This window comes from Anopheles marshallii, chromosome 2 (genome assembly GCF_943734725.1).
Source record: "Anopheles marshallii chromosome 2, idAnoMarsDA_429_01, whole genome shotgun sequence".
NCBI lineage: Eukaryota > Metazoa > Arthropoda > Insecta > Diptera > Culicidae > Anopheles > Anopheles marshallii.
Window position 1 is genome coordinate 31625115 of NC_071326.1, and position 138039 is coordinate 31763153.

At 43.3% G+C, this 138039-nt stretch overlaps 25 protein-coding genes across 25 annotated transcripts; 12 read left to right on the forward strand and 13 right to left on the reverse strand.

Moving 5' to 3' along the window:
• Positions 1-927: 927 nt before the first annotated feature.
• Positions 928-3095, reverse strand: LOC128717860 (doublesex- and mab-3-related transcription factor dmd-4). The gene is made up of 4 exons (XM_053811532.1): positions 2856-3095; positions 1441-1684; positions 1157-1374; positions 928-1089 (listed from the first exon to the last, which is right to left on the reverse strand). The coding sequence occupies exons 1-4, from the start codon at positions 3093-3095 to the stop codon at positions 928-930; spliced, it is 864 nt and encodes a 287-aa protein (XP_053667507.1).
• Positions 3096-12441: 9346 nt separating this feature from the next.
• On the forward strand, positions 12442-19344 carry LOC128707913 (hematopoietically-expressed homeobox protein hhex). The gene is made up of 3 exons (XM_053802870.1): positions 12442-12907; positions 18720-18919; positions 18994-19344. Exons 1-3 carry the CDS (start codon positions 12442-12444, stop codon positions 19342-19344), a joined length of 1017 nt encoding a protein of 338 aa, XP_053658845.1.
• A 4727-nt stretch (positions 19345-24071) lies between these two features.
• On the forward strand, positions 24072-28054 carry LOC128717861 (prion-like-(Q/N-rich) domain-bearing protein 25). Its single transcript, XM_053811533.1, has 6 exons — positions 24072-24136; positions 24287-24624; positions 26849-26998; positions 27108-27509; positions 27627-27772; positions 27839-28054. The coding sequence occupies exons 1-6, from the start codon at positions 24072-24074 to the stop codon at positions 28052-28054; spliced, it is 1317 nt and encodes a 438-aa protein (XP_053667508.1).
• A 925-nt stretch (positions 28055-28979) lies between these two features.
• On the reverse strand, positions 28980-30795 carry LOC128707426 (major facilitator superfamily domain-containing protein 10). Its single transcript, XM_053802377.1, has 4 exons — positions 30352-30795; positions 29691-30282; positions 29278-29445; positions 28980-29209 (listed from the first exon to the last, which is right to left on the reverse strand). Exons 1-4 carry the CDS (start codon positions 30793-30795, stop codon positions 28980-28982), a joined length of 1434 nt encoding a protein of 477 aa, XP_053658352.1.
• Positions 30796-32884: 2089 nt separating this feature from the next.
• On the reverse strand, positions 32885-33884 carry LOC128717862 (uncharacterized). The gene is made up of 4 exons (XM_053811535.1): positions 33815-33884; positions 33553-33732; positions 33349-33478; positions 32885-33254 (listed from the first exon to the last, which is right to left on the reverse strand). Exons 1-4 carry the CDS (start codon positions 33882-33884, stop codon positions 32885-32887), a joined length of 750 nt encoding a protein of 249 aa, XP_053667510.1.
• A 1580-nt stretch (positions 33885-35464) lies between these two features.
• LOC128707541 (SAGA-associated factor 11 homolog) lies at positions 35465-36101 on the reverse strand. Its single transcript, XM_053802498.1, has 2 exons — positions 35741-36101; positions 35465-35673 (listed from the first exon to the last, which is right to left on the reverse strand). Exons 1-2 carry the CDS (start codon positions 36099-36101, stop codon positions 35486-35488), a joined length of 549 nt encoding a protein of 182 aa, XP_053658473.1. The 3' UTR covers positions 35465-35485.
• Positions 36102-38436: 2335 nt separating this feature from the next.
• Positions 38437-49867, forward strand: LOC128710373 (synaptosomal-associated protein 25). Its single transcript, XM_053805425.1, has 7 exons — positions 38437-38529; positions 38675-38716; positions 42917-42965; positions 44975-45092; positions 45168-45296; positions 45366-45510; positions 49805-49867. Exons 1-7 carry the CDS (start codon positions 38437-38439, stop codon positions 49865-49867), a joined length of 639 nt encoding a protein of 212 aa, XP_053661400.1.
• Positions 49868-62996: 13129 nt separating this feature from the next.
• Positions 62997-64056, forward strand: LOC128709898 (trypsin-1-like). The gene is made up of 3 exons (XM_053804936.1): positions 62997-63084; positions 63178-63346; positions 63414-64056. Exons 1-3 carry the CDS (start codon positions 62997-62999, stop codon positions 64054-64056), a joined length of 900 nt encoding a protein of 299 aa, XP_053660911.1.
• A 727-nt stretch (positions 64057-64783) lies between these two features.
• LOC128707020 (putative inositol monophosphatase 3) lies at positions 64784-65960 on the reverse strand. The gene is made up of 3 exons (XM_053801964.1): positions 65447-65960; positions 65118-65384; positions 64784-65043 (listed from the first exon to the last, which is right to left on the reverse strand). The coding sequence occupies exons 1-3, from the start codon at positions 65958-65960 to the stop codon at positions 64784-64786; spliced, it is 1041 nt and encodes a 346-aa protein (XP_053657939.1).
• A 524-nt stretch (positions 65961-66484) lies between these two features.
• LOC128717863 (uncharacterized) lies at positions 66485-68051 on the forward strand. The gene is made up of 2 exons (XM_053811536.1): positions 66485-67362; positions 67442-68051. Exons 1-2 carry the CDS (start codon positions 66485-66487, stop codon positions 68049-68051), a joined length of 1488 nt encoding a protein of 495 aa, XP_053667511.1.
• Positions 68052-68794: 743 nt separating this feature from the next.
• On the forward strand, positions 68795-69929 carry LOC128708491 (uncharacterized). Its single transcript, XM_053803470.1, has 5 exons — positions 68795-68960; positions 69050-69105; positions 69179-69306; positions 69381-69522; positions 69762-69929. Exons 1-5 carry the CDS (start codon positions 68795-68797, stop codon positions 69927-69929), a joined length of 660 nt encoding a protein of 219 aa, XP_053659445.1.
• A 1759-nt stretch (positions 69930-71688) lies between these two features.
• On the forward strand, positions 71689-73110 carry LOC128717864 (uncharacterized). Its single transcript, XM_053811537.1, has 5 exons — positions 71689-71833; positions 72379-72434; positions 72497-72624; positions 72699-72840; positions 72943-73110. The coding sequence occupies exons 1-5, from the start codon at positions 71689-71691 to the stop codon at positions 73108-73110; spliced, it is 639 nt and encodes a 212-aa protein (XP_053667512.1).
• A 118-nt stretch (positions 73111-73228) lies between these two features.
• LOC128709199 (transmembrane protein 17-like) lies at positions 73229-73961 on the reverse strand. The gene is made up of 3 exons (XM_053804182.1): positions 73755-73961; positions 73560-73673; positions 73229-73486 (listed from the first exon to the last, which is right to left on the reverse strand). The coding sequence occupies exons 1-3, from the start codon at positions 73959-73961 to the stop codon at positions 73229-73231; spliced, it is 579 nt and encodes a 192-aa protein (XP_053660157.1).
• A 764-nt stretch (positions 73962-74725) lies between these two features.
• On the reverse strand, positions 74726-77989 carry LOC128719569 (coatomer subunit beta). The gene is made up of 6 exons (XM_053813195.1): positions 77896-77989; positions 76309-77818; positions 75424-76244; positions 75072-75345; positions 74885-74990; positions 74726-74800 (listed from the first exon to the last, which is right to left on the reverse strand). Exons 1-6 carry the CDS (start codon positions 77987-77989, stop codon positions 74726-74728), a joined length of 2880 nt encoding a protein of 959 aa, XP_053669170.1.
• An 884-nt stretch (positions 77990-78873) lies between these two features.
• Positions 78874-79675, forward strand: LOC128708730 (protein P54-like). Its single transcript, XM_053803709.1, has 2 exons — positions 78874-79017; positions 79130-79675. Exons 1-2 carry the CDS (start codon positions 78874-78876, stop codon positions 79673-79675), a joined length of 690 nt encoding a protein of 229 aa, XP_053659684.1.
• A 1028-nt stretch (positions 79676-80703) lies between these two features.
• Positions 80704-81615, reverse strand: LOC128706754 (putative OPA3-like protein CG13603). Its single transcript, XM_053801697.1, has 3 exons — positions 81305-81615; positions 81089-81231; positions 80704-81020 (listed from the first exon to the last, which is right to left on the reverse strand). The coding sequence occupies exons 1-3, from the start codon at positions 81613-81615 to the stop codon at positions 80704-80706; spliced, it is 771 nt and encodes a 256-aa protein (XP_053657672.1).
• Positions 81616-83349: 1734 nt separating this feature from the next.
• On the forward strand, positions 83350-85931 carry LOC128707494 (N-acetylneuraminate 9-O-acetyltransferase). The gene is made up of 4 exons (XM_053802448.1): positions 83350-83482; positions 83552-83648; positions 83717-84475; positions 84548-85931. The coding sequence occupies exons 1-4, from the start codon at positions 83350-83352 to the stop codon at positions 85929-85931; spliced, it is 2373 nt and encodes a 790-aa protein (XP_053658423.1).
• A 173-nt stretch (positions 85932-86104) lies between these two features.
• Positions 86105-86703, reverse strand: LOC128717865 (mpv17-like protein 2). Its single transcript, XM_053811538.1, has one exon. It carries the CDS (start codon positions 86699-86701, stop codon positions 86105-86107), a length of 597 nt encoding a protein of 198 aa, XP_053667513.1. The 5' UTR covers positions 86702-86703.
• A 493-nt stretch (positions 86704-87196) lies between these two features.
• On the forward strand, positions 87197-89987 carry LOC128706861 (DNA polymerase eta). Its single transcript, XM_053801804.1, has 3 exons — positions 87197-87253; positions 87315-87418; positions 87482-89987. Exons 1-3 carry the CDS (start codon positions 87197-87199, stop codon positions 89985-89987), a joined length of 2667 nt encoding a protein of 888 aa, XP_053657779.1.
• An 89-nt stretch (positions 89988-90076) lies between these two features.
• LOC128717866 (peptidyl-prolyl cis-trans isomerase FKBP5) lies at positions 90077-90913 on the reverse strand. The gene has a single exon (XM_053811539.1). It carries the CDS (start codon positions 90911-90913, stop codon positions 90077-90079), a length of 837 nt encoding a protein of 278 aa, XP_053667514.1.
• LOC128708489 (uncharacterized) lies at positions 90913-92022 on the reverse strand. Its single transcript, XM_053803468.1, has 2 exons — positions 91961-92022; positions 90913-91867 (listed from the first exon to the last, which is right to left on the reverse strand). Exons 1-2 carry the CDS (start codon positions 92020-92022, stop codon positions 90913-90915), a joined length of 1017 nt encoding a protein of 338 aa, XP_053659443.1.
• Positions 92023-92548: 526 nt separating this feature from the next.
• LOC128708788 (tRNA (guanine-N(7)-)-methyltransferase non-catalytic subunit wuho) lies at positions 92549-93752 on the forward strand. Its single transcript, XM_053803769.1, has 2 exons — positions 92549-93024; positions 93095-93752. Exons 1-2 carry the CDS (start codon positions 92549-92551, stop codon positions 93750-93752), a joined length of 1134 nt encoding a protein of 377 aa, XP_053659744.1.
• A 161-nt stretch (positions 93753-93913) lies between these two features.
• LOC128709449 (26S proteasome regulatory subunit 10B) lies at positions 93914-95289 on the reverse strand. Its single transcript, XM_053804446.1, has 3 exons — positions 95196-95289; positions 94958-95077; positions 93914-94878 (listed from the first exon to the last, which is right to left on the reverse strand). The coding sequence occupies exons 1-3, from the start codon at positions 95287-95289 to the stop codon at positions 93914-93916; spliced, it is 1179 nt and encodes a 392-aa protein (XP_053660421.1).
• A 427-nt stretch (positions 95290-95716) lies between these two features.
• Positions 95717-96163, forward strand: LOC128709874 (60S ribosomal protein L35). The gene has a single exon (XM_053804910.1). The coding sequence runs from the start codon at positions 95792-95794 to the stop codon at positions 96161-96163; it is 372 nt and encodes a 123-aa protein (XP_053660885.1). The 5' UTR covers positions 95717-95791.
• Positions 96164-100752: 4589 nt separating this feature from the next.
• LOC128715559 (general odorant-binding protein 83a-like) lies at positions 100753-101343 on the reverse strand. The gene is made up of 3 exons (XM_053810468.1): positions 101242-101343; positions 101100-101175; positions 100753-101027 (listed from the first exon to the last, which is right to left on the reverse strand). Exons 1-3 carry the CDS (start codon positions 101341-101343, stop codon positions 100753-100755), a joined length of 453 nt encoding a protein of 150 aa, XP_053666443.1.
• Positions 101344-138039: the final 36696 nt, after the last annotated feature.

Genomic DNA, 138039 nt, shown 5'->3' on the forward strand with positions numbered 1-138039 from the left:
GTGTTTTTTCATACAAGAAGGGAATATTTAAGGAGGTCTGTTTGTTATTATTGGTTTTTAGTTTAGGCGCATAGTGTGATTACATATTGGCTTGTTCCTATGGATGATATTCTTTTTCATGCAATTCGAAAAGTGCCATACAGGAATCTCCCGAGATACACGGTATGGGATATGTGCGTGTTCGAAAAAATATGAAAATAACTAGAGGCTTGTGCAGAATGATTTCCAGGTGAGGAAAAATGTTGTGACACGATTTTCTAACCAAAACATTTTACTCCAAAACGATGTTCCATAACGTTTCACATCATCACGCTGCTATTCATTATCGATTAATTCGATTTCTTTCAATCTGTAACTCTAATGATGCCTATGCTTTTTATACGAATTGATTCATTATTTGAAAAGTCATGCTTTTGCCTGGAAATTAGCCGATGCTAAATGCAATTGCAACATGTGTAAAAATTAAACGCATTAATTGAGACACGTCTGTACTTGAGGAATTTATTTTGCTTGAAAAGAATTCATGTCGAAAAACTTGCTTTGTGCGCTCGTTCACAATCACGATTCCCATTCATCGTTTTCGGATAAGGAACAGCCATTTATTACGTAACAAAAAAAAGGAATTTTCGACCACGATTTTACCTCGACAAATGCTCGGTGATGTTGAGAGGTGAACTATCATTTTTTCAAAATATAAAAGTGTGTTTAAATAGTTCATTCTTTAAAAAGATCGAATGTATACGTTACACCAGATAATGCTAAGCCATACCACATTAAGCGCCAAATAGGTCTGTATTCAAACATTTATTTGCCACCTATTTCGACTCAAAACATAATCCAATCACAATCTTTGGCATTTTCATAATCTTAAAGGTCAAATGCAAATCTTACGTATAGTTAAACACCATTAGCATAAAAACGAGAGCTTTACATCGGATGATGGACACACATGACGCAGTTGGGGAGAGTGCATCGCGGTGCCAAGTTCGGTGCAATGTGACTGAACGACACTGGTATGGACATCGGTAGTAACCATTTCGGATACGCAATGAATGGCGAATAGCCGGTCGGACTGATTGGTGGTTGCGTCTGAAACAGATGCAAAAAGCAAATTTGATTAGCCGACCTCGGGTAGGCGATAAGTTCATATACGCACCATTGGTGTGCTGGTACTTGGTGCCGAACCGGGACCTGCTGCCGGAGTTGGTGGTTTAAAGGCGCTAATATTCTGCGTCTGGCTGCACTGTTCGATCGCTTTCAGCAGGTCGGAATCGCACCGTTTAAGGATCAGCTCCAGCACGGACCGTTTGCGATGTGGAAACAGCTTTGCTAGCATGTCGAGCGCATGTTGCGAGACCGTTACATTTCCCGTTGCTGTGTGGTAAAGCACATAAATGAAGTACGCTGCATCATGGTAGGAGTAGCATTAGTAAAACACACCTTTTGGTCTACCCAACCGCACCTCCTCGGTTGCTTCGAATGTTCCGAGACCGTCCGATGAAGTCGATGAGATAACATCAACCGAGGCCGTTGAGGAGGATGGTGATGGCGAGGGACACGGTTCCGTGACGGTCATACCGTAAATTTTACCTGGTGGCAGTGCTTCGAGCTGTGTGCCAGTTTCGGTCGATGCTAAACGCAGAGCTATGGCATCTTCCACTGCTTGCTGGCGTTTTAGGGCAACCTACAGTTGAACGAAATCGAAACGATACACATTAAATGGTTTATAAGTAGGAGTTTTGTTGGAACTTTTGGTACTTTGTTTTGCTAGTTTGTAAGTATGCGTATTTATTTGCTAGTTTATAAGTATGCGACCAGTGTGTACGGCCCTTGATGCTCGTGTACCTCGACCTTAAGTACAATGCACTCATTTATCTGAAAAGATCCGTAGTATTCCAGATCCTTGTAGAGGGAGAAAGTCTTAGCCGAGTATCAGGACGGAGCAGCATGATTCACGGCTAGAGCTTACTTTGCGATTGTCCGGTTGAGTCCGGTTTTTACCTACTCAAAAGACTGATCATTGCGCATTGTCACATGAAGCTATGCGAATGTATTTTCCTTAGCACAATTGATCGTTTACACAAGCTACAACTCTAAAACCGCCTTCGATTCCGTCGGTTTAATGTGACGTTGAAATTTGAATTGTTTTCTTTTGCTGCAGTATGATTCACCGTTGAATTATTCAAAAAGGTACATGCAAGCGCCTGAAGTTATGCAAGATGAAGTTCTTATCGTTATCTGGTTGGATCGTTGGGATCTTCTACGATGTCCGATATCAAATGAAGGCAGAAAAATGTGTGGATACGAATGTAACAGTCGTTCCCAAGAATTATTAACATATTTTAACATATTTTCGGGTAATAATCATTTGTGTTTTGGGTATGAAGAATGCTATGTCGTCGGCGTACTACGTACTTGTTCCTGACATTTCATTTGGTGTGTAATATCTATGGAAAAGGTTATCGTATTGCTTTTGGCTTTAATAAACTGATCTTGGTAGAAAGCAATACTTAAGCCATTAAGCTTGATAACTCGGAAACATCCATCATTATTTAAATGGGTCTCAAGAAAGTTTTATAGCAAAAAATTGTGCAATATTTAATATTGCAATGTCACTAAAGTACACAAATTATATTAGATAGTCCTAATAGCTTTTTGAACATAAATTGACATAAAATTGGCATAAATTGGCATAAAATGACGAACGGGATCGAGAAACACTGGATCGCTAACCATCACCAGATGCTGGTGATGTTAGCTGGTTTGGTTGAAACATTCGTTAACATAATTTAACTCTCATCTGCCTCACATTTTCACCTCACACAGACACTACACTGCATCAGATTCACACCAACCTGTGCAGCCATTATCTTTTGCCGTGACAATATCAGCTCACACTTGGCACATCGGCAATTCCGGTACGAGCATAGCTTCTTGTGGCCGCGTAATCCCGAAATGACACCATGGTTACGGCACCGGGCACATTTGGGCACACGGAAATTCGAACCCACGGCACCGATTCCACTGCTGGACGATGTGCCACCGCATGGTCGGCTATTGCTAACTCTACCACTACCGGACGCACTACCACTCATGCTGGTGTGGTATAATGTTTGCACGACACTGAGAACAACCACACGCGCACACACTGCCCCGAGGATCGAAAGACCGAACGTTTCACGACGCGTGCGGATATCGAACTGAAAGATGAAACATGGGAACAGATCTTCACCAACCGCAGCATCGCAGGCACTATCCGAAGGGCTGTTGTGCGCAGCAACATTTGCTCATTCGCTGCTCAACACCGCCCTCCATCGTTCGGCCACATGAAGGCGAAGGCAAGAATCCAGCCACGTCCAGCACAAAAATAGATACGCGCATATACAGATGGAGTTTACAGCAAAACCGGGGGAATTATTATGTACTTTGCGCGTCCTTTATGCACTGTGCACCGTGGCACAGTGAACGAAACAATCTGGGATGTGTTTATATGCACGGATGTGAAACATGCCTGCATCTTCATTAAGGAGTTATTTCGATCGATACCAACCTCAATAGAGCTGTCCAATGTGAGATACTGAAGGAAATTACAACGCACTTTGGTGAATCGAATCAGGGTGAGCTACAATACAGATGCTCATCTTCAACTCACTGTTTGAAGTGTTGAGCCTTCCAAAACCCAGCAAACTCACTCAATTCTTTTGGTTTGGATGCTTACAAGAGTTTTATAACTTGTAGAAATGATTAAAACACTGTGAGTGTCTTAGGATCTTGACCAACTTATTCCTGTTTTTTAAATCACTTCTGAGTGTCATACCGCCAGCGTTGTGTTTAATGATTCTTTTGAGAAGAGAAGTTCTTATGAATCTTTAGCGAGGAGTCATTCATTCTCATACGAGTCATCCTCAGGGCAGTGGTGATTCACTTCAACTGTAGTTTGACAACCGACAACCGATAACTGACAAGCTCCTCGCAAGTCATTAGTCTGGGATTTAAAAGATTCATGAATCTTTGGAATATAGATTCAGATTCATTCATGCATTTTAAAGATTCATTCTGATTCATGAATCTGAATCAGATTTACCCAACACCTTATACCAAGCTCACGGTGTGTGAGTTTGCTAGTCACCGCAGACAGTTAAAACTCAATGTAGCTCACTCTTTTTCTACCCAATCATACACTGCGTAACTCATTCGTGATTTCAATCTCCATGAGTGAGTAAAATCGTAACGGAGCTATAAAATCTTTGCGAAGATTTGAACGTGGATCTTGCTAAGAGTTTACTAGAGTTTGCTAAGAGTTTAAGAGGTCCCAAAGAAATTCTTGATGTTTTAAAATAGCCACTAATTTGTAACACGACGTGCGCTTCCCTTTGTCAATGGTGAAGCAATCATGCACGTTCAGCGCACAAAGTGTAATGTTGATTGAATTTTAAATAAGAAGGTTCGGGATTAGGAGCGACCCATCGGTGCGTAGGCTGGAAGATAAGCAAAAGGATGGGCCGAAAGGAAAGGCATGATTTATAGGCACGTCATAAAGCGGGATCAACCATTATTATATACACGCCCGATACGCACATTGTACTGGCCGTTCAGACCCACTACCAATCCACTCCGCCAAATCCCACTGTGCCCTCCGCTGATAACCACGGCGAATGTGTATACGCCGTCCTTCGACTCTTCGGCACATGAAACACACCATCAGCCAGTGGCGATCATCGGGACAAGATAAGCGCGGATCGGTGGCACGGCAAATCATTTCCCGCTGTTGGGTGATTCTCGAAAATCACGATACCGGCCGATTGTGCTAATGCGCCCGATTAGCGGTTGCAAACACGCATTCACGAATTGTGTCGGATTGTGTCCGTGAGTGGACTGTTCGGGCGGATTAGGGTGCTTGGCCCCCGCCCTGGCCCTGGTGGGCTGGAAGGGCGGTGTACGCCGTTGCGCGAAGACAGCCGGGAACGATCGATAAGATACACAGTATAAATAGATACGTGTTAGGGATTGACTAAACCTCGACGTCAAACTGGTGGATGGGTTGCGTGGGGCGGCTGGTGGCCACCGGCGCAATGGGGCATTTTTAATCGAGAGTACACGGGCGTATATATTGTCAAATAGGGACCGTACATCCCTGCCCGGGCATTGACGTTTATCGCGCCGATATTTGTACAAACGGTGGTGGTGTATCCATTCTCTAACACCGATGGATCTGTTTTCGCTCATAATCCGGCGGCCGATGGGTATTATCGGGGTGGGTTTCGGGAGTGAACATTTCGTGTCGACAAACGCGCCTACCGGTCGTGGTGTTTTTTTTTTACCGGGAAGCGTTACGGGAGCTGCCAAGTGACGATAAGCTGTACTAAGGTGGAGTTCCGTTTTAGGTAACTTGTTCCGTGAAGCCGTTACACCGGTGAGTTGTGGGTATTAATAACGAAGCTCTCATAAATGGTGAGATTGCTGGCAGAAGCATCGCACGTTTCGTTTCCGAAAGTTAACATCCTTTTTCGACACACGGTGCACGATCAATTCGTCACTACCAGGGGCACCGGTTGCAAGGGCAGGCACACACATGTTTCACTTTCTTTGCTATCTTTTGCAATCCATTTAATCCTACCGGCGGGAACAGACAGTAATCCGTTTCGTTTGGATTTGGCCGCTATCGAAATTTAATTAGACTTATCATGCACCGGCCACGGCATATTCGGCACCTTCGCGCAAGTGTACAACTGAGCGCGTACTGCATTGTATTGTCTCGGCAGGGATAATCTTACGAACAAACGTATATTGTGTTTAGCAGATAGACGAATAAAACGCTTTAAAACAATGACAACGCATAAAACAATTAAGGACAAATGGAGTAGCTTATCACTGTGGCTCCGGGGGAAAATAAAAGTGGAAGAAAATGCGTCATTTTACGTGATTCACACAACCGCGCACTTTTTCCCTCGGTGTTCGAAGTGTACGGGAAAAATATTCCCCCAGTGTTAGCCATTTTGTAAACGCCATTGCCGCCAGAAAAGGGGGCGTGGCTTATGCGTACTGATTTTTTTTTTATCTGGAAAACGCAAAATTTCGATTTTCGATCAAGTTTTTGCGTATTTTTAGAATAAAAACACAACAAGTAGGCATAAATTGTTCACATTTAGCATTTGGAACAACGGGCCGGCCTGATTGCTAGCGGCAAACAGTGGTAGAAGAGAAATTAATGAGTTCCACGTGGTTCAGCACGTTAGAATTTCTTTGCACTGGTGGAAAAAATATGTATGCTGTGATTTTAAACCATTAATTCAACTGTATACATACAACATCTTAACAGCAATAAGCGAAAATAGATTAAACCTTTCAATTTATCTATAAAATGTGAATTTTGAGATCGTGCTCACAGCAGTGTTAATGTTAGATGAAGTCGATTTAAATGCAGTAATTCGAGTAACAAAAGTAAGAAACTATTGTTTATTGGCAAAAATAATTGAAAATGAATTAGTGTAAAACTATGCAATGTGTAACAAATTTATGAGCAAACAACACAATTTATTTAATTGATCTACAGTGTAATAATCGTAAGTGTAAATTAGTAATATTTAGAAAATTCTAATGGCAAGAAGTGATTATTGGTGTGTTTTGTTAAGAAATAAAAAGAAATGTTGTAAGTCATTTCTAGACCTAGATCATTTAAACCGGTAACATTTATCACTTTTCGTTATCCTGGTTAGGGTGTGATGGATATGTTTGGCTTCATGCGCATCATATGACACATTCCACATAAATTCCACTTCCTTGATTTCATACGTTTGTTTTGCGGGGTGACAGGTTCCACACAAACTACCCTGCTCGGTTTGCCGCTACCACCACCAAAACCACCTAATGCTACAGTCGCTTGCTTGCTTGGGGCCAGTACATTGTACTGCAGGATACATCTCTTGCATGCTTGCTTCCCGTTTTCAAAGCAGATGTTGCGCGTAATCCGATACAGATCCGATACATCTAAAGCTAACAAGCGCGATTTGTTTGCTTTACCCGCCATAAATACTGGCTGGCTGGTGTGCAAAGGCTAATGGCACGCAGGGCTCTTCACTGCGGCCACAGGAGATGGCTTGTGCGGTGGTAGAAGCTTTGGCGGGACTTCTGTGTGTGGTCGTTGCCGTGGTGGAATTAATCTTGATCGGTGGTCGGTGGCAAATATTATCACATTTGTTCTTATCATTCCATTATTTGTCTGTTTTGTTATATATTCTTTACTATAATAACTTTAAATCTGTCAAAAGCTATTTAAAAATCCTCATATATTTAACGAATTTTCTACGCATCATGTGTGGCCTTGTTTATTTTATATTTTTTTATTTTCCTAATCTTCCTATTCCGAAGCGTCCTACAGGCGATCATTCTTCGCTATCCATTATTCAATATGTTCCGAGCCGGCTATCCATAATCCGCAACACCGATGAGGGATTTTGCCCTCAATGTGTCAAAACGTTCCTAAGCGGCACAACATTTTCGGGGCACCGATTATTCTATTAACAGTATCGATTACGAGACTATTGACACTGTGGTTTCCAGTAACGGCGGCTAATGGATATTTTTCTATCTGAGATGCTATGCTACCACAGCGAGAAGTTTAGAGTGGTGAAATGGTTCGAGTGCTGTTGGTAATATTTTTCACTTTTCCGAGTTGTGGTGTCATATTTAAGATTGAAGTAACTATTGAAGGGTATGAAATTTAGAAGGTTTTAGTTAAATTATGAACATGATTTACATGTTGCGATAGCGTATAATACACTTAAATGTTGTTATTAGTGACATTGTTCTTACTTAATTACTTAATTACATAAAACATTAATAAGTTGCCCACAGCAACATCATCTAACCGCAATAGGTTCGGAGCAGATCGTTAGAAACCCATGGAGAACAAAATTGTTTCCCAATCCCTGCAACCCGCAACGAAGGCTTACGGAATCTATTTAGGAACGAAACCCGTTCCATTCGGACACACATCACACTAGTCGGGTTTGTGTCAGATATTTATTTTCTTTTTCCACCCATAGCCAAACAGCATCCACATGGTTGCGTTACCGCTTCCGCTACCTCCGACGGCAAGTTTACCGACAGCACCGAGCAAGGAAACCGATCCGTAACCGGAATCCCATATGGAAAGTGTGACAGGTTCGAGCGCAATGCGACTACTTGATTTAGGTAAAAACAAAGCATGAAAAAAATGGGAGAAAAAAAACTCACACACACACGATATGGTCCTGAAGTCACCGTGCTCCGGTAGGGATGACCCGGGAAAACCCATTCGAAATGAAAACATTCACATATCATGGCAGAGCGCGATCGGCGGTAAGACGGTCTCGTATACGATCGCTAGTTTTTCCCGAGCCTGTCCGCTGCTGGTGCTGGTTCACAGTGCGTGCTGCGTCGTGTGATGGCTTCGCCGGGGGCCTCCAACCATTTTGCATGCACATGGACCGGGCGGTATATTTATTTATTTATCCTAGAGCTAATTGATTTTGTGTCACATTCTGTTTGCATAACGAGCGCGCGGAACACCGTGCGTGAGTTGAGTGGTAATGTTCGGTGTATTCCGGAGGAAGAGTCATGTTTGAGATCGTTTAAGATGCTGGCCGTGGTAGATGGGACGATCGTCGATGAATGAACTGCTGCAATGATCATTTAATTGCCGATCAACACGATCGTTAAGCTGGAATCGTGGTGCAAAACAAAGCCTGGAGCAAATTCCATCACCTGTGATTACCAATTTCCCCGCGTAAGATGTCGTAACTACTGTACAACCTTTCGATACACCATCGATAAATCCGCTTTTCCCGTATTTAACAACCCAAAGCCGTCATCTCCTTTACCAAATGTTTACCGATTAGAGTTCCAAAGCCGAAAACGTAACAAATAAGAAAAAAACACACACCCAAGCAAACCACCAAAACGTGTGCGCCCGCCGCAGAAAAATGATTCCTTCGTATATTTGTTTATTCCGCTTCCGATATTCGATCAATCAAACAACGACAACAACGCACGAAAAGCGGCAGCAACAACAACGAAAAAGTGTGTACATTTCGATTTCAACAATTTCACCGAAAAACGATGTTTAAATTAAATGGCGTCTTAAGCCGGGGAAAAACGGTTCTTGATAATGTTGGGAGATTTCTTTTTTTGCTTCCTTTCAATGCTTCAATACATTGGAATGAAACATGTTTCTTTGATATGAATGATTATTGGGGCACATCTGGTTACATTTGCCCTGGGGAGGAAAATCCAGCAGGACCGGATTTTTGGTACGCCAAGGCAATGAATTTCTTAATGCAGTTGGTGTTTGGCGGGTTAGAGTCTTGTTTCGCAAGTTTTCTTTGGTACGGGAGAATTGTGTAATTGTGTTTCGAAGAATCGGAGAGTGAGCTGTGCAGTTTAATTACAAGTAACTGACGATTAACAATTTTACAGTTCATATACACAAATTTATATGGTTTATTTGGTTAACTACAACAATACAATAGAAATACATTGTTCTGACGTTTCAATACCACCACTTCATACTAATTCTACCCTATCGAGACTGTTAAACATTAGTATTAGTAATTTATACAACTTATGACTTATCTTATATACTTAGCCAAAGACTTCTATGACTCCAAGAAGTTTTATCCCTAAGTCAACAACGATCGTTAATTTTCTTGGACTTGGGCAAGGGTTTTATTAGAAATTTTAAATATTCTTCAGAAATAAGTATTGATACTCATTATATTCTTGGAATTCATAGTCATTGGAATCGGTGGACTTATTATCAATGCTAGTCTCTCTTGAATAGTTTCACTCTAATCAGCAATCCCTTCATATAGGGCCTCATTCACGCTGTTGCATAGTTCCTTGAAAAGAAGAATGAAAGATGCAGATAAGACCTCCACCGCACTTCTAGAACTGTGGCTATATACAGTATACCCACAAGGAGTCAGTTTGGAATCGAAACTTTGCATCCACTTAGATTACGCTGCACTTAACAGGTCTTTAAAGGGCTTGTTGATGCGGATGTCCAGGGTAATTCAGCGCTTGAGTATGGTTTATGAGGCCCCTCAACACCATTTGTAGGGATTGTTCATTGTTTACAACCCTTATTTTTAATCCCTGGATTGGGTCAGTTAATTCAGCGTGATCGTCATTATTTTGTCACTCGGCTTAATTTTAATTTTAATTATTCAAGGAATTGGGCTATCAGGATCTTTGACCCAAAATATTGCATTAACGGGATTTTTTATACATTTATACACAATATACGGTGATTGACCATTGATTAATCAACAACTCCATAGGCATAGGAGTTAAATTTGTATTTCTGTTTTAAATACAGTAATGCTAGGTGTTTCATTCTACGAGTATAACGCCCAAAATGGGGCTTCTAATACGTGGTGCAGTGATCCTGCTCAACATTATCTATTGTTAATTCTTCTTTTTTCTCGGCACAACAACATCAAGAGGTCTAAGCCTGCCATCTCTGAATTTGACTTTATTTACCCGTAGCTGGATAGTTAGTCCTGCCCACCGGGGATTGGCCCGGATGGGATTTTGGTCCGGTCCGTTCGTGTGAAGACCGGCGCCGCTATCATCGCCCCAATCTATTGTTTTTGTATATTTTTTTAATTTTCCTATAAAATAAAGAATTATATCCCGCCATCTTTTGTTCGATCTACATTTAACGTCATGTAGAGGTAATTAATTGGTATCGTAAACGTACGTAACGTAAATCTTAACGTGATAGTCAGAGACGGATCTTCCTACAAGCGGACTGAGCGGCCGCGGAGGGCGATCAACATCAACATATTCATGAGAATGATTGAAGATGGTGGGATATACTCAGGTTCGCCACAGCCCGTCCAATTGTCAGTTATTTGGGCTGAAAAATGTGGAGGCCCTTTTCAAATATTTTCAAACGTATTTCTTGTGACATAAAATCGAGGCTGGGAAGTTCTGTAATTATTTTAACCTGCACCAGCCGCACATATACAGTTCTAACAGCTTATACGTTTAGTTTAAGCATGGTATTATACCACCCAATATTTCTTTTCTATTCATGTCTTCCCGAGTCATCTTCAAGTGTGAAACACGACCAAATAATTGCTATACAACCTAACCTATTTGTTAAAAAACTCATACCTCTAGTAGGTTCAGATTTTTCTTTGGCATCTGACCTATTTTGTGGAAAGTTTGTCGATTGCTGGTTGCAACAATAGAAGTATTAAGGGCATGTTAAGGCCGTAATATCGACATCGTAAAGATCATAACGAGCGGAATGAAACGAACAGGTATGTTTGAAGTTGTAAGGATCGTTTAAACAAAGGACTTTATATTTATTTGTTTGAATTAAAATGTCAGAAAAAAGGCTTATAAAATAGCCCTATTATGTACCACGTTTAGTATAAAATATAAGTTTACAATCGCAATTGCATATGTGTTTATTTCGTGTTTTAAAAACTCATCTATAAAACTGGAAGTGGATATTGCGATGATTATGTTCTCAGTTGGATATTTCTATCTATTTTTGTATAAAATTAAGCCATTACAGATTTGTACAAATGGTTTCGATTGGAATGATTTGGCATAGCGTGGAAAAGGTATCCATTTTGCTCGTTAACTTCCATTTTTCGCTTCTACAAACAACCCTCCCTCCTCCCCCCAAATCAATGAATTGCATCATACTTATCGCATTACCTGTTTAGCAAGCTTTAAAAGTAAATTTGGCAATAAAAAAAACACACACACACACACAACCGATCAACCCCACACAGCATTAGCCAGTTTAGAGCCAGGTCCTTTGGCAGTCGGCAAACAAACCGTGTCGGAAGGAGGTGTATGAATGGAGGTGATAAAAGCTGCAGAATCAATCCAATCACCAACTCGCCCAACTACAGCAACCAAAAAAAAAAAAAAAACACCGGGAGAAGGACAAGGAAGGCAAACAAAAACACAAAAAAAAACCGGCAACCGCGATACGCATCCAAAATCGTTGCCTGTTTATCGTCGTTACCGCGAGGGTACGCGTTATCAGCCGAAATCGAAATTCGAATTCGAATTCTAATAAACAGTATTAATGTATATAATGCGTCGGATTGATAAAACTCGTTAGTCACAGATTGGTAGCCCGAACGTCGGAACGTTTCAGACCGTCCACGGTAGTAGTGTTTGAATGCCGGTTGTATTGTGCTCGATGGGGTGTTGTGGAGTGTGGTGATTATTTTTACAGTTTCGCTAAAAAGCTTCCGCATTTATTTCCCCTTTGTTGGGTGATCCTCGTTGGTGATATGTGATTGCATTCTAATTGATGTTGTGATGTGTTGATGAAGAAATACAAACAAACAAACAAAGAAGACGTAGCAAAATTAAGCCTCCCCTGAGCACCATAAGAAACAAATAGTTAACAAAAAAACTGGAAAGAAAATGAAAATGGGCTCGTCGAAACGCAAATCATCCTTCCGGATCGATGACATACTACACCAGCAGCGTGTCGAACAGCAGAATCTGCTCTACCAGCATCATCATGCCGGCCGCCTAGCCGGCGGTACCAGCACCGCCAACAGTTTGTCCAGTGACACCGGTCCAGTGCCGTCGGTGGGACATTCCGCGACCGGTAGCAGTTACAGCGGCCCGCTACAGAACCATACCGTGCCGCCGGACTGCAGTACGCCACCGGGTTCGCCCGTGCTTGCGTCACCGTTGGCCGTCAGCTCCGGCAGCCACGGTGCGTCGACCCGGTCGGAATCGCCCAAAAAACCCACCGCCATGTATCCGGGGCTGTTGGATTTTTCCAAAAATGTCTTACCGATCCCGCTACAGTTCGGCATGCCGGCGTTCAATCCACTCAATGCCGCTTATCTGGAGCATTACGCGTCCGTGCTACACAAAGGTAAGTTTGAGCTTTTAGTGTGAATGTTCAATGAAACGTTTAGTGTCAGATTAGTTGAGTAAAAAGTAGTAGTTTAGTAAATTTTGGGTAAAATTTGAGATCATGAAATGAGACACAATATACCGGCGCTAATTGAGCTGGAACCTGGGCAATTCCTCTTCCTCCGCACGACTTATTATCCAACTATGGGTAAATAAAGCCAAAGAAAGACAGAAATGGCAGGCGTAGATGGTCAACCTCTTGATGGTTTTAGTGTCACTAAAGCAGACTAAACAACATTTTATAACAAAATCGACGCATACGGATATGTAACACCTTTCAGTGCCGGAGCGTTGATGGATTGAAGATGACATTAGCAAATTTTACATCGAAATCACTACTAACCACCACACCCGAAGCTAATTGACTGCGTCATTATGGCGCGGATATCCCTTGCGCCACAAAAACGGTGGACTGGGAAGAGCTACAAAATGACTTTCACCTTCCATTTGGTGCGAATTAATCCCTTCGCCAAACGTGTTTCAATCGCACGATTGATCCGATTCCCCATTATCAGTAGTATCGAAGATGTGTCATTATTATTTTTAGGAGTATTTGCGAAATCAAACCAATAAGCAACAAACCCCTACCATGGAGGTAAGCATGCTAAGCACGGTTATAAACCACCGATCAAAAGCATTGATAATACCCATTGCCCTCGTTATCGATACGGCACAAATCGTGAAATAAAGAGTTCCTGCCACCGCCCTCACCAACTGGCACCTCTCTACCGCATATTTTCGATCCACATCCTGCCGGTTTGGTTCTGCGCTGTTTCAGTAGTGCTGCTGCGATATGTGAGAAAGCTCCCGGGCGTATTACGCCGGTACCGAAACAGTGCGACCGCCGGTTTCTAATCCTCCGGTAGTATGGCCCATTCTGCCGGGTGGCACCCCGCAAGAATGGGGCAATTGGTGCCGAATTCACTTTGTGCTCGGCACGCAACATGAAAGAAGCCGCCCAACGAACCCATCGAACGAGTAATCTTTCACCTGCAAGATTTATTAAGGTCCGTGTCCGTACACCCCTCGGTTTACGCCCGACCACTAATCGAGCTGCCAATTGATTTACGGCTATCGGCCGCAACACTTTGCATCCCGAGCACCCTGTGACCGTAGCGACAAAATGGGTTGTTTGATATTTGCACGGTTTGTGCGCTGGTGTGATAAGCGCAAGGGAACGATGGGCGCTGGTAGATCGCTGCCAGATGCAGGCGGTTCTGGGCCGGTTTTCCAGCAGCGAAAAACCCCGTGAGCCTGAGATTGATGTTTTTATTAGCGCTACCGGGTGGTTTGCTGCCGTGTGTCACACTCGTTTGGTGGTGAAAGTGTGGGAAAATGTAACGGTAGTCATTTGCGAAACGGTTCGGGCTCACACTGTTAGAACCTGAATCTGACCGGTGAGTTCGGAAAGAATCCTTCTTGGTTTAATGACAATTAAGGAAATCCTCATTATATTCCACCTCATTGGTCCAGCAATAATCCAGGCTCTGTTAACAGGTCCAGCCTACTTCAGAGCTTTACAAAGCATTTTTAGATCGAGAACCTCTACTCCTCTTAATAATTTTATAATAAAGTAGTTATTCATAGTAACGTTTATTCAATTATTGGTTTCTTAAGCGTATTTTTGCATTATTTTGATTAATTATATTGTTTTTTCTGTATTTTTAATGTGAATAGGTTGACTGAAGTAAAGAGAATAGAGATAATTGATAAATTTATTAAACAGACACTAATTGATAGCCCAAAATGGCCATTACTCGTCCGCTTAATAAACCACAAAAATGACCTAACCTGTAAGCCACGACTCAACAAAATGTTTATTGTACGGATTCAACTCTCAACTGATCCGTGTCCCACTTTGATGTTTGTTGGACACTGAGTGATTCAAGTCATGACGCCCGCCGGTTACATATTGAATGCTTAGTTTTCAAGACATTTTTTTGTTCCACCTATCGCTATCATTTTCTCAATTCTCGCCTTAGACGTCCTGGTGCATTTTGTTGCTAATATCTTAGTGTTCTTAGTGTGTTTTAATGCTGGTTTTAGTTTGTATTTTTGAAGCAACAGTAAGCAATTCAGATAACTAATTTTAATAATTAAAAAGAATACGCAAGAAGAGGCAAAGAGCATGAATATAAGTAAATATGTATGATTTAAGCCTAACATTTGTAATGCATGTATGTATGAATGTATTTAGACCATGTTCTTAGTTCAGATCTACGACCCAAATGTCTTGATGTTCCAAGTATCTTAGAACAGATCTCAGCTGATCCGACGGCAAAATATGCCAACGTAAAAAATCACCAGCCAAAAGTTCATGCTGATTGCTGGATAAATATTTGGTGAACCATAAAGAGGAGGTTACACCATCGAAGAAATCTATCCTTTACGCTAGCACCGGTTATAGCCGGTCCGATCGATCGATCTACAATGTGGTACCGGATCGTATCTCGTCGCCATCGGTCGCCTCAACTGTCGACCGGGCCGTGTATTACAACCGTGTAAGCAAATGCAATATGCAAACAAACGCCGTCTGATGCGTTCTGACGACTGACGCCACGTCGTCAAACTATTTGATCGCCAGTTGTTTTCGGGTGTTGGTGGGTCGCGACCGTCAGAACCTCATGCCGCGCGGTACCGAATCGATTCGGACGGCGATCGGCAGTGCCTATCAATCTAAAGTTAAATAAAGGCTCCTGGCGCCAATGCCGAAATCCCCAGCGCAAACAACCCCTGAAGCTTTTCCTATATTGAGTATGAGAGGGCATTTGGGACCACCGCATGGGTGGAGTCATTCTAGTCATTCGTACTCGTTATGGTCACCGTTGTGACGCGCGGTTAGGGTTCGAAAACGCGGAGTATTCGTGGAGCACCAGTGAAGCCGCCAATAGACGCGAAGGATTAAGTGCTGTTTTTCATTTTATCATAGATCACATATCACCCATACACCTTCCCCACCTACCACCGCACCAAGCAAGAGAGGGGGCGCTTCCCACTCGCTGACATTTGTGCCATTTGGCTTCGTGGTATCGGTCGGTCGCTGCCTTTGGGCACGCTGACTTGATAGAAACATTATCACCTTGCGTCGATCCAGTTTACCCCCATATCCACTGTCATCTATAAGGTTGATGTGGCCCAAAACACCTTCCAATCGCTGATAAAACCTAACCCGACGGTACGCCAGACAGACGCCTGGCCACTAAATAGCAAACAAGGGTATAAGAAAACACCGACCAATGATTATGTTTAATTATGTGTTTTTTTTCTTCTCTCTTTTATATCCCCAAATCACACCTCGATTTGTTGCGGATAGGGGCACAAGTAATGGACGGAGGGAAACCATTCGATAAACTGCCCCTGGTTGCCGTTTTCTCACCTGCACTTGGGGCCAAACGCTGAACGAGCGAACGTTACCCAATCGAGTGTGGATAAATCATGTTATTTTCCACACAAATGTCTCGCACAAGCGCTCATCATCGAAATCACGGCATCGTCGCTATTTGCGGTCGTCGTTTATCTATAGTGAACACGGGTGACTCCGGTTGCGCTATCAGGGATTAAAGATTCGCCTTTCCGTTGATGCGTTGTTGCTTGCCTCAACATCAGGGCTAACTGCTAATACACAGCGACATAGAGGGATGGTGACGGCATTTCGTTCTAATGTGTCGGGAAGCGAAATCACGGCCTGTGAAGTGGCCGATGTTCCCGGCCCGGGTCCCTAATCGTTCGCATTCGAATGACAAACGATTATCAATTTGACATTTCCTTCACCTTGATCGTAATCGGGTAGCTGTGGAATGAATAGCTGCTTTTGATGGTGCAGAAATGGGTTCTGCATAGGATTTCTTTGAGTAAAGATTGAATTACATTAATCGGTTCGCTTTACATTCCCTTTCGTTACCCATTTTCTCAATATTAAAGAAAATGTTTGAAGAATAATCGGAAACGATTATAGCAGCAAAAATCCTGTTTAAATTGAAATTATAATTACAGGATTTTTGATATGACAGAACAACGCAAGCGCCTATCACAACAAGCACAACACATGACATTTCAACGGCCTTAGAAGACACCGCAACCTCAGCAGGCATAGTTCAATGCAAGCACATGATATCGCAATGGCACCGCACCTTACCACACCACCCGTACGACGGTATTAGCCAAGTGCGATCCGACCAGTAAAAATGCGGTTTGTGAAGGATTTTGTCAACCAAACGATGTTAAAAATATTTCCTGCATTTATCGAATTAAATATGCTTTTCACGAAAAATCATCGTCTGGCTGTGAAATTCTATCCTGGGACACGTTTATACTCCACACGCATACTTCACTTGTACCGTCGTACTGGTATTGTGGTAAGCTGCGCTGCGATTGTGATATCATGTGCTTGCATTGAAGCATGCCTGCTGCGGTTGTGGTGTCTTCTAAGGCCGTTGAAATGCCGTGCTGCAATTGTTATAATAGGCCCTTCGCCACTGTTCTGTCAGCTCAAAAACCCAATCAGCATTAATAAATCAAAAATAATAATAATAAAATAAATCAAATAAACATTGTTGAAGAACTTGAAAACATGCTAGAGAACTTAACGCCCCGATTTATGCAATTATTGCAGTTCTTAAGCCTAGCGTTACATTTTCCCTTAGCACGTGCTTTCGGATTGCATACATTGCAGGCGCAAACAGTACATATTCGTAATTTTGAATACTTAGAAGAATCTATCCGTTATTTATATCTTAAAGAGGTTTTATATAAACGTAAAGAATCTAAAATTATAATGAGCATTAGATATGCGTAAAACTGCAGGTAATTGTCTTTACACATCGTACAAAGAAAATTGTGGTATCCACACCCAAATTGTTGCAGTTTCACGCGAAGTAATAAATATATTGGCGTATCATTGTCTCGTGCTATACGTACCCCGTTACACCGAAATCTCTTCCGGCAACCGATAGATAACAGCTGTCAGCAACCCCCCGCCGGGTGTAATATACTCCCGATCACCCGATATCACCGCAACTTGATTGAGCTGCTTTCTTTGCCCAACTGTACCGCGTTGCTATACCCCACACTACCCGCCTATTTGGCATTATCGTTTCACTCGATTAGCGAAAATTGCACCCTAAATGTACAGTGATTTTGTTGCCACCGGGCAAACACACCACCCTCACGTGTGTCTCCGTCGGTAATCCCGATTTCGTTTCGGAACACCGCAGACGGGCCCGTGTTTGGGAAGGGCAGTGCTGAAACAGATAGAACTTTACATAGAAGTAGACGACGGATGAATTCCTGTTTGAGTGTGCTAAATGCGCTTCGTTTACACTTGTGTGGTTCGAGAGTTCAGAATGCGATACTCTTAATCTTTCCGCAAACGTACGTGGGTTCCATCGGGAACACTGCGGTCGATGAGGTGGATGTGAGATAATTGATACAAATTAAATCAAGCTTCCGCTTCCGGCACTGGTTGCAGAGATTGACGGATAAGACAAATAGCGCAACCGCCCACGGCATGCGGTTATATATTTGCGTGGTGTATACTCTCCACTTCTTAGACTTCGTTACGTATGCGGAACAGGAAATGGTGCCGTATTTGTTCCCAGTCCGCATCCCTATCCTTTGCCGGAATATTGAATTAAAGCAACAACTCCTTCTGCATCACACAGTCCAGTATAATACTGTACAAACAGAAAAGTGCCCCCAATTTTTCCGGTATTTGGTTCACTCGCATCTCCCTTAGCTTATGGTTTGTTTTTATTTTCCTTTCCAATTTACAGCATCGCCACGTGTTTGGCCGTTCTATCCCCACCCGTACAGCTATCTGCTGCCAACGTGCGGCTCCAAACGTAAAGGTGGCCAGGTACGGTTCACGCCCCAGCAGACGCAAAGTTTGGAGAAGCGATTTTCCAACCACAAGTACCTATCGCCAGAAGATCGTCGAAATCTGGCCATTCAGTTGAAGCTCAGTGATCGGCAGGTTAGTAACCTATCGAAGTACCTATCGAAGTTAGTCAAGTAATGTTTTACTCGTTCTTTCTCCTCCAAACACAGGTTAAAACATGGTTCCAAAACCGACGCGCTAAGTGGCGTAGGGCCAACAGTGGCTGCCAATCGACGGACGGTCTTGGCGCATCGGATGGGATGGGAGATGCGGCCAAAATGGCATCCGCCGCTGGGACGAATGGTGTCTCCGGTACAACAACCCGTCCTGTGCATAATAAATACACGAGCGAAAACGATGAAGACGACGGTGCGGATGAAGGAGTGGCACGGTATGGCCGGAGAACGTCATCTTCGATGGAGTTTGATGGAAAGAGCACCGACAGCTACTCGGACCGTGGCACGAGTGAAGAACGGGACGATGAGGAAGATGATCGGACATCACCGATCGATGTAATTTAGCGTCTGTCCGTTGTGTCCATTGGTCCATGCATGTGTACATACGGGTGCTGAGGGAATTCGAATTTAGCATTGTGTCATACCAATATAGTTAAATGCTAGGTAAATGTATTAGTTGGCTCTATTCACAGTTGGTCAAAATAAATGTAAGAATTTTTTGCTAAAGTATCACATGGTAATGTTTATTTGCCATCATTAATTGAATGGCATTTGTATGGTTTTGGGCGCAGCCTAGTCCTACAATTGGACCTAATAACTATTGATGAATTTTGAAGAATCTTTGAAGTTTTCAGGCAGTTTTTAATTGATTGACAGGAGATATGAAAAATGTCGTTAAAAGCCACTTCAATTTCGATATAAAGGATCTAAAGAACCGTAGCTAGAGCAACTCTGGGAAATTCCTAGCAATGGACGCAATCGCTTATAATCTTGAACAGATTACTCCCAGTGAGGAGAACAGCTACAAACATTTGTTGTCCCATGTGACGTTTATCGCAGACTGTGGCGGATCAACCGATTGGCGGAGTAACTTGAGCGGGGCCCCGAAAAAAGCGGTTTAGTAGGAATAAGTGCATGAATTATATCAGAAAACGGGCCCGAAAAGCGACCCTTTAGTCCTCGCTGTATGCAAGAGCGGACCAAAGTGTACCACAAGGGACCGGGGGAGAAATTAATACGCGCTCCACGCCGCGAGAAATTGTACAAAACAATCTATCCACAGCTTCCGATTACCATTCGGAAGGTTGGTGGTCTTGGGTAAAACGTTATAATTAACCATTTTCGAAGAAATGTGTACAAGCCCTCTGTTCCTTCTGGGCGATTTCCTCTTGGCTAGACGCAATTTATCTTGACAAACAGTTTCACAATACAACGTCCATCTAGTCCAGAGCTGTTCTAGTGCTTCACTGTTCACTGATCAATGACTGGACTCCCCGGGGAGATCAGTTTGTCTTCAATTTGCACCTTAATGTTCTGCCGAACTTTACCTCGATGTCTAGTATCGCAGCGTTCCTTGCTGTGGTGGCCAGGACAAGACTACTACTTGGTATTCCTTTCCTTTTTTAAGATAGTTGAAGACATACACGAAATCAGTTCGCCCATGTCGGGCGAATACGAAAAGATTTTGGTTGGTAAAACTTCTTCGATACGGTGTGACGCATACTGCTGTTTGAAGTCCTTAGATGTGCGTAGTACGAATCTCAGTGGTTAATTGCGTCGAGCAATCATTTACTCAGCTTCTGCAGGCCAAATAATCAGCTTTGTGTAACATCAGGACGTTAGTGAACTGTGTGAAAAGTAACGAATCACAATGGCTACACTGTGGTACCTCATAACCATCCATCAAAACCATCGAGACATTCTTAACAAAATTAGCTGCGCATATTCAGCCATCCAAAAACGATTACAGCGTAGTTGGGAAGGTTTGAGTAGACCGAATGTTATGTTCAATCCCGTCAAAAATTGCCTTTATTTCCGATTAAATTACATCCGCCTGCAGGCTCTTGACCGATGTTGCGAATACAACGCGCAGTGAATTCAAGTAGACTGGTTCCAGCTGAGCGCCCCGCAACAAATTACGTATTTGATTAAGGCTCCAAAAGCTGTTACAGTCACGTTAAACGGTTACGAAATTCCGTGCGGCAACACCCTGGACGACCTTTGCTCAATAATTGATCGCATAAAACGTCATCAGGTCCGGTCGACACCGTGCGATAACGCAAAACCATTCGGTGTAATTCTAATAAATCAACCCGCGCTTGTGTCGCGCATGGCTCATATTGCTATCGGAGTGTATCATCGACGCGGTTTGATCAACGCACGGATCAAAGACTGCATTCGATACAATCCTTGCCTTCTGATTTTCACCTGTCTACGAGCGTTTAAAGTTGACGTCAACAATTTGATCGGTTTGTTTTTTTTTGAGAACTGTTCAGCTCGGTCTAGCGCATCAATGGTACGATGAAATCGTCACACCCGTGCAACCAATCTTTCTAATCGGATGCTAACGGTTTGATAACTAATCGATGTCCGCGTGTTTTTGATGTGTTTCCTCACAAAATTCTTCATCCCCTATCGGCATCGATCGCTATCATTGGCATCGATTTTGAAATTGTTTACAGTCGATACACACAATTACCTTTACCGGTGTACCGGTGGCATCGGTAACATCCATCTTGGCACGTTGTAGTACCACCTGTTGAGTGCTGCATTACTGGCTTCTGTGTCGCTGCGACACCAACCTTTGCCCCGGCTGGTGTGCGGCCCCGCGGGAAGGCAAACAGGGTTCGTTTTTCCCTTTAAAACTGTTAATTGATCGTTTCGTACCTTTCACCGCAGCACGCTCGACCGGCAACCAAGTCATCATCGTTCGACGAATCTACGAATCGCCATCGGAAAGGATGATGTTATCGAGCGCAACGCTTATCATAATCACCCGCTGATAAATCGCACACCGATGGGCAATGTTGGCCGGTGCCGCGTACGCCCCAATTCCGGCCCCGGTTTAAAGAGGCTCATTAGTGTTGTTGTTTTCATCGGCCGAGGCCGACCAATTACCCTTCGATCCGTTCGATTGACAGTCGCTTAATCACCCACGTCCGTGATGTGTGGTGTCAGCAAACTGGTCCGCGCCTAATCGGGGTATAAAGGTAATTGAATTTCATAAATAGGTACATTGAAGGATCGTCTTACAGCTACATGGAAGGTGTTGTACCACCGTACATACGAAACATCCTGATGATATTCACAGCAGCTTTTTGGAGCGTAATGATGAAATGAGCGAAATTGCCTTCGTCATGTTCGATCGATCATCATAAAGCTTACCATATTTTTGCTTTACAAGCAATTTTTTATGCCAAAAATTTTACTGGAAATTCAATGTTTGCCACAGTGAAATATGCTCACTGAGTTCAAACAACTGTTCATTTGAATTACACGCTTTCCGTTGCATAATTGGTGCGTAATTTCAAACTTTCCTGCATCAATTAACGCTTTTGCATGAAAATAGCCATTTTCCCACATTGTTGTCATTCAGCGGACGGTTCAAACAAACCGATCTTCTTCGCCTATTTAACCCACAATCTGATCGCTAATTTTGTCTGACAAACCCTAATTAAAACCCTCGTCTTTCAATGTTCTTTTAATGGGGGCGCACAAAATAAAATTTGTCTGCCAATTCATTGGGACTTGGTGATTACACAATGATTTTGTTTTTTTTGTTTTAGTTTTATTATAATTTAAAATCGCGCAGCTTCCGCTTAGTTCCCATACAGCACGGCCTATTCCACGCGTAAGCGCGCGTATTTCATTTTACCACCGTTTGTTTTTGTTTCTCTCCTTCGCTCTCTCTCGCTCTCTCTCCTTCTCTTTTTTTCCATTTTCATCTCGTTTTGTGTTTCTTCATAATGTTGCCTCGTGGGGGGGAAAAACAATGGCATGCTGCGTTTTGCAGTCGGTTCATCATTTTCGAGGTTGAACGGTGGTGAGATTCATGCGCTGGTATCCACAAATTTGTTACCCCGTAGTCCGGTGCTCCAAGAGAGGGTGTGTGAGTGTGCCGCGGGATCCAAGTTCCAAATCTGTGTGTATCAACAACTGTACTGTTTCGAGTTTTTCCTCGGCCAAGCCCCGAAGCGCTGTAATTGTCGATTGATTATACCGTGAAAACTCGTTGCCCCTTTCCGAACCGACCTGTCTCGCGGGAGGCCACTGTCACTATGGGTCCGCTGGTCGAAGTGTTAGGACAGAATGGATTTTTTCTATACAAAATTGTAAGACTAATTAAATTTACACGAAGTTTATTAATTAAATGCTCAAAATTTTAAATGAATTAGAGCAGAGCAGATCATGCTTTTATAATTGTAGAAAAGATAGTTGGAAACTATCAGAGAGAATTCCGAACCAGTATATCAACCACTGGTCAGATGAAACTCAACTCAACAGATGAAAAAGATGAAAAAAAAATCCCTAACAGAGGTGATCTACAGATAAGTGATCATCTCCGTAGGTCGACATATTTTTAAACATCCATGTAAAAATAAGACAAGCACAAGATAGTAAATATTGGCCTATAGAACAAATGCAAAGTAATTTTTTTAATACTTTATCAATGGGTACATAAAATACAAGGCATTAGTTTTTACTAACATCTTCTTAAAAATTACTTCTGTATTTTTGACTTTATTGTCTTCATTGTGTCTTCATTGTCATTGATCCTTATCAGGATCAAGAAGTTTGTTCGGCAAAGCAGGAATCATTACTTGATTCTGCTCAAATAGTACTGAAAAAAGATGAGATAGGTATGGAATTTGATTCGGTGGATTATGGATCTGATTCGGTACAAACATTTACTCATGACTATACTGAAAGCATTGCATTCATACATTCTTCTAGAGTGACAATCGAAATTCCATTCAAGGAATTTGCTTTGTTTTGAACAAAATCCAAAAATTGTGTAGAATTTCATATCTTTCTCGACATAATCCAGTTCAACTTGAAAAGAATCCAGAAATGACTTCGACTTTGCCACACGAATTCGATAAAATTGTATAAGCCTACAGAACTCCAAAGCCAAAGAGAAGAAGTTGTGCATCGTTCCATAAATTGCCAAAATTATAAAATGTTTAAATGATAAGTGTTTTCTAAATATTTGACTTTCAATTCCTTGGCCGTATTTGTAGACCGTTTCCTTCAGCTAAATGAGTTCTATTTTACCATAGTTCAACCACACAATGGAGAAGACCAATGAATCGGAATGGGAAACGCGGCAACGCCATCACGGGAGGGTTGCGAGAATGTGAGAGGAAAATTCACAAAAAAAAGATTGACCGCGCAATTCCATCACGTTCCATTGTTGTTTAGTGCGCAGCATCGAGGGGTTGTTTGATGTCTGTTTTTTTTTTCATTTCGGAGCGTCTCTGTTCTTCTACCCCAATCGTTGTTGCAGCAACAAAAAAGGCAAATTCACCTCCACCTATCCTAACCCACACATTTCCTCCCTTTCCCTCTCTTTTCACGTGGGGTACGATGACCAGGGCCGCAAAAAGAGAAAATGTGGATCAGTGTGCTATTCGATTCCGGGGCGTAATGTTGTCGGTGCCACGCGATCATACCGCGCCGTAGCAATAGACGTGTGGACCATGTGCACGTTCGACGCAACCGGTCGGCCCAAACGAACGTCGACGACGCCCGGAAGTCTGCGGTGGATGACGGTAGGCGTTGCCGCACTCTTGCTGCTGCTGGCCACCATCGGAAGTGTTGTGCAGTGTCAAACGTTTATACGGCGTAAGTGGAGTGCGGGGTTTGTTGTTTGTTGTGCTGTGACCCTCAGTGTGCGTGTGTTTTCTGCTTGCAATAGGCAATTCACATTTGTTTGATCACTCGATCGGATCTCGAGGTCACGTTGCGTTGTGCGAAAATGGTTCAAAAGTTGACACATAATAACCAAAAAGGGGAACCAGATTATGTTCAAAACTGATAAATGCCGTTAATGGTGTGTTGGTAAACATTCGACAGAAACGTTCAATTGCACACTAACAACACAGCACGATCAGTGTGCCACACGCGAAACGAAATTCCAATCGAATGAGGTGCAGTGAACAATTGTCTACAAGCAGTAATTCGAATGCCAGCGTCGGATCTATCAAAACCGCGTGCGATTTGGGCCTGTAGTGGGGTCCCGATTGCGAGCTCACACTACTGGCACGTCTAGCACAGAGGGTGTGTGTTGGGGGTGTGTTATCAAGGATGGGCTATCGCAGCCAAACCGATTTGTGCCACGCTATGCATTAATCATTATTGATTGGCACTTGGGTGGAAATTGATTGGATGGGCTAACAATAAAATTATAAGTGATCGAGAGCCCTACGTGCTGATTAAAAATCGGTCAATCGACCGATCAATATTCGGTTCTATGTGCTGTATGGGAATTTGTCTGCAACAGGGGTGGAATAAATACGTATTATTTCATACATTCATCGTCGCTACCCCTGATGCGGTGGTCGATAATCTTCTTGAAATAATGCGTCAATCATCACAAAAAACACACATAAAATTTGTTTGGTACTAAAGTTTGTACCAACACTTAAATTATGTGTTGAAAATTTAGATAATTTTCGACTTATCCTCCAACGTATTTGCACGAATTTAAAATATTGCAAATAATTGTGCATTGATATTCATACGTTGAAAAATTACAGTTTCAGAATATGTCATTTTAACATATTGTAACATTATTATGTGCGCCGAATTGATTAGAATTGTTTCATGAAGTTTATATGGCTCAAATGCAGTTGTAATAAAAACCGAAGTTCTAGCAAGGCTAATTTCATTCATTATCGAAGTATAACAAACCAAAGATTCAAAGTTTGCATATCCCTGCCCTACAGTGATTCTAGTTTTTTTAACCGGAAAGGTGAACTTAATGACTTTGAATTATTGTTGTGTGTAATGGTAAGGTTCAACAATTTAAATACCTTGATGGTTTTATAACTTGAAATAGTATATCTGACCTACATCGCATTTGGCTCAATCCGTAAATGTAGCATCTTGTAGAAGAGGAGTGCTATTAGCATAAAAACAGACCAGAGTACCAACTAGTTTCGTAGCCTTCACGGTTCACAAATCAAAAAACGCAAAAAGATGCTCCACTCCACAACTGGCTGCTGCTGAAAAAGGGAATATAAAAAAAAAACTCCCATTGGGTGTACCACCTATCGATCGGTATGGAAAAAAAACAGCACTGTAGCGACTGCGCCCTCACGGGTTGCACTTTAAAGGTGTGTACTGCACACGCAAATGGCCTTCGCGTACTTCCGCTGGTCCGATCTACCCTCCCAGGCGCCGATGCTCGCGGTCGGACGGAAGTGGATACCCATATGCGGACTGGATTCCTGGGTGGGAAACGTGCGGAAAGGCAAAGCCATTCGGTGTGGAGTGTGGATTCGAGGTTCATTATTCCCGATTTTACATAACATCGGCATCATGCGGCCGTACTTCAAATGATTAGCTCTGAGTAATGGGAAGCGAGAAGGCATAGCAAAGCCAGAACGAGAACGAGAGAATGAAGATCTTCATACGGCTTAGAAGAGGCGTAGTAAGTGAGGAAGATGCTTAAACCATTAACTCCATATCGAATGAGGCTAAGAGTGCTACGGAGGTGTTTGGGCACGTAAAGATAAGATAGGAAAAAAACTCTATTTTATCCCTTCACAATGGCCACGATGCCGCTAGAGTGCGTGCGTGAGATTGAAGCATCTGTGTTTTTTTTTCTTCTTGAAAGCCATGAATATAATACACGCAATTGTAACCTCGTATGGTAGTAACGCTAGTGGCTAGAGCGAGCGCACTCGATCGAGGTAAAAAACCCTCCGAATATAGTGAAGTAGCCGATGGTTGTTTCGTTAAGCAAAAGTAACAGTTAGTGATCAACATACGATACGAAAAGAATCAGATGAATATATGACGGTATAGTGCGCTCCTATTTCAAATGTACGTACCTACCCCACAGGAACGGCGAACGTTTGCCGCACGGACGATGAATGTCCGGTGCAGGCATACTGCGAACGGTACAACTCGGTCCACGAGTATGGCGTTTGTTCGTGCATGGCCGGTTACTTCGCCGTGACAGACAGTAATAACACGCGTCGATGCTTAAGAGGTAACACAGTTTTGTCTAACATTTACTAACACTAACCACAGCGCGTCCCCACGCAGTATTGGTAGAGAGATGTTCCAAACTACATCCCATATTTGTTTATCGTTACTAGCGGCAACCGACATCGGGGACTATTGTCTACACAACGACCAGTGCCAGTATACGCTGAGTACCGGCAATTCGGAATGCCGGGACAATTCCTGCCAATGCGTGGACGGTGCGCATTACGTTGAGCGGGAGAAGCGTTGCTACAAGACGAGCTATCTCGGCGAATACTGTCGGTTGACGAACAATTGCATCGGTAACGATACGTACTGTCGCGATGGGATCTGCGTGTGCACCCCGGGCAAGCATCCGAACACGGACCGCAACCGGTGCCTGCACGATGCCAAACTCGGCGATCAATGTTTCCGTGACGAGGAATGCGTGACGAATAATTCGCGCTGTTCGCAGGAGATCTGTACGTGCCGCGTCAGTCACGTGTTGAACGAAATGCGGAATCGCTGTTTGCCTAGTACGTACGATTCACGTGATAGTGGTTTGGTTTTGTCGCAAACACCATGCCTTAATGGTGGTGGATGCTGCATACAACATTGATTAATTTATCCATTTTTTATTTTTATTTTTGCAGTTGCGAGCAAAATTTATGATCTTTGCGAGGAAAACATTCAATGTCTGTACAACATTCCCCATTCGCAGTGTCGTATCACAACCGGCACGGATGGTATAACTGCGGGACGATGTACCTGCGCGAGCCGTTTTCACGAGGCAGGATTTGTACGTTGATCTCTTTTCCATTTCCATATCATTTCCCTGTCTAACACCGTTATCACTATCTTACAGAAATGTGTTTCATCGGTACACCTGAATGGAATCTGTGAGGTGAACGACAACTGCATCGATCGGGACACTAGTTGCTTCCATGGGCGCTGTCGCTGTATCGATCACATGATTGACATAGATGGCATATGCGCCGGTACATCCGCACTGCAACGAGGCGGCAGTGCGTTCTGTGCGGTTGTGCTTGCCGTTCTGGGCAACTGGTATCGCATTAGCTGACCATGACGGAGGACTTATTATTTATTATCTTATTTGTCGGCACAACAACCTCAAGAGGTCTTAGGTCTGCCATTTCTGGCTTTCTTTGACTTTATTTACCCGTAGCCGGATAGTCAGTTCTGCGTACGGACGATTGTTCTGGGTTGCATTTTGTACCGGTCCTGTCGTGTGAAGACTGGCGCCGCTACCAATACACCACCGGGCCGCCCACAAGGTCGCTTAAAAACCGCGCATATTACACCAAAACATTAAACAATCTCATACCTACTTGTAGTGTCTAGCTTAAAATACTCAGTAGATAAAGTAAACATGAAGCTCTGAAAACTCTAAATTGCTTTTGGTTGATTTGATTTCAATTGATGCTAATTTTTAAAAAATCACCTCATTCATTCTTACCAAATGAAAACCAATGAACTGTGTTTACACTGTTACGTCGACTAATTTTGAAAACGGTTTATATATTCGTATTGTACTTAGTAGGAAATAAACACATTGTTATAAGTGATGTTCAAATGTATCTTTTTAGTATTGCTTTAACAATGTTGCATGATGATGACGGTGATGATTAGTACATGTACTTTGCTTATCTATTTCACAATATTGCTCTTACTCCTCAACACTTTCTTTAACTAATTGGTTGAATACTGTTTTATTCCTTTTTTATGTTCCCTAACGTTTGATTTTTCTACATTACTTTCTCGCGATGGATACTTTCATAATCGTTTTAGAAAAAAATACTACTCGACTACATCAGAGACTCGAAACCCCAACAGGACCATTGTTTTTATAAAACCTGTTGGTAAGGAATTTTACAGAATACTGTAAGAATATCAATAAGGGATCTCTTAGTTTTATAAATATATGTATAATATAACAATACAAAAGACGGAAAAAAGACAACAAATGTTACGGTGGGATACACAATTCACAGCTTTAAGTACTGCAGCATGAGGGCGGGCCACAGTAGCAGCAAACCACCGGCGATGTAAGTTAACCGAGCACCGACACCCCAGAATGCGACGGACGCTACGATCGGTCCGACCGCTCGTGCAAGCGCACCCAGCGATCTAAACACTCCCAGCACGGTACCTTTCTGGTGGAAGTCGCCATACTTTGATGTGATTGTGGTCATGCACGTTACCACGAAGGCGGTGGCTGGAGAAAGATGAGAAAAAACATGAAAAGTGGTTTTATACACATTTGAGACAAGATAGAATTCTTACAGATGGCAAATAAAATCATGCCCAGGTAAAGCATAGGGGAAGACTCCGCCAAACCGACGATGATGAAGGCTGGAATAATTAAATACAGTCCAAATACTGCGGAAGCTTTTACCAAACGATCAGGAAGCCGGCGCACAACCGAACCCTGCAGCAGCGCCATTAGTACACCTGTAAAGGTATTGATCAGTTTTTAATAGTGTTGTGAGAAAGTTATTACGAATTGAATTTAAGAATCTTTGATGAACTTTGAAATTCGGGGATTTAAGAATCTACGATGATACATGAATGTTTTATGTTGAATATCTTCTCATGATTTGAGTGACTGAAGATTCATATGAATGATTATTCACGATAGATTCAAACGACACAACTGTAGTTTTTAAAAATATTATAAAGAAGTTGCATGTACGCACCTGTAGTAAGGAACACTTTCGCTTGGTCAATTGACGTGTAGCCGAACTTGTGGTACATTAAAAATGTCACCGTAAACTCTAGCCCGGAGTATAGAAAAAGGTACAAAAAGTACGTTACGCCCAAGCTGCGTAGAGAGCGCACATCCTTCTGGGACAGATTTTCCACCGCGGAAAAGCGAAACAATGCTCTAATACTGATATGGTCGATAGCATGCGACAACGAGTTGATGATACGGTTCGACCGTTTCTCTTTTGGTAGCGTTTCCTTCAGACACATCGTTAGAAAAAGAATGTCTGCCACGGCTAGCAGCATCGCAAACATAGCCGGTGCGAAAAACCACAGCGTACCGGTTTTGTCCGAAAACCGTGAAAACATTGCACCGATCATTGGACCCGCAATGAAACCGAGCGAAAATGCAATTCCTACAAGGGCCATCGCTTTGCCACGGTTCTGCTGGTTCGAAACATCCGTGATCACGGCCATACAGAGCGAAACATTGCCCTTGCTAATGCCACCGACAAAACGAGCGATCACAAACAGCAGGAACGATTCCGAGTACGCCCAAATTCCGTACGAAGCAGCAATGCCGGTCTAAAAACGAAAAAAAGCAGGAAACGTTAAACGATTCGATGCGTCCGATCACTTTCACCTTTCACCTACCGCGCACAGCAACATGAGCGGTTTACGGCCGTAATAATCTGACAGCGCTCCGACGATCGGACTGCTCAGGAACTGCAGGAAGCTAAACATGGAACCGAGCGCACCACCGAATAGGACACTGGTAAAACGTTCCGGGGCACCGATCCACACCTGGAACTGTTTAATACTGTTTGCCAGATATCCGTACAGCTGGTTGTCATTCTTCCGGTAGTACTCGAGCAGGGACGGAAGCAACGGCAGTATCATCGTGAACGCAAGGAGATCCAGCAACAGCGAAAAGAAGATAACGTACGCTGTTCGATGGGTACGGGTGATGTCCGTGATGGTTTTCGATGTTTCCGGCACTTTTTCATGTTTGGGCGCGGGTTGCTGCTTGTTGCTTATGTTGTGTGAAGTACTCGCTACGGCGGAACGCTTCTTTAATTCATCCATGTTGTACGTCATGTTAATGCAGGGCTGAAGTGTGAGAGCATACAACAAAATTATCGATTAGCTACAGCTTAGCGGAGTCTGAAATTATCCTTTCAAACAAACATTGCGCAGAACATAAATCGAACAAAAAATGATCACCTTTTATCACAATTCTGCACACTAATGCCAACCGATTTGCACGATCGTAGTGAACGATCAAGTACGCCGAACAACTAAACCGCGGGCACACCAATAGCTGAACAGCTTTAAGCCACTGCTGTTACGTTGTATGTTTCGCTTTATTACTTGCAAACCAATAAGAGCCGAACGCGTGTCCGTCTCAGCACTGTCTCGACAGCCACGATCACAAGATGGTATTAAAACAGCTGCGTGAGATGTCTAGACCAACACATAAAACGTACAACCGGATCGCAACGGCTATGTGGATCGTACTTTCACTTTTACCACCCTGTCGAGTTTGACCGTGTGTTTTGCCATCTACCGCTGCTCTATCCCAAAGAAAGCCACCGATGGCTTCGCAGCCCGCACAACTTTCCGCTACGATCTTCCACCGGTGCAAGCGTACACAAATGGGTTTGTAGTGGTGATGCTGTTTCGTAGAGTTAAGATTCAATGGTACATTGCAACGCACGTCAAATGGACTCGTGGGTGGTAAAAGAAAACTAACACTGGCAATGTTAGCCCGCGCACTTCGTACTACTATTCACTGTAAACAATAAGCTGTATCGGGGCATTATCAGCGGATGTGGCTATCCATTCGTGGCACTAATCAACTCGTTGACGATAAACAAATAATCATTTCTACGTGCCGCCCATTGAGTGTGCTTATGCTGTAGATAGCAATAGCCCTCTATTGTCTGTCCCGCAACACATAACTTGTGCCCTAATACTAGTAAACACTAATTTTCGAGTAATTGTTTTACCTGTTGGATTCATTGCTTGTGTGTGTAGATGATTAATGCACCAACGCAGATGGAAACATTGTTGTTGCGGATTGTTTCACAGCCACAACAAACCTTGACAGCAGTCACCGGCATCACGGGGAGCGCACAGTGATGACCGGCACCGCATGTTGACAGTTTGTAAAATGTATTTTTTTTAAATTTGCTTAATTTGAAAGGAAAGCTTACAGCTAATTGATCCTCCGAATATGTTAAAAAATAATTTAAAATGGATGCATTAAATCTAAGTTGAAGCATTCAACCGATACAGGATTTTAAATGTTGTTAGTCCTTTGGCGGGACTCTTGAAGCGTTCAGCAGCACACAAGGCATGTGGCTGTGTTCAAATCTTATTTCAACTTCCAATAATATTCTTAGCGAATAACAATATACAAATGATGAAATGTTCACCTTGGCCAGCTCGATAACTACATCACTGCGAAATCTTCTAATCCGCGTTTGAGAGGACGATGTTAAGAAAGATTTTAAGAAGGAAGGAAGAAGGAAGAGTTGAATGGGCTCGCATGTGTGGCAACACAAAAGAGGAGCCGCCACACTGACGAACTTTACGAGATGTAGGATGAACTCACTATCGTACCACGAATTAAACTCGTCAGGCTCCGATTATGGTCATGTAATGAGAATGACACCAGACTACCCAGCCCGTAAAGTGCTGGAGCAGGTCTCAAGGTAATATAATCAAAAGCAATACTATTGATTGTTATCCTTACCTTAGATGATTATTTCTTTTGGCTTCTATGCGTTATCAGTTTGTTATATATTTTTTCACACTATGTTGAGTTACAAACAAGCATACATCACTGCTTTTAGCGATGATTGAAAGTTTATTTAATGTTATTTTTTTTAAGGTTACAAAACACTTTTAAAACTAGATCAGTAAAACCTGACCCATTTGCATCAACCAAGCGAAGAGAAAAAATTAAGGCTAATTGTGTGTATTTTTTTAGTATCACTATAATATTCTTACGACACACGGTTTCACTTGAACAAATTTATTCACCAAAACCAATCATCAAAGTTCTGAAATATCACAACTAGCACGTTCCTTTACCGGCAGCCTGGATAGATCTATACGGATGGAGAAGGAAAATGAATAAAATTGAACAAAGAATAACCCATCAATGGCTCTAGCGGTTGGGTTACAAACCTTTGCGCCCTCCGTGCATCGAAATTACCACACGGAACAGTTCAAAGTCGGGCATAAGCAAGATTCGGAGCAGTATTATGCAGAAACCTAAAACAGTAGCACCGAACCATACCCAGGCAAAGACTAGCGTTAAGAAAAAGTTCTTATCCACCTGCACCAGGGTTGCGTTTTCCTGCACTAATGAAAAGTAAACGATTAACCGGGCGCAGCTAAGGCCATGGACTGAGTTCACTTTTTGAAATTCGGCACACAGATGCGTGAGCCCCTGGGTGATGAAGCTTGCCGTCAGAAGGGATACTATTAAGCAGCCCAGGAAAAATATTAAGGATGGAAATACTATACGCCAGGGTTGTGGTAGAATTCTGAAAGGCAAAACAGTACGGATTATATAAATATATGCATGATGCAGAACTGGAAGTGCACTAGGTAGGATTCTTTCACTGCCTTTCTACTCACCCTCCGGGACCGTGAACAAGGAAAATCGCTAGCCATATAGTACAACAAATGCCCTGAAAGAGTGGCATATTCTTCAGTGTGTCGCAATAGGTACCGCTGTTCCAGTTGCTCCAATATTCGTCAATACCATCTGCAGGTGTGCAATGCAAGATAAACAATGATAACAATGTTTGTGTTTTTAAATTGTGTACTTGAAAACATTACACTGAACATCCGTTTGGTCCGTTCCGTTGGGAATGGTTCCATTATCGGCTGGTATCTCGATGAAATGCAAATTGGCTTTAAGCAAACAATGATTTTTGTAGTGTGCAATTAATCCATGCAGGCTGAAACTAACCACTAAACACGAGGAAACTATCAGCAGTAAGGAGAAAACGGTGCATGCTGGAAGGATGGAACGAAAAGAAGAAAATTTTTGCCAAAAATAAGTTAATTAGCTTTAACTTGCACGCATTAGTTTACTTACATTTCCAGCGGGGATTAACTTTGGACGGTTCCCTTTCGACTATCCGATGATGGGAGCACAGCACGGTCATGGTCCGGTCCGTGTGCTGTACGGGGTTTCACTCTATCAAGCGCTTGAACTGATGTGCTTGGACCAAAAAACGAACACAACTGAACGCTTTGATTTGTTCCTGTTTTTGTATTATTCGGCCCAGCCTGCTAAATCAACAATAAACACAGCTGCACACCATGAATAAATTAAAACTGGCCCGTCCTTGATGGTCGTTTGGAGCGAAGCTATGCATTCCTGTGTGACTTAGAAATAACGCATTACCTCATTGCGTATGCTTCGGCGAGTAAGTTATGATCTCATCAAAACACAGCATCGTACAGGCACGTTCGAATGAATCATGTTGGAAACATACACGGATATGGACGGCAAACGATCGTGTAACGAGAGAAACACTAAACTGGTTCTGATGTCCCACAAAACGAAGAAGCCACATATCTCAAAAACGGCCAGTTCTTGTGTGTTTTTTTTTTATTGAAACTATTGTATCACTTCAGTACAGCAAGCCGGATACGGAAGCCATAGTAACGAGCCAACGGACCCGTGTGCGCCGATATCAAACTACACTCAGCTGACACCAACTTTCAAATACAAACGCAATGCACAACGCGCAAATCAACCACCAAGTTGGGGGCGGGCGCGAGCGAGAGAGACCGCAATATAAAACCGCGAGAGAGTGGCCGTTGCGCGGCATCGAACTGTTTGTGCGATCACGGACCGCGCGGTTTTAATGTACGCCGGACGAATGAGAGAAAATACGGCAAAACAAAAAGTAAACAACATGTATGCGGTTTGTGAGACCTGTTGGGGAGGCTGGGTAGGTCCATCTGGTAGAATGATCTTAAAAATAAACACACATCAATTCTGGAGTATAATTTACGGCTGTGGCGGTGGCGACACACAACCATACATGCACTACACTTGATCTATTTACGAATTTGAGAGAATTCGTTGTTTCGCCCGAGTGGATAAAGTGGATCGAACGCAGATCAGTTGATCATATGATTTCCAGACTTGACGCGATGTACTTAGGACGATCCTATCGTTGTGAAAATCTTGCTTTATTTACATAAATCAACTCACTGCAAGCGAAGATCAAACATACGGGAAACCTCTTCGTTCGCTCGACAGGCAGACAGAATCTAGTGCGAGTATGTGGATTTATTTCACATTGTTTATTTATTTTGCCTAGCCTAATGTTGTGTAATAAAGATATACAGATAATTGGAAGCTATGTTCAATTCGTTTGCCCCTGCCGTTTATAGGATATACGGTTTTTTTTTCACATAACAATTTACGATATTTGCATATATGCTTTGCAACACTCGTGTCTCGTGTAATGTGAAATTGATTTGGCAATAATTGCTACCTTGGCAATGTGCATGGTACAACGTTATGGTGAGATTCAACCGAACGATTTAGTTAAAACAAAACGAGCGTTTATAGTTCCGTTGGTTGTGATCAAATAGTCAAACTTCGAATGCTTTCCACATTCGCTCTGATTCGTAAGGGGTTGCCCTGTTGCCGTCCATTCAGTCCACCAACATCGCGCATGTATATGGTAACATGCAGCAGATTGCTCAGAAGCACTACCATTTATCAACCCCATACGCGCACCTACTTTCATGAGGTTTTGCCATTTTTCTTGCTCCCATTAGTACGCACTTGGGAGATCTTCTTTTTTCTCTTCTCACCGGACCAGTCCGCGTCGTCTTCGTCATCCTCATCCCCGCCGAAATAATTGCCGGTACCTACGTCACGTGTATTCGCGATACGTCTACTCGCAATGCGTGACGAATTTCTACCCATACCTGTAATATTGCACAGTGGATTAGATACAATTCATTAGATCAATTCAGGGGGTGTAGGTAGGCTTACCCATGCACTTCTCCAGATGGGGTGCAAATCTGGACGCGGCTACGATACGATTGCAGTTCGGACAGTGGCAGTCTATAGCTTTTTTAGTGTTGGACGAACCGAACACGTCCATATCGGGTTGATCGACGATTGTATACGGTTTACTGTCCTCGGGTTCACCTTCCACTGCCGCACCGGAGCCGGTCTTGAAGGCATGGTGCACCTCGTACGCGATCCCTAGGATTGTTTCGTCCACCAGTGATTCGTAAAGATAATTGGCAGCTTTTTCTCTAGTTTCAGGATCACTCATAAACCGTCGAAACTCTCGAACCAATTCTTGCTCATCTGCGTACTCTATGTGGATCCCGTCGGTTTCACTCATTTTGCTGGTGCCAATTTTTGCAGAAAATGCCGATAGTAATCAACTAAAAAATACACAACAAAACATCCACGAGCAGCTGTCGGCGAAGCAAAGGTGGTTGGTTTCACGGTCACCGTTTCTGACAAATGTAATAAATAATTCTAGAAAATTTGTGTCGATTTTGGATAAAATAGGAGCTTTAATAATTTAGAGCTTCTCATAACATCAGAATTATTTCTGGGTTGAATGATTTTTTAGAAAACAAAACTCCAATTAAATTAATTATGTGAGTTTCACGTGATTCATCCATTGTTTCTACACTGGATGGCAAAACAATAGCAATCCGAACGATACGTGCGAGCAAAAACAATAGTAATTCATGTATAAAATCTAGTGCAAATGTATAGAAAATATGTGTTTTGCCAGTGGAGTAAGTTCAAACATTAAATCAACTCGGGAGCGTTGTTTATACCATTACCATACCATTTGGCCAGCTCTATGGCAGTTGTTTGTCACATACTGTCTATGTATAATCAGGAATGGGAATGGATAAGAAAAGAAATTATGTTTCTGCTTTCATTGTGGATGCCTGATGAATTGGAATATGTGAAAAACATTTACGTTTTATTTAGATTTGCTTTGTTCTCGCTGGTTTGTTCCCGCGATGTAGTTTCGTTGAATTACCCGTTGTTCGTTGATTTTCCTGGACGAAAACGTCAAATCCATCGCAGTTTCTTAACGAAACGTCAAAGCCTTCGCTATTTTGAACGAAAGTAATGTTAGAACCGAATTGGTGCTCGGAATCGAAGAGTGAAAATTGTGTGTCTGCGTCAAGCTTTTCCAAAAACCTCTGTCGATCGCTTTCTGAAGCAGCTCGTTATCTCTTCAACACTTTAACTCTCCTCGAAACCACCCCAAACTAAACCAGGTAAATAGTGAAACGATGAATTAAGTGCACTTTTCTTTAATTCGGGCTGGCATTCGCTGAAAAATCGATGCAGGGAATATTTGGTGCCGTTGATGGGTGCTGAGTCGTCTACCCCCAAGCAAACCGATGGTGGCATGTGATGATTTGAGCGGTGATCTGTGAGGCTCAATCGTGACTCAGAAATAAGAAATCGTTTCGGGTTAATTGAACCGTTCAAGATGAAGTCATCAGTTGCTGAAGCTGTACGGAATTCCCTCCGATATTGTGAAGGTGTGCCCGCTGCAAGAAGAGTACCCCTCGGTGTATGATGTTGTGCTACGCCCTTTCTTGGCGCACGCATGAAGCGCAGCACTGTGCTAGAATTGGCACTGTTTTGGCACACACATGTCCTTATGCGGGTGGCCGCGCGCTACGCATACACACATATGCAGCGACATCATTTCAGGGTCAAGCCTAAAGAGGCGAAAGCGCGAGCTTCAGGCCGTACCAATCTGGAACGGTCAATCCTAGTAAATTCTCGGTTGGTAAATTTGTTACAAAAAAGGACACAGACAAGCGGCGGGTAGTGGTAGTGTTGGGCTGCCCTTCGAGACAATTCCCAGCACTAATTTATGTCCTTTTTTGCTGCCGTGCTCCATCACATCCTCGAGACAGGACGAGAAGACCGCAGTCATTGCGTTTAAAGGATGAGACACACCGTTTATTGTGCGGGCGTAAGAGCGGGACCAATGCAACGCCACACCACAGATAAAGCTGATGCTTGGCGCATACTCAAATCGGCCCTTCCCGGTTGTTGTTTTTTACCGTATCAACCTTATGATATTGATTTTTTGGGGAGTACGCACCTAGAAAGACACCCCCTGGAGGTTCCGAAGATGTGCTGATGATGCTCGATTTTTGTCATTTTAGCGCTAAAGAAGCGCGAGTTTCCCCGTCGTTTCAATTTTGTTTGCTTGCCCTTTCACGTAGAGGTTGCCTAAGGTCCCTTCAGTACAGCAGGTTGTATTAACCGAAGGAAAAAAATCATCTCTGGCAATGTCTTTCGTCTGTATGATGCGTGAATATCGTTTGATGAAGCGAAGATGCGAAGAAAGTCTTTGTTTGCATGTCGTGCCTGGTATAGTTTAAGCATTTTGAAGGACAATGATGGTTTAGTTGATCTAAATCAATCTGTTAATGTTTAAACATTTCATACGCATTATGTATATTCAGATGAACGATACCACAGCGCGCACATCTAGTGGATGAATTAGTAATTAAAAGCGTAATTTGACGCATTATGATGATTGATTTTGTTTTTCTTGCTGATGAATTAATACTTTCTCCTCCCGATACAGTACCTTCGTGGTAGCCTTCGTCGCAAAAACTCTTTTTTAGTTGTGTACCTATGTTGCAAACATGATATTTATAAATTTTTTGATTTACAGAATGCCGGCAGCAGCACCCCCGGAAAATGGTGCGGGCGTACCAAAAACCGAGCTGCAGGAGCTCCAAATTAAACAGCAGCAGGTGGTCGATGAGGTATGGAACATGCTCTGAATACATCATCTAAAGGCTTCGATTCCGTCCATAAATCCAGACAGCAACACGTACATATGTATTCAAACCATTTCTTCTGTGCTTTCTGTACACTTTCATGATACCGCATGGCCGCTGTCATCGTTAGTCCTTGGACAGTACCCGCCGTATGCTGGCACTATGTGAGGAGGTAAGAACAATCCATTTTGTACTGTTTTGTCGCATTACCATGTATGCGCTTGTCCTGCGAATACTGGCAGCTCCCTTAGAACCGTTGGCGATGGATGCGATAAATAATTTTTGGTAGAGGAACTGCACTTCTACTCCATGCAATTGGAGGAGGTGTCATCGCTACGAAAATTAGTACCAAATACCTTAGTCGGGCGCCAGCTATTAAAAATATTATCTTCCATAGCATTTGAAACGTTCCGTTAAAAATGCTCGAAACGCCTCCTAAAATGGTCCGGTAAAGTTGTGTCATTAAAACCGTTTTGTTTTACTACATCCAAACTAGTAAAATAGAAACTCTTAGTTCGTTATTATGCTATGTTTTGCTCATGGTTATTCGATCGATCGAAAACAAACTGTCGATACCGTCATCGATGTTCAATCCCGACGAAGTCATGTCAATTTAATCGTCCTGTACCCAATAGCCTGCCATATTGTCCAATAGCTGTTCTTTAGTTTACTTTACAAATGTGCTTTTTGGTTTTCTTAATTTGGAGTACGTGGCGCAAAAATAGAAAGTTAACGTTGTTTTTCTTCATTCCCTGTAATACTAAATGTTGTGTTTCCGTTTAATACTTTATCGATGTTCCAATTTCTCATGAATGTTTGTTTTGCGTCGCGTTTTCATACAGTTCTAAATGAGTTGAAGCAAAATTTCGATGTTTTAATTATAAAATCTGTTAACTACCCTTTCTTAAGCTTTATATAGGTCGATTGCGGCCAGTTATTTGCTATCCTATAAATATTGTGAAATTGCAACCTATTTGCATTTCTCTTCACAAAAAAGACAAACCATAAAAACAGCAATGCTCTGTTCCTCCAGTTTCCTTATTCATTTGCCGTAACAAAAAACAAATTGAACAAGAATTTTAATCCTCGTTTGTTTTTGTCTGGTATTTTACTTCGTTTGGTTTTTTTTCTTAATACTTTTGTTGAGGCTGCGTGTGTTTGTATGTCCCGATCTATGTTGCATGCCTATGACTTATACTTACGTCAAACATTCGATCGTACTAACTACTTACGTCACATCACAAATTCTCAAATTTCTTCTCCTCCAGAATGAAACTGCGGTTGGATGAAGTTTGCAAACAGAGATCAATGACTTTCTATTCCTTTTTTTATTGTCTTGTTTTTTTTCTGTTATCGGAACGTCTCTGTACCTTGATCACTTGTAATAGAGCTGTTTTCAACAACTATCACTACTATTCTGCTATCTTTTTACAAAACTATCCTACTTAAATGAAAACAGATGCATGATTACCTATTGGTTATTATTTCCACTGTGCTCTGAGATAAAGTTTCTTGAGCAATAACCCGGTGGAAATGTGTTGATATGTTGTATACATAGCTTTACAAATCTCTGTTTTAATCTTACTCACGAATCTTAGATCAGCAAAAACGTTTCACGACACTTTAAACATAAATTCAACAATTCATTGCTGAAAAATGATATTCTTGCAATTAATCGGTGACGTGTGGCTAATAATCTATACATAGTCACCAAGCATTAAACTCAAATTGAAACTGTAGCTTTTCTACAATTTGTTGTTTTCTGTGTATTCTGTGCACAAATTTGGGGCTATTGGCCCGTCCGTAGTAATTACGTTTTAAAAAACTCAAACAAAGCTTTCCATTATGTACCGGGTACTAAATACTTTTCCGTTAGCATTTGCAATTTTTTTATTTTGAAATGAATGTAAATGTATGTATTGTATTTTGGTTCCGTTGAAAATTGTACGCAATGTGCTAATAGTATAAAAATATATATTTATATATGACCTATATAAATCATGAACACTATAACAAGCACTCAAGTGGAGCAATCTTGTAAAGTGATTAAGCTTGTGCTTAGATTTTCAAACATACTGACAGGTTATTTGTCGTATAGAAAGGTTAAATGATGATGTAATTTAATTCATACTTTACTACGAAATTCTTCATTCTTCCTTTGTTGATAATTGCCGCGAACAAAAGATGAAATGTTGTTTTATAAATATGACACATATTTTTTTTGTCGTTTTATTTGTGTGTTTATATGTAAAAGCACAATATGAATTTACCATCGTATAAGTTGAATTTCTGTTCAGTGTTTTCGTGATTTATATTTAATTTTAACAACTTGGCTATATTTCTAAACAATGTACAGTGCCTTTTGCGAGTAAAACGCATTCGTGAAACGTGGGACACGCAATGATGTATTATATCGATTTAAGATTATCCTCGTAATAGCCTTATCCAGCCTTAGGACAAACAATACTAAAGAAAATATGCGCTAGATTATACTAACAACAAACTGCCACATCAATCAGGACCACCACCATTAGTATTAGCATTTTGGTTCTTACAAAAAATATATACCAAACATATACGTAGCAGATCAATCGATACAGGATAGCAATATTTGGTCTTTACAAGAGTTTGCAAAAAAAAAAAAACACCTCTACCAATTATCCTCTGCCGAGCTACGATCTGTTTTACGTTTGGAAAACCAAACCAACAGCCCAGAAGAAACCTATTCCAAACTAAACGTTACGCCCATCACTACAGTATACGCAGAACAATTAACAAATGACACTTATTACTGATTATTCCAAATGCCGCCATACAAAAATAGAGCAAGGAAGCCGGGATTCGAACCCTGGTGGCCCTTGACGATCAGGGAGGTGAGTCATCATATCATTGGACACATTCTATACATATTCTATTATATTGTAATACCTTTGGAATGCGAAAAAAACAATCATAATTAATTCTACATAACGACCAATGTTGAATGTATTGACTACACTACTCATTTCAAACCGCAACACATCTAAACTCATATTCTATTTTTTTTGGTTTATTCATCATCTAAAAGACACCGGAAAGTCTTGAACATGTTACATTCTATCCAATTTATACCATCAGCTTCAATGTAACATTTTTCTCCCGCAATGTACTGTCATGATGATTCAATTTATTTCGAATTCCGTCCGTTCCATATGTCTGTCGACAAAGAAGAGATATTGCTAACTCAACCCCCCGTCACACTTTCCCTTTATTGAAGCACCAACACTTTGTTTACATTAAGATGTTACACTTTAGCTCATTTCAGTATCGCTTTTAATCTTCATTTTATGTCGTTCCGTTTATACGATCTATCCTTTTAGTCCTATTTCTCCACTATGGCTCGCACTAGCGCTCCTCTACACAACACAGATGCAGACGCACTAATTGCTGCTTATATAGTTGCTTTACGTATCTGGTATCTCGAGCGTATACTATGTATATTCTTTTTTATTACTCTACCCCGCACTAGTTTGCATTGCGCTTACAATCATGTCATGATTGATTTATCTATTTTTCAAATTTTTTTTTCTTGTTTTTATATGATCTTTCTACTCATTACTTCGAACCCGTTTATTTCTTCCATCCTCTATCTTAGTTAGTTATGTTACATCAAAACTGCTTTCCATTTACTGTAAGCTTCTTTTCGTTCGTTAATTAGTTAACGTTTGTCTTTCATTTCGTTTGTCGCTTTCCTTACGTGCGTAGGTTTGCTTCGTATTATGTGTATTGTGATTTTACTTCTATCTTTAATTCTGTTCCATATGCCCTTCCATGACGAAATGATTAAAGCCTTCAATTGATTATGATTTGTTTTTTGACATTGTGAGTGTTTTCGTGCTGTGTTGTGACAAAAAATAACTTAAATAAAATACGCTAATAATAGATGGTGTAGAAAAAGCGAAAAAAATGTGGTGTCGTGCTCACTGCTCAAAGAAAAAAAAATGGGAACTGGAAGATTGCATACTATTATAACCGTTTGATAAAGTATTAATATAGCTGAAAGTTCGAACAAACCGGGTAAACCAAGGAAGCAATATTTGCAATGCAATTTGTTACGCAATTTTATTAACAAAGGCACTCTGATTGACATGACTGGGTTCCATTAGTTAAAGATCGATTTGATACGCGAACATGGAGGCACTTGTGCTTGTGCCTGCTGAAAGGTCGTGGTAAAACAGAAGATAAACTGATTGTCAAACCGTACTAAATAAGCCATAAGATTAAGAGAAACATATGATCTTGTACACGTAAGAATTGTACTAGCGACGGATTGTCGCACAGTTTAGAACGTGAGACGATGCTAAGTTGATATTTGTGATATTTTCTGATCTAGAGCACTGAGGTGGGAATGCGAACCATCGTAATGCTGGATGAACAAGGAGGTAAGCTTATCCACTGTTGAGTTAGCAAGACCAAACCAATAACAAATAATCCACAAAAAAAGAAATAACTTCTACACACTACTGAAAACAATTTAACAGCTAGTTACAATAACAAAGATATCATAATTTCGTTGGTAGAAAATCTAAACTAACCTCTGCTTGCAAATCTTTGTTTTTTATTTTTCAAAAGTATCTGGACTTGTAACTCCACCAATCACGAATTGTACAACAATTTAAGTGAATTTAACATATAGCTCTATATTTCTTACGCTTCGAACGAGAACAATAACAGTTTCATTGTGCAACGGTTTTGTGTGGCAAAACGGAATGAAAATCACAAAACTCATAACTAATGTAGAAAGTCATAAGATGTTGTATAACAAAACGAAACAAAACAACAAAAGAAGGCAGCCAAGAAAATATCACAAATCACCCAAAAGAAAACCCAAACTACGATCTAACTTACCCCAAGCAAAACTAACGATGATTCACCCACTAAAACATACTTACAAGTACTTACCAATCGGAAACAAACAAACGTACCAATGAGCACAGCACTTTTCACTCTAAACTCTGCATCTGCATCAATAAAACAACACAACAAACAGGTATATTATAAAGCAAAAACATCAACCCGAAAGCGACAATAGTACATATGTTTATCAACTTTTCTTGTTTCAAAATCTCTTGTTTTCTTTTATATAACACTCCAGGGCGCCAAAACTTGAGCTCGGAATTCCGAATTTACGTTAGATTTTCCTTGCGTTCGTTTGCTCGTCTTTATTACTTTGTTCTATTCTCCAGCTCAAAGAGATATATTGATTGCTACAATATACCATTAATACATAAAATGTTCTATACAATTTAGTTTTATTTGTTTTGTGTTATAAACGATGCTCGTTTGATTTAGTCTCTCACTTATAGTTTTGAATTTAATTTATAAAACACCTCAGGAAGTTTCCTTACCGCAAAATTTTCGTTTGTTTGTTGATAGCGTTTAATGATGTCTTTATGAAAGGCGTTAGTGGCGGTTAAAGTTTTGTTTTTACATTTTAATTCCTGTAGATTTAACTCGTTTTGGTTGAACATTCACAATCCTCATGAATAAGATTTTGATTTTGAATGATATCTATTTCCTCGGACTGCCTTTTGAGATATTATCCTGCCACCAATTTAAGCCCCGTAACTTTCTTCTACCGCGGTTAATCTTCTTAACCCCAGTAAAGCATATTACATCTATTAATTACATTTGTTTGTTTTTGTTCCGTTTTTTGTTCAACTGTTATACTTTTCCGTTACTTTCATTACCGAGCGTGTAGAACGTTGCATGACATTCGAGTAATGTTATTAAACTTATCTTTCAATATACTTAATAAATATTATCGCTACATAGTACTGTTTAATATTCTACCTACTACTAATACTATTACTATCATCACTATAACTACTAATAACACGTCAACTATCTATGCTATCACTTCCTAACTCTGTTTAAAGTTTTGTTCGATCATTTCATACAATTCAACTCATTTCATAGCCAGATAATGAAGTATCACATTTTCCGAACGATTTCTGTATGCCGTTACCCTTGTATTGAATGCACAATTTTCACAGTATGATCTATATAAAATAATTCCAAACATACCAAAATCATCCCCCATCCCCCCGCTCGTCTCCGGTTTCGATCCAATTACCCTCTAAATCTACAATCATACACTAATGCATTGCATAACTCCTCGCCACAGTAACCAGCTCACTTTATCACTTACTAATTCATTGTTGTTACAAAACGATCATGGTCACATGTGGTCTGTGTTATTTACAAAATGTAATTGGCTCGTTCTTTTTCCCTCTTTCTCTCTCTCTCTCTCTGTTTTTGTCCTCATTTGTTTTTTTTATCATCGTGATCGGTGTGAATTTTGTACGCAATTGAATGATTCATGCGTTGCGTACCGATCTAAATCCATCTAAACGAATGCAAAACACAAATCCTATCTAAAACAACACAGAACAATTGGACCGAATCGAGGAGGGCATGGACCAGATCAATGCCGACATGCGTGAAGCTGAGAAGAATCTGAGTGGCATGGAAAAATGCTGTGGTATCTGTGTCTTACCGTGCAACAAGTAAGCATAATGCACCGTACACCTCAACAGCAGTCATTTGTACTATAAACATTTGTAATCTCACCCAATTTGCAGAAGCGCATCCTTTAAAGAGGACGATGGTACCTGGAAGGGCAATGATGACGGTAAGGTGGTGAACAATCAGCCCCAGCGAGTAATGGACGATCGCAATGGATTGGGCCCGCAGGCTGGTTACATCGGCAGGTAATGGAAACATGCCGTCATAGTGTCATCGGGGTCCCTTTTTATTAACCGTTCCGCTTTTCCCCGTAGGATCACGAACGATGCCCGGGAAGATGAAATGGAGGAGAACATGGGTCAGGTGAACACGATGATCGGTAATCTGCGAAACATGGCGCTCGATATGGGCTCCGAGCTGGAGAATCAGAACAGACAGATCGACAGAATCAATCGCAAGGTAAGTGTTCGGTTTCACTCCGCTCGTTGGCTTTCTCTCGCCGCACACCTATATGCCGGCAGTGGTCACGGACGGTTACTTTCGGTCCGTATTTCGCTGCATTTCTGCTCCGATCTGCGCCCTTCGCCGAAGAGCGGTTGGGTGGTTGAGCAGAGCGGAGAGTGAGAGAGTGTGAGAGAAAGTGAAAACGAAACGAGAAAGAAACGGCGAAGCATCTTGTTACCGACCCTACTACTTTCTACTTTCATACCATTTAGCCGAATGATCTTTCTTAGTTTTTTGATCAGATTATTACATCGTTAAACATGCATTCGTTTTACCATTTTTAACTGGTTCGTTTTTGTTAAGTTGTGCATATGAGTTTTCTATGTTGGTGTTTTCAATCCAACCCTCAAAACAATACCACTACTGCAGCACATGTGCCAAACAATCAGAAAACATAAACATAAAAACATAACATAACCTTTAACCAGCGGTGTTTTGCTTGCGCATTCTAGTTTTGTGTTTTTTTTCTGGTTTAGTTTTTTGGATTTACGTTGAAGAAACATTCGCAAACACAATGTTTCTTCGCTGTGTTAGTTTCCAGTTTTAGTTTTCTCTGGATTAGATCCCGTTCGGTATTTAAACGTAACGTTTCGTACCACTAAGTTCTAGTTTTATTTGTCCTTCATTACATTACTTTATTATCAACGTAGCGGTGGAGTATTTATGTACTGTCGTTGAAACGCGTTGTTGTGGTCTCTTTGTGTGTACTGTTGTGTCCGGTTTGCTGTTTGTTACACGTTCACACACAACACGAACCTGAGTTTTCGATCAAACTACAAAACAACCACCTTCTGAAACATAACAAACCCTTCAGAGCGCTATTAATTTTTTTGTGTAATCCTTTTTCTTTCGTTGTCTACTGTTTTTTGTCTTTTCTGCGATATCACTCTCTCTGTCTACCTATGTTTCATTTTCTATGCGCCTGAATCTATCAAGATGTGTCTAGTACATGTTTGTGTAGCTTTCAAGTTCAGTGTGTACGACATTTTACTATTTACAAAAGGCTCCAGAGTAGCCAGAGGCATAAACGGAAATGAGTTGCGTCCTTTTTGAGAAATTTGTTTGCTATTGAAACTATTGGCACCAGAAAGAAGGTTTTTGCCTTCATTTCACAAAATTTTGAACCCCAAACTAGAGCTCCCGTTCATTTAATTCGTTCGTTTAATTGATGCGCAGGAATCGGTTGGGCCTCCTTTCCGTTTGCAGATAGATTTGTTTTTGTGTTTAAAGTGTAATTTTTAGTATGCGCTTAGTTTTTTTTTGCACACTCCTACGGGAGGCGCAAATGACAGAAAAGTAATCGCTTTATTGATCTACTCGATAGGAGTAGTTTTCCAACTATAAGCGTAGTGGAACTTTGATAGTTTTCCAACAAGGGATCGATTTACTTTGTTCGCATTTCTGTTTCTTGCTTCACTATGATTTTGTATCATATTCCGATTTATAATAATCCTAAAGCTCTGTCTCTCTCTTTAAAATGCCTCTCCCCCTTTATGCTATCTTTGTTCGCTAGCTGATTGTGTTGTTCTTTTCTAATAACCTTATATTAACAAAAACGACAAACCGATGTTTTAAATGTTCGATTTGCAATTCATATTTTCGGGCCATGATCCCACGCGGACTGTCGTGGAATGATTAGAAATATCGTTTGCTGAACAAAGAGAGACACATGAAATCATGGAAGCGATCTTGTTTCTTCTTCCAACGGTAGTCGTAAGTGTTGGCGGAAAAAGAACACCGTAGAGTTTGACGTATGTTTGCTTTTTTTTTGCGAAAAAATGGTGTTAAATTATGTTTTTTCTGATATATTTTATGTGTTGTTAGTTACCCAAAATTTCGCATATGGTTTAGCGCAGCTATAAGCCATAAATATACGCTTGGTTTCATTATTATGTTATTTTATATGTATTTAAAACACTTTTGCGGTGTTAGCACTGTTAGCACAGCCAGATACGTCAAAAACTACGGTGTAGGAACAGTTTTCCGCTACATAACATGGCAGATAAACTTTCTTCGCAACCAAACCGGTAGAGTATTGTGAATTTTCTTACCAACCATATTATAAAACGTTACCAATATGTGATGGGAGTAAGTATCGTTATGTGACCCATATATACTATCCGTTTGGTAGGTAGAGCCCACTGTTTTCTATGTGCCAAAGTTGCTAATTAAGTTGTTCTACCGCTCCGCTAGTGAGATAAACCGGATGAGGGAAACCCAAATAAGGGAAACCCGTTGTGGATACAGAATAATTCGTAATTCACAACCGTTAGTATATCTACTGACCTTTTTTTTGAGTTTATGTTTGTTCTTTTCCTACATATCCAGTTCGTTTCACTGTGTAAATGTCGTTAATTTGTGCTTTGCAACCGCTTGTTTTTTCGCGGTAATAGCTGCGCAACAAGAAGGACGCTGGTGGAAGCGACCATCTTCATTGCTCTCATTGCTTCTGCGCGTTGTTTAATAACTGGAAAAAATCTTCTAGATTTGTTTGCAATTATGAAAGGATGCTTAACTGCAACTCTTATATGAAAGAGGTTAAGGCGTGCGAAAAAGCGCATTGCATCGGTGGAAAAGTTGTTTTGAGAAGCTTTTACAATGCTTTGACTACCCTGCCCCAATATAAGAATTTGTCTCCATCCGATTGAATGCTAGATATTGATATTGTTCACTAATTTATCTGTTTCTCCATCTTCTCGTGGCAAAACTCCCCGTTGAGTGATGATCACTTCCTGAAGACTATCGGACACGTGATTTGGTTTGCCTTGAATTATCCCTAGTTTGATCTTCCGTTGTTCGCATCGATCAACATGACTGTCATGTCGAACAAGATCGGAAACTAAGCTCGAGACGAATGCCGCCAGTAGTGTTTTGTTTTTAAGTTATGTTTTTCTTTTCTGTTACCTCGTGCCTCCAACTCACGTTCGCTGCTTTAGAGGAACCCGTTGCGCGCACCATCGTTTTATATTCATTGTTGCGTTTGTTTTAATCGATAAACGTTTCTTGCGTTAGTTTTAACGTTTTGTTCCTCTGTTCACCATTCCCGTAATAACGCGCGTACAACTTCAGTGAATAATCTGATCTGAGAATCAATTGCTCTTACCTCTCTCTTACTCTTTCCTTATACTATACTTCTACTATATAAATACCTATTGTTTATGTTTATGCATGTGACATGATCGTTATTTTAATGCTCTTCCAACAATCTAGGGCGCATCAAATGAGGACAGGATAAAGGCAGCCAATGAAAAAGCGCACTCGCTTCTCAAATAAAAAGGGTACCGAGTATATATATAGCAGTGCATATATGCAATATACACACCTATCTATACATATATATATATACATATACTTGTATGGTTATCGTTATTATTTTACCTCCTCCAATTTCGGATTTCGAAACGAACAAAACACGAAAAATGTAAGTTGGTAGTTTTTTTACTTCTTTACCATATATATGTATATTCATTCATAGTTTATAATATTACTATTTATGCGTGTAATGGAATATATTTATTAAGTATAAGTTTCTTTATGTCAATTCGTTCTTTTAAATATATATGTAGGATGTGATATTATTATATTATGCTGCAGATTCAATAGAAACAGGACAGGAAATATGACTCACACAAAGACATTAAAGAATAAAAAAAACAATGTTTATGAAACAGTAAAATAATCTGATCACTGCTTTTATTTTTACTCTTTTATCGTTATACAAAACCTCTTTACCTTATTCTTTTTTTTTCAATCTTCTACGTTGAAATTTTCAACTTACGTTTGTATGTGTAATTTTAAGAAATTAAAAAAAATGTAGGCAATTATGCGGTGCGGAAAGAATCGCATCGAAAAAAAGGGCTACCAAAACCACTATAAATGACGTAAATGAAACTGAAACATTTGGCCGAAATGCGTTTGAGCGATGATTTTGAATTGGAAGTAAATAATTGCCTGCTAGTTTTATTGTATTACTTTCGTACACTTTTCGGCCTTTTATGCCTCTTTATTATCTTTCAAACAATCGCCCACACCCGCCCCAAAAAATATGCCTTCCGTTGTATCTTTCACTGTGTAGTTCCACACTACTGCCAAAAACTAGGCGAATTATTAAGCGAATTGATTTTTCGAATACCTCACCTTTTATTCCAACTTTTCCACACCGATCAATAACTATTTGCTACTCATCGCCAAACGAACCAAACCTGTGTACGTGAGTGATCTTATCTTGTATGCTATCGACTTCCCGTAGGGAGAATCCAACGCCACCAGGATAGCAGCGGCCAACGAACGGGCTCACGATCTGCTGAAATAAGCTGTTTACGCTCGCACTATCGCTGTTGGTTTTTGCGCGGCGGAAGGACACACGAGCGACACACCTACAACCAGGACAAGCCGATGCGTGTGTGATTGAGCAGTGTAGTGTAATCTATGCGAGAGATGTGTGTGGTCCTGCCTGTGGGCCCGTAGGGCTTAGAGGATAGCGATATTGTATCAAATGCGCTGAGCGAGATCCACCTACGATTTACAACAAAAGCACGAAAACTGGACACACGAATACAAAACAAACAAAAAAAAACCAAACGGCATACACAGATGCAAAAAAACACACACTCTTGCAAACGGACGTTAGACTGGCTTTGCATTTAAATGAGCGCTAAAGGACGAGACGGGAATCAAAAATGAAAGTGTGTCAATCATTGCCACCGCTTGCTGATTAGTGTAAGAACGTTCTAGGCTTAAACAAGAAATCGTTGGTCATTTACCCGTTATGGCACGGATCGAACGCATAAATTTTACCCCTCAGCACCCTCAGCAGTAGGTACATATGAGACAGCGAAATACAGACAAGTCGACACGGCAGAAGCCGCAAGAGAAATAAAATAGGACGGGCGGTGAAAATATTACAACGATACTCTTAGGTTTCATTAGGTTGTGCATGTTTGCGTTTAGATTCCATTATACTCTCTGCATCAGCAATGAAAAAGCTATCGGTTCAACCGCAACGTGCTGCAGCACGGGAATGTTTGGTTTTTTATTCCTTTCCACTTCTACGCTACCGGGACCAAAGTATCCTGCCCTTTCGTTCAAGTGCTTTCATTTATCTCGGACGGTTTTTGACTCGTCCTTGGTTTGTTGCGGTGCAAAGGTAATGATCAAGATTCGTTGTTTGCTACTAGCGTTAGTCGTAATGTTCGTTTTGTCCGTTTAATAAAAAAAGTTTTTAGGCACTGTAGGATAGGATAAAAATCTTCTCCCATGTTTGTCTGGACGGTTGTCTGTTTTGTTTTTGCTTCGCCAGTGTGTGGTGCCCATCCCGAACTGGGCAAATTTGTGTTGTGGATCATTTAAAATGAAAGTGATCAGTCAGCCGTTTAAGGCATTTTAATCGTTGCAGTATAGTGTAGATCTTCCCATCCTAATGCTATATGAATGGTTAGGGCTGTTAACCCTTACGGCACATAATGTGCACATCATCTTTAACCTTTCCTTTGTTTGGCCTATGTTTGGAACGCGAACACTACGTTCGAGTGGTTTCCTTTTACTTCCCACCGAGACCGGAAAGCGAGAGTGATCGAATAACAAGTCCAGTCAAGATGTAGTCCAACCATTATATCACTGGGCGGTATGCTGGCTGGTTGCCCGATGTTGCAAATGTCATTTTGATGAACGTTACCGGGCAAAGAAACAACAAAATGTGCATTACTCTTTTCGTCGGAAGACAGAAAGAAGGATCAAGTGGGGTTCCTCTCTGCTAGGTAAATCGTTTTCGTGTAAATTTCTTGTAATTCGCGAACCGTTCTTGTGTGCTAATAGCTACTCCGTGATGTTAAAGCTTTATTTCTCAGCAGAGGCTAACGTTGAGATCTTGTTTTTTTTGTTGTTGTTAATTGATATACAGAATGCTTCACATGCCTAGCTAAACTAGCAACGTTACATAGTGGCAGTAAAGCATTAGTTCGGTAATCGGCATAATTGAACCTTTCGCATGTTCTAGACGTTGTGCATATAGATAGGGGCCCCCCACCCCGCCCCAGTCATCGATCAGTTCTTGTAACCATAGCCTAGCACTCACTAACAAGATGCCACAGATATAGTAAATAAAATTCTCAACTGCATCACCTGCATTGAACACAATTGCTAAGGCATTTTTCAATCCAACGGAACGATAATGGTGGGTTGGTAATGTTTTGGATTAGCTTTCCAACTTCTCCCACCTTCAAACGGCAGGACTCAACAAATAGGAATGTGGACAAAAAACGGGAGGGAGGGGGAAGGGGGGAACGTTTGATTGTCCTGTGGGTGGCACTTGCTGGTCTCATTTTGCAGGCGACTTTTTATCTCGATAATAGCTTCAATCTCAAATTAAAACGTAAACAAACAAAACAAACCCAGTGTAGTGGTAACTGCATAAGACGAAACAGCAACCAATAGCCACCAAACGTTGGAATAGTGAAAAGTGAAAATTACTAAAAATAATTAAAGGCAAGGACGCGTACTTTAATAATAAATATAAATATACAAAACTTATACATTATTAATGATACATTATTTACTTAGCAAAAAACAGTGACGAGCGAGTAAATGTGCATGGGACGCGTTTATATCATATCAAGGCAAGGCAGACGTAATACAGACGTAACACACAAGAATTCTACAAAGCCATGTAATTGGGGGTTGCGCAAAAAAGGCAAGCATCAAACACACACACATAAACGAAAAGTGAAGGAAAATTTAAACTAGCAAAACAAAACACCGAAGTGAATTGTATCGCAAAGCAAAGCTAATTAATAAGAAGCGTAGTAGGTGCAGGCGTTAACGTGTGTTGCGACACTTTCCATTTGTGTGACAAACATTGTGGCAAAGAAAAGAAATGCAAACGAACAAATAGCAACAACAAAAGCAAAGGAAAGTTTAAACTTGCACACAAATGGAGGCGACAGTGTAATAGATAAAAGATTGCAATATTATTGTGGTATCCTACCGATCGGAAATGCTATAAAGAGAGAAACAACAGGAAAACAACACAACAAAAAAGGAACAAGCATTAATCCAAGGCTATATTATAGACAAAGTCCAGTAATGAACAAAAAAGCAAGAAACTTTATCATATACCAATACTGCTGGGCTTACAGACAGCGAGACCGAGGACACACGGAACACAAGAAGAAGTAAAAAAGGACACACGCGTTCTCAAGTATATACACTCATTATTATGTTTGAACAAAATGACCGTTGATTGAATAGATTCGTCAGCAATAATAAACAATTGTGATAATACAATACATACAACATGGCGGTAAGGTGGGAAGTAAACATAAAACACACGCAAGGCAAGAGGGAAAGTCAGCGATGCGGCAGTGGGGCAAGAATTTTGAAGCAATCTCGTATGGAACGAACGATTAGCAGGCAGATACAAAACAGCAGTTGCGTATGTACAGCGCTTGACAGTATATTGAACGTGTAAGGGAAATGGTAACGTGGGAAAACGTGTTAAAACAGTGGGGCGGGTTAGGGAATGGAGTGAAAACACAGAAGCGAAGACGCTCTGCTCATTTTCGGTGCGCACCGCAACGTACCGGGCAAGAACGAAAGCAAAAAAGTAAACCATAAACCGAACGGTTTGACCTCCCAACGGTGAGGATAACTAATTGTGTTGCTATACTTTCGCACCATAGAAAGAGGTTTGCCAATTACCTTAACCGGCAAAAGTGGACGTATTACAAAGAGACACATAAAACTTTCCTGTATCTAAATTGCAAATATGCAACAGTAAGTGCTGTCGTTCGCTTTCGTACCGCTAACCAGACACGTTGGGTTTTCTCTTCCACAAAGTTCCGCCGTGAATCGGTGCACCCATTTCCAATACAAACTTCCACCAGCACCACTTTGCTTCCCGGGCGAATAAGCGATCTCCATTCTTCCACCCACCCACCATCGGTATTGACCGATCGATCCCTTGCATTGATTTGTAAATGATCTATTTTGTTACCAGAACTCGGCTCTGGGATGAATGTTGTTGTTGGCGCACTATACGTACACGGTCGCAATGGGTACGCACGAACGCTGCAGAGCGAAATAGCAAATGGTCGGAGGAATTATTGTTAGATAAATGTTACCAACATCCTGATGAACCCGGGACGGAAGCGTATGTTACATGAGTGGTGACGGGTTGTGAATGGTTTGGTGCAGAACAAACACACTTACAGAACAGCTACAACACTACAGCACAACAGCTAACAGCATCATCTCTCTTATACTACCCTTAGCGATTGATATTCGTCCCCCATTTGGTAGCAACGGGTGCCATTGGGAGGGAAAAAAACAAACAAACAACGTAATCGTAACTCAAAAACACACTCGTACCATCTCTTGTTGTCTTTAAACAAAACAAAACAAAAAAAAAACATAACCAAAAACAAAGCTCTACATGTGTATAAAACAAAGTCAAATGAAAGACAAAACTCCAAAACTAATTGCTACTAATTCCGAGCAAATAAGTAATAACTACTAGGCACTATTAACTGCTAATGGCAGCATAAATGCGCAAGAGTAGCTTAGTGAACGCGTACTCTCTTGGTTGGGTCTTCTTTTTATGTGTGTTTTCTTTTTCTTTGTTTGTTGTGTTTTTTTGTGTCCATTCTTTCCCGTGTCCTTACCATTCCATTGCTAAAGTCAATCTGTTGCACAGGATAATTTCCCAATCCCTAGCGCCCCACTAACCACTCTGTTTAAGCGCCCTAGTATCCAACAGTTTCAACAGCTACAATGACAGACAAAATGATGAGCGTGTGCTATACAGTGGAATGATAAGAACGATAGAGCAAAAAAGAGGAAGGAATGAAGAGAACAAAAACAAAACGACGCGCATATGATCGAGACGCAAAATGGGCGCAAATGAGGAGAAAACAAAACAAACAAACAAAAAACAAGCAAAAGTTTACGAAATGTTATCTAGTTAAGTTTGGCTACAAACAAACAAAACAAAATTACTCTTAGCGTAAATGAATTCGAAAATTTGTAAATAGAATATATATATATACATACAACAAACGCATACATACACAAATACAGTCATGTACACACGTACACCCAACAGCGGACAGGTGGAAACATTCGTACATACGAGCTGCACGTCGAGCAATAAGGCGTGTGTGTGTGCAAGGAGTGCATCCACGGAGAAAATGCATTACCTGTCCGCGCTTGTTGTCGCTGATTGTCAAAGACACAACAACACCACGAAAAAACCCGCACACAAACGGAAGTGAGCAAACAAAACCATTGTTGCATTTACGTTTTGTTTTGTTTGCAAATCAAAGTGACTAGTGAACGAGCCCTCCAAACATGCCGTGCGTGCGTGTGTTCTTGCGGGTCTGTGTGCCATTTTGTTGTGCTTCGGATCTATAGTTTTACCACACACCACAGTGTGTGCATATATTTAAGTGTTGCCTCATTCGCATTTAAGTTTGTTGTTTTTGTTAGCGATTGTATTATTAAATGCCGTTGTTTGTGTGTGTTTTTGTTTTAAGTATTTTTGATGCATTCGATTTTTATTTTCCCCCACCATTCGCTTGTTGCGTTGTTCGGAATTGGTAGCAAACTACCGCCACGGCGGAAAAGCTACCCAAAAAAAGGGGGAATAATTAAACAATTTATCGCAAGAAAAAAAACACAAAATTACAACGGCCAAAAGATGTGTAATACAGCGAAACAAAACGTAAAACTATGCACGACGATGCACTACTGGATGTTGCATATAAAACTGTTGTTTGATTTTAAATCAATTTGCCGGCCTAGGCTCAGCGTTGGTCTAGTGTCTAAGCTTGGTAAGCGGTTATTTATTTGTTTTGCAGATATTTAGAACCAGTTTTTTTCATCCCCCCCCCCCCCCCATCCTTCCCTGTTTCCCCAACCCGCTTCCAGTGTCATCGAGTGTGAAAAGAAAATCGCGTCCTGAAAGTGTGGTATGTATGCACTTTATATGGCGTGCCGTAGCTTGCGAAGTTGGCATCATAGCAGAGATGAGGACACGTGTTGTCCTGCCCGTGGCGCCGTGTTGTGCGTTTGTGCGCGATGACAATTGATGAGTGATCAAAAGAATAAAACTGTTTGTACATACACGTGGGTTTGAGTCAAAACAATCCAAACACACCAAACCGCCATCCCATCCCCCTCCCATATACATAAACAACGTCCCCAGTTCGAGTTCGGAGTTAATTTCGGAGCTGCATGCTGCGCAATGCACATAGCCCCTCGCTGCTAACTGCATCGCTTGCACACCAGAGTCCGGTTACAGATTGAAGGACACGTGTTGTACACGTGATACACATACAGACACAAACAGTCATAACGAAAGCTAATTGATTCGCTTTTCACCTCACTGTTCGCTCACTGCACCACCTTTCGCACTACTATTGACATATACATACACACACATGCACACATACACAAACACATACACACATATACATTGACAATGCAATGCATTTACCGGTAAGGGAACAGGGAGCGGGAAGCAGTATGAACGGGGAGGAGAACAGAGAGCGAAATGGCGAAAAATGGAAAATAGGTGCGACAAAAAAGAACGAAACGAACGAACGGAAATGGTATTAAAAGTAAATTTGCTTTTTTTTGGTACATTTCGTATAAAAAAAAAAACGTAAAAGAAACATTTTCCAAAAGCCCCAACCTAACAGACACTAATTCAAAATTTACTAATCCAAACAAGAGAAGAAACAGAACGAAAACCAAAAGAAAAAAAAAACAACAAAAAATGCGTATAAACTAGCTGCAGATTAATTGAAACTGTATTACGGTTAATACTTTTTAAAAATGTATTTCAAGTATCCTGTAAAAATAAAATGATTATAATGGACCTAAAACAAAAACACGTTTGGGTGGGTGGCTAGCGCACGTTTGTTTTGGCGGCTGAAGTTGTTACTAACCTGAATATCACCTATTGGCCGTATCCGCATGTGGGGTTACGTCGGAGCAGAGCTGAGTATTTGGCATGCTCGGTAGGAATTGGCACTGTGGTACGTTTGCCCTGGGACCGCACACTAATAGAGATGCGTGTTGGAGTAAGTAGCTTTGAGTAACACTTTGCTGGTGCATGTCAGTCTAATATTCTTTTCCACTTTTTCCGTGTGTTTGTTTCGTTTCCTTTTGAAACATTTTCTGAGCTGCGACTGCTTGCTAAATACCGGCTACCAGCTTTTAATAGTCTTATTTCAACACACAAGTTCAAATGTTACGCTCTTGAACTGGATGAGCTTTGTTCCATTGTCTTCGGTTTGTTGACAGGCTTTTGCAATTGAAAGGATATCGAGCGAGCCCAGCTTATTGAATCGCGCAAGCGAATAAGATAAACGGGAAGATTGATAGTGAAACACAAAACGCTTTACTGAATCAGAGAAACTGAATATGGAATCGCGTGTACAATTTAGTGCATGTGGAATATCGGTCGTCGGTTTACATATCGGTGGGTTCAAGAGTTGTGATGTGGATTGCAATTTGTTAGGATTAAATTAGTTGAACACTAAGTAAATGTGTTTGATATCATCAAACATATTCTTTAATTCCTCTTCTATACTTCATTTGTTTAAAATTTCATAAAATTTAGTATTTTATGTCTCATTTCTTGATTCCGCCTGTACGTAAATAGACTGTTCAATTAAATATCCTGCTATTGCAATTAAGTAAAGTTTTTTTCTTTTGTTTCACTACCAAACTGGTTGGGAAAGTTCAGCTCTACAAATTAATTCTTACTGATGAACTGATTTTAGCTAATTTTCATACGAGAACACTGTCAGCTAATGGTGAAACGCTACTAGTTAATTTATAAATCACACAACAGGCTACTACTTTCAATGCTTTCTTCGAACAGTAGGTGAAGAAGTTTTACATGGTGGGGTGCTTCGTGCCCGCCAGATACAGCCAATCTGGCATCTGTTCTAGGGAAAGGAGACAGGCAAGAGTAGATGCAATATCTCTACTCTTTGCAAACCTTGATTTAAAAAAAAATCCATTTATGGCCGATGTTCGCTTCACTAAAATCCAATTTTTTGCGATTCTGTAAAGTGTTTTCTACCAAACAGATGTCACACGACAACAGAATTGATCATGATGTACAGTAGAATCGAAATATAAAGATCGCATAGTGATATGTTAGATTCCCCTGGAGCTTACAACAATAGGCCAAACGGTGAAGAAGCACATGTACTTGGTTGTGTCGATAGTCTATCAATAGAAGCTGCTGCAAGGAGCAACTAAAGGACTGGTTACAGAGAACGTTTTACCCTCCGAACTCCAATAAAATCTAATAATTACAAAATAAAGTATAATTGATTTATAACAAAAGATCAAAACTATCGATTAAGAAGGATGCGTTGCTACGTGACTAACACCGTTCGATCTTACTCAATAACTGTCAGATACGATTTGACTATGGATGTTGAATATGTTTAACCTATTACTAACTTCTCAATACTCCTGGGTAATGTAGTAGTAATAATCACAATGTGGAAATTCGATCCATGTACGATCGGCTGCTTATATTTGCGGGTCATTAGCCATCGAAACGATCAGAACTTCTTGTTCAGTTTTTGTTTTCTCAACAAACTCCACAAAACTAATCGTGCCATCGGTGTAGCGTTTCGAAAAGCAAATGTTCAAACACTAACGGTAAGCGCCAGTCGCTTTATTCATTCACCGTAATGTAAAACACTGATCCTCCGTTCGTTTATCTGGTGGTAAATGATTCACTCCGCATTTGCATTTCAATTGCGCTCGCGCCGGCACCGGTTTGCGGCATACCACCGTTACTACATCCACGGACGCTTTTTGACGAAGGGAAGTCGCTCAATTTTTGACGGTGAATTTGAATGAAGCGCACCATCAGTAACAATGGAATTGGGCTTGGAGCGTCGTGGTGGAGCTAGCCAACTTCGTTGGTACCGTTTCGCTCGGTTGTCTGGTACTGGTAGCGCATAATTTCGACAAGTGCGCGTCTGGTTTGCCTTTTGTTTCGGCGAAGCACATGTGAGCATAAACGTGTCCTGTCCAGGCTCATCCGGCGAGGTGAGGTGAGAAGCTCTTATCTCGAGTGGTTTTGTGGGCGGAAGCAGTGTATGCCGCACCGTGCTGTGGGTTTGCTTGGTTTTCCAAACTTCGCGTAACCACCCTCTCCCCAGCGGCCGGCGTTGGTGGCGACCAGTTTGACTAAGACACAATGTCAATGTACCGTGCGTCACCGTACGACGGCCTTGAACTTCCTCGCGTACACGAACACGTTTCCGATACGGGGCAACGATGCCGCCCTGTGCTTTTGTCGGTGGAAACAAATTGTGAAATAATAAATTCATCGCCAGGGCGCTTCATGACCGCCCCCCAACCCGTTAGGGTGCGCAAAATGCGGTAAAAGAATGCGCAAGTTCGGTGCACCCAGACCGACCGAGCGAACAGAAAGAAACAAACACGTGACTACATCAGTCGGGTTGCAACGAGTTGCAGTCACGTGCGGTTGTGACAAATGAAGATCACTCATCATAAACCGCCGCTGCTGTCAAATCGATCGATCGAGTTCATTGAGCTTCGCGTTGTCTCTAGCTGAGCGATGTGTGCGTGCGGCCGCTGTTCGATTGTGTTCCATTTTTGAAGGGTGGATAATTGACAGATGAACCTGCCGTGAGACCGTGGAGATGCAGTTTTTTTTTTTGTAGTCTTCATATGCCCGCCACAGCCATCTTGCGATCGTACGTGGCGAATCGTTAATCGATCGAAACTATTCTGCTGCAAAAAAAAAACAAAACATACGTGTCTAGCAGCGACACATGGCTATGACCGCGACGAAGTTGACATCGCACATGACCTTACACTTGAAATTGTTTGCCCATCGACAGTATGGCGGGTGGGTCGACTGAGAAGGGACCGAAGAGGCCGAGCTTTGTTTCACCAAATGGTGGCACCGGTTGAATGGGTGCGGTTGTTAAGCGAACGCGAAAGATTTTTAGAACTCCAAACGATCCAAGCAGCCGTGCGGTGAATTTGTTTGCAGTGGTACCACGAGAAGCGAGCCGGTGAGCGAGCGATAATTTGTTTTGAAATACGAGCAAGATTCGAGATACGATCAGCTTGTCTGGATGTGCAGTGTTGCTTTCAGGAGTCGGTGAACACAAATCTCTTTGCTCTTTGAGAATTCTGGTAGTCAACTTCTTTCATCTTTTGATATGCCAACCACTTATTGATCTGGACTGGCTCAGTGTAACAACGGCGAGCATCTTACAATTTAGTGGTTGACTTTGGCGAAGAATTGCAGGATGAGAGATACGTGAACGAACTCGTTGATCTTAGTTGACAATCTGGAAGTTACACGATTTTCGGCAACAATGATTTATTATTGGAGAGTAGCCAGAGATGCGGGAGGTTATTTCTTCAGGAGATATACAGAAGAACTTGTGAATATAGGAGCAATTGGAGCAAAGATTGCTGAATGCTTATCAGCAAACTCTTGAATGTATGCTTATAAATCTCTCTTTCTACTTTATCTTGCCCTACAACCGCTTCGCTGCATTTGACTGCTGTTGGAGTCCTCTAAACCGCTCACCATCAAGCTTCTTCATCTGCCAATCGATTATACCGATCTTTCTGGCCATCACTCCATCTAAATTAGATGCCTACCACGCCTCCTCTGTCCATGTAGACGATCTAAAAGGACTTTACGGGCTGGGTCGTCCGGTGTCATTCTCATGACGTGACCAGCCCACCAGTGTCTGGCGAGTCTAATCCGCTGTACGACAGCGTAAGTTCCCCGTACAATGCATAGAGTTTGCCATTGTAGCGGCTTGTCTATTGTCCTTCGACACATACGAGACCAGCGTATATCAGGATCTGGATTGACTTATAGAAGATGGTCCCCGAAGTTTCCACCCTTCACGGATGGCCCTGTCCAGCGCTAGGTTGAAGTGTAGTCAAGCTAGCCACGGTGATAGGAAAGGGCCCTGAGAGTTATCCATCCACCATCCCTTGGCATGTGACGGTGGTCATTGTCATTCGTAATAGTCTGGTAAGTTTGGCCCTGGCTATGCTGTCGTACGCGGCCTTGAAGTCGAAAAAGAGATGGAAGGAGTGTAGCTGCTGCCCCGGCCATCTTCTCCAAGATATGCCGCATGGTGAAGATCTGATCAGTGGTTGATTTTCCATTTCGGAATCCCCTCTGATAGTTTCCAACCACCTTTTCAACGGATGGGACAAGACGATCTTGTAGTATGAGGGAGAATATTTTGTAAGCCGTATTCAGCACTGTAATGCCCCTGTAATTGCTGCACACTGCACAGCTTATCTCCTTTCTTGTATATGGGATAGATGATACCAAGATTCCAATCACAAGGCATCGATTAGTGCTGCACCTCCATTTTTGATCCGTTCGGCTACTATTCCGTCGGTGCCTCATTATTCTTGAGCCAACGGTTGGCCTTTCGGGTTTCGTCAATGCGTATTGATACATACGGAAGGTTAAGTTCGTTACATGAAAAGAAACAAAAGCATTGAGCAAATGTGTTGCTCAATGTCGGTGACATTGGGTCATCTGCGCTGTGAACACAATCAAAAAGGTATCAATTTGTTCGATGGCAAAAATGAGAAACAAAAACAAAAAAAAACACCCTCGTACCATTCTCGTTCTGGCGGCGATACAGCAATTCGATTGTGTAACGTGTGGGTACGTGCTTATTTAGAGCTATTACTACAGCAAATGGGATGTTAGCATGAACCGTGTACAGACATTAACGCAGATATAAGTTATTCCGGTGCAACTTACCACGGGATGTGGTGATAATGATCGACGGATATTGGTAAGAATTGATGCGGCAAGGTTGTTAAGATTCGCCAGGTGCAATTGGAACTGGTGGATGTGCTGTTTGCTACACCGATATCATTGCCATCGGATGCCATTGACCTACAACATCCTCCAGCATCTTTGCGGAAGTTTCCTTGTTTGCACTGAATCTGCCGGATTCATCTTCGCGCAGAACCACCCACCCAAAGTTCAAACAGCGATCAAACTGGAACTAAACGCTTGTGGCGCGTGACGCAAAGTCAACGACACTCCGGAGGGTCAGTGTGTCGGTGTGTCCGAACGATGTGTTGCACCTGTAAATTGAACTGCCAAACAAGGGGTAGAAACTTCAGTGTGCCGAAACGTCTTCGACACCGTATCGGGTGTGTAAATCACCGGTCGCTGGGGTGGTTAGCACCAACATACGGGCGCAGGATGGATTTTTTCGATGACCTTAGCGCGCGGTCGTGGGGAAACACCCGCAAGACCCGATCGGTTAAGGCTTACCGATAGAAGACAGCGATAGGATTATTGCACTGTTAAACAAATAGCTTCAGCAAAAAAAAAAAAAGCGAAAAATATGTCAACTAATGTCCATACCCTGGTGCAGAGCACTCTAACCGATAAGAAACCTTCAACCATCGCGTCGATTGGTACACAGAACGCAGCGCTGGGGAGTAACCCTCGATCGTTCGGTTTGTTGCACAGCGCACACTTCCGCTGATTACGATCCTATGCACATTCGCATTGGAAGGTGCAACTGCAGCAAACGCCAACGATCTTATCCACATCCCCGTAAACCCGACCCCGGTCTGTGCGCAGTGTTTAGCGGTGACTGGTTCACATTAGCAGTTGGTGTTGGTGTGGTACCAGGGTATGATAATTTGCCCCCGTAAACGCTACCACCCATAGCCGATTACTCATCTTTTCAGCAACACCGGCGGCAGAGCGATCGCGATCCGCGATGTCGAAGGCGTCGTCCGCAAAACACGTGCTGCTGCCTGCCTACCAGGATGAGAAAGCATGCGCGGAAATGGCGCGCTCGGCGCACACTACTGTAAGCCGTGTAAGCCGGGGCGTTGCTATAACTACTAATCATGCGTTGACACCGGCGAAGGTGACAGCTCGTTCGCTCCGTTCGTTTCGCTGAGAGCGAGAGCATGGGCGTGCGCGCTCGTGAGCAACTCTCCGTGTGTAGGCGCGCGAACTTGAATGTGTGTGCAGCGTGAGCAGGGCGCACGCGAAGATAAACAATATGCCGGCTGTGCGAACGATGCTGTGAGCTTGTAGAGAATGTGCGTTTCCTACGGTGCTGGCGGTTCTGTGTATTCTTTGCGCCAAAAACATGCTTGTCACTGCGTGTGTGCATTTATAAAACGTGCACGCGGAAGAACAACAATGGCGAGTTCATCGTAGACCGTGTAGCTCACCACACCGTGTAGCTCCGAAGGATTTGACGCGGGTAGAATTAGTACGGCAGCGCACCGCAACGGAACAAACGGAAGCGTCAAATCCAACACTCGGGCGCACGCACGGTGGTGAAGGTTTCACAAAAAAGGCGGATCGATTATTTCCTATTGCCGACTTGGAAGAGTTAGGCTGGCTCAGTATGTTGCATCCGGTGCGAAACCGTTGGTACCTTGCGTCGGTTGTGTTGACCCTCAGCCAGCTGACGACCATCGAAGGGCAGATAAGTCGTAAGTGGTACCACGCGTTTTGCACGACGCGGCTAATTTCAGCAATCTAATGTGTGCTCTGTGTCATTGCGGAACACTGTGTGGGTATTTTAGTATCATCCGTACCGTGCGGTCAGCAGCAGCAACGTATCGTCGGTGGTGTAAACTCCAACCGGGGCCAAATAACGTACATCGCCAGCCTGACCAAACGGGGCGGTCATTTTTGTGGTGCATCGATCGTTAACGAACGTTGGCTTCTAACGGCTGGACACTGTGTGTGCAGGTGAGTATAACGATCAGCTTCTCCCGTAACTTGTATCTTAAATTTTATCCTTTTCCCCTTTGGAAAGTGGTGCTAATAAGGTGCTGCGGGCCAACCAGATTCAAGCCGTGCTGGGGCTCTACCGGAGGTCCGAATTTGGTGGCAATCAACTCGACGCGGATCCGTTCACCGACCGTGCATATGAGGTGACGATTCGGACGATCGTACCCCATCCAGGATACGTTTGCAACAAACCATCGAACGACATCGCTTTGCTGGAGCTGGCGAAACGTATCGACTTTACCGCTTCGGTTCGGCCGATCTGTCTGTCTAGCGGATCGGATGGTTCCGCACGTGTCGAGGGCCGGACGGCGATCGTGGCCGGATGGGGCTGGCAGCAGGAAAACCGTAACCTTGCCGATAAGGCGGACACACTCCAGCGGGCAGTGGTGGATGTGTTCCGGAATGAGGAATGCGAAAGCATGTACCGGCGTGGCAATCGCACGAGAACGATCGCCCGCACGCAACTGTGCGCTGGTAAGGGAGCGGGTGGGGTCGATGCGTGTTGGGCCGATTCCGGTGGTCCGCTGGTGACGAGTGACAATGTGCTGATTGGGATCGTTTCAACCGGTATCGGTTGTGCCCGGCCCGGATTTCCCGGGATTTACACACGGGTTAGTGAGTATGCGGGTTGGATCGTAACGGTGGTCGATCGATTCAATGCCAGATAGAGCGAAAGAGTAGGGACGTTATGCCGTATTTATTCAGACGTTACAATTAAAACAAACAACACCACTCTAGTCACATTCCTGTACCATAAGCATGCATTTATCGCTTGTAAATAGATGCTGTTAATTTGTTTTACCTGTTTTTGAGGTTTAGAAGTAGATAAAAATAAATGTAAACATTCAAAACATAGTATTACTTTTGCAACATTTTTATCATGTTCCACCACGTGGAGGTTGAGTAGCACTGGCATAACGCGTTACATGCCGTAACGCCAAACAGCAGAGCTTTCAATATCGTCATCAGACAACGGAAAACTAACACACATTAGCATATTAATCTATATCAAATGGTATGCTACGGATGCTTTTATTCAATAGTATGTAGTAGTAACAAAGAGACACTCTGTTTTTCTTCTTCTAAAAATCATAACTAACAGAAGTTTACTTATTGCATCCCGTACTGGTCAAGTAACGCACTTGTGACCGTGGTCGATGAACTCGATTTGCGATTGAGATCAAATACTTAAACAAGCATAATATCTTCCACCGGGATCGATACGGCGTGTTCTAGGTGTAACCAACAGCGCTTCAGTGATGTTGTGCAGAATTTGAAATTTTGAATGAAAACAATTACATTTCTGCTTAGAGGCGGGCGCATACACTACGACGCGCAACGCGTTCCATATCAACCGAGTTAGCGATATGTCACCGAAAGCTTACCATATACGGCTTACCGTACAAAACGTTTGCTTTCCACTATTCGTTTAATGTACGCTTCATGTGTTTCCGTCAGGGCAGTGGCCAGTAGCCCGTTCGGGTTGAGCGCAGGTGTATCGCGGTGGTACACTATATTTTCATTGTGCAAATCGCTCATTCTACCGCCGATCGCACCGAGTATGGCATCGCCGGCACAAATGTCCCACTTTTTTATGTGCGTCGTGTGCAGGTACGCCGTGGCGTTGTTCTGTATCACCTGGAGCACTTTGAAGCCTGTACAAAAAGTGAAGCGTTGTGTGTTTGTTAGCTGTTTTGTAACGCAATCATACCGTACGCTCGTTACTTACCGGCACCACCGGCCGAAATGACTTGTGCGTTTTCGCCAAAAATTTGCTTCGATTGTTCCTTTACAGCCCCGGCGTGCGAACGGGACACGATGATCGTTGGATGCTTCACGTCAGCATCATGCTTTAGATTGGCCAGCGACTCGGACAGAGCCCTGTCGCGCCAGGCCCAAGTTGTTTTCATCGTGAAGGGATTATGTATGATGCCAATCGTAGGGACACCCTTTACCGCTACGCATACCATTGTGGTGACGTACTCATGGAGACGTTCTGAAAAGGCACGATTAAAGTTTGTTAATTAAGGCTCAACTTTTCAAGGCTCAACACCTTACCGGTATACTCCTGGGTGGCGTCCAGCGGGTCTATCCACACATCCACATCATCTATGCTGACACGTTCGTCCGGCACGGTAACGCTCTCGGGCAGCACGGTAGGATCAAGATCGAACAGCTGTACCTCGGCGCACTGTTCCTGCCTATCGTCCTCCTCGGAGATCACCTTCAGCTTGGGAAATATGCGCAACAACCCATTCTTCATCACACAGTTTGACCGATAATCGGCATCAGTGACCGGATTGTTTGCTCCTTCCTTCGTTTTTCCTTTGCTTTGCTCGTGCAGATCTCGCATTTTCGACACAGCTACCACCTCGAACCCTCCGTGCTGGGCGGCCTGTATTGAGCCGATCAGCAATTTGCGCAGATTGATTTCGTTCGGATTTTTGCTGAACGCGTAGCTGGCCCCATTCGCACCATTGCTGTTCCAGAGGTAGTACAAAATGCACATGAACAGCAGCCCCAGTATCACGACCCCGCACTTATTGATACGTATCGATCGACCCAAATTCATTTTTGCAAGTTCGCGGCAAGTAGTCGATTTGGTAGAATTATCCGTATGCTGAACCTTTCATTATTTAGTGGAGTATGTGCTCTTTGGTGAAACGTTTGCCTTGCGGGAGATATATTTGATGAGCACGTATGGGGTGTTTTTTTTTTAGCTTGCGTTATTTTTGCGAAACAAGTTCAAAACAAAAGGCCTTTTGTGACGAAGACAGTTTTGACGTTTTCGATGTATCGATCTTGAACAACGGGGAAAAATGAGACCCAAACTTACTTTCAATCAAACGACTTACGTTTTCAAGGAAATGTTGAAAAAAGATAATTTACAGTACATTCTGTATTTCCTTCAACAACTTGAAGACAAAAGTTTAGCATTAAACGGTGTACAAAGTGAGCCAAATATTCATATCACATCTTCATCTAGCAGCCTTGTGCGAATCAGCTGTTTGGGAGCTGACGTCATTGCAGTTGTGTGGTAAACAAACAAACAGTCGCACGTGAAAAACGTGTCAGCACACTTCCAAAAATCATGAAATGTGCGATACAGAGCATAATGTTCAGATAGTAAATATAAAACAAGGTGAAGTGTATCACTATTCTATCGTTTTGCTTAAAGGTGAACTCACAAATCCATGCTGCAATGGAAAGTTGCGAATAACCGTCAACAACAGTCAAGCAGTGCCATTCTCATTCGCCGTAGAGAAAAAAGACGAAGGTAACGTTGAGAGCAAGCGAGAAGTTCGTCAAAAGTTTCGTGTTCTACTCAGATTAATAGGCGGCGAAAGCTTGTACGAGGTGCAGTATTGTAAGGTGAAAACATGCATAAGTTTAACCTACACCGTTCCGGACACTACTTTTACGGTGGTGCCAGTGTACATCATCTGCAAAGGACACAGCGGTCGATATCAGTCGCACGAACACGATCCACACAACGACAGTGATCATGCATGTCGGAAAATAACACTTGCCGTCGAGTTGCTGCAGTGTTTGTACGCGGAAAAGCTACATGAACATGGTTTCGGCCGGAAAACGTTCACACTCGAATCTCCATGCAAACCGTTCCACTCTGCACTGGAATGGCAACGATCGACCACCATGACGGAGGGTGAACTTTGGCACCAGTTCGCTGCAGAGTTGATACAAAGCAAATGCTATGACATGCAGCGGGTAAAGGTGGTTGGATTTCTCAGCAGCACACACTTTGCCGGTATCACCGATGGTGACTACTCGTACGAAAACATCCGGACGAAAACCACCGGCCATGCTGCACTCGGTGGTGGAGGATTAGCTCTTTTTGGCACCGGCTGTCTCTACACGTGGCCTTGCTTGCTTGAGGCAGTCTGTGATGCATTTATCAACAAGCAACCGGTGGACTGTGGCAAACTGTTGGATGACAGTAACTACAGACGCACGTAATGAGCTGAAACAAAACAAAAAATGCTTTCTTTATAGTATGCGAAAACGATGTCCACCCTTTCGTATTTTTTTTAGGTACGGCGGCTGTTTTGCCACAACGCTCGGTTCCGTTTGTCACGAGATGGGCCATACATTCGATCTCGGTCACACACCGGATAGCTCCATCATGGGCGATGGATTTGATGCAATTGATAATGTGTTTGTCGGATCGTACGGTTATCATTGTGCAAACGGGCCAAAACGTATCATCGATACCAAACCACACGGTCTGGCAGGTAGACTTACCCAGCTGAAGCGTCCAGGTGATGTACTGCGGGAACGGTCAGATGCAAAGCGAAATGATGGTGTCTTTTTTGCGGCTATCAGTGCACTGACGCTTAGTTACCATCGATGGTTTAATCATGCAACGGCGTTTATAAGCGAAGCGTTGCATTTCGATAACATCACCAAAACGGTCACATCATGCAACGGTAGTACGAAAATCGTTCTGGCAGAGCTACGCTCTACGGAGAATGGTATGATGCATAAATGTTGGACCTTTCCAGTGGGACCGTCACAGTCAAGCACATTTACGCTTCCAAAGCTACCCAACCTACAAAACTTCACGTTGTTTGTAATGGATACCGATGGAAATATTCTAAAAGCAAATCTTAGCAGTATTAGCTCAGCAAAAATATGTTATTAGATAAAAGAAAAAAGTAAAATATAGTGTTCTTAATCGAAAAGCAAATAAATTCATTATTATAGTGATGAAATGGAGATCAAATGGCCCCAAATGACGTTATGTTGTTGCATTAGAATGATGACTGTAAATTGTTCCCTGATTGCAAGCAGCATTGCCACGATTTGCTGATAAGGGAACAATTTTAAATAAATGCTTTGGATAAATGTTTAAACTGTAGGGTGTTCCTGATAGGGCCAAGGTATCTTGCGGTTTGATTTCCCCTCACATTCTTACCCGGTATCAATCGTATGACCGAATATAGTATGAGATTAAAGTATTTTGTACCTCTTTCTCCACCTAGATATCAACAGCCGAAGGATCTCCGTTAAGCCGAACCCATAACTCACACCACATCCATCGTTCTTGCCCAAAAACATTACGCACGTATGTCAAACTCAAATGCCGGTTGTGTGTGTGTGTGTGATGAAGTTGGACGTAGCGATAAGGCGATAAGCTACGGTCTCTCCTCGAGTTCGGCTGATGTACATTGATAAAAACATTACCATCGCTACTCGTAGATAAGATTAAAAATCAACCATGCCCAGCCATATTCCGCCAGCCCAACGTCAGACGAGCAAATGCCACGAACGAAACGGTGAAACCAGTTACACATTCGGGGACGAGTGCGTCCATTCAATGCCGGTGAAAACGAGCTAGCCACAGTTCGATCCGTTAGCTGCAAGAAGCAACTTGTTGTACGTGCGATGAGTGAAGAAACCGTAGCACCAACCAGCACGCCGGAGACCGCCTGCGATGCGAAGATTCTATTTCGCCAACTAAAACCATTTCCGGTGATCGACGAGAATAACAATTTTAAAATTGAAACCGAACACTTTCTCGAATCGTCCAATCAAATCATCGATGCTCTCGGTACGTATGGTGTGTTGTACCGCTAGAGTTGTGCGAATGGTAAGAAACCGATGTTCCGATGGCTAACATTATGTCTTCATACCCCGCAGCATGCTTCGGAAAGCTGTTTTCCCCCATCGTTAGAGATATGCGACAGAACGTGCAGGTATGGCAGTGAAAGTGTTTTAAAGTATGGTTTAATAAGTGCAGCTATTTCTTTCCATCGAAACGAACCACAGAAAATAACGGATAAATACAAACAGAACGAAACGTTGTTCAAGTACTTGGAGGATTTGATTCTGAAGGACAAGGATGGCAACGATGTTCCGTTTGACACGGTGACCGATGGTTTGATGTGGCTGAAAAGGTGCGTACACGCAGAGGATTAGGTGGTTTTGTTTAAAAGAAAAGAAAATAACACTGTTTCTTCACATATTACAGAGCCTTCGAGATGATTGAACAATTCTTTCGCAGTATGCTGCAAGACGAGACATGCAGCGAACAGGTGAAACCATACCTAAAAAAGGCGTACGAAGAATATTTGCTGCCATTTCATGGATTTCTGGCACAAAAAGCGTTTCAGGTAAGATACTGCCCTATTTACAGCACGAGTGGCACAATAACTTAGTGCCAAACAGCTCTACCGTGAGGACCGTATCGAAGGTATCACGTTTCAAGAGTGGGATCGCTAAACGGAAGCCATAACAATTGTGGACTGTGTATGTCCCAAATACACAACACCACCAATCACATTGGAGGTCAAAGATACTGTTGACGTACTAAAGCAAACTTTTACACTTTGCACAACTATTGTCCTTTCAGCTGCTGCAATTATATGTACCAACGCGATCATCGCTTCTCGGGACGGCGGAATCCAATTCAGATAATTTAAAGGCGCTTGGCGAATTTTTAGTGCTGTTTCGTGCCACTTTGGATCATCTTAATGAATTCTACACCAAGCATGACTTACATAGAACTTACAAAGCGTAAACATTAAGTTCGGCCAAACAAGAATACATAATTTATAATACATGCTAGCAGAGCCTGCTATTTTAGAAGCGTTCCGAAACAGACGGTCGATGCGACCCTCAAGAAAGCTGTACTTATTCCGCTTTGACGATTGTTGTGTTTGAAAATTGTTTCCTACAAAAATGCGAACCGTTCCCGCATTGCCGCTATGACAACGATGATCTTCAGCACGTTGTGGTGCGATCGCAATGGACTTTGCTAGTGTTGGGCAAAGGGATCACGATCCAGATTTTGAGTCGTGTGGTTCTCGAGTGCGGATTTGAAGTACACCTCTGTACGTTCGATTCTACTCTCTACACTGTGATTGTTCCATTTCTTGTTGTCCTAGATCAGTAATCCAGGGGAAATATGTTCATTTAAAAGTATCCAGGGGAAATGTGTTAATTTAAAATGCCTAGTTACACATACAACGCATTTAATTTGCCTGCCAAATTAGTTATTAACATTGGAAAAACAATTTTGAGTGAATATATCAAATCATGAACCTATAATTATGCACCTTTTTTTAATTCAATAAGGACGGCCAGGCCGTATTGCTTACAACTAACGGGGTAACTTAATCTCGGGTACAATTCACAATCGTTTGAAGACATTTCCTTCTCCAAACATTGAAAAAAGGTCACCTTATCCCGGGTGTACTTGGCCGATTATGAACATTTGAAAATTGAATGAAACAGATCCAAACATTCATGTTGGCATATATCATGAAGTCGTTAATTAATGAACCTTAATATTAATCTTACACGAACAATACGTCAACCGAATTCAGATCATGTCTAGTGTAATCGTATGGCGGGATTTTTGGTAACGGAGTCGAATCTGTTAATGAACGTCAATGTCGAGGGATTGAACGTTTGTGGACGAATGAGAGTCTTTAATATGTCCATGTGGCAAATCATAATCCCGCCAACATTAGAGCATAACATAACCGGTTTTGTTAAAATTGGGAATCGTTTTCGGAAACTAAGGAACGAACAGGAGTGATAGAGAGAATACAATTCCTCTTGACCAACCTTGAATTAATGAAGACACCGATGACAATCCGTGAACGCTTCGCAACGTTTGATACTCGTTTCCAAACGCTCATTTCATTTCCACGAACGCACATTCCGTTCCTATCATTAGTTTGCCATTTGACCTCTCAGTTTCAAGCGGAAGTTCGAATAATGGTTCACAGCATCGAGGTATTTGATGATCGCATGATGATCGGGAAACATGCTATATTTGTTTCTTGTCCGGATGGAGATTGGTCATTTTTCCAAACGCCGAAATAAGGCCAATATTGCAAGGCCATCATTGCAAGAGTACAAAAAAATTGTGATCACTTTTCATACTCCATACAATGTAGATTCGCATCCTATCATAATCCTGTAGTATTAAGGCCTGATCGCCCCAAAATTAACGGACGCAATTTTACCGAATAAATTCTACCTTTTGACAAGATTTGCCCCACCACTCTTACTAGTGACTGCAACCAGGAACGGAATACGGAGAAGAAGCCGGTTTGTGTGACACCACAGAAAACGATCGTATGAGAGTGAGCTAGTGTTCATGTTGGCCCCACTCGGTTCAGTTTGGATTGCCTGCAGTGTGCAGTGTGAATTACAGTTTGCCACAGAACTTGCAATCGAAGCTGCTTTCTTGTAGAGTAGCCCATGTTACCAAGTGTAATAGTTCTATCTCGCGGGACCTACATACTCAAAAGACCTTGAAAAGAACGATGACCAACAAAAGTGCGGCCGTCTGCGAAGCGAAGATTATGTTTCGTCATCTGAAACCATTCCCGGTGATCGATGCGAATAGTAATTATAAAATTGCAACCGGACACTTTCTCGAATCGTCCAATCAAATCATCGATGCGATCGGTATGTATTGCTTGTTACATTCCATCTGTTTGGTGGATGATATATAAAGACAGACGTACCAAGACGCCAGCCGAGAATCTGTTTACATTCCGCCCTGTTAGGAATTCGGAATCTTCGAATGCGAATCCCAATAGGATGGCTTGCAGTTCAAATGCGTCTATTGGGAATCGATCCGAGTGGAATCTGCCAAGGGATCGAATTTTTCAACTCCCAAATTTGCCAACACTACAGAGATCAAGCAACTTCTTCTTTATCGGCACAACAACCTCAAGAGGTCTTAGGTCTGCCATATCTGGCTTTCTTAGACTTTGTTTACCTGTAGCCGGATAGTTAGGTCCAGCGTACGGGCGATTGGAACGGATGGGACCGGTCGTGCCGTGTGAAGACCGGCGCCGCTACCAAATAAAATCACCGTTCCGCCCCACATTGTGCAACGCAGTATCATAATTCTCACATCACTCAATAGAGAATTGCGCTCAGCTGAGATACACAAAATGAGGCAAGTTTTCATAACACTACTAACGATACGTTATCACACCTCGCAGCATGTTTCGGTAAGCTGTTCTCTCCCATCGTTAATGATATGCGCCAAAACGTGCAGGTATGGTAGAGATAGTTTTGTGTGATTAAATTGTATTTAAGCAAGTGCATATATTTCCACAGAGTATAGCGAACAAATACCAACAGAACGAAACGTTGTTCATGTACTTGGAGGATTTAATCCTAAAGGACAAGGATGGTGGAACTATTCCGTTCAATGGAGTGACGAATAATTTGCTGTGGCTGAAGAGGTGCGTTCACGCGAAGGATTATGTGGCTTTTCAATGGAATAATTCCCTCCTATTGGTGTCTTCACATATTACAGAGCCTTTGAAATGATGGAACAATTTTTTACCAACATGCTTGAAGACGAGACGTGCAGCGAACAGGTGAAACCGCACCTTAGAAAAGCGTACGAGCAATGCTTGATGCCGTATCATCGAGTTCTGGGACAAACAGTGTTTCAGGTAGGATTCTATCGACGCCTCCAAAGATACCGTGACATAGCTACTTGGAAGCGAATTTGTATACGCCTATTTATATACTTTATTCAATTACTGGTCTTCCAGCTGCTGCACTTATATTTACCAACGCGATCATCGCTTCTCGGGACACCGGAAACCAATGCGGATAATTTAAAGATGCTAGAGGAATTTTTAGTGCCGTTGCGTGCCAATTTGGATCATATTAATGAATTCTACTCCGAGCATGACTTACATAGAAATGATAAAGCGTAGAAATTTCATTTGGACAGACAAGAATACTTAATCCAAGTATAAAGCCGGTTTTTCACAAACGTTCAGAAATATAAGATTCATGCGATCCCCAAGGAACATACACACAAGTGCAAGTGCTTCACTTTACTTCTTTCTCCCCGGTTCGCCTACCGATGTATTGCCAGCGTTGTATTTGAAATTGTTTTCTGCGAAAGGCGGACAGTTTCCGCATTGCCGGTATGCCAACGATGATCTGCAGCACGAGCAGCGCGATCGTGATAGACTGTACCACCGTTGCCACCGTATGATGAATGGTGTGCGTGGCCAGCAACAGATAAATCTGCAGTGGCAGTTGAATCAGTAGTGACAGTATAAGGAATCCGGCGAAATTCGGTATCTAAAACATTGAGCGAAATGCAATCATTAATCAGATTAATACTTTTGAAAACAAACTCAGCAGGCGATTGTACCGCACTCATCAGATTTCCCGTGTGGCCAAGGTACAGCCGGATGACTTCCAGTGGTATTGCAACTACTAGTGAAAGGATGGACAGAATCTTCTCTATACCGCTAATGGTAGCGAACTGCAGTGTGTGTGAGTGAAGAGAATAACATAATTCAAAATTAAGGTAATTTGCCACATCTTGCACAAGTCCTATACCTACCTCATGGTTAAGAAATATTACTGCCACTACTAGCCAAACGCCGTAAAAGTAAACATTGGTGTGAATCAGTAGCTGTACCCACAGGTGCGATACTACTTCTTCCTCTAATAGAAACGAAACAAAAGTGATATTAATGCATAATTTTACGGAAGCGCTGATAACATTATTCACCTGCGTAATCGGTCCCTTTCGATGTGAACTGTCCATTCGTCTTCATTGTTGATAATGTGCCGTGCAGTTTAATGTTCCCCAAACGATAAACATAAACGCTAGCATTTTTGTTATTGTGTATCACCATGGTTACGTTACGTTCGTATGCGCGCACTTGACAATTTGACAAAACCGAATCGATTTTGACACACGTGGTCTGCAGGCGTGTGCGAGTAGTATACTTTGAGTTTTACCGACTGTTTCCCAAACACTGATATAAAATAAAGCAATTCCAAATTCTCATTTCATTCTATTTTCTCCCCCTCTGGAAGCAACACATTCGCTCGCGTGAATGGATAAACAGATTTTCTTATTTATTTTGCGATAGACTTCATACCGGAAACCCTTCTTCCGCTATGAGTTAGGTGCATGAATAGATAACTGTTACTATTTAAAAAAAAAAGTAAAAATAAAATATAGGAATGGAGACTCGATACCCCATGGTCTTACCCCACACGCACGCATTGGCAAACAAATGCTCAACTCCTGGTGTCACATACATAAAAAAGGAGTGCAGAAAATTAACCAAGCAAACCCCAATGCATATGAATGCTGTGTTTGTAGGAGAGTTTTGTTATAATTGAATATTTTTTCCACCACGCATTAAAGCCAATGCCTCCTAGACAACTGATCAATGGCTTGCGAGCGGCAATTTACCCACGGAACCACCGCTAATGTGGATATATCTGGCCGCGAACTGCATGGGGCAAGAATACTAGAATCTCTCACAAAACTAAGAGCGCTCTGAACGGTGGAGTGTATTAAGCGGCAACCGATTTCTCCTGCAAACATTTTTGTGTATGGTTAATTTTGTCGCCCAAGCTCAGTGCCATACCCTGGAAGAGATCGAAAGAGAAAGAGAGAGAGAGCTCGTTACCCCGTTACACTTGAGTTACGGGTAGGTTACATGTATTCATTACCTGGCTCTTAGCGCGTATTCTTATGTGCCCGGTCACGGGAGCATCCGGGCGATCTAAGGGCTTCTCGATGCTTAAGTTTGCCAAAGCGTCCTCACCGAAAATCGACCTTATTGGGAAAGCAACAAACGTTACTTGGTACGGTATTTGTCATAACCTAGCATCCACCGCATTACGCGACATTACATACCTCGCGTACATATTGGCCGCCATAAAACCACACTGTCCCGAAAGTGCCTTCTCCGGCGTGAGGCACTTCATGTTGGTCGACTTGAGCAGCAGCCGCAGGTAGTCGTGCAAATCGGTAAGCGTCGTGTTGACGGACACCTTGTTTTCCCACTCAAACTCGACCCACATCGTGCGGAACTCGGTGTCGGTGCAGGTTGCTGGCAGGATGTAATCCATGATGTCGATCTGAATCGTGTTCAGCACGACCACATTAGAGGAGAACGTTGTGTCGTACACTGAAAGTAATAAAACGGTTCCATGGTCAAGATGGTACCGCGGTTGGTGTTCCCACAGCCACACACACACACACTTACCAATGTTACCAAAGATGATGCCATTTTCAGTAGACGATACCTTCACATTCGCCTTGATGTTGCAGAAATCATGCGGCGCCAGTACGACCGGATGGGGCTTCTCGACCAACTTCAAATCGCCAACGGTGGCCAGCTCAAGCGTACAGTTTTGCAGCGTGTCACTAGTTTGGTTGACGATCAGCACGTCCAGCACAATATCGTACTGATTTACGTGCACGTATGCTTCCGCATAGACCGGATCGGAGAATCCGGTCAGTTGGGTCACTTTGTTGAGCTTGCTGTTCGGTGATGCGACGTCCGTCAGCGCGGTGCTCTTGGTGCCAGCCAGCGCTTGGTTCAAGCTTAGCTCGAACACATTCTCACCGAGCTGATCGCTCTTCCCGTTCGCCAGCTGCGTGAAAGCGATCGGATCGTCCGGCTGTATTTTGGCAGCGTTCTTTTGCTGCTTGTCCTTCTTCTCCTGGGCCTTCTCGTCGCTCTGAGCGTTCAGCATGTTGGCCAGTGCGTTTCGGCAACTTTGCGTAAAGATGTCTACGATTTCGGGCGTCCGCAGGGTGAGCGTCTTCAGACAAAGATAGATCCGATCCGTATCATCATTTGTGATTGCTTTCGTAGGCAACCCGGACCTGCCAAGGTGTAGGATGGAGCTCATGATTAGCATGGCGCAGGTGCACAAACGATTCTGCTTCTTTTCGTTCGATTCCAGCTGGATGAACTTTAAGGCCAGCTTTGTTAGCGTTGAGGCAAGTGTGGCCGCAACGAAGAAGTCACCATCCATCATGTACTGTCGCAGCGGTGGTCGTTCCACCTTTTTGGCAACCCTACAAAAGCAAACATTCGTTAGAAAGTTATCGTCTTGCGAACCGAATCGCTTCGTATACTTACGGTGCAACACTGAAAGCGCTCTGAGTAGCGTACGTGCCGTCCGAAGTAACTTTATTCGTACTGTTGTTCACGGTTTCGGCCGTTTTTTGCTCCTCTTCTGCCGTATCATTCCCGGCTAGACGGCTCTGTTCCGCCTCAACAATCGGTACCTCACCCAGGGCACGGTTCACGACACCGATCACCTCCATAATGTCCTTGAGCGAGTTGGCATACTCGCCCAAAATCCACAGCGTAGTACGGTGAATTTTGGCCGACTTGATGGCCGGAAACGCCTCCAGCAACTTCTCGATGACCAGCGGCTGCAGATGGGAGAACTTTTGAATCGCTTCCCGAACAAACACTAACACATCGCCAGCGGCCAGCTCGTTCGTGTCGGATAGGAATTCCACCAGCACCGGAATGACGGCCGCAGCCACGTCCGGAAACTTGATGCAACAAGTATGTAGCGTGCGTACGAGCAACTGCCGGTACTTGCCCGTATCTTCATGCTCGATATTGTGCGTTTTGGAGACTTCCTTCTTCAACACCAGCACCATTTCTTCAATGTTGCGCGACGACACCAGATCCATCGCTAGCGCTAGCGTCTTCCGGCGCACCTCAATATCGGTGGCACTGAGCACTCGCAGTACGTCCATCACGAGCTCCTGCATGATGCGTTCGATGTTTTCGTTCTCCTTCAACGCAATTAACCGATCCAGCACGATCAGCTTCACGTTGTTGTCGCTCTCTTTCACGATCAGATCGATATAGCAGCTGACGGCCGCCTTAATGGCGGTTGGTGCAGTGGAAAGCGTCACCAGCGTACCTGCGGCCTCATATCGAACTGCGTTCGAGGATGAGTTCAACAGATTGTAGATGCAGCGAATGAAGCGCGAACGTTCGGCCGGATTAGCGTGACACACCTTGTAGATCAGCTCGACGATAACCAGCTGCAAAATATCACCGAAGCTGCTCACCTGATCCAAGCAGGAGGCCAAATAATTCAACGCCCGCTCCTGATCCGCGTGCAGCAGCATGAGGAAGGCGTTACGCTTGCACGACATGTCCTGCTGTGTGTCGAGAAAGTTTGCAATCAACTCCGGCCCATCGGGCACCAGCCAGTCAAAGTTCTTGTAGATGGTAAAGATGGCTAGTACCGCGTTACGGCGCACGTACGAGTGACGGTGTTCGAGACTGCTGCGAATGGTTGGCATCAGCGGTTCCAGCAGTTCCGGTTCCTTCAGCTTGCACAAAAAGCGCAACGTAGCGCCACGCAAAAACTCGTTCGGATGCTGAAGATCCTTCCGGTACGCATCGCACACCAGTATCATCTCCTGCAGAAGCTTGCCGTCGGCCGACGTTTTCGGCACTATCTCCCAGTAGATTAGCAGCAGCTTCTTGAGGGTGTGATTTTGCAGCGGCAGCACGAAACGGATGATCGTCATTAGCAGGTTCGGCAACCGTTCTCCCTGCAGCATTAGCTGGATGACTTTCTTCATCGTTTCGATCTTTACGTTCACTTCGCCCTTCTCTGTAAGTAGCCGGAAAGGTAGGATGGGTGCGGCGTTAGTAAGCTTGGTGATCTGTTCCCAATTATGCGTCACTTACCGAGATCCTGTTTGATTTGCATCTCATTGTACAGCTCAATTTCGGGTGGATTTATTATCGTGTAACACGACATTCCCTCAGACCCCGACGCCATCGCCGCAATGTTCTGTGATTTTTGAACCGTGCAGAGGTGTAACTTTTCTCGAGCGCAGCTAATGCTAACGTTAAACGGAATAGCGTACACACCTCGGAAAACACGGACGATAGTAACGTGGTGCCTTTGGCTGCACTAGAATTGCAGTAACTTTAGGGTTTCGTCACTATTTTCACTCTTTCTGCGCTCCGGTGCACCGAAATTCAACCCAGTTTAGCGATGACAATTATCAATACGTGTCATGGGATACGTTTATACGGCGGCGAATCATTTCTTTACGCACACACACGCACATACACATCCACATCAATCAAAACTGCCACAATACTGTCCTACGAGATGAATCCAATAAAGATATGACGATCACTCCAAGCGTCGCATAGTTTGATCACAAATTTTGGGTTTACTATCTGCTGAGAAGTAAAATTAGCTACCATTACAATTTATTTTACTACAAAAATGCTTGAAATTTACAGAATAATCAACTGCACGCATTTTTCCTTGAGCAAATATAGTGTTGTGCAATTATAAAATTTCGGCCATTATTGAGGCTTCGTTTAATGTTGGTGGATTACTAAAATTATTTGCTTTTTAAAAATGGGTGAAAGACGCTGGTGATTATCATAATTTGTAACAAAAAGCAAATTACCACTTTTTGATAAATAAACCTTTGCATACACCGTGACCTGTTATACGATCCACAACCGTTCGCTCAAACTATACGAATCGTACACAAATCATGAACGGGACCGAAATTGACAACTTTCACAATAAACAAAAACGTAAACGTAAATTCTTCGTAGGCCCATAATTAGGATCCCAGTCTTTGTCGATAAAGTGTTTCTCCGTTGCTGGAAAGTGCTCCAGAGCATACAATCGCCAACATGGGCAGTTTAATGGAGGCATGCTGCACTGGGTTCATTTGCAGACTGTGTTCAAAGATGAATCGGATGGTGATTTTTATTTATGGTGCGGATGGTCTCGAGTACAACTTGCTGCAGAAAATTAACAACTATCTTCCAATAGAGGTGGTGTAAAACTGAACAGTACTAAATCTGTTTGGATTTTTCCGCTGGTCCAAGGCCAATCGCCCAACTAAAGTATTCGCTATTTTTTACGCTTTTGGTTTTACATGATTAGATCAACGAAGAAGACGAACTACCGAAAACGATCTGTGAAGCCTGTTTGGAGAAAATTTTGCTCCATCATCGGTTGATCGAACAGATACAGTCCGCACAGAAACGGTTCGTGAAACTGCGCGATGAAGATCAGGCCCGAAATGCTACCGCAGCAGAGTCAGCGGCAAGCTCGAGAACATTGTCCGCCGAATCCACAGCCAGCTCCCGAACCATGTCGGTTGATTCCACCGATGCTGTGGAAGAGCCGGCAGAAAGGATACAAGAAACTGAGCCAAACAACACAGAATCAGCGGAACACAGTGCCGCAGCCGAAACGGCAAACGCGCGGGTACAGGACGATATTCCGACCAACGAAAGTGTAAGCCAAGATTCGCAAGAAGCTACAAGCAGCAGCTCAACGGATGCAGCAGCAGCGGGAGAATCCAGCACTAATCGAGAACAAAGCGAACCAGGGTCATCGGCTCCAAAGCCACCACCGAATCGCTTGAAACGCAAACAGCCCAACCCGTCACATTCGTCTAAAGTGGCTAGGAAACGGTTAGGTTAGGTGCAACACTTAACGATCTGTGTTAGGGTTAAGTATCCAATCCCGATTCGCCGCTTGTTCCACAGCACGGTCAGACAAAGTAGTACCCCGTAAACCTTTATTGGCATGTGTTGCAAATTGTCCCAACGACAGATTTGGTTTCAAGCGGCTCTTTCTCTCTTTTCCGTCGTCGATAAGCGTATTCGTTTAGATTTAGTAAGCAAACGTGGTATATCTTATATTGACGCTTCCATTTCTTTCATTCAGGCGAATAAAGCAGCCTGTTAGCGCTGCATAAGTTCTATTTCTTATTTTATTCATTGTATCATTATTTACATGGTGACGATAACATCATCACAGCATTGTACGTTGACGAGCTTTCACTTTTGGCTACGTAGAACATGTGTTTTGTGTTTCATACACAGGCGCGCACCACGTTTTGTTCATTCTTATTCGACAATGCAACAATAGCTCAATCGTAATGTTTGTTTCTTGTATGTTAAGTAAGATGAATCAATTGATAACCACCTTTCGACACCCTAAGTAAGTTCCAAAGCCCATCATATTTAGTTAATTGTGCTTATTTAATTTTGATACAACGTAACGAAACAATAACGTACATGGACGCTACCTAATAAAGCACATTTTTCATTCTTGAAACAATTTGATTAATCATAGAAATGAATGACAAAATGGACAAAGTCGTTAACAGTATAAATGGTCTGGATGTAGTACTGCATACCCTGTAAAATGCAACAACTTAGATCGTTTTTAGATTGCGTTTTCCAGATGATTGTATTAATGGTATTGAACATAATACACCTAAAGCATGTTCTACATGCTGCACGTCAGCTGTGTTGCGCTCAACCATCGTGTAACATTAATATAATTGCAGTAAACGGTTCCTAAAATAGTATAAATTAAAAATAAACGGCGGTAAGTGGAACACTGGGCGGGGATAAAACAAATATTGGGAATTGAAATTGAGCGGTTAACAACAAATGAACAATAGCTGTGCACCATTAACGATGGCGGTGGCGTACGATTTTCTATCCTTGTCTTTCGGTTGCTTTCGATGGTCTAGTGTTGGTTGCTAGTAGGTAATTTAAACTACGAGTGACTAGACCTGGTCGGCGCTGGTCTGAGTATTCGTCTTCAGAACCGTCCGCTGAGCTGTCCCTATAAAAAACTTCATTATCGATAATCTCCAATGCACTGGTAATGACACCTCTATTACCACTGGCATTAGCAGCAGGATCCTTCCGGTCAACTGTGGCAGGAATATACAGGGCCTGTTCATTTTTGTTCTTCTTATTACCGAACGGTAGCTCATCTAATATTTTCGGTTTCCACGATGATTTTGATTCTGCAATGTTATGAATTGCACATTGTTAGGAGAGCGTTTTGGGAAGGAGAGTTGTACCTCATACTCACCAAGATCTGCCGTTACTCTAGCGACTTCTCGCAGCTGTGTATCCAAACGTTGCATTTGAAAGTTTAGCTCGTTTATAGTCGCTTGTAGTTCGAGTTTCTCTTGTATCATCATCTCCTCTTTGTTGGCCTCTTTGCGCACTTGGCTGGAAGTGAAAAAAAGTACGAACATTCAGCATTGAAAACTGCTTTATGCAATCAGACCATTCAGCAACTTACCGTTGATACTCCAGCAGAAGTAACCCGGCACCTATCGTGAAAATAATAATTTCGCCCAACAAGTTCGCGCCCAGCTCGATGGCCATCGCTTCGTTTAACACGGGCACGGTGGTGGGCTTGCCAAGGTTCAGTGCCCACATTTTCGTCTTCACCTCCATCCAGTTGTAGAACTGTGCCGGCGGCATGCAAACATACTTCCGAAAAAAGGGACTATTTTTCGCACGCTCCTTCAGCAAATTTGCGATCGGTTTAGAAATCTGTTTCATCGCAAGAACGCCAAGCTTGGCGGCCGGAAACGCTCCCACAACCATGATGCTGGTACGGTGCTGTACTTAGCGAAGAAGGAAGAATAAACGATTGATCGCGGTTTGTGCAAAATAGAACGTACGATAAGCAAAGGGAAACTTGTAAATAGATTTACGCAATACACCACACAGCTGTAGCAAGCAAAGCGATCGTTTGTCAAAAAATGACAACTGATCAAGGTGTATATACGTTACAATTTTTTTATTTTTTCGTGTTGCAACCGTTGTAAAGAATAATAAAATAAACCGGAACTGAGAAATCAGATAGATTATGTTTTGTTTTACGTGTCTCATGTTTTTCCTACATTTAATAAAAATGGCAAATTATCGGCTGTATATGATACTCCCACAACCCTCCACAAGACCGATACGGGATTTCCATAGGGCCGGTTCCGTTCCGAAATAAAACCCGGAAAATCTTTTCGTCGCTACGTGGTTAAATAAACTTTAGTACGTTAATAGTGGCAGGCATGACTAATTGGATCATAACACCAAGAAGAAGTTCTCATATTTTTACATACACACACGACTTGCGCCAATATGCTAGCCACCAAAACGATCCTCACACAAATCCTAACCCTCGCTGCAAGTACGTATAAATCAGAGGTTTGCTGCACATTCGCAGCAACAAACTAAATTCTTAAAAGTTTTTATTCCATCTAATATAATGCGACTGTATACAGATTGTGCCTGTAGTGGCATTCTAGTGAGCACTTTTGTTCTGCTTTTAAGGGCTAGTTCAGTTTGGAATTTTGCTGGTTTCCACGATGATTTTGATTCTGAAACACTTGATGGACAATTTAAATACTCATTTTAGCAGGGAAGACTGTAGCTCACGCTTACCCAAATCTGTCTGTGCTGCAGACTCTTGTTGTTGCTGTGTATCCAAATGCTTGTAAAGATCTGCCTGAGCTCTTGAAACGTTGTGCAGCATGGTTTCCAAACGCTTCATTTGCTCTGGACGAAAAAAATAGTACGATCAGAGTTGAAACAATTTACCTTTGATGCTCCAATAAAAGGAACCTGGCCGCTATGATGCAAACGATGCTTTCACCTAGCAAGTTTGCAACCCAGGTCTTCGCTTCGTTCAAGACGGAAAAGATAGTGGGTTTCCCATGTTTAATTGCCTACAAATTCACCTTCACGCTGATTCGATTATAGAACTGTGCCGGCGAAATGCACACATAGTGCCTAAAGAGAGGATTTGTTTTGTAGGGAATTCCGAAGTTTTGTAACTTGTTTCCAAACCGATACCTTTTTGCCTACACTCATATTCCGTGTGATTGATACAAACGGGATACGGGTATTTTTATTCTTCGCGCGTTTGGTCTTGGTAATCCTGCGATCATTTATATACAGTTAATCCTTGTTCTTTTCTTGCCATTTTACTTAATTTCTTGCGCTATCTGCAGATCGTTGGGACCTTATCAGCGACTTTTGTAAGGTTCATAGAATTTTGACTTGACAGTTGCGCACACTACATGAACGGTGGACATGACCGAAATCCATTCACATCAGGTCACAATCGTTCGTTTCGTGGTCAAAATCCGAAGCAATCACGCACACCAATGCACATGAAATGTCATGCACGGCTCGGTACATGACAGCAACAAAATAAAGTTTTTATTGTGTTTTCTTGCGGCTCCAGGCTTTGCTTCGCAATGTAGTAGGGAGGAGAATGAATATTTTGGGGTAAAGTAAGTTGAAATCTTGCGCAAGGGTTCGTGATCGGATCTTAAAATGGGTAACAATGGGAATCTGTCCAAGGCAGAGCTGTTTATACAGAATCTTAACGCCAACAATGCCAAAAAACTCGCCTTTGCAATGGTGCTTGGGTTCGTAGTGTATCATGCCGTTCTTCACTGGCGCTATGGTGAGTATTGGGTGTGTCTATGCTTCACCGAAGTTGAGAATTCATTCGAAATCCCCTTGCCCCACGCAGGTTCAGATTCCTGCAAATGGCTGCTCAGCGCTGGTCGGTTCAAAGGTGACAAGGAGTGGCAACCATATGGGTGCATGCTGCACAAGTACACTGAAACGTAGGTGATTCATGCATACGCTTGGAAAGTGGCGCTTTTCATAGAGACTCGTTTGCAATCTGTTACAGCGATACACGCAAATGTCTACGGTATCTTGCGTTTTGGGGGAACCAGAACCACTTCGTACTTATCGGCGATGAGCGGCTTCGGTCGCTGTCGCTCGAGTTCATCGACTATTTGAGATCAAGCGAAACGGAAAACAATTCCAAACAATCCTCCACGAAGAATACGGAGGACCTTCAGTTTACCGACTACAAACTGCGCCTCCGTGTGGAGTACATTTACGCAAATGAGGTATCGAAAAGCTTGATAGACGAATTCATGAAATGGGAGCATGAGGAAGATCCGCCAAGTTTAATCATCGCCAGCTGTACCTACGCGACCTTCCAGCGCGGTAACGTGACGGACGAAATACAGAAGGCGTATGAGAAAAATCTAACACGTCTCGTCACCCCGATCGACCGGTTGTATGCGAAGAAAACAAAAATTATCTGGAAACTGCAAGATCCCGTCGATCAGGAAAGCTCCCCAGAAGAGTGGAAGAATGTGCGCAATGAGGATGTCGATCGGATCAATCAAGCGGCCAGCAGTATTTTGCAGTTTTCGGAAGCAAAAATTTGGTCCTCTTCAAACATGATAGCGTCCGGGTTGGTGGACGAGTTTGCCGATGGGCAAAAGCTAAGCACGCTCACACTGAAGCACGATGTGCAGATTCTGCTAAACATGTACTGTAATGATTACATGAACTATAACGATGGTACGTGTTGCAGCAGTGCGGAACCGTACACAATCATACAGGTTACAACGTATGCATTTTTGGCAGTATGGTAAGTACGGCGGTGGCTCAGGGCCGGCGTCCTAATTCGAGCAAAGACAGTTAATTGTCTTTCTATTTTTAGCGCCAGCATCGCAACGGCCATGTACGTGCGGAAGGGGATTGTTAAGTGGCGCGGCGTACACGCTTACATGCCACTGAATCAACCGACCGACACGCAGTCTCCGATATCGGCCCTTGCCTCATTGGCCATCATTATGACTTATTTCTATCTTTGCGATCGAACGAACTTCTTCATGAAGGAAAACAAATATTACTCGGAGTTTAGCTTCTGGATCCCGGTCGGGTATGTGTTCGCCCTCGGGCTCTTTTTTACCGAGGACAGCAAGCTCACGAAGGTGTTGCACCGCGACCAGACGGACGAACTGAAGGGCTGGATGCAGATAGTTATACTGATCTATTACATGACCGGAGCTTCACACATACTACCGATCTACATGCACATCAAGGTACTGATCAGTGGGTTTTTGTTTTTGTCCGGGTACGCACACTTCACCTACTGGTGGCAGACGGGCAATGCCGGTTTGGTGCGCTTTTTGAACGTCATGTTCCGGGTGAACTTTCTCACCGTCATCCTGTGCCTGTGCATGAACCGTCCGTACCAGTTTTACTTCTTCGTGCCGCTGCTATCCTTTTGGTACAGCATTATGTACTTAATGCTATCGCTGCCGCCCCGTATCACGGCGCAGATAGCGGAAACCAATCCGTACCAGTATCTGTACGTGGTGGTAAAATTCATCACGATGCTCGCCACCGTAACGGTGCTCTACATGAGTGAGGTATTTTTCGAACGCATCTTCGTTACCCGACCGTGGAAGGCACTGTTCGTAACTACGGATGATGATATCCACGAATGGTGGTACCGCTGGAAGCTCGATAGGTATACCATCACGTACGGTATGATCTTTGCGGCCATCTTCCAAATTTCGCAACGGTTTGCCGTGGTGGATGATAACAATCATGGCAATCTGTTCTCGAGACGAATCTCCCTTACGTCCACGCTGGCCGCCATTACCGGCATCGGGTGCTACATGACGTGGACATTTTTCTGCCGCAATCGGCAAGACTGTGAAGAGGTACACTCGTACGTGGTGTTCATCCCGATCGTGGGATATATCCTGCTGCGCAACATTTCTGGCATACTGCGCACACGCTATTCAACATTTTTCGCGTGGTTCGGCAAAATATCGCTCGAGCTGTTTCTTTGCCAGTACCACATATGGCTGGCGGCCGATCGGAACGGTGTGCTGGTACTGTTGCCCGGCTTTCCTACGCTTAATGTGCTGATAACGTCGTTCATTTTTGTTTGCGTATCGCATGAGATACATCGCGTCACTAGCGTGCTGCTGCCGTACGCGGTACCGAACGATTGGAAGCTAGCTCTACGGAATATACTGTTTTTTGTGATCCTGCTGATACCGTTGGGTCGATACGACGGAATGTTTTGAGCTGGGAAATGGAAAAGCATCGACTTCAGCGCACACCAAACAATTAACGCCTAGCATAAGTAACTGTCTCGTGGTTTAAAATGGAATAAAAACAAAAACGCTTCATTCAACGCTAAACGGTGATTGGTGAGTAAATCATTAAATATATAGCATTTATTGCTTTGGGTACAGGTTTAGCATCTTGTGTGGCTTACTGTCTGTGCGTCGGTTTGATCGCTACCGCAATCCTCATTAATTACATAGCTGGTGTAAACATCGTACCCGAGCGAAATTGTGTTATCGTACAACACGCGATACTTCGTCGGTAGGAAGTAAAAGTTGACGATTTGCGCCGGTGGCCAAACGATCCATTCGGCCGTGTACAGTCGGATAAACTTTTCCCGCACCTCGTGACGCGTTTCCTCCCATGAGGAACGTTTCAGCACTGCCAGCGTGGCGAAGAAGAGGAATATCACAATTGGTGAGGCGACGGTTTGATCGATCAGTACCTTCTTCAGCACCAGTCCTACCGTGCGGCCGGGAAACCGATGGTCCATAAAGTTGTACCAGCTGTGGCAGAATACACCGACCGTCATGCCGGAGATTGACATGAAGCGGGTCCGCTGGCGGTCCCACGCTGCTAGCTGACCGTTGTAGATTTCATAATGCTGCTCGATTATATCACCCACACCGGATAGGCTGACCGAGATGGCTACATTCGTTAGCAGCAGGTACTTTTTGCTGAACGCTGTTTTGGTAACTGTGCGGAACCACTTCACTAGTCCAATCATTGGATACCACACGCGCGTACTATACCCCCAGTCGGTCAATACGTGGTAATCCTTTGTTTAGCATTATGTAAAAATCGTCACGGAGGTACCCATAAATATCTATCTAATCGAAACAGATTCCTAATCAAAACAAATGCACGGGCTGCACGTGATTGAGGGCCGCATTGCCCTGTCAACATTGCACGTTTTGAATCCATTTCGGCCAACGAATGGCTAGTTTGAACGATAGTTCCAGTTGTTAGTTGATTGTAGTTATTTTATTTTATGGTCATTAAAGTTTTAATGCTATAAAATGCACTTAAATAAGTAATTTTAAATGAAAAAAGCTCAATTTCACAAGTTGAACTCACAAACCAGCGATAATAAACAGAGGTGTGTTTACGAATTTCCGTATCCATGGCAGTGTCAAAACCTTTCGGGCGGGAAATTGCGATGGAAAAGAGTCCGAATGTTGTGAAATTGTGTGTGATTGTATTGTGTTGTAAATGAGTGAAAATGAGCAGAAAAACGACTATAAATATTAAGAACAAATTCGATCGGGTGGTAGTGCTGGTATGTGGTACGTGTAACAAAAGTGATAAACCTTAATTGTATTGTTTTGTTCTCATTTTAGGTCGATATGGATTGTTTCTATTGTCAGGTGGAGGAAAAATTGAACCCAGCCATCCGGGGTCGGCCAATAGCGGTGGTGCAGTACAATCCTTGGCAAGGTGGAGGGTGAGTTGAAGGGTGAACAAACGGTGACTGTGGTAGGTGATAAATTATGTCCTTCTTTTGCAGAATTATCGCTGTAAATTATCCCGCAAGAGCGGAAGGTGTTACACGCCACATGCGAGGCGATGAAGCTAAAGAACACTGTCCGGAAATTGAGCTACCGCAAGTACCGCATGTTCGTGGGAAAGCCGATTTAACACGCTATCGTGAAGCAGGCAAGGAGGTGGCGGATGTTTTGAAAAGCTTTACTCCACTGATAGAACGGGCTAGCGTCGATGAGGCATATCTCGACATAACTGAACGAGTGCTCAGTAGGATACGCGAAATGAACGAGGGAAAGTTTCAGCTGTTGCCAGAAAAGTTGGCAAACACGTTCGCAGTCGGGTATGAAAATATTGGTGAGTTTGTGAAAAAACTTTCCAACACATTTGATGCCGGTTCGGCCGAAAACAATACACCGGACAGGTTGGAGTACAAGAAAAGTGACATCAAACTGCTGGTCGGTGCGTCGATTGTGAATGAGATACGTGCCGCCGTGAAGGAAAAAACGGGCTACGAATGTTCGGCCGGTATTGCGCATAACAAAATCCTTGCCAAACTAACGGCCGGCTTTCACAAACCGAACAAACAGACCATTCTACCGATTGATAGCATTTCCAAGCTGTACGAAACATTGCCGTTGAAGAAGGTGAAAGGTCTCGGGGGGAAGCTGGGCGATCAGGTGTGTGAGGTGTTGAAGATAAAGTTTATGTCTGAGTTGGTCCAATTTCCGGAGAGTGAGCTGCAGCACCATTTCGACGAGCGGATGGGCAGCTGGATGTACCTGATGGCGCGCGGCATTGATCTGGAAGCAGTGACTGCCAAATTTCACTCGAAAAGCATAGGCTGCTGCAAACGGTTTCCCGGCAAAAATGCCATTACCGGGTTGGGAACGCTTAATCATTGGTTGAACGAGCTCGCTTCCGAGGTGACAGAACGGTTGGAAAAGGATCTGGATGAGAACAATCGTACGGCGAAGCAGCTAACGATTAGTTACAGCCAGCAGATAGATAATGTGGACGTGTCGAGCACGAGAAGCATTCCTCTGGTAGTGTACGATAAGGAACGCATTGCGGCCGATGCACTGGAGGCGATCAAACGCAACACGGAGCGATTTTTTAAACCCAACTCAACGACGGCATTGCATAATGCGGTTAAGTTTTTAGGCATAAGTGCGGGGAAATTTGAACCGAATGGTAGCGCGAAAGGTGCCGGAATAAAGGAAATGTTTCAAAACTACTCATCAAAAACAGCCAAAGAAGGTGATGAAGGGCTTAGTAGCGTGATGGATCGTCGTCCGAGTGTTTCGGAACCACTTTCGACTGAGAATCTGCCCAATGTAGAAGAATCGCAAGAAGAGCCACAACAGATTGAAAAAGCCAAAGACGAGCGAGAAAGAGTCAGTGATGGTAGCGGCAAGCCGAGAGGTCATATAAAGCATTTCCTACAGCATCAAGCCTCGCTAACTTTCGCTTCTACCAGTGATCGTAAAGAAAAGGACACTGAAAGTAATCATCCAGCAATGCCAACCAATGCAACAAGCGAATTAAACGAAAAGGAGGCTAAATCAAAGAAAGGCATTGAACAATTTCTAAAACCAAAAAGTGCAATTTTAAAAGGATGTGTTCCTACTAGCGAGCTAAAATCAGAGAACAGGCCAGACACGATTGAAACAGTAACCAGTTTGTGCGAAGATAAACAAGCAGAAGGTGTGGAAAAAGATTACATTCCTGAAACTTCTGATCATATAGTTACACAAGATGAAAAACCAGACCAACAACCATCTACTTCCCGATCATCGTTTGAGACAACGAACGAACTCTCTCCAGCTAACGAAACATTGGGAAAGAAATCCGATTACAAAGATACATACGCAGAGTTTTACTATGCTCCCATTCCGGAACCTGCACCTTTAACCGTGGAATGTCCCCAGTGCAGGAAACAGATCCCGGAGCACGAATACCAATCACATCAGGACTTTCATTTTGCGCTCTCGCTGAGCCAACAGCAGCGGGATGAGTTTCGCAATGATTTAAAATCGAAAATGGCATCTAAATCACCGTTTCCCAGCAAACGTACATCGAAAGCAACCTCGTCCTCGGGTGCGGTACCAGCAAGTTCAGGCAGCAGTAGCAATGGATCTACGGCAAATTTATCGATCGCACGTTTTCTATCAAAAGTGTCTCCGGAACCGGTACGTCCCGGCAGCACAGATGTGACCACTGCTAATAGTAGCACCATAGTGGACGACCAATCAGGAAACCTACTCAAATGTCCTGAATGTGGTAAGCTTATGAGCGTGGAGTCTATGGCCGAACACAACGATTACCATGTGGCGAAACGGTTACAGCAGGAACTGAACCGGTCACAGTTGGTTGTAGATAAACCCATTGTAGCCGTGTTAGCCAATACTGCCAGTGGCAGTGGAAGTTCCAGCACGAAACGAAAGCGACCTGCTATTGCCGGTGAAGATGTAACATCACCGGTGAAGCAAAAGTTAAAACCTTTATCGTCTTACTTTACGAAATTGTAAAAAAAAACAAGATAAGATGCTTACTACAGCAATAAAAACCTGTGTTGTTTCATTATTTCATTTATTAAGTATAAAAGAGTATTACCTGACTATGCGAACATTTTCTTCACCATGGAATTGTATTTGCTGTCCTCCTGTTGTCGCGATTGGACGATCTGCTTGTGCAATGCGGAACATTCCTTACTAGTCGCGTAATCGATTCGTTCCAGTGTGGCCAGTGCTTCGGTGAACTGTTTCACCTTAAACTGTGCCAACGCTTTCCGATACATTGCCTTTGCCGAGGGCGCATCCTGTTGATCGGTGTACCGGAGTACGTGCAGAACCTCTTCGAAGCGGTTCTGTTTGATGAGACAGGCAGCAATGTTAAGGTACAGCGTTTCGAGCAGTGATTGCATTTGCTCCACCGTACCAGCACCTTCGATCGCTGGATCGAGCTGTTCGATCGGTGCCCAGGAAAGTAAACATTTGGCCGCTCGGTTAAAGTACGCGTGAGCAAACCGTGGGTATTTGGAGAACATTTTCACTCCATTCTCTTTATAGCGTTGCGCTAGTGCGAGCGATTCCGGGACGGTAAGTTCGTAGTAATATTTTTGATCCTCGATGCAGATTAGTTTCATGGTGAAGACGATATCGTTGCCTTCCGGTCTGGTGCTGATCGTACATTTGCTTTCCTCGTTCGTTAACATCTGTTGCAGTAACTGTTCCACGTAACAATCTACCGGTGTTAGTGCGGTGCCGATGGTAATCCAGCGTTCTGTGGTCGTTCCCGTGGTTAGGTAGTTTGTTTCGCGTGTTCCTGTTTCACCCACCTCACCGATCGCTACAAGACAGCGGCTCAATTCTGTAGGTTTTTCGGCGGTGGTAAAACGAAAGGAAAGTCGCTCCTTTCGAAGTCCTTTTGCGGAATCTTCGTACACCGGTGGCATTAGATCGTCATTTCGAGCAGCTGATGACTGCTCTGCTGCCGGCTCCGTTTCCATAACGTGTCGGCGAGCTGTTCCTTGCGAACCAGTGGATTAATTTCGTCAAAATCGCTTGCCCGTTTGCCCCAGAACCGTCGTACGTAGAATGGTGGTTTTTGTTCAGATAACACCGCGTACAGTACGGCCTGTGCACCTTCGTGCGGTGTTTTGATGAGGAAAATTCGTAGCGGTTTTTGCAGGTAGAATAACACCCGATTCGCCAACGGTGGAAAGTGACGATAGATGGCCGTTTCTACGTTACCCGGATCGATGCAGTGCACGGACGGGTTGTTGCTGCTTGCTGCTAGCAGCTGCGATAGACGGTAGGAAAACTGCACCAGACAGAACTTACTGTAAGCATATGCCTGGAACCGATTGGAAGCTGTGTCGGGGAACAGGGAACCACAAAAACGTTCGGTGTTCGTCGGTATCTCGCTTACCGAGCGATGCGCTTGCGAAACGACGTTCACGATGCGGCTATCGCACGGTTGTTCTTTTAGCGCAGGCAGTAGACGCAATGTCAGCAGAAAGTGTGACAAATAGTTCACCTGATACAGATACTCTAGCTTGTCTTCGGTAAGACTCGGTGGCACATAAAATACTCCCGCGTTATTTATCAGTGCATAAAGGGGTTTGTTGAGATTTCGCACGTTTTCACTAAATTCAGTCACACTGGCGAGCGATTCGAGTTTCAGCACGAATGCGTCAATCGTTGCGGCAGGATACTGGTGAAGCACCCTGTCACGGAGTGTTTGGCCCACGGTTGCACAACGCGTCCCAACAACAAGATGACATCCGCGACCGGCTAATTCCAGCACGGTTGCTAACCCGATGCCAGAGTTTGCTCCGGTCAGTACGATCAGTTCACCGTTCTGGAACTTCCTTTTACTATCGTACAATCGGCCGATGTAGAACCACCTGTAGAAAGGGATGTATGAATACCAAATCACTTTCGGGACGAAATTCAAGTTAGTTTGGAAACCGAAAAAAAAAGTTTTTGGATAATTTTACCGCACAAAATACGTAACTGTTCCCAGACCCAACAATAGTCCACACTTCCCTAGCCAACCCATGGCATTCCGGATCTGTGATTGCGAAATAATGTTCCTCACCCCACAGACACCCGAAAATTCTAGCCAATGGCTACCGAATAACGGTTTCGTATCGCCACGGAAACCGGTACTGTATGTTTACCTTTCGCTCAAATAGAAAAAAAACACGCCCCAAAACAGCAACCTTTGCTCTGTGTGTGCTGGGCAGTTTGTTTGAAAATTGATAGCGAGCGGTCTGATATGAGGCCACAATAAACTGGGGCGCCGTGGCTTGTGATGCACATAGAAATTACCTGCAAGTACGGACAAAAATGTAGTTAAAACATAGGATATTTTATTGGCAACGCTTTCCGATGTGAAACAAAAAAAAGCCACAACGCGTATGGGGCTTTTCCAAGGCAATAATTTGAAATTTTCTTCGCTATGCAATAACCTTGTGCAGAAACGTCATTCTGGGAAAACGGTTGTAAACAAATGAACCGTCAGTGGAACAGGGTGTTTTGGGGCAACCACGCTAGCAGAACGGTTTCAATTTAGTTGTGGAAAGATGTACGATTTAAAGGCTTACTCTACGTGCACCGTCACAGCCATTAAGGAGAAGATTGTGTTCTTTTCTCCCGCCGGTGCTGTGTTGCATGAGATTGTCGTACAGCAGAAGTTACCGCCAGAAGGGACGGAGACTGGCAATGGCAAACAATCCACTAACCAGCCGGCAAACGTTGTAACGTTCGAGTACTCGCCAGGCGCGAGTGTGTTGGCCGTTTCGCTGAGCGATAAAACGCTACGATGCTACACACTGCATCAGGATGGAGAAAAATTGTATTCCACTCCTTTAGGCGATAGCATTCCTACGGTGAGAACGATTGTGTGCATGAAATTCCTGTCCCAGCGTGGTGTTCTGATCGGATCGGATAAGAGCGATTGTTTCGAGTTTGATGTGTTGGGCAAGTCGGGAAAAACATCTAAATGGATTCTTGGCCATATGAGTCAAATATTGGGACTGGCAGTCAGTAATGATGAACGGTAAGTAGCATAGCTGGTTAGGATGTGGACAGATAGTTAGCTAATCACTCCATTTCGTTACATTCCATAGATTAATAATAACATGCGATCGGGACGAGAAAATTAAAGTCAGCTCGTACCCAGACTGCCATAACATCGAGTGCTACTGTTTGGGTCATTTGGAGTACGTTGGTGGGATTGAGGTAATTCCCTCCCAAAAGCTCGTCTCCGTGTCGGGCGATCGAACACTGCGCCTGTGGGATTTTGCCGACGGGAAGGAAACATGCCAGCTATCGCTACAGGATCCTGCGGTAGGGCTGACGGTTCAAAAAGCAATGGATGATAGCGATATGCTGTGCGTAGTTAGGAGTTCCGTTCAAAATAAGATCGAGGTAGCTCTAGTGCGGACTGGAGCACCCAATGCAAGCCTTATGTATGATCCGCTAATAGTTGATGATAGTTTAATCGTACTAAGTGCGGCCTTGAGTGACGCTTTACAGCTGATGTTGTTGGTGATGGAGAAGGAGAGCAAGCGTGCCAGAATGCAGGTTTATAATTTTTCGGCCGACAAACAACAATTCTTGGCTATTACTGACCATCCGTTAGTGAAGAGCTTTGACACTCAGTTTAGTGAAGTAACGATTGAGCAAGCGCGCGATTACTCCACACTCTTCAAACACAGCATCGATAATCTTTCGGAGTACTTTGAACGTAAGAAGCAAAAGATTGGATCGAAAAAATCCAAATAAAGCCTTGAGCAGCGTACTGTTAATACAAGAAATATATAAGTTTCGGTTGGTTTTATTACGGGACATAAAGGTCTTAATGATACGAAAATGTTGTAGAACCGAACCATAGGATCGTTTGCATTCCGATTCGCTGGTCTGCTACAGTGCGCAGGTGAAGCATATTATACTGGTTTGTAGTCCAACTTGCTTTCCAACCGTTTGTTATCGGCCACCTTACGGACGGCTTTCATAAAATCTTCCTGTATGACATATTCACGCTCCGCACGGATAGCAAACAGTCCCGCCTCCGTACAGACGTTGCGTAAATCGGCACCGTTAAAATTGTCCGACAGTTTTACCACCGCTTCGTAATCAATGTCACCATGTTTGGCAATCGGGGCAGCATGAATTTTCAAAATCTCCAACCGTGCCTGCTCATTCGGTAGTGGAATTTCGATCTTTCTATCCAAACGACCGGGACGCAGCAGGGCCGGATCGAGCGTATCGGGCCGATTCGTAGCCATGATCATTTTCACCTGTCCGAGCGAATCGAACCCATCCATTTGATTGAGCAGTTCCATGAGCGTACGTTGGATTTCACGATCGGCTGAAGTACCTTCGGAGAAACGTCGACCACCGATGGCATCGATTTCGTCCATGAAAATAATGCAAGGCTGGTGATCGCGCGCATAGTTGAACATCTCGCGAATGAGACGGGCTGATTCGCCGATGTATTTGTCAACGATGGCCGAAGACACCACCTTCAGGAAGTTGGCATCGAGCTGGGAAGCGACAGCACGGGCCAGCAGTGTTTTACCCGTACCGGGTGGCCCATACAGCAGGCAACCCTTTGGCGGGGTAATACCGACACGGAGGAACAATTCCGGGTTAAGTAGTGGTAGCTCAATGACTTCGCGCAGCTCGCGAATTTGCTCCGAAAGGCCACCGATCGCGGAGTATGTTACTTCACCCGGATCTTCATGCGACATGTTGTACACCAACGGGTCAACCTCTCGCGGAAGGTAGCGCATAATCGTCAGTGTAGTCATATCCAGCGCTACGCGTGTGCCCGATTTGAGCTTGGTTTTGTCCAACTGTCGACGGCATCCCACAACGTATCGTGGTCCGTTGGTCGCTTTTACGATGACTGTAAAACGAATTATAAAAAACAGGCTAAGAATAGGAGCGTACAACCAAAAGGCAGTAATGACAAAGGTTTTGCTTACATTTATCTTCCGTCAGCTGCTTCAATACTTCGCCGACGATCTGGCCAACGCTTTGTAGAGCCTTTAAATCATTTTCCGATTTGTCGAATTGTTTCGTGAGCTCTTTCAAAGTTTCTCTTACTACAGAAGGAGGACAGGCAAGAAAGTTAGAACCCACAGCAGGAAAATGTATACACACTGGGACGACTGACCTATTCCGCTAGTCATCGTCGTTACCCTAACCTCAACCAATATTTACCTTCCTTCAGTCGAGATTCTACCTCTTTGTGTTCCAGCAACTTTTTCCTATAATCTTCCAGCGCTTTTTCGCGAGCCGGATCTACCACAGTCATTTTGAAGATGAATGAGAATTGCGGGCCTGAACAGAACTTGGTGTTTTTCTTCAAAAGTTAAGCGACTGGGTGACTGACAAAACAGTTTATGAAGCTGAAATGACAACAGTCCCGTACACACGCACACGACACACGCACGCACACAACGACGGGTGATTATGCATTCTGCTGACAACTACATCAACGCAAATGACAGGAAGACGATGGAAATGGGTCTTCGGAATAGGAGGTCGAGTTGAAGAGTTCACGCTTTGCGAGGTATCTAGAGAAGGTGGGCCACTATCCGTACCGTTTGCGTGGGAATAATAAGAAAAGGTATGCGTTCAACTGTTATACAGCCGCAATATGGCAATTTGAAGTGAACCCGAGGCAGTTATAAACTAACGCGCCGTCGTGGTGTGGTGCTTTCCGTTCTTTTCGACGTTTCTGCCGATTGTGACCGGAGGTGTTTCAATCGCGTGCTTCTTGAAAAAGTGGCAAATAACCCCACAAAACCAGCAAAATGGTGAAAGTTAAGTGTTCCGAGCTTCGCACGAAGGACAAGAAGGAGCTGACCAAGCAGCTGGAGGACCTGAAGAAGGAGCTGCTGAATCTGCGTGTGGCTAAAGTCACCGGCGGTGCACCGTCGAAGCTGTCGAAGATCCGTGTCGTCCGCAAGGCGATCGCCCGCGTGTACATTGTGATGAACACGAAGACGAAGGAGAACCTCCGTAAGCTGTACAAGGGCAAGAAGTACGTGCCGCTGGATCTGCGTCCGAAGAAAACCCGTGCTATGCGTAAGGCCCTGTCTTACCGCGATGCCAAGAGATTGACGCTGAAGCAGCAGCGTAAACGCGCGAAGTTCCCCCGCCGCCGATACGCCGTCAAGGCTTAAGGGGGGTAGTGAGAGGAAGGAAGGGAAGCGTTCCCCAAGAGCTGTGTCTGGTGTACGTGTGTGGATACCTCCGTTTTGGTTCGTATCGCTGATGGTTTGATGTCGTCCCGGATGAAGATCATGTATATCGAGATCGGTATAATACAAACCCAAGTTTATTGAACCACAAAACTGTTGCTGTGTTTTATCATTTCCTATCGATTGTAGACTTAATTCAGAATGCAGCGTACACGAAGCGGCCGGTAAACTTGTTTCAAAACATATAGCAGGTTTGCTTCACACACTGTGAGTGGATTGAAAGATTGTACACGAAAGAAGTTCCTGTTACACTGGAAAGAAACCAAACTATCTATTGTTGGAGGAATTTTAATAATCAACGATTTATCCGTCAACTAATAAGCGTACAAAGGATGGATAAGTTTTTTCGTCAAAGCAGATCGATTCATTTGAATACAAAATTTCGATTTATTGCAGTTAATCCTATGGATGAAGAAATCAGCGCATCTAGAACCATACTGGAAGGGATGTTTTATAAAATAAGTGAACTTTTAGCAGCTTGTTGTTCTTTTTTCTCTTGTAGCAACTGAGGGCGTATTGCTTCTCGTACATGCGCATTTTTGACTTCTCGAATCAATCGGATAGATCCGATTCAGCATTCACAACCGATAAACAACACTGATGATGAGTTACAAGGGATGAGGATGAGTTTAAACAATCCCCGCCTAAAATGTATTCTCTAGTGCTGAACTACTTGGAAGAATGAAAATGAAGGATACGCTTCGGTTGTACACCTTGTATTGTTTCACCATCGATTACTTCCGTAAGCCATGAATCTGCAACACGAATGTGTTTGAAGGGACCTAACAATCATTCAAATCAAACCTGGAATTGAGCTAATGTACGGAATCTCTTGATTGTTATTTAACGGCACTCTTCAAAGAGTCATGCCGAACACGAGTTTCACCATGTGAAACACGGAATATTTTGCTTTTCTCCAATTTTTTTTCCTATTGAGCAAGAAATCCCAATGGCAGAAATTCTTGAGGTTGTTGTGTCGGTAAAGAAGTTTTCCGTAGTTCCTAGGAAGATGCTCAGAAGGATTGTTAACCCCGTATGTGCGGAAGGAAAACGGAGAAGCCGCTACAATGACGAACTCTATGAGTTGTACAATTAACTCACTACCGTTCACCCGATTAGACTCGTCAGTGAGCGGTTTAGAGTACTTCTGCAGCAGGCCATGACCACAAAGTAGCTGTAGCGCCTGATAAGTAACTAAGAACATTCTTCCTAGTTTTCAGTATCAATCGTTTATGATCTTTCTGTTTGTGATCGGTTCTTTATTACCTACAGTGACAAGGTAATGTGAGCGGGAACGAGTAAGTCGATCAAACGTAAAATTTCCTAATTCTCTTTCACTTCAAATTTTGGGTGCAGGGTGCTGTACTAGATAGCTTGATGGTTTGTTAAACTTGTTCAAAATGTAGAATCAATCACAATTTGTTAAACCAATTACGAATATAAAGTGAAATGTACAGTTTAAGTCCAGTACGGAGTTCCTATTATGTCGGAGTTCCTACCAATCCTATTATGTCCGTGTGGACTGGCTAAAAGTTTCTACGAGTTGGGATGCCCGATGTCATTCTAATAACATGACCATCCTTACGAATCCTGCGAAGTCTATTGCTTGCATCATCACAGAGCAATAATCAAACACATCTCTATGCGTAGTAGCTCGTCATAATGGCGGATTTCGTGTTATCTATAATCAATGACCAATGTGTTACTAACTCGCGTTTCCCTATACCTACAGCTTGGTTGTCGCATCTATGTTTTATGTGCAGAAGTCAGTTTAGGTTAGCAAGAGAAAAGAGAGATCAGAGAGTAGATTACTAAGAGACGAATGCGTTACATCTTTTTTGATAGCAAAAGAAACAGTGCATAGTACGCGGCTTAGTACGGATCGTGACGTAGTATAGAAGTAGTTCAAGCATGGGTTGCCTTTTTTTAAACATTCAAAACCTCTCACCATGCCTGTCGCAGATTAATCCACATGAATATTAGCCACCATATTACAGATAATGAGGGACGCATGCATTCTCCCTTGTACGATGGGGATGATTTTGTTCGGGCTTTGTATTCGCGCCATGCACTCGCGAACTTTTGCGCAAGGTGCATATGATGATGCCCATCGCGGGTGGTGTTTTTTTGTTTTTAATTAGTCAAATGGATGTGCAATTGAAGCGCGGTCCACGCTACGCGCCAGGAACAGCAAGAAGTTGCGTAAAACTTGTGCCGTGGCTCTTCATTTACATTTTAATTTGCTTGATTACGGCGATACTTTATCAGGAAAAGGGAAGTTTTACAGTGTTTTCGTTTGCTTGCTGCAGTTGGCCCGGGCTGTTGCTCGTGTTTCCCATCGCTTGTTCTACGTTTGCTACCCTTTTTGTGTTTGTTATTTTTCTGCTGCTTTGTTTCGCTGTTTGTTGCCTTCACTGCGATGGTATGGCCCATTTTAGTGTCAACTTTTCCTTCGTGGCACAACCCCGCTCACCGGAAGGCGCTTGCTAGCAGAGCCGTCCAAGCAAGATTGCACGATTGACGTTGTTATTGTTGGTTCGCTTTAACTTTTCGCGCCTTGTTGTAGCGGGATAAGTTGGGAGTTTTTTGCTAGACTTACCCGAAGACTTATCCCGAAGCAATCCATCCTTCCCGGACCTGTTCGGACGTTTGGGGCCCAGTTGCCTTCGCCGTTGGTCGAAACTTTGATTAATGATATTCCAAATTTTTGCATCGTACTCGCCGAGTTGGCGTGGATGGGTGGCCCTCGGTGTACGAGGGCTCGAAGAAGTGGTGTACTTCAACCTAAGGACGACAGCACCAACACGCTGGGAAGCGAAGAACCGCGAGAGGCGTAATTAGGCGCTGATAATAAGTTTTAATTTCTTACTCATTGCCCGCGGGCCGCCTCAAGATTAAGCAACAACAAAAAAAAAAGGTAGCTCCTTGAGCCAGGTCGCTCTTGTGCGGAAAGGAGATTGCTTTCTCTAATCATACTGATGCCGGAAGTGTGGAACCGTACCCCCAGTGTGGGCAGTCCCGAGGCCGATAAATCCATTCTAGCGTCGTTTTTTTGTTGTTGTGTTGCGTGTTTGTTGCTTAAGTGGGAGTTGAGATGGCTTTGAATGGTTGATGGTTTTTGAAAGAAATATCAAGATTTAATTTCTACAAGTACCGGTGTAGAATCGTTGGTGCGTTATGGAGAAAAAAACATTAAGGCTGTACGTGTATATTAAAAACAATTGCCCAACTACTTCAACGATTACAAAAAAATCCAGATTTTCAAAATATGAAGCTAAACTCCTCAACTACTTTGAGATTTCGAGATGTCTGTAACAGACACTTTGGCCCACCAATCGGTCTCTATCTTCCCTATCCTAACGTAGACAAAGCGTCTACGTTGCGGTGATCTTCAATCCTATTCTTAACATCTCGTATATCTTATTTGAATTTTAATTGCAGAAATACATTACATTTAACGTCGTTTTCAACAACTGCAAGACTACGAAATTGTAGAGTTCTTATGTACCAGACATTCTGGTCCTTAACATATTGAAGAGTAGTTGTAGGACGGTTCTAGTACTCTGCAGAGAACGTTGTTGGTAGGCAAGGCATGGCGAGGTTTTTGGCAAGTCTGCCGTTGGTTCTTTCCCAACACTACTGTGCTGGCGCAGTCGGCCAACGAACCAAGGACTGGGTTTGCTTTAAGCTGGATTCGCGCCGTCCGATATATAATCAGTTAAACACTTTTTTTTATTTATATATTTATTTAGATTTGTCTGCCTCATGGCTACAGAAATGACGGAACTTAATGGCTAATAACCTAACAACTGAACCCTAACTTTGGAAAGTAAGCATAGAACGGAATCAGGCTAACGAGGAGTTAAAATCAAAGTGGTGGAATTCGGGATTAAATCAAGTAACAGCACGATGCAAAGTGTCGTTATGACCAACTGCAGAGGGTCTAGCGGGGATAGTTAACGAGAGGGACGGAAGTGGAGGAAGAAGGAGCATAACAATTGATAGAGGAGAGGACAATCGACAGCTAGACTCGTACGTAGGAAGAGCAGAGGCTGATCAATCTAACAGTTAACAGGAAGTAAATCTGGTGAAAGACCTCTGAACTCGCTCATTTCGTTCAGTATAGACTCTAGCAATAGGCGTCCAGACCACTGAGCAATACTCCAGCAATGATCTGGCCAACCAGGAGAACAAATCCCTCCGTCATAGATGATCTCATAAATCATGGGCCTCGCGGTTTAGCACCCCAAGGGTTCTATAAGCACTGCCGAGCATAGCGTAAATGTGATGCGAGAAAGAACATCAATATCAAGCTAAGTCATATGGGAAAGCTAAGACTTCGATTATATGTCCTGCGACATATTAAAATTGGTGGAATTTGCCTTTGGCATTAAATACAACTATTGAACCCCCTGGTTTAAAGTGCAAAGTAGGTGGAATGGCTTGTATTTCATTAGAAACATTTATTGTACAAGAAGAGATACGTTTCATTGCGATGGCCCAGCAACATCCTATGGTAGAAAGTAATGTACCGGATCCTTCGTTTTCCAGCACTTGTTGAGCCAGAACGCTTTCTCGCATGCGTTCTCTCCCTCCGGATACAGGCAGCGCTTGAACCAGTTCAGCGTGATCAGATGCATCGAGTCCGGCAGAAAGTCTTGAATTTTCACGTAATGGAACTCGCCCTTATCATTCACCACGCCCGCCTGATGGAAGAGACAGTTCATGTAGCACTTCAGCTTGTCGTCTTCGTGGATGTCCTGATCGCTAAACCGCTTGATGGCATCTGGGTGAGTGGGTGAGCAAATATCATTTCGACGGCGATTCTTCAAGGATAGTTAGAATCCTGCATCCTTACCTTCGGATACACCCGTCTCAGCCACGCAGGCATCGTGCATGGGTTTCATCTTCTGCAGTAATTCCGGCGGAGGGTACTGAACCAAAGAAGCTGCTAGAAATGATCACGATCACGATCTCTTCGCGCGCCAAATCCTACTTACGTTTGCATCACGTTTCGGTTCGTCGGATCGTACGATTAGCGCGGCACCCTGGAATATCAGCAGCGTTAACAATCGTCTGCTCGAGTGTACTCGTCCCCGCATGGTGTTGTTCTCTCCCCGGCACCGGATTTTACTTTAAGATGTTGCAACACGTTCTTCGCTTAGCTGCAAAATGGTGCCAGCAATTACACAGCGGGTCCAAGTACGACAAAGCTAAGGTGAAGCACTGGCAGTTATCAATAATTAAAACGGGGAAAATGTTAAAACTTTTACCTATGCAGTGCACCGGAGAACAAGCGGACACGATAGTAAATGTGACCGTGAACGACAAAAGTGTGGCAAAGGCACGTAAAATGGTGCCGCGTTGCAGCTGCGTTTGGTGCGAAAGGTTCGCACACAGAAACTCCCTATCAAACGGCACGTAATGCAGATGAAACGAATGACTTAAAGGATCTCAGGGCCCCACTACCGGGGGCGCCCCAGCCCTTTTGACTGTGTACACAAATTTAATTGCAACAACAGCACCACCGCCAACCACCGTACGGTACCGCAGCCAGATTCGGTTCGTTTGTACGGACGGGTTCGGTTTTGTGGAGCTTTATATAGCTTGTGGCCGTTGTGGAGTGGAATGAGTTTTCTAAATTACTGCACGTCAACAAACCTGGTGGCCGGAGCGTAAAGCTCACTGTAATGCCACATAAAACGGCCACACTTACGGCACACCTCCTTCGAGGGTGCCTTGGCCTTAGAACCAACCCTCGGGCAAAGCGGGGTAGCGTAAAGATAAGTGTTTCGGGATGAAGGAAACTGTTTGGGAAAGCAATGTCACCATGCTGTTTTGTTTTTTTTTCCCCCTTTTGCACCACAACAACACATTGGAAATGGGAAAAGATTGAGCTGAATCTTTAGCTGACACACTCATTTGCTGGCTGGGCGATGATGCGCACGGCGGACCCTTGCGATGGGGGGCCGGCAATTACAACGCACCCAGCCACCAAGCCACCCGCTCGGTGAAATGCGAAATCATACGAAATAATTCACGCCCACCCGCACTCAAATTCGTTAATTCATCTTTTTTCAGCGGGCAGAACTTTAATTAAAACGTGCACACGGCGGGAGTTCAATTGTGCCTTAAGCTAGCCAAGATAATTAACGGCGCGGTCGGACGATTGAATGGGAATGATAATTACTGCTGCACATCGCGCTGAAAAGTTTCCGCCTCACGTTACTGGTAAAAATTGAAAAACGGAACGTGGCACTTTCGATTGACGCAATGGCGAAAAGGGGTTTTTTTTTCTAAGGGAAAGATACGAAGAGCAAAAAAAAAAAAAATGGGAATAGATGATGATACAAGAAAAGGATTCGTTCTGCCAGAGATGAAAAGGGTTCTGCAGGATAAATTTCAAATATTCAGCCGGTTGTAGAAGTTTTGTGATGTTTCCCGGTACCGCACTGTGTGTAGTGTGTGCTGCGAATCAGTAGCTTGTTAAACCGTGATACGTTATTAATTAGCAGACGTTATGCTTTTCTGCTGGTTTTACAGCGGAAAGTGATTGTTAAAACCGATGGAAACTGTTTGCGATGTGCGGTGCTATGAAAAGTGCAGAAAAAGCATGAATAAGCTTTAATAATTAGCTAAGAGGGCGGTCCGGTGGTAACGGCGCCGGCCTTCACACGACAGGACCGGTCCAACATCCCATCCGGACCAATCCCTCGTAGCAAGAGTAGGCGGCTGTAGGGTCTAGCAGTGTTGGGGGTCTCGAAAAAAGCTGTTTAGTAGGGAGCAGTGTATGAATCATGCCAGAAAAGGGCACAAAAATCGTCGCGTTGACCTTTTCCGTATGCTAGAGGGGGCCTCGAAGTGTACCACAAGGGACCTCTGGAGATATTGGTACGACACCAACGATCCCCCACCCCTGTTTCCAAATATGTACAGGAACATCCCTCCCACTTTCAACCTGGTCTAAGTGAGACAGTCGTGGAGTCACATCCAACTGCGCTTTTCGATTCGTCTTATTTGAGGGACCTCGAAGCTATCCCTTCCCACTCCAGTAATTTCTGAAGTCTTATCATGACTTCCTCCATCCACGGTAAACGTTATTTTTTAATTAGTTTTTTCATTAATTTTTAAGTTTTTTTTTACACTTCCACGCCTGTTGTTGCCTGTTCTGGACCACGCACTCACGCATGCACACATTGTTTTATTCCGCTGTGAATTTATTAATTAATTAATTTATTTATTTAAATCATCGTACATAGTTCTCACAATTCGTTATTATAGAAGGAGTTATAATAACGAATTGTTATAATAATTCATAATTCTTCTTCAAAACAGCCAACGAATCAAAAGTGAACCATTTTACTGTGATCATATGGAGCTCTTTCTCTCGAATGCGACTAAGAGGCGATGTGTAAGAGATGTGTTTAAATACTACTGCAATCGGGTACTCTACCCCCCCAGATACTTTTACCGGGTATGTCTACTGAAGCGGGTAGTCCAACTTCCCGGCTATCTTTCAACTTAACTAAGGCTTTCTTTCCAATGAGATCCAGAAAGTGTGCGCCCAGAATTCTCCAGAATTCACAAGCAGTTGAGACATTACCGAGTTTTACTTAAAAACCCTGGATGTTCCAATTATTTACTGAACTTCCTTCGTTCTTTTGAAGATTATTCTGTCCAACTCTGACTGGTTGTTCTGTTATCGATTCATCGCAGTAGCTTTTGTCCACTGTGATCAAGATCAATTGTGCAGTCACCCTTGAAGTCTTCATGAAGCTCTTCCTGATGTTCTACTCGAATAACAGGTTATCCATTGGTGGATGGAAAATCTAGAAAACATTGACGGGTGTCCTATAAACTAGGCAGCACGGTGAATAACTAGAGATAACCTTCTCTACGACCTGCCGTGGTAATCTAGGGAATTCTGTAATATGCAATATTAAAAGGAATTAGTGATGAGAAAAATCGCTCCCATCAGGGATTCGATCCGATCGATCCGGATCCAGCTGGGGATCGATCCTCCGAATCCGATCCGATTCCCTCTTTGGACAAAATGGAGTGTCTTCTTCTTTGTGATAATACAGAATATAATTAATGTACATCCCAGAGAAGATGTATGCTGAACATGCTCACAATTTCACCATTTTCTGAAAAATGCACAGTAAATGATGGCGAAATATATATTTTTTATGTGAACATATTTTATTATTGTAGATATTTAAAGCACTACAGACGTATGCAGTTAAGAGACGCTTAACGCTTTATAAACCAACAAAAGCAGAAGAAGAAATATGTTAAAATAACAAAATCTTGATACACTTGAATTTATAAGAAATAATTCCATTTTTGTAATAAATTATATGGATCCCAAGTGAATACACGCCCTTATCGTCACAGATCCGGAACGATTTGCATAAAAAAAATCTTGTTTTGGATTCCTCGGATTCGCATCATGACAAATCCTCCGAATCCGGACTCTTGTTTTGGATTCCGATCCCAAAATGTTTCGTCAGGACAGATCCGGATCTAAACGGATTGTTTGGGATTCCAATCCAGAGGATCTTGGATTAAGGATGGATTGATCCAAAGAAGGTTCGAAACCGATCCGTTGCGATCCGCTCAACACTAATAGTAATACAGGAGGCAAGATAGCTGGGGCATGTTATTAGACTCATGCGCCCTCCAACAAGGCGAGAGCGACCCCCAGTCCGGCGAGGATGCAAGAGAAAGAGAGAGAGAGCGAGAGAGAGAGAGAGAGAGGGGGGGGGGGAACTTAATGTAAAAAATCCGTCATCTTAAGCCTGCGACTTAACTCAATCGGTAGGGGCCACTCATCGCATTGACAGGTATTTTCAGTGGACTTGGACAGTAGTATATTCACAATAAAGCTAATACGGTTGTACTGATAATTCGCTATCTGTAAACTGCTAAACTAAGACGACCGCAGAAAACATCGCATTTAATTACTGTCATCTATTAAAATTACTTCCACCCGGTTTTATCTCGTTACACATCATCGCACGTTACCATGTTTATCGTTTGTGATTTGCATTTATTATTATGATTGCGGCTGTTTTTCAATCTCGATCATCGCCAAGGGCCGGATACTGTAGGGCTTCTGCGTGTACAAGCGCAAGAATTATGCCCTTGCCCCGTTCTTCGGCTACACGGAACCGGATGTGATGGCATAAGCAAGCAAAACGAGAAAAAAGAAATAAAACACAACAATTCTTTACGGCAGTACGTACCGAAAGCAGTGTGAAATGAAAAGAAGCAGCTCGAATAATGCTTTCATTGCAACGATAAAAATAAATCACATCCTTTATTACGTTCTCTCAGGTGCAGACAAAGCCGTTGCACCGTGGTTCCTTCGTCCGGCGCGTGGTAGCGGTGGTTCTTAAGGCCCACATACCACACGGGCTGGCACGGTACGCTCGAAGAAATGGAGTTCTTATCGCGGAAGCAGCCGAGCATCCGTGATATTTTTCCCCCCCCCTTCACTGCTATTCGTTTCGGGGGGGAAAAGGGCTTCAGCGATCGGTTTTTGTTATCATTTAGAACGTGCACAACGTGCACTATGCGTGGAAGGGAGGTTACCATGAGCGGAATTAAATACAGCGGGGTGGAACAAGGGAACGGGGTGAAAAAGATAAATAAACAACCGCTCGTCCTTTTGCTAGCGTGTAGCAGCACGAGGTATAAATAAAAATCGAACCCAATTGAAAGAAATCGAGCGAAGGTGGAGTTGGGCGAACTACAGCCGATACAGCAATAAAACAGGAAACGTCTTTATCATTCGACCCCCCACCCCACCCAACGGGTGCTTCCAGTGTTCCGGTGTTGTTCCGGGCGCGCCCGCCATTCCAGCTGAATCCAATCGTTGGCTTTTGCCGCTAAACACTCGAGCTGCTGTTTTGCACAGTGCGAAGTTACTGGCAGCAATTTCATTCCGCCCCCTGGGAGGGGGTTGGCCCTTAACAATACTGGGTGTGGTTTTTTGTTTTGTACATCACTTCAACTGACAGGGCGCCTCCATTTCCTGCTCACCCCTTTTTTTCCCCCTCCCCCGGTGCGGGACAACGAGGAGAAAAAGAAAGCGTCTACATTGGGTACCATTTGTACCGATCAGAATAATTAGTGGTTGTAATTCATCAATCTTTGCGCTCGTCCATCTCGACACGGGCATCGGATGTGGGTGACCGCAGCCACAACCGTACCCACGGCACTTTGGCGCCAAACACAAATCGTTGTCAAGATCTCGGGCAACCCTCATTTGTTTCGTAGCCGGTTTCGAACGGATTACGGGCGGGGGTTTTGTGGCCCTTCGGCCTTTGGGCACTCGGTGATGGGGATATATTTTTAATTAATCTAAAACTTCTGACAATTCCCGAATTCGGGCCAAGGATTTCGTTTACTTTCGGATTATTTCATTTGTCCACCCGGTACAAGCGGTGGTGGCGGGCTGCCTACGTTCCATCCTTTGGTTTCTGTCCCTTGGTAAATTTTTTTTTTCCTCAAAAGGGAGAGAAAATTTAAAACACTTTCCCAGATCGATCGGTGCGAAATGGAACTGTAATCAGTGCGATAAAGTAGGGATACTTGGCGAAAGAATGAAAAAAAAAAGGAAGCCAAGTGCGGTGACAATCCGTTTACGGCGGAGGCCGTTTTGCCGACTCGTTAGTCCGAAAGGATGGCAGTGAAATCCTCGATCGACAATGAATAATTACCACCGATTAGAACAGGAGCGGGAAAGGATTATCTCCGGCAACGATGAATCCGAAAGCCGGGCAGACAAAGAGTTGCCCGTAGTTCTCCGACCGAGTTGGGATTGGCGTGGAGTCGTTTTGGGGAAAGAATATAAATTAGGATTATAAATAGTACAATTTTGCTGGAGATATTTAGTGCGGCGGCCCGTTTAACATTTGGACGCAGTTTTGCCGGTGGTAAGGCATGGTGGGAAATGATTGTGATGATTATTACAATGGTAAAAGAATGCTTTCACGAGCATTATGAGATAATGCAGGCAGTGCAATGGTTTATTAGATAAAATGTGGTGGAAAATTAATATCCTGCGTAGCGTATCATTCGCCTGCAATTTGATTTTAATAATTTTATTCGTGAAAAAGTTGTGCTGTTAAACAAAAGATCATGGGCGGATCGATGAAAATGTTGGCTTTCACGTATGCTGTGAAGTACTGGTTTGATGGGCGTCTTCGATGTTCTAAATTACAATCCGAAGAGATTGTGAATTTTGAGAAGATAACGCATATGATACGCATATTATGAATCACACAGCCACAAAATAGCTTCTGTGTACGCAAGAAATATAAACGTGTATAAAAAGTGTGTATAAAAGTTTTTCAAACAAAGAACAAATAATTCTTAGATGAGAAGTGGCAAAACGTTAATCAACCTGATCTGGAATAGTTTAAAGAGAACTGCTTGTCCTGTTGTGTAAAAAAAAGATGAGTCATAAAAATGATCGTTGAACCATAACAGCTATGTCATGGTGAGAGAGAGCATGGTAACTTACTTACTTACTTACTTACTTACTTACTTACTTACTTACTTACTTACTTACTTACTTACTTACTTACTTACTTACTTACTTACTTACTTACTTACTTACTTACTTACTTACTTACTTTCTTACTTACTTACTTACTTACTTACTTACTTACTTACTTACTTACTTACTTACTTACTTACTTACTTACTTACTTACTTACTTACTTACTTACTTACTTACTTACTTACTTACTTACTTACTTACTTACTTACTTTCTTACTTATTTACGACATTTAATGATTTTTACCACATCGTCACCTACTTCACATTTACCATAGCTCTGTTGTCGGTAATTGTGCTGTTACATTCTTGTATTTAACCTCTACAAAGTATTTCGACGCCTACTACCGTTTGCGGCTCACAATACACTACGTCGATCTGGTCCCACCGAATACGGCACATGAGCTTCCATGCATGCATGTTTCAATTTTGTAAAGGATTATACTGTTATAGGATTCTAGTGACTTGTTTTGCTTGAGTTAACCGAGAGATGAATACATTTTTCGTGCAATGAAATTTTCCTTTCGCATCGAGTTTCGCAGTTTGCAGGTGCAATCTCACATTTTGCTACCGACAGTAAATCCGATGCACTTGTCACAGCTGCTGCCACACATTAAACCATACCTGATCGCACCGGCAGCCAGCTTACTGTATGCATATGAATAAATAAAAAAATAACTGCACGCAAGGAAACACACAGCACTTCTTATCAGCATGTGGCGAAATGTGTCACTTAAATCTATTCAATTACGATCTCCGAAGAACAGGCGGCTCTATATGCCATCACACGTGCACACCTCCAGTTGCTCGCCGGGTGCACGAAGCAGGCGATGAAAAGTTTCTAGCAGCATGAGGGAAAAAGCACCACTGCCTAGCAACCGAAGCGTACCGCGATCCAAGGATGCGAAGATTCGGATGCGGTTTAAGGCGTATAAAGGCGAATAACAAAATGATGTCGCCTGCAATACACTTGCCCGGTTTTGCCAGTGAAGCAGAATCCATTGAATGGAATATATAAATCTTCCAATTTACAATGCAATTTTCCCATCGCCACCGGTTCCCATCGCCGCTTTTCCCACTGAGTTCCAACGCTGTGTGTGTGGGGTACATTTCCGGGGCCGGTATTGTCGTGCTTAAGCGAAGGCTAGGTTCTTTCCTCGTCAGTCGCTTGAGAAACGAGATAAACTATGCACATTTCCATTGCATTTTCCTCCGATTTTCGTATCGTTTGGTAAGTGTGTGGGGTGTTTTGGGGGATGATGGGAATGGAGTCGCGAAAGAAGAGATAAGGGACTCGGGACCAGTTTTGTGGCAGAAACTTGGAGCTTTTCCTTACCGGCGCTAGGTGGCGCTGCACACGAAAGCACATTCACACATGAATTAGAGCCCGCCGCATTACCGCAATTGTATTTTCCGCTACGCCAGGAAAAGTACCGGAAGTGAAGGATGCATCCCATTTCCCACACCGTTCCACTGTGGTGTGTTCTTCCTTTGCCCGGTTTTGTCGTGATAATCGGCACGGGTTTCGTACCATGCGCGCTCGTCCGGTAACGCTGGCTCGTGGTAGCACTGAGCAGCATTATTCTAGTGAGTCTTGTCGAGGCTTGAAATGAATGTGGATCGGAATGGGGTACGCGCTGGTCCGGGCAACACTTTCGACTAGCACACACACACACACACATCCAGGCAGCATTGGAAAATGGTGTACCAGATACCCGTTCCTTCCGGGGTTTGGTTCGCACAGGCTGTCAAAGAATTTTCCCACACTACAGTCCACCGAATGTACACCTCATTAAACTTTGGTGAAATTCATTTTAACTTCTGCACTTTTACAATGAACGGGGCACACGTTTTGCGCCTAGCCCGCGTCCCGTTGAAGTTCCCCGGGTACGGTTTGGCCTAGCGAGGCCAAGCGGAAACGTTCTTCCAGGTTCGCGTTGCGATTCGGTGGCTTCGGTTTGTATCACTTGCCGAAAAATGTTATCGCGGCCCGCGTACGCAAACGGCGGCCACGGATGCAACCGTGTCTCGCACAAAAGGGTGGCAAAAGTTTTTGTTTTATAGCACTTTTGGGCCAACCGCCGGCACCGAAGTCGATCTTCGGTATTCTGCCGGTATCGAGCATTGCTGGGATGCTAGGGACGAAACCCGTTCGCGCCACATTAGCAACCATCGTGCACGCGCGAGTGCTCTCTTTCTTGGGCCGTGTCGTTAATATCCTACCGCAGATGATTTATTGCACTGCGGCTGTACAGTGAATATTTTTCTTCACTCAAAAATTGTCACCCATTGCAAGAAGGGGTTGCAGCGAAACAAAGAAAAAAAAATGGTGTCCCAAGACTGTTGGTCACAGAAAGGACAATGCCGGGCCTGCACACGACACTGCATTCGCATTGTAAAATAGCACAGGTGAAGATAAGAAATTGATGAAGCAGGTGACCTCTTTGCATTCGGCTGGTCCTCCCCTGGAACGCCGGTCCAGCCCCGAATCCTTTTTCGAACGACGAAAGCTCGAACGAAACGATATACAATGCCGGTGCACTTTATAAAGCTCTTCCAGCTGAAAAAGTTTTGTGCAAAACTATTTGCAAAGAGTTTTTCGCTTCATACCCCGCCAGGCCTCCGTTGCCATTCACCCCCTCAACTCCCATTGCCGCTGTCACTGTCAACTCGGGTGCTTTTCCAGATAAATGCCTTTTGTGTGATTGGGAATGTGAAACTTTTGCTAAATAAATTTTTCTACTGCCGCTTCTGATTCGGACACTGTTCCGAAAGTATTCGGATTCAATTTGGAATTATGTTCATCAACTTCGGTTTCCTGTCTGTGGAGGGGTTTTTTTTTTTTAGAACGTGGAAGTGTGCATTGTCCATTTGAGCATTCAGCTTACGTTTGCGCACATGTCTTCTTTCCTGGTTGGGTACGTTTCTTATTTGTAAAATCCACATAACAAACATGTATGATCCAAATAGGATGATAGAACCATTTCACAAGTTTGAAGCTTTTTGATTGTTATTTTTGCAGTTTGTTTAGTACGGGAACACTAAGAGGATTGACATGATAGATGGTCTGCAGAAATGGTAAAGTTGGAATATTCCAAATTTGACGGACTCACTTTCTGATTAAATCGCTTGGACGAATGCATTTGCGTAGAAGCAGCTTGGAAGTCTTAAAATTCCTATAGTTATAATCTGACGCTGTTTAGTACAGTAACAAAATCACTAACATCGTAAAGTAGATGAAGGCTCATACAATAAATTGGCTGTTAGATTGAGGCAATTCAAGTTTTCGCCCCAAATAATCTGCTGCCTTAAGAAATTTGATTTGAATTGAGGCGAAGATTCCAAATTTGACTAAAACATATTTTGCTGGAGATCGGAAGCAGTAATTAAACAGAAGAAAATATTATGTGTTTTTTCTCAGTTCATCGCTGGTTTATGTATTCGATGGGTGCGCCTGACAGTATGCAATATGTACATTTAAATCACTGGTCACATTATACTTTAGGTTGCGATGCGATTCTGCTAACATCTCGTAAATTATTGAATTATTGAAATCTTATCTGACCATGAAGCCAATTATTATAGAAATCTACAGTCGACCCTCACTGGTTGGGTTTATTTTAGTTGGGTTTACTCGATGGTTGGCATATCAATGGGTTGGGTTGCACACCGAACCATCGAGGTTGTCTTTTTCAATAAATCTGGCGTACTAAGCATGCTATTTTTTTACGTAAATACTTCGTGTCCAGTTCGTATGAACTTCGTGTGCTTATTCGTTAATTATCAAGCAGCACACTGAAACACTCATATAAGTTTCATACAGTTACATGCATGGAACTCAGCTACAATTAGTGTTGTGAAGGGAAGCTTCAGCAAATAAAAATGGGATTGCTATTTTTTTATTGACAGCCATGTTAAAAGTCCGCCTTTTTGCCAGTCTGTGATATTCTACGTTCTACTATGCATAATCATTGCATACTTTTAGGCTTAATTCGGGAGAGTCAAAGTGATCCTTCTGCATGGTATTAAGATGTTGTTATTGTACGCTTTTTGTTCCTTCGGAGTATCGACGAGATTAAAATCACAGATTAAGATCGGGAATCATTAAGAAAAGTAAGAAGAAGATTTTCTCATATTGAAACCCTCGTATTTGTTTTCTATCATACTTGATCAGATTTCGAGAACGGTCATACAAGGCTTCTTTATGGGGTTTTCTTCTTCTTCTCCTCTTCTTTAATGGCACAACTACCTCAAGATATCTGGCTTTCTTTGAATTAATTGGCTCGTAGCTAGATAGCCGGTTCTGCGTAGGGGGAATTTACTAGGATGGGATTTTGGGCCTTTCCTGTCGTGTGAAGACCAGAGCCGCTATCAAACACACCACCGAGGCACCACAAGGGATTTTATTAATAAGCTTTTTTTTGTAATAACCCTATGTTTGATGATGATCTGCTATTTAATAATTGGCTGTACGTTGAGCAAATAATCATCGATACGGATTACGTTGTGTATCCATAACAATAACCAGAGTCCTGATTTTTAATCTGTTGCACTTGACGTGGAGCAGACCACCATGTTATAGCTCTCCACTGAAAAGAAATACTAATTCGCAGTTAGTTCTTTCGCATTTACGCCCAGGCAAATCAAATCTATTTTCGTAATTGGATTGCAATTTACGATGTCTAATCTTGTTTTGCATGCATAATTTCAGCGCATTACCGCTGCAATCGGGCGCCGTGCCGTAACGACAACCGTTGGTTCTACAATGCCCGGGAACTGCAGGCAGCGGTGTTTCGCTACTGCGAAGCAGCCGGCTGCGAGACGCTCGATCCAGTTGCAGCACTCTTTACATGAGCATCAGGATAAAATCGAGCGCTCGAACATCCATATCCGCTGCGGGAACGGGCCGTCGTCGGGATGGCGCCCGTAGAAGGAAGCATTGGCACGCAGCAGCCATACGATAAGCACTCAACCCGTTGCGCCCAGCACACCACACACCCGGAATGTGGTACAGTGGCCCGAGCTGGGAAGGAAATTGTTTCCCGACAGGATAATAAACCGGAGACGAACCGGAGGCAAAACGATCCGGCGTTCGTTCGCCGGCATGTTTGCCAATCGACGGGTACGGGCTTCCGTGTTCTCGTGAAGCCATGCAGTGCCCTGAAATGAAGCCATCAAACAAGCAGAAGCAAGCAATGGTATGGTTAAAAGACGGCAATGAAACACGTGGTAGAAACCGAAAGAAAAAAAAAATGGCCTGCCATTTAATTTAAATTAGATTATGAAACTTATTTTCAGCCCTTCATCGGAAGTGCCCCCAGATAGCCCTTATATGCGATGTTGTTTTCTTGTGCCCGGGTTGCAAGCTAGTTTTAATTTTGTTATGCTTTCCCCAAAGCCACGCTTGCACACATGCGATGTGGCCACTCGGCCTTCCATCGCATCGCAGCCGCCTAGCCTAGGGCTTGGCCACAGTTTTGTGACTCCAGCGTGCCAACATTGCTTCGAGCGAGCTCAAAACTGCCTGCTAAACACAAACTTTCCCGACCCACAGCTCGTCCTTCTTCGACCGATCCGTCCCGTGGGAGGGGTTTTTTGGTGCAGCCATCAGCAACATCGCACCTTTCACTTGTTTTCGTGATTATCAACTTTTATGCTACATTGCAAACCGGTACCGGTTCACCCCAGCCTTTCCAGGACTGTCATGTCCTGGAGTGTGAAATGTCTCGAGGTTTACCTAATGCCTAGAGCTTTGCCGTGTATGGGTGTTGTTTTACCGGAGCCGGCAAGTTTTACCGGCGCACTCGCAGCAAATTAACCTCCGGCGGTAGTGACGCTTGCTGTGAGACTGCGTACAGATAAAGTTTTTAAATGGTATTTTAATTTTCTTACCCATCCGCTCTCCTTTGCCTGGTCTCTTTTCTGGTTCTGGTTCCCCCCATTAAGCTTTCAACTGTGAACGAATGTGTTACCCAGCGAAGGCAATCCTTTAGCTATGGGGCTAAGAACTAGGGTTGCTATTTTTAAACGGCTCATTAATTGTGCTATGCACTTTTGCTGTTTTTCCAGCTGATTAATGAACATTTACGAGATTAGCGTGTGGTTGGATGGGTGTTATTGGTGGAAATTTTAAATTAAAATAAAAGTGGTAAGTAAAGAACCGTGAACCGGAAGTGGCGAAAGGTGAGCTTTTGTTTTATATCATTGATGATATTTTCGTATTTATTGCCGATAATCTGACAACTTTACATCGCTTCAGTACAGTTTTGTTTAATTGTAAATTGTATCTCCCAAGAAATAATCCGAAATAAAATTATAAATGAGGAAAATATCCACACAATTCGCCAAAGCTTTTCGGTGTACATTGACTTTCACCTTGAGCGCCCGGAAGTATGCAATCACTAGTTTGGGGTTTACTTTTTCATTGTTTGATGTGTGTTTTGCAGGCTATTTGTGATTCTGGTTGTCTCCAAACGGTTGTCGCGTGAAAGATCAAATTCAAGAAAAAAAAACAATTCTTATTAATTATTATTCAAAAAAAAAAAAATATTTGCATACTTTCAGGTGTAAACGTCCTTAACACTATTCATCGGTGAGTTATGGAGGGAATCTTTGCAGTTACGTTTCTTTTTATAGTTTTTTTTCTAAAAAATTAACATTAATGGTGAACCTGTTAAACAATTGTAGATTACAGTCCATTTTCAAAGGTAAAGAAAATCAACAAGGTTTTTCTAGACGGATGGAAGCTCGTTTTAGTCGCTGTAATACGACATTCGCAACCATCCATTTAGTTGTTACATTCCACTTTACTGCTTTATCTATGCAAAAAGACCACTAACTCTTCCCGATGCAATTCTCGCATCTAGCACCGAAGCCACCGGTAGTAGGATTGAAGTAAACCATCAGCTCAAGCCCTGCTGAATCGCGCCGTCCAACGCAAACTGGATGGCAAAAACGAAACGCCAGCAGCACGTAACGATCACACGCGGTTACAATTGTCGACTTACCATCGCGTTGCGATAATGGTCAGTGGAAACTGTGTCGCCAACTGCAGGCCACGGAGACATCGTGGGCCGTTTAGGATTCAATTAAAATTAAAATAATTGAAAATCACGTTGCCTTTGCGGCCGGTTTTTGCACAATCGTGTGAATCGCAGACCTAAGCCTATACCACTTGGTGGGGGTAAGTGTTTTGGTTCCTGGTTTTTCGCGAACCTTTTGCCAGCGGGACTCCCATTCCGCAAGTGCTGAAACTGCTGGAACTGCATTCTGTATACCGGGCCGGTACGGTGGGTGTGAACGTGTTGGCAGTCCAGTTTTTGCACCGGATAGTGCAGTCCGTCTGTTAGATACCGGTGCTAGACCGGTTGTTGTTCGTTCGCCTAGCAGAGCGGCACTAGTGCTGCGTCGCGCGTCGGATCGATTTATGTCGATCGATGTTGTTTTTCGGCATCCGTTTGGTACGGGTTTTGCTGCCTGCTGTGTTTCACGACGGGCTCGGCACTGCTCCAGCTACGCAGCTGTTGTCACATCGATAGAAAATAAATTTAACACTTCAATAAGTCCAATTAAAATAATTTTCAATCAATGCAATGCTGCACGGCAAACCCGACAGATCGCACAAAACGTGTGCTGTGCTGTGGTTGTCGCACCGGAACCGTGCGGTTGCACCCCGTCCGGGACGTTTCGTTAGTTATGCCGTGTTGCCTAGGGTTGGAAAAACCCCGATCCACCTAAATCGTACGCACATTAACATGGGGGAGCACATGTGCATTGTCTAGCGGACGGCCATTTGCCGTGCCGAAGATTTGCGCGTACAATCGTTTTGCAGATGTGGCAACGACCGTACAACCCCTTACATGTGACATGCTGCCAACAGTCAGCGTCGTCATCAGCAACGGCATCATCATCATCTTGCGTAAGCATTAGGTAGCAGGCATCCATAAGCAGACAGAGAAGACAAGTTGGTGTGCTAATGCACACACACACACTCGCAACCCTCAAAAAGTGCAACGATTTATGAATTGCACCCAAACGACAGTCACATACACAACGGCAACCGCTGCACGCTATTCGTTTAATTAGAGAAATCAAAAAGTTCGACATCCGCGTTGACAGACACCGGAGGTGCCAGCGTACCGGGCTGTGCCAACACACGGTTGCTCACCGGTACTCGTCGCATTTGGTCGTGCAAAATGCGGCACTTCAGCCCCGTAAGCAACTACCGGACAGAACGGGAACTAACCAACCCGAGAACGGAATGGACAGCGTCCCCCGAGATACTGGAACGCAAGCGCCATGTCCTTGTGCACGCTCGTGTCGATGGTTGATTTGGTGAGCGTTTGTGCTTCTTTTGCGAAACGTCTACCAAACGTGACGAAATACTACGGGTGGGTGTAGGTTTTAATAACGCTGCCCAGCAACGTACGAGCATGCATGCAAAGATAACCGGGATGCATACCGGGTCTTATTAAGATGGTGATTCTTTGAAGCGAAAAACTATTAGCTTTCAGCGTTGAAGAAGAAGTGAAATGTGTTCGATCCTCTGACGCATTCCATGCAGCGCTGAAGGTACGGTAACAGAAATACGTTCGCTGTAGATGCGTGTTGCATTATAGGTTGTGTGGGTGTTTTTGTTTGTTTGAATGTTATGGGCGCCGTTAGTAGCTTTTGAATTAGCATGTACTTTAAGCCTTGTTTCGAGTTTAATAGAAAATTTTGCTGAATAATACCATGGCATAGTGGGGTTCTAAGCCTTTTAGGAGTGTTACGAATGCTTTCATTTACATAAACCAAAATGTTTGTTGATCTTTATTATTTCTCGAATTTTTAATCACAAATCAAAGGGCCTTAGAAAACATCACAAATTGTCTTCATGCAGCTAAATGCAAGAAAAGCGCATAAGTAATTGTATCTTGTCCTTCAAATTGCATACTTATAGGCGAAACAAGGTAGTAAGGATGCCTTGCTGCTGTTTGCCCTGTTAGTAGTAACATGCGGAAAGGCAAATTGCATAACTGCAGGCGTTTTGTTGGATAAACGGTTTGTTAGCGCAACAACTGGATGAAAGCTATCATGTAGTAATAAGTTTTAATAATCAGACCATGCTGTCAAAACGAATCCTTTCTTATAGCCTCATTATTGATGATTATATATAAACCCTCACCGTTATATCAATTTTCGTAATATTATTTACAAGACTATCTCCATCTTAGGAGCTTTGGATCTTTAACGTCGTGGATGCCTATTTTAATTGAAGCTCGCGTTTGAAACGCATCTTACTAATGGGCACTATACAATTCCGCTGCCTTAAGTGGGCTTGAACCACCACCATCAAACTGTTGATTGTTAATAACATCTCATCTACTGGCGGCGAGAGTGTGAGAGCCCGGTTCTCTGCCCCGTTTGCGTTTTGATGAATCGAACTCCGCTGCTCACTAATTGACTTTTGAGCTGATCCGCCCTGAGCGGTGGAAAGCGCGTGGAAAGCTAATTACCCACGAGAGGCTCCTTAAGCGAGCTTCGGCTTTTGCAGGGCGCACAGCAGCAAGGCATCCTTACCGTCGATAAATAGTGGTAGCATCGCGCTTAGAAAGCTGTTTCTCGGTCGGCACCGACCAAACGAATGATGGAATGAATTTTTAATCAACCATTAACCACAACAACTAATGGCGTCGGATGCAGAAATTGAAATACCATCCATTTCTGCTCATGTCATCGTGCTGCGGTGTGCGGGTGGATTTTCTTTTTAGCCTCACTTGAAGTGGTTGCTACTGCTTCAAGCTGCCGGTACGCTTAGTAGCAGCGACCAGGCAGGGAGCTCATGTTTTTTTTTCCTGTGCAGATGAAGGAAAAGCTGCAAACATTCCGTACCGACAGTTAAGTTATTGGGCCCTTTCTGCGTACGTATCGCAGCAAAGATCTATCTCGGGTTGGAAGAAAATGGAAAATGTTGAAATGGATCATAATTCCCGAATTCAATTACGTATCTGCCGAAGACTTGAAAGGCATGATTGGATTGGATTGGTCGTGCGTCATTTTTTTTTTGGTGTGCTGCTACCTCGCAACTCCTGATCGCTTTGCTGCCGCTTTCTGCTGGCAAAGATCCGCTTGGCAAGCGGGGGAGCGAAGAAAAAAAAAACCTTCCAGAATAAATGATTGCATCTGCTCAAACAAACTTGCGTCTTGCACCTGACGGATGCGTCAAGCAAGCATATTCCATGCGCTATGCACGCGCCCGAACCGTACGCTGATTATGATGAGTTCAATTTCGGTGTTTGGTTCTGGGTAAGCAAAAAAAAAAAATAGTTATTGCAGGTATCGCAGGCACGGTGGCAGGTTTTGTTGCGGCATTCGATTTCCGAGTTGCCTCCGGCATGAAAGACATGATGAGCGCAGGGTCAAACACAAACTTTCATCGCGAGTGATGCCCCTGGTGAAAGCAACCATTTTTCCGAGTGAGCTTTCCTGTTTTGGTTTTGTTTTATTTTTTGTTGCGAAACTAACATTACGAGCCAGATGACGGGTCTCGGGTAACCTTTCTGCCGTAGTGGAGTCAATTTTCTTTGAAGCCAAACTTCGTGTGTGTGTGTGTGTTTCGTTTAAGAAAAGCGGTAGTAACTTTTCCAGCCCAGCCCGAAGAGCTCTTCAGTACTATCGTGTTGGCCCGTACGGGAATACTTATCTCATTTTACCTGGATTGTGATCGTTTCGAGTTCCTCCGATGGCTGAAAGGATGGATGGCTTTGGTACCGGGGTTTCGGATTTCCATTCCGTAAGGCAGGCCAGGTGGGGATGGGTAGTAAGTGCAATGGTACAAAGCAAAGACGATGTACAAACACTTGCCTTATCCTTGACTGGCGCCCCGGTATACCACTACCGACGATTGCTCCATAGTGAGGTTTGGCGCAATAGTGCACAGTTTAGGGGGGTTTAAGGGGGGATATAGCTGATCGATCTATCCGGCAAACCGGGGTGTTTGGTGCTGGGAGCAGCCGGGAGCGGGAGCAAAGCTAGGAAACGAGAGATATATTCCATTGTTTGCTTTTAGCCGGTGCCAATCTTAAGTTTTGAATTTTATCCGAAATCGAATCAATATTGAATGAGCGGAGTGGAGTTGCAAACGGATACGGAACGGTGTTTCCTGCAGCACTCATCCCGACCGAAGGAGTGCGAGTTGTTTGTACAAACATTGGCTTACGGTGCGACCGATGGTTTCGATCCAGCAAGGGGAGTGGGGTTTTTTTTTTGCTATCGCACCGGAAGGAAATATGATCCACAGTTCATTGTAAGTTTTCGAATTTTGAGCTTCGAGTCAATCAAATCGGAACGATGGGGTCAAGCGTGTTTTGCTGATGCTCGCGATGCTGCTCCGGTGTTGTAGTATAAGGTGTATCAGACCTGGATGCAGATTATGAGTGATGTAATGAAGAACGTGTTCGAAATGAAGGCTTTATAGCGAAAGCTGTATTAAGATGCGCAAACGGCAGTTGATTTTTACACTTGGGATAATATCGAAGTAAAATGACAGGATTGGTCAATAGACAAAATGTCGTTGTTGTTGTTATTGATTAGAGATACTTTGAGCCAATGGACATCAGTAAGGAACGTCACAGTGAATGATACCTCATATACATTCGTCTGCTATTTTAGATAATAAACACGCCCAAAGGTATGCAATCTGCACGGTAACATGGTCCACTTATCTTTATAAAACATTGTTACGAGCAAGTACTTAATGTGTGAGTGATCGAACTTGGCAAAAAAAAATCCACTAATGCGCTTGTTTTACTTGTGATTGTGATTATTACAGTGGCAATGGTTAGTTGTGTGGAGTGTTCCTTTTTCTTCAGCTTGGTGTGTTAATGTGTCATGCATGTATGTGTCACAACCCGTCGTATTTGTTAAAGCACAAAAATAAAGGTTTCTTTCAGCAATAAAACAAAACCATCTGCTAGCCACTTATACCGGCAGCGAGCAATAATGTGCATTTGATAGCGCACTCGTGCGATGGTGTATCTTTTTTTTCTTCGTATGCGTTGTCATGTCTAAGCGACAGTTTGGTTACATTCTACCGGGATGCTTTCACTTAAGCTTTCGCTAAAATTGGCTAAGCTTAAAGGATGCAGCGCGGGACTGAATGCGGAGGGACGGGACAGTACGGCGATCCTCCAACGTTCGTCCTGCCCGTGTCCGCTGCCTGCATGTCCGCCCAAGTGCAGCTTTATTTTTACTCGCTCAAATGCAGAAAAAGAAACCCAGCAACATCTCCACGTGACGTGTTGACATGTCGAAAGCAGCGGCAGCATCTGTCGGAGTAAAATAAATCATACCGTTTTGTGCAACGCTGCTCACATTTGGCATGATTTTGGTTAGCTTCTACGGGTTTCCCCCGTTCAGGAACAAAAAAAAAAAAAGAAAGGAAAAAAGCTCCCCTGCAGACTCCCCGTGCGGGGCACCCGTGAGGGAAAGCTGCTTTTACAGAATGAAACATTTATCATTTCAAAACATTTTGTCATCCATATTTCCGCTGCACTTCATCGGTGCTGCTCCGCGTAAGATACTCCCCGCCGTTGCACGGGACAGCATGTTGTTTTTGATGGGCAGTTGGGATGCAGGGGGCCCATCACCCGCCCCACACGGTCTGCCCGCACATGTCAACCTCACGTCCATACTGCCAAAAATCACATCGTGCAATGGTTTTTTTTTCTTCTCCCCTTTCCCAACGTGTATGGTGCGTGGTTTTTTGTTCGTTTGTTCGTAAACGTACATGTTTCCTTCACGCGCGTTGCAAACTTGCATTGCGCTACATATGCAGCGGGCCAGTGCGGCTGATTGCTTCTGCCGTGTGCCGGATCATGGGCATCGGTGATAAGGGCGGGTTGTGTGTAAAAAGTCACCCACTTGAACATCTGCAAGCCAGCAGCTTGGGCGCTTGTAAATTGTATTTTGATACCCGTTCGCGTCAGGACGAAAAGTGGCGATGATAAATTGGGAAAAAATCACCCCTTCTTCCATTACGCCAGTTGGCAATGGAGGTTTTTTGGCCAGTATGTGAGAGTGTGTGTGTGTGTTAACCGGTTTCCGGTATGTAATGCTGAACTGCGCTGCATCCCTTTACGTTCATCCCACCCATAACACACACCTAGTTAAAATCACTGCCCAAACAAAGAAGCGCTTGTGACCTGAACATGTGTATTTACTGCTGCTACAACCGGCGTCCCGCTTTGCCTGATTAAATGCACTTTTCTGGTGTATGGTGCAAAATTTATGTTCACACAAATGGTGCTCGTTAGGTTCGATTATGCATCTTCGCAGAAAAGTCACTCCGGGGGTTAATTTTCCATGTGCCATTGTTCGTGCTTTTAATGAATTTATGTAAGATAATAAATGCATTACAAACGGGTGGAGCAGAAAAAAGGGATGCCAAAAAGTTCCTGAAGCACATGGTAGTGTTCCTTTTCAAGTTGAATTGGAATTTGTAAAGGTAGAAGTGGAATCTCCTAATGGCTACTGATTTAACATCAATGGACACGGAACGAAAGCTTGCTTAACTGTTACAAATGGACAACTTTCTGACATGGGATATTTGCCAGATGGGAAAGAATTGAACCAAAACACTTTAATTTAAAACATAATTCAGTAATGATTCCAACTTTACCATGAATTTTTTGAACAGTCTGTAATATATTGCAAGGTTTTTGAAGCTTTTAGTGGTAAAGTGAGAGTCCTTTATGAGTACCGCTCAGATTAAACTGGAAAAAATCAATTTGAAAATGATTTTGTGCACAGCTTTTTTTAATAAATACACATCCTTCCAAAGCTTCTCGATATGACGGATGAGTCAGTCGAGAATGCTCCGTACTTCAGCAAATTCAACTTGGTCAACATTCAAAATGGGGTAAAGATCGTACATCAACCACGTTCCACATTCCATTCCAACTGGAAAATAATCTAAAAGACACACCAATTGATCCCGCAATCCTTGTAATTAGCTTTTATCACTTTATGTTGATACAGGGTTTTCGAGTTCAAAGGATACTTTACACAACAATTTTATGTTTTTTTTCTTTCAAGTTAAACTGGAATAGTTGGAGATATGTTTTTCCAGGTTTCATGAGCTTATGCAAGATGAAAATTGTTCTATGCAAAGCTTTCTCAATTGCGATTCTCAATCTGCAAAGCTGTCTGGCTTGACGGATGTGTCATTCCAGAATGCTTGGTATAATATCAATTGCTACTTGGATGGGATAGATTTTTTTTTCGCGGAAGCATGGGCCCTACACGGGTTGTCTTATAATTTGTAAATATGAAATGAAAGGAATAGAAGTGTAGCAGTTTGACATGATTCCAATTTTATCACTAAGTTTGATATTTTTATTTATTTAATTCTACTATGACGGTCAAAGGCCGTATGGTTTGGTTTGACATGGTTTGTCCAAATTGAGCTTCACTTGACAGTTATTAAAAAAAAAGTAGAAAATTAGACGATTTCGTCAGAATAAGTCCATCTTTGGTTTCATTTGATTTGATGCTAAACATTTGATAAAAAAATAAAAAAATATCGGTTTTAGCATAACTTGAAGTTTTTCATTTGCGGTAAATTATTGTAAAATACATGTTTTTTGCTCTCCTTTTCGGGAAAAGTAAAACCATATCTACACTCATGATTTCTAAGCCGGATTGGAAAAGAAGCAATAAACGAGCTAAATAAAATTTAACATAGAACCATCATAGCCACCATACCAGGGCCGGCTCGTAAATCCGGCTTTACGATGCAACTTTTCCTATCAATGTGCACTCGTACAAGAAAAATCCATACGTTAATGAGTGTTGCACGTCACGCCGCGTATCGCCCGGTAAAAGAGGAGTCCATTTAGCGAGTGATACGAAATCATAAAATGTTTCCATTGCTCGGATCAGCCGAATGTGAGTAATCAGCACCACCGTAAAAACGTGTCGACCGCGCGTTCTAGGGGCAAAAAAAAAGGATAAAGATCGGTACTTCTCGTACTCCTTTCGCGACCGCGACGAATACCGTCGAACGTCGTTCAAACTTTCGGTGCTGATAGCAAAACCATCCATAAATTGGAACGGAAATTACAGTCGAACTTTCACCGCCTAATGTACTTACCTATCCGGGACGGCTCGTTCGCGGCACGTTGGATGCGTGTGGCTGGGGTTTTTTTTTCCCCGTGTTGTTATTGTTTGTGCGAAATGGGTTTCAGTCGGTAATGATTTTGCTCCCAGCGCAGAGCTAAAATTCTCCGCACGTCACGCTGTTGCACGTTCGAATAAAACAAAAAAAAACATAACCCCCCCCCCCCGGAACGGTAACGCGAACCTGACACACGTTCGGTAAGTGGTTGAAAAAGATGTTTGCAACAAACTACGCACCTTGAGAATCCATTTTTTCCTTCTCGAGTAGTCCATCTTGAAAGCGTACTATTGGTGTGTGTGCGTGTGTGTGCGCTGCTAAAAAGCTTCCGCTACCAGCAACAATCCCCACCAGGGGTACGCTTTTCCGAGTGGCTGTAAGTGAAGAGAGCACATTCGAGCGTGAGGTAAAACTTTTTAATTTGAAAGTTGTTGCCTAACTGGCACCCCCCAAAAACAGATTCACGCTTTGGTTGTCTGTTTTGGTTGGGAGGTAACGCATTCCCTGTTTCGCACGTTCCGGAACGTTTGGAGGAGTCCATCGGTATTTTTTTTTGTCTTAGTTGTACACAGATTTTTTTTGTTTCGGTGCCGCTAGAGGACATTCTACACGTAAGTGTAAGTGTTGGAACTTTGCAGTGTGTGCTTTACGCTACGGCAAATGGCACTTGTCCAACTTTGGCCAAAAGACCAAGAAGATAACTTTACCCATTCTTTTTTTTTTTGTTGCCCCTCTTATCCACCCTGTGTATGTGCGTTTGGCCATGTTACGTTGTTTCTTTTTGCTCTGCTGCGGTGCTTACGGGTAGAAATCTTTTGCACCGTGAGTGATGCGCAAGATTGCGACAAATTTCAAGTTTAAATGGAATTTAAATGATGTATGTGATGGATTTTTGGTATTACTTCCGAACGACTCTTATCGTACCGCGTGCTGGAAAGGTAAACCTATGGCCGGTGTATGTGAACAATAGAGAATCGGTGTACTGAATCGTCTAATATGAGAGATAAGAACGAGAACGAAATAATGTTTTATGAAAATAATTTTTAGAAAAGACACAATTTTCGTCTAGGGCATTGTTTACATGTTTGTTTTCTTTACTAAAAACTGTGTTGTATACAATTTATTTTGTAACCTTTTTCAATTGACTTCGGCCCAGTGGTCACCTCCCGATACCCAAGTAGGGCCTTTTTCAGAATTTACTATCAATTCGTTTGCGTGTTTCCAGATGAATGGTATTGATGTCTTATGTTGGCCTTAAGTGTCTTAAAGTGTGCTAAAGCTATCAACCCAATCATGTACCTGTTAAGTAATTATGGAACATTAAATGTGTGCGATGTGGGAAAATTCGAGTAAATCAACCCTTAACGTGTTATGTGAGACATTCCAATCTGCTTCGCACGTTGATGGCGAACTGTGTTGGCGATCCGCGAAGAAACGAAAGAAGAATGTCCACATCGTGACTAGAAGTCACTTCGTGTCCAACATTGATACTACTATCTCCCTTCTGGAGAACGTCCAGAGCATCGAACAGAAGTCACGTTTAGCCAACCGGACAGCAGCCGCTAAGTGCAGCAGAAACAAAGTTGCAGTTGTAAAGTGGTCTCATCGTTCCTGGTGAAGGTCGAAGCGATCAGTCAAACGTTGGAGAAGTGCCTGGACTAGATGGACGTTGTTTGCGTAGGTATCAGTCGAGGTCATCCGTATCCGATTAACAGGCGTTTGTCCAGAAGAAGAGTTCTGATGAAAAATGTCATATCGACTGCTCCAACAGTCTTAGTTTACCTTTCTAAGATGCCAAGTCCCAAATTGAGGGTTTTCAAACGCCCAGGCTATGAAAACGCTTGTTGAGAATAACTCTTCCATTTGCCTTGGATTAGGATCAAGTAAATTTTATTGCTTTTCATCGCCCTACAATTGACATAAGTTAATTTTATTAAATGTCATTTGAACGGATTAAGATTGCTAATGATCTCGTGGTGTCGACTTTTTTATTTATTGACAACTTGTAAGAGTTAATCAAAAGCTATTACACCAAAGCATAATTTTCACATTATGTTGCGACTAAACTATTTATTTTGATAACTATACAAAATGAGATACAATTGCAAATGACAAAAAAAAGCATTCTGTTCGTGTGATAAAATATGTTTATCTAGTGTAAATGAAAATGTATTGTAAAAAAAAGAATATATCCAAGCCAGAAACTGATAGCGCGCATTCCATTATTGGCAATAGATACGGGTGAATACTCCGAAGGAAAAAAAAACATTCCCCAAATCTATTGGAATAGTAATAAGGTGCAAGGATGTGCCAAATTTATGCACTCCTTATCCTAGCCCATTCTTCCGCTGGGTCATATTTACCTTTATCATATACGTGTTTGACGATTGTTAACTTCTTACACCGTGTCTTCCGCTACCTTCCAGAATTGCCACACCCGTAGATCATCCGATCCACGGCCAGCTAACGCTTTGCCGGAAAGAAAGAACCAAAATCCCCAGAATGTGCTACCAAATGTCACCTATGCCGGATCAATTGCATGCGCACGGAAGCAGCGAGGATAGCTACGGTACGGATACACTCACACCGGGCGAATCGGGACCCGAAAAATCCGTGCCATAAATATAGATACATTTATTTGAATATGTTCGAAAATAAATTCAAATCTTTTCGACACTCGGCACTATTGCCCGCTTCGATTTGAGCTTTTTTTGTGCGAATCCATGCGGGTCGAGGTACGTGTGTGTGTGGGCTTGGCAGTCGCATGGCATAGGTGCGAAATGGTGGCAGGATATCGAAGGTTCGATCTAGGATTCTTTTCTTCAGGGTTGCAGAAAATCGTTTCTCATAAATTATTTATTCAAACATTATCGTATTCTGACACCGCTTCGTTAACCGGCTAGCGTTCCAACGAAGCATCACACCGTACGGTAGTGATATATTTAAACAGGATTGGAAGATTGTTAGGATGTTCCGGTGTCACACAGGACGGCACATGATTGACTTTTGCTAAGTGCGGCGAAACAATAGTGCAATACGCGCGTACCAGACTGGACGGGCTCTTAGCCAAGACGTCTGAGTCCGGCCATTTGCCGGTTATGATTTTCTTACCTAACCCCCAGCATCCCATAAGGAACAGGGGGAGTGAAACATTTGTTTGGCATTATTGAAAAAAGATGAAATGCGAAACATATGGTATCAATCCGGTTGTACAAACGAGCGCCGATTCAATTTCGTGATTTATTCTGGCCATAAATTTTCTTCGTATTCTAACCGGTACTGACCATTCGGCTGCTTTTGTGCGATCCATCCCCAGCACCAGCAGGGCGGCTCCGTTGGACGTCCGGCACTGGGCGTTGCCTGATGCAAAGGGATGGCCATTCTGATTTACTACCGAAAGGAAACATTTTCCCCCTCTTTTTATAGTAGATAAAGATGTGAGACATTGCTGGCCGAGCGTTACAACTCATTCCGAAAGGATGCGGTTGGGGAATAGATTTCGCTTTCCCGTAACGCATTTACGAAACGATTGCTAAATAATACCATCTTCTGGGAGACAGCCAATAAAAAAGGCCTTAATATCAGTGATACATTGAGTACCAATGTGATAGCCTCACACAGTTTTTTGTGATCTGGAGCCAAGACAAAGCATCGGATATTTTTCACTAATTTAACGTATATTTTTGTGTATTCAAGCAATGCTTTGCTTTTAAAAATGTTTGAAAGTAAAGCAACAACAATCGTACGAATAAAAAAAACAAGGTGTACCAAAATGATAGACTCACTTAGGTTTATAATGCATAACCGGATGAAAAAAGTACGAATCAACGCAAACTCGATGATATAGTAATCCGTGTGTCCGCTTTTCCGATTTATTACATGGAAAAACTGTTTTGGCATACATTCAGATAATGTCTACAAGTACTGACCGGGCAGGGTTCGCCATGCATTTCTGATCACAACTTCGTGCGCCTTTATGGTCACGAACTGTTTTTTTTCACTTTCATAGATTTTTCAATCTAGTATTCTCCAAACGTTTTCTATGGGATTTATGACTGGTGAAACGGTTGGCCAGGACATTGTGTTGATTCCTGATGCTTTCAAGGACGAACTTGTCATCCAAATGGCATGAACGGAAGCGTTGCCCTGTTCGAAAATAAGCTCCTCATGCTAATGATAGTCTTTGTACGGCTTCATATTGTTCACCAAGATGTTTATGCGCCGGACTTCACACAAACGGACCGGTCTAAAATCCCATTCGGACCAATCCCCCGTAGTAAGGACTGACTATCCGGCTACGGGTAAATAAAGTCACAGAAAGCCATTAAAGGCAGGCCTTGACAGCCTTGACGATGTCGTGCCGATAAAGAAGAAGAAGAAAAAAGGAAGAAGAAGCGGAAGAAGAAATATTTGCAATTAATGTATTGTTGTTATTTTAAAGTTACAAATTTTTTTTATTTGTTTGGGGACAACAAGATTGAGGGTTTTAAAGCATTTAACAATTTCTGTTATAAATTTTTGTAACAAAACATTTGCTCATCCACAATATTAAAGAGCACTTGGTCTTTCCCAGTAAACTGTAAGTGCAAATAAAAGTTTTTTTCCATTGATGGAGATTAGATTTCGTTATCAAACTCGACGTATGTCTCTATGGTATCCACTCGTTTTATTGCTTAAAGTTTATGAGGCAATTTTTAAATCCCAGCTTTGTATTTCCCGAGAAAATGCTCCAATATATTTCTCAATAACTACATGCTCTTTATAAAATCAGTTCATACCTAGCCGAGTCTGCATGCTTATAACTTCTTGGAAAACATCCGTTATGATTGCATCAAAGCAATCACAGAAAAGCAAAGCAATCATCGCTGGACTGTTACGTGAAATCAGTGAACAAAGCTGCTGTAGATTAATGCATAAATAGTGCTGTACGAATAGTAGTACGAACTGTATTATGCGACTTACGAGAAAACAAAGTCTTTGAAGTTGAATGTTGATAACAATAAGACAGATTTTATTATGGTATCATTCGTATCTCAATTTGAAATTCTATTTCCCATGTGACCCATTGTTTTCAGTAATATAAAAATGGTTGTACGAATATTTTACACCATTCTGTAATTCATTCCTTTTATCGACCTTTATTTTGTGTGAGCATCTTTATTCTGATTTTATTGTACTGTAAACATGAAGTATATTACAGGGTGTCAAGGGTGAAAATTGGATAGAACGTATGCTACTGTTACTCGCTGAGCGGTTTGTCCTTATGGGGAGAATGATACAGAAAGGCGACACTTTCCAAAACCCTCGTCTGTCCTATTCTCCTTCCCAAGAATCGAACAGTGGCGATGTGTAGATTTTTCTCTCCCTGTTCCGAGTGTCAACTCTGCTACGTTTGACCATGTTTCGGTGTGTTTATTAGAGCTATAATGGAAAATTTCGGCACTCGGTGGTCCACGAGTGCCCGGTTTCATTCAGGTAAGAATTTCGGTCCCATACCCATTCGGCACTTCCGCTGGAGAAGATGATGAAATGGTGAGAATATGCAAAACAGCATAGCTTGTACTTCCGGCACGTGATTGGAATGCGTTCGCCCGAAGGTGAAGTGGACGGTTGCGAAAAATTTGCATCTCACGAAACACAGTGCCGGTGCTGCACGGAATGCAACAACGCGAACCGGCGCCCGGCATGGTCAGCGTGTCGGACGGATGCTTCGGGCAAGCGGCAAGAAAATGAAGGCATTTTCGTCCCCAGCTCCAAGTCCCGCACCGTGCAAGTCTTGGCAGTGCCGGCAGATCTTCGGCACGGTTGGTAGTTGTGCGTTTCATTTTTCTTTCTGCTGCTGGCCAAGTGAATCGATACAACCGGATAGTGAGCAACTTTGGTTCCTTTTCGGGCCCGGTACAGTAGCGGCACAATTCGGATGTGCACGTCCCACCGGATGTACCGAGTCGATCGAACTTGCAGCCCTCCAGGTCGGTGAATGCAATGAAAAGTCGATTATTTCTTTGTTCGGCTGGTAATGGAATCATTCGATGCCCCCGCCCGACTTTACGCCCGGCTCCAACGCTCGGACGTGACTTTTTAGCGGACCAAACGCAGACTGCCAATTTCTGGCGGAATCCTTCCGTAAAGAGGTTTATCCTTTCGCATTTTCGGGGCTGGTTATGAAGACCGAAGCGAAAGAGCCCGAGACGGTGGGTAGTGAAAAGAATCTCCAAGATCCATACAAAACCGAAACGAACCGAACCGGTGTACCAGTACCGTGTACCGCGTAGAAAAGCATTCCCTCCCCCAAAAAAAAAGGCTTCTCGGCCAGATGGTACGAGATGGTGTGCGAGTGTGGAAAGGATTTCAGTGTGTCATTGCCGTAGCGAAAGCACCGTACACCGGCCGCCTATCGCCAGCGTGCCTAGTTTCTAGGCCCCCCCCCCTTTTCGCAGCCAGTTTGCCGTTGGCTAGTAAGTGTCATTTTGCTGAATCGTGACCTGCGATTGAGCAAAAAGGAAGGAAATTAAAGCCTGATAAATAAATCAAGTCCATCTTTTCATGCCAAAGCATCGCCGGGCAATTCCGTGCAGAAAGGACATCGTCAGCCAATTCGGCCACTGAAAGCACCGTGCGACGAAAATCGTGTGTGTGTGTGTGTGTGTGTGTGTGTCTTTTCTTTCTTTACCCTAATGTTGATTCTCGGTTCGCCCGGGAATGGGGAAGCAGGAAGGCGCTGAGCTTTTGGAGCTGAATTGAGTTGAGCAAATAAAAGGGAAGGTACAAAAAAGCACACAAATTGCTGGTGTAACCTTCAGCTGGATTAATGAAAAACAAAGCGTGCTTTGGAATAGTGCAGAAATGCTGTAAGCTTACGGGCCATTTTGTTACGTTTATGGTGGAGAAGATGGAGAAAAAGCGCGTGGTAGATTTGATGGAGCTTAACGGAAGCACCTGTAGGGAAGTTCTTATGACTCGTTTGGAATCATTTAACTGGAAATTTTATACAAAAACTACAAAAAACCAACTGAACTTTGCCGATTTATTGGACAGGCGTTTGGATGAATGCGCTAAAGTGCTGGAATGGTGTTGATGTCATCGCGAATTCGGAATCTGATGAGCCATTCCAGACGCGTTGGGGATTTTTGATAGTTGTAGTAATATCTGAAATGCAAGATAGTTATTGAAAACCCTTGTTTCCTTATCCGTAACGCAGATAGATCCATAGAACCAAGTCATCAAGTCAAGTTTTCTTAGGAGAGAAAAAAGAGTCTGTTATGATAAAAGTATACTCAAATACATTCAAGGACAATCTTATAAAAAAAAAGTTGATAAGGAAATAGTAATTGACAGGACACAGATTGAAGAGGACTCTCCTTTTTGGTTCAGAAATCGGCCCGATAGGACCTCAGTAAACACACAGACAGCACCCCAACCGAGTATATTATTCCCACACAAAACGCGCACAGATCTCGATGGATTGGTATTGTGTGCTTTGTTGCGGTTGGGTACAATCAACATCATTGACAACAGCAGAACGGGGTTTGAAGGGAAAGATCAAAGCATTACACCGAACAGTCGCACCCATTCGCGTCGCACTCAGCTCGTTGATAAATAACGATAGCTTTTCGTTTTCTGCGGGGAATTTAAATTACTTTCCGTGGCTTAACGGGCTTTTTCTGGTGTTCCGCCGAAACCACCGAAAACTGCGAAGATGAATCTCCCGCTTCGGGCGGAGGGCAGTAGAGGAAAATAATTCTCCAACTTCTGCACCTTCTTTAGTGGATGAATCCGCCCATACTGAGTCGGCCGAAGCAGGCAAGCGTTCGACTCATTAAACAAATGGAAAGCGTATCGTGAAAAATATAATTATGACGCCCAACCGATTACAACACTGTCGATGGGTTTTCCATTTCCCAAACACCTCACGCCACTTGTCCGCGACGGGAAAGCTGCTCACCCCATATCAACGTTGTTCCAGCGCGGTTAGATCAATTCGCTGTGACGGAATGTTGCGCCAATTCGGCGCTTATCAATATTTCAACAGTTTGCCTATTTATTTCCATATCTACGATAAGAGGCGTGCGGTGAGCGGTAAGTTTTCTTCATCACCTCCAAATGTCAATAATTAGCAATCGAGCGCTCACCGAAACGATGCGGCAGTTTTCGCGGAATGCTTCCCGCCGCTCACGTCGAAAGGGGTTGGATCGGGCATTTTTGGGGGGATGCTTTCTCTGATGAGTGGCAAACCGGAGCGCACCACGTTTATTGGCGCCGGGGCTTTGTTGGTGGTTGTTGAAGTGGATCGTTCTCTTCTAAATTGACTCGCGAAACGGCCCCCGAAAACCGTACGTAGCTCGTCCCGTTGCCAATATAATGGCATCCGAGCGTTCGTGCGCATCGAAATGGTGATGGTGAAAGAATGAAAACAGGGACACCCAGCGATGGTTGGGCCTTGGGCTGTAGCCTGGTAGCGGCAAGTGTCGGAAGTTAATCAAATTTAATTACAACAATATTCATTTCCAAATAAATATAAGCGCCCGCGTGCTCGATTGTCTCCCATAACTGCCCGGGCGCGATCTTATCGCGTGGGGGTGGCAGCATTCGTTGACGCTGGGGTAGCTTTTCACCGCGGTAATGTTTGATTTTCGCCGGCAGATGACAATGGAGCGAGCGTATCGTTTCCTCTGGGAGGGTAGGCGAGCAACAAATGAAATGATGCTGCCATCCATCTCTCGCGACTTCGCCGCACGGTCGGTGTGGGGACGCATTCCGCGCGCCGATGGTTTCTATTTTTCCATGGGCGACGGTAATGCCGGAGCGGCAGTGGAACGGGCGGTAGAAAATAAATAAATTAAATCCAAGTGAGAATACAATAGAATTTAATATTCACACTTCACCACCGTCGACTTTTGAAACCGTAAGCCGGGCAGCACGGTGACAGTGCTGGAGGTCCTGCCGTAAGTACCTCTGGGAGATACGCGAGGACTTGCCGTATACACGCTCGGTTTGACAACCCCCACCGGGATTGCAAGGGATCCGAAAACTCCAAACGGATGGCGACGAAGCACTTGAAAGCAAATGACAAAGCTTTTTAATGTTTTGCCTGATCGCAATGATAACGATGATACCACTTGAAGTGCACATCGGTCGGTGCAAGAGCGTAAGCAACGTTGTTTTCGGTGATGCGTCTTCATCTTCCTCCCGGGCCGGTACCGACCCCATAACCACACAAAGACAAACATCTTCTCGCCAGGTTAGCCCCACGGTACGACCGGTCGATGACGACGAAACGAGCACAACGTTTCGCCCACCCAGCAATGGGACACATGCCGACTTCCGAACGACTTGCCGCACAAAAAGGGAAGGTATCCTTTCATTCCGGCACACAATGGGCCGATCGCTTTCGATTCGTACGTTGCCTTCTGCTCACGGGTATTCCATCGCGGGGCCCGGAAGTACGCGAACGCTAATCAACAGACAATGGCGCTTTACGCGCGACATCCTGGGGAGTGTTTTTTTGTTTGTTTGTTTGTTTGTGGGCCCCACTAAATGAGCCATTTCTTTCACCGTGCGCAATACGCAAATGTGTCCAAAACGTGCTGGGAAAACCTTGTCAATGAGCGGAGGCGTTCCATTGTTAATTGGTCAACAAAATAAAGGAAAATAGTTCAAAAATATCGCACAATGGTGCGCAATCAACATCGATCGAGAAGCGAAATCCCGCGATTGCTGCTCTTGTTGATTTGTAACCCACGCTCTATGTATGGTTTCTTTATTTTCAAAGGCAAAAATAAATTGTCGTGTATTTGAAGGGTAATTTGTAAATAATTTCTTGAAAAGTGAAAATAATGGAAAGCGCCAAGAGAGGAGGATTTACCGTCCGACTTGGTAAGGATAGACAAACAAACTTAGACGAAGGTTCTTGTGTTTGAAAGTGAAAGCTTTATTGTCGGTTGATCCTATTTTTTCCTATATTAATGGTAATCCTATATCGGAAAATCGGTCTCGGTCCCAAGTATTTGGTGTTTGTCGCCAACAACCGTCTTTTTGTCAAATGGGGAAATTCTAGTTGAAAAATTGTTCGGTATTTTGAAGGTATTTTTGCGGGTGGTAAATTAGGGCCCACCACGCCTCCTCTGTCCATGTGGACGACCTAAAAGAACTTTACGGGCAGACTTGTGCGGTGTCATTCTAATGACATGACCAGCCCACCAGTGCCTGACTAGTTTAGTTCGTTATATGATAGTGAGTTCGTCGTACAGCTCATAGTCAATTGTGGCGACAGAAAATAATCGGACGGTGTTACATTTCAGGAATGCATCTCTTTTGGCTTATTTCCAAACGTATGCAATTTAACACAATAACGCTAATAATTGTTAAATAATACACGCTTAAAACATTGTTTAGAATACATTCCCTTTGCTCCACTTAGATACGTTGAATTATTTGTATTCATTTTTATATTCATATTCATTTGTGGAGGTATTTTTAATCTTTCTAAAAAATATATAGCAATGTGCGTAAATTTATCCAAAAATCATACACAGGTGTCTGTTTTATTGTTACTGACTTGTTACATTCCTTTTTACTCTATCGACAGTTTTTTATTCGTTTGTTCTCAAAAACCTTGGACGCTCGAATGTTTATGCACTCTTTATTGCTTTTGATATATAATATATAACTCTTATTTTCTATACATTTAAAAAAAAACTTAAAATAATGTTGAAATTTCTTCCACTTGTTGTATGTATGCAAAAGTCTAACCATAACCATTCGCAAACGCTGTTTCGTTCGTGCCTCAATGTTTATCCAATTGGTAGTGGCAAACACAAAAAATCTCCATCATCCACAAGAATGGTTAATAATTTATCGTTTGCTGTATTTAAACGGGATCACAGTATCAGCAAATTCGGCGAAACTGAACGTTCGCAGTGAAAAACAACAAGACAACGCATCAAAAAATAAAAAACAAAATCTCACATCTTTTGCCGGTTATTGTTGCGAATGTTCGTTCTTCGTTATGACAGATACGCGAAGGATGCTGCAGTTGGCGAACGGTAGAATGTGTCGATGGGCGCATAAAAACCCCCCCCATCCCCAACCCCAGCATGCACGCAACGTGGCGCAACCACTGCGCTCTACACACGTTCTGTAATTATCAAATTATGCGATGCATCATGGATCGCCGGCAGCCAAAACCAGCGTAGTGCATCGGTTGCAAAGCGTGGAATTGCAATTTGTTAATAAATTCACACATAATCAGCGCCTCCGCCAGGGTTGTGTGCTGTTGATTTGCGATACGCCAAAATTCCACAGGACCTACGGTTTTTATTTAACACTTTCGCACCCGGCCAACGTGTGCATCGGCTGGGACGTAATGAAATATCGATCAGGGCGCGGATACGGAAGGCTTCTTGGCCGGGTGTACGGGAACAACGGGCACAGTGATGAAAGGCTGAAAGTAAAGGGCACGATTTTGGGCCGCATCATTGCCGCATGAATGAAAATTGATGATCTTCACGCGATCACGGTCCCGTGGTGCATCTTGCATCGTAGGGGTAGTGCGTTTTACAATGCGCTTTGTTCTGGGAAGAGAACGTTGAACGAATCATGCTATTAAACGCGTTTAACGGATTTCTGCTGGTCAGTTTTTTTTTATTGGTTTGTAACTAACCGAGTGAAAATTGTTGCACTGTCTCGGAGCTGTGATTGAAACAATTTTAATTTTAATACCCAATTCAATGGAGTGAACTTCGAAACAACGCAGTTTACCAATTAAACGAGGCTTTTCTACTGTATCATTTTAAAAATCTTATTTGAATCTCTGCAATAAATAATGTTTCACTGTTTCTTTTCCAAACAAATCTATGTTATTTGTCACACTATCAGCTCTGTTGGAGGATTTTCTTTGTACGAAACGTGCCGAGTGGAAAACAGCACAGCACAAGCTCTTTAATTTATTGTTCATGTTGCTTAATCCGTCGGTGTGGGAGGTGTAGATTGGCGAAAATCTAAGCACAATGCTCACAGTGTCCGAACCGAAAGCGGAATAAAAACACTCACAGCCCGAAGTAATTTGATTTTATTTACTTTATAATCCTTCTGTTGCGCTCCGATAGCATCGCGCCCGCTACTCGAGCTCATGCGGTGTATTTAATTTGTGTTGCATTTTCTCCATTTTTAACAAGCGTTGGTTCAATTTTTTTTTGCCTTCCCCTCTGTCTTCTAGCAGTTCCGTACACGATCGGGAGGCGCTGTACCCGTTGAAGCACCAGTACGCAATATAATGTGCCGCCCAGCGAAGTGCCATAAATAGTACCGGAAATATTGCACGCTCATATATCATTTTTCTAATCGAGTTACATTGTCCCCGTGTTAGTTAGTTTGTGGGCGCACTCGGCACGTGGGGACGGCCGTTACGATGAAGACGACGACGACGACGGCGATGGACCGTACTGGGCATGATGTCGTTTATGCTTATGAATACGTTCCCGTGTGCGAATTGAGTTTCCGTAGGTGTTTTAAGCTGCATGCGGTGTGTGTGTGTGTGTGTGGGTAGCTGGATGCACTTGCAGCAGTTAGCGACACATTGTCACTGTGATACAAGTGACCATAAATAGCTGCACGACGGTGAAGAAAAATATCCTGAAGCGTGTTTTGGTTCAGTTGGGTGTGGGTGGCATTGATAGTGCGAGAAGAAAGCGAAACAATGTATATAAATTTGTTGCAAAATCTTAAGCAGTAAAAAAAAAACAGACTTGCCTATGTTTGCTTTGATTGAAGTAAAAGCATTTGATTTTGCGTAAAACTACGTAGGAATAGGCTGCATCATTTTGCTACGCGCCGCAATACGTACGCAGCCATAAAACGTGTTGCTGTACGCAGCCTTTTCAATTCAAAAATGTCTCTTAACAATTTGCGCTTATTCGTTGTGTTGAACAAGATTTTGTTGTCGTTTCTCGATTTTTCCGTTCAAATTCAATTAGAATTTGAGGTATGAATTTACAATTTATAGTTTATAGTAAATTTCCTTGATAAAAGCACGATCATTTTATTTTTCAAACAAGTTGCGTACTGTCGATTTCAAACACGTGGACAATAATTATTAAGAAAAAGTACAGATTATGATAACAATCGAACATTTCGTAAGTTTATCGAAATTATGTACATCAACTTCATACAACGTTCGATAAAAAAAATATTGTCTATTAACAAATTCTACAAAGGATAGCAAATAAAGCATGAAAACGAGCAGCACATGATTCCATTCTCCGCATTTTCAAAAACTAAAATATCTCTTGAGTGCTTTTGCTTCAAACTTACTCTCAGGACCGTTCACCGTCACCGTCAGGATCTCTGAGTTCCGTTGGGGAAGTTGTGAAAACCGAATGAAACACGAACAACACACGAAAAATAGCCGAGAGAAAGAGAAAAAGAGAGAGAGAGAGAGAGGACTGGAGAGTGCGCGCTCGTTGAATTTCTCGCGTCACGATTTCAAATGCCTCAGCTGGACGTTTCGCTTTCGTTCTCTCGCGTGAAAAGTCGGAATACGATTGAAGCTGTGCAAATGTTGAAAAAATTGGGCATTGTTTCTATGCAAAGTCTTTAAAATATGAAAAAAATTGAAAACATGCACGACAGTGTTTTTTCGGTAACTGTATGAATAAACTTACTCGCGATTTCAAGTTCAAACTCTCGAACTCCTTATAAAAATTAGAAAGGGTAATTATCTTATTAATTGTTTACCTGCATTAAGTTTAAGCTGGTCCTAAAGTCCTAGCAAAAATGTAACAGTTGAATGATAAACGGCCAAGCCGGTCGGTATCAAAATCTGGGGTAGATTAAAATTAGGCCCATGCTTGGGTAGTGTGTGGTCTACTCCCAAGGTCGAACTTTCACCGGCGCTTTATTCAGTTCAAGCTTACGATGCTTGCATTTCAAACCACGCCGGACGTGACAGTTCCTTTTTGTCGAGTATGATATGGGTCGCTGCTCGTGCTTCCACTGAATAGTAAGGCACATTTATTAGGCAATTGTGCGGAGATGGTCACATCTTTAAGACACAATGAGGTCATTCGGAATTTAAAGCATACTACCCGGTTCTGTCCAATTGCATCTCGTAAGTATAAAGTGTATTTTAATTCGACACAAAGTTGATAGGTTGTGCTGGGTGCTGTACGTTCGAGAAACGGACCGGGGCCAGATTGCAATGTTTGCTTTATCGGAGGAACGGAAAGATTACAAATGGCGGGTATGGTAGGTTTTCCCCCGAAACGTGGTACAGGATACGCCTGTGTATTGGAGTCATTTTCCACCTCATCCGTACCGTGCATGACGTGACACGGCTAATATCGTTTGAATTTCCGGTCGTTGCAGTAAAAGAAGCAAATGATGATGCAGTGTGCTAAACCCTGAATCGGACCCTGGTGCGGACGTGCCGCTCGGATCGTCGAAGCGAAGAGGCACGGAAACGAAACTAATAATATGGCTGCATTGCTCGCAAATAGTTCTTGCCGTGCTTGTGTGGGGAGTGTTTGAATTCTTACCGCAGCGTTCGGATTCTAGGTAGATCCGTGTGCAGTCTCTGTGTCTCCACGCCCCTATGTAAGCTAATATTGTTGCAGCCAAACGGTCAACGGGTGACCAGTGGAAGGTTGTACATCTGAACGGGATGGGAGGTTGGGTTGGCAAAAGGATAAGCAATAGCTCCTTGCCCGGTGTATGCACGTACGGTGCAAACTTGAAATGTGCATGTGTTCGACTTCGGCCGCACGATCTGCTGCGTACGAGAAAAGGATTAGCAGATATGGCCTCCGTGACAGGATGGAAATCATGCATTGGGGCTCGTATTTCGATAAACAATTGTGCTGTTCCGTTCGCCGCAGCATCACGCCAATCCATGTAAACAACCGGTCCCGTAGCAGCAGGGCCGGGTAATTTGAGCCGCTCGAACCGGTCTCGGATGCACCGACACCGAGGGACAGGGGTCTGGACCAGGCTGGCTGAGCGGATAAGGGACAACCAGGCGGAGCGATGATGCGGCAAACCATTAAATTGTTGAAAATGACACCAACACACACACAC

Coding starts and splice junctions, on each gene's coding strand:
- LOC128717860 (XM_053811532.1), bottom strand. CDS start 3,095: ATGAGTGGTAGTGCGTCCGGTAGTGGTAGAGTTAGCAATAGCCGACCA. Junction 1,685..2,855: donor AAAAGATAATGGCTGCACAG/GTTGGTGTGAAT, acceptor GTTCAACTGTAG/GTTGCCCTAAAACGCCAGCA. Junction 1,375..1,440: donor GCGGTTGGGTAGACCAAAAG/GTGTGTTTTACT, acceptor TTTACCACACAG/CAACGGGAAATGTAACGGTC.
- LOC128707913 (XM_053802870.1), top strand. CDS start 12,442: ATGAAAATGGGCTCGTCGAAACGCAAATCATCCTTCCGGATCGATGAC. Junction 12,908..18,719: donor CGCGTCCGTGCTACACAAAG/GTAAGTTTGAGC, acceptor TCCAATTTACAG/CATCGCCACGTGTTTGGCCG. Junction 18,920..18,993: donor TGAAGCTCAGTGATCGGCAG/GTTAGTAACCTA, acceptor CTCCAAACACAG/GTTAAAACATGGTTCCAAAA.
- LOC128717861 (XM_053811533.1), top strand. CDS start 24,072: ATGGAGAAGACCAATGAATCGGAATGGGAAACGCGGCAACGCCATCAC. Junction 24,137..24,286: donor CACGGGAGGGTTGCGAGAAT/GTGAGAGGAAAA, acceptor TCGTTGTTGCAG/CAACAAAAAAGGCAAATTCA. Junction 27,510..27,626: donor GCGGAATCGCTGTTTGCCTA/GTACGTACGATT, acceptor TTATTTTTGCAG/TTGCGAGCAAAATTTATGAT.
- LOC128707426 (XM_053802377.1), bottom strand. CDS start 30,795: ATGACGTACAACATGGATGAATTAAAGAAGCGTTCCGCCGTAGCGAGT. Junction 29,446..29,690: donor GAAAGTGTTCCTTACTACAG/GTGCGTACATGC, acceptor ATACCTTTACAG/GTGTACTAATGGCGCTGCTG. Junction 29,210..29,277: donor CATGATTTTATTTGCCATCT/GTAAGAATTCTA, acceptor ATCTTTCTCCAG/CCACCGCCTTCGTGGTAACG.
- LOC128717862 (XM_053811535.1), bottom strand. CDS start 33,884: ATGACCGTGCTGTGCTCCCATCATCGGATAGTCGAAAGGGAACCGTCC. Junction 33,733..33,814: donor AGTTAATCCCCGCTGGAAAT/GTAAGTAAACTA, acceptor CCATCCTTCCAG/CATGCACCGTTTTCTCCTTA. Junction 33,479..33,552: donor GGACCAAACGGATGTTCAGT/GTAATGTTTTCA, acceptor GCACACCTGCAG/ATGGTATTGACGAATATTGG.
- LOC128707541 (XM_053802498.1), bottom strand. CDS start 36,101: ATGAGTGAAACCGACGGGATCCACATAGAGTACGCAGATGAGCAAGAA. Junction 35,674..35,740: donor CCATCTGGAGAAGTGCATGG/GTAAGCCTACCT, acceptor GCAATATTACAG/GTATGGGTAGAAATTCGTCA.
- LOC128710373 (XM_053805425.1), top strand. CDS start 38,437: ATGCCGGCAGCAGCACCCCCGGAAAATGGTGCGGGCGTACCAAAAACC. Junction 42,966..44,974: donor AATGCTGGATGAACAAGGAG/GTAAGCTTATCC, acceptor AAAACAACACAG/AACAATTGGACCGAATCGAG. Junction 45,297..45,365: donor CAGGCTGGTTACATCGGCAG/GTAATGGAAACA, acceptor TTTTCCCCGTAG/GATCACGAACGATGCCCGGG.
- LOC128709898 (XM_053804936.1), top strand. CDS start 62,997: ATGTTGCATCCGGTGCGAAACCGTTGGTACCTTGCGTCGGTTGTGTTG. Junction 63,085..63,177: donor CATCGAAGGGCAGATAAGTC/GTAAGTGGTACC, acceptor TGGGTATTTTAG/TATCATCCGTACCGTGCGGT. Junction 63,347..63,413: donor GCTGGACACTGTGTGTGCAG/GTGAGTATAACG, acceptor CCCTTTGGAAAG/TGGTGCTAATAAGGTGCTGC.
- LOC128707020 (XM_053801964.1), bottom strand. CDS start 65,960: ATGAATTTGGGTCGATCGATACGTATCAATAAGTGCGGGGTCGTGATA. Junction 65,385..65,446: donor CGCCACCCAGGAGTATACCG/GTAAGGTGTTGA, acceptor GTGCCTTTTCAG/AACGTCTCCATGAGTACGTC. Junction 65,044..65,117: donor CATTTCGGCCGGTGGTGCCG/GTAAGTAACGAG, acceptor CTTTTTGTACAG/GCTTCAAAGTGCTCCAGGTG.
- LOC128717863 (XM_053811536.1), top strand. CDS start 66,485: ATGTGCGATACAGAGCATAATGTTCAGATAGTAAATATAAAACAAGGT. Junction 67,363..67,441: donor GACAGTAACTACAGACGCAC/GTAATGAGCTGA, acceptor TATTTTTTTTAG/GTACGGCGGCTGTTTTGCCA.
- LOC128708491 (XM_053803470.1), top strand. CDS start 68,795: ATGAGTGAAGAAACCGTAGCACCAACCAGCACGCCGGAGACCGCCTGC. Junction 69,307..69,380: donor GGTTTGATGTGGCTGAAAAG/GTGCGTACACGC, acceptor CACATATTACAG/AGCCTTCGAGATGATTGAAC. Junction 69,523..69,761: donor TGGCACAAAAAGCGTTTCAG/GTAAGATACTGC, acceptor TTGTCCTTTCAG/CTGCTGCAATTATATGTACC.
- LOC128717864 (XM_053811537.1), top strand. CDS start 71,689: ATGACCAACAAAAGTGCGGCCGTCTGCGAAGCGAAGATTATGTTTCGT. Junction 72,625..72,698: donor AATTTGCTGTGGCTGAAGAG/GTGCGTTCACGC, acceptor CACATATTACAG/AGCCTTTGAAATGATGGAAC. Junction 72,841..72,942: donor TGGGACAAACAGTGTTTCAG/GTAGGATTCTAT, acceptor CTGGTCTTCCAG/CTGCTGCACTTATATTTACC.
- LOC128709199 (XM_053804182.1), bottom strand. CDS start 73,961: ATGGACAGTTCACATCGAAAGGGACCGATTACGCAGGTGAATAATGTT. Junction 73,674..73,754: donor TAATATTTCTTAACCATGAG/GTAGGTATAGGA, acceptor CACACACTGCAG/TTCGCTACCATTAGCGGTAT. Junction 73,487..73,559: donor CGGGAAATCTGATGAGTGCG/GTACAATCGCCT, acceptor TCAATGTTTTAG/ATACCGAATTTCGCCGGATT.
- LOC128719569 (XM_053813195.1), bottom strand. CDS start 77,989: ATGGCGTCGGGGTCTGAGGGAATGTCGTGTTACACGATAATAAATCCA. Junction 77,819..77,895: donor GCAAATCAAACAGGATCTCG/GTAAGTGACGCA, acceptor GGCTACTTACAG/AGAAGGGCGAAGTGAACGTA. Junction 75,346..75,423: donor CATCATCTTTGGTAACATTG/GTAAGTGTGTGT, acceptor TATTACTTTCAG/TGTACGACACAACGTTCTCC.
- LOC128708730 (XM_053803709.1), top strand. CDS start 78,874: ATGGGCAGTTTAATGGAGGCATGCTGCACTGGGTTCATTTGCAGACTG. Junction 79,018..79,129: donor ACAACTATCTTCCAATAGAG/GTGGTGTAAAAC, acceptor TTACATGATTAG/ATCAACGAAGAAGACGAACT.
- LOC128706754 (XM_053801697.1), bottom strand. CDS start 81,615: ATGGTTGTGGGAGCGTTTCCGGCCGCCAAGCTTGGCGTTCTTGCGATG. Junction 81,232..81,304: donor CTTCTGCTGGAGTATCAACG/GTAAGTTGCTGA, acceptor TTTCACTTCCAG/CCAAGTGCGCAAAGAGGCCA. Junction 81,021..81,088: donor TAGAGTAACGGCAGATCTTG/GTGAGTATGAGG, acceptor ATAACATTGCAG/AATCAAAATCATCGTGGAAA.
- LOC128707494 (XM_053802448.1), top strand. CDS start 83,350: ATGGGTAACAATGGGAATCTGTCCAAGGCAGAGCTGTTTATACAGAAT. Junction 83,483..83,551: donor CGTTCTTCACTGGCGCTATG/GTGAGTATTGGG, acceptor TGCCCCACGCAG/GTTCAGATTCCTGCAAATGG. Junction 83,649..83,716: donor CTGCACAAGTACACTGAAAC/GTAGGTGATTCA, acceptor AATCTGTTACAG/CGATACACGCAAATGTCTAC.
- LOC128717865 (XM_053811538.1), bottom strand. CDS start 86,701: ATGATTGGACTAGTGAAGTGGTTCCGCACAGTTACCAAAACAGCGTTC.
- LOC128706861 (XM_053801804.1), top strand. CDS start 87,197: ATGAGCAGAAAAACGACTATAAATATTAAGAACAAATTCGATCGGGTG. Junction 87,254..87,314: donor TCGATCGGGTGGTAGTGCTG/GTATGTGGTACG, acceptor TTCTCATTTTAG/GTCGATATGGATTGTTTCTA. Junction 87,419..87,481: donor AATCCTTGGCAAGGTGGAGG/GTGAGTTGAAGG, acceptor CTTCTTTTGCAG/AATTATCGCTGTAAATTATC.
- LOC128717866 (XM_053811539.1), bottom strand. CDS start 90,913: ATGCCACCGGTGTACGAAGATTCCGCAAAAGGACTTCGAAAGGAGCGA.
- LOC128708489 (XM_053803468.1), bottom strand. CDS start 92,022: ATGGGTTGGCTAGGGAAGTGTGGACTATTGTTGGGTCTGGGAACAGTT. Junction 91,868..91,960: donor ACAGTTACGTATTTTGTGCG/GTAAAATTATCC, acceptor CCCTTTCTACAG/GTGGTTCTACATCGGCCGAT.
- LOC128708788 (XM_053803769.1), top strand. CDS start 92,549: ATGTACGATTTAAAGGCTTACTCTACGTGCACCGTCACAGCCATTAAG. Junction 93,025..93,094: donor GCAGTCAGTAATGATGAACG/GTAAGTAGCATA, acceptor TACATTCCATAG/ATTAATAATAACATGCGATC.
- LOC128709449 (XM_053804446.1), bottom strand. CDS start 95,289: ATGACTGTGGTAGATCCGGCTCGCGAAAAAGCGCTGGAAGATTATAGG. Junction 95,078..95,195: donor AGAATCTCGACTGAAGGAAG/GTAAATATTGGT, acceptor CTCCTTCTGTAG/TAAGAGAAACTTTGAAAGAG. Junction 94,879..94,957: donor GCAGCTGACGGAAGATAAAT/GTAAGCAAAACC, acceptor TTCGTTTTACAG/TCATCGTAAAAGCGACCAAC.
- LOC128709874 (XM_053804910.1), top strand. CDS start 95,792: ATGGTGAAAGTTAAGTGTTCCGAGCTTCGCACGAAGGACAAGAAGGAG.
- LOC128715559 (XM_053810468.1), bottom strand. CDS start 101,343: ATGCGGGGACGAGTACACTCGAGCAGACGATTGTTAACGCTGCTGATA. Junction 101,176..101,241: donor AACCGAAACGTGATGCAAAC/GTAAGTAGGATT, acceptor TCTTTGGTTCAG/TACCCTCCGCCGGAATTACT. Junction 101,028..101,099: donor TGAGACGGGTGTATCCGAAG/GTAAGGATGCAG, acceptor CCACTCACCCAG/ATGCCATCAAGCGGTTTAGC.